At 45.3% G+C, this 140,596-nt stretch overlaps 12 protein-coding genes, 1 non-coding gene and 1 pseudogene across 20 annotated transcripts; 8 read left to right on the forward strand and 6 right to left on the reverse strand.

The window, feature by feature from the left end:
• The first annotated feature begins 9,555 nt into the window (after positions 1-9,555).
• Positions 9,556-12,585, forward strand: LOC133924457 (trihelix transcription factor GT-1-like). 4 transcript variants are annotated; one of them, XM_062370000.1, is made up of 5 exons: positions 9,556-10,234; positions 10,798-10,836; positions 10,948-11,079; positions 11,580-11,813; positions 12,222-12,585. In XM_062370000.1, the coding sequence occupies exons 1-5, from the start codon at positions 9,718-9,720 to the stop codon at positions 12,425-12,427; spliced, it is 1,128 nt and encodes a 375-aa protein (XP_062225984.1). In that variant the 5' UTR covers positions 9,556-9,717; the 3' UTR covers positions 12,428-12,585. The 4 variants fall into 4 exon arrangements, with proteins under 4 accessions (XP_062225984.1, XP_062225985.1, XP_062225982.1 ...); XM_062370001.1 differs by having other exon boundaries at positions 11,580-11,807; XM_062369998.1 differs by having other exon boundaries at positions 9,597-10,234; positions 12,258-12,585.
• A 168-nt stretch (positions 12,586-12,753) lies between these two features.
• LOC133924458 (mitotic spindle checkpoint protein MAD2-like) lies at positions 12,754-14,546 on the reverse strand. The gene is made up of 7 exons (XM_062370002.1): positions 14,225-14,546; positions 14,130-14,145; positions 13,865-13,995; positions 13,646-13,766; positions 13,420-13,523; positions 13,191-13,312; positions 12,754-13,088 (listed from the first exon to the last, which is right to left on the reverse strand). The coding sequence occupies exons 1-7, from the start codon at positions 14,295-14,297 to the stop codon at positions 13,032-13,034; spliced, it is 624 nt and encodes a 207-aa protein (XP_062225986.1). The 5' UTR covers positions 14,298-14,546; the 3' UTR covers positions 12,754-13,031.
• A 737-nt stretch (positions 14,547-15,283) lies between these two features.
• On the forward strand, positions 15,284-22,519 carry LOC133924459 (ATP-dependent DNA helicase Q-like 5). The gene is made up of 21 exons (XM_062370003.1): positions 15,284-16,302; positions 16,374-16,493; positions 16,581-16,634; positions 16,954-17,066; positions 17,282-17,494; positions 17,634-17,712; positions 17,817-17,870; positions 17,941-18,015; positions 18,107-18,160; positions 18,268-18,312; positions 18,393-18,487; positions 18,575-18,701; positions 19,354-19,452; positions 19,726-19,781; positions 19,868-19,970; positions 20,771-20,899; positions 21,104-21,282; positions 21,393-21,417; positions 21,498-21,613; positions 21,694-21,889; positions 21,996-22,519. The coding sequence occupies exons 1-20, from the start codon at positions 15,391-15,393 to the stop codon at positions 21,776-21,778; spliced, it is 2,733 nt and encodes a 910-aa protein (XP_062225987.1). The 5' UTR covers positions 15,284-15,390; the 3' UTR covers positions 21,779-21,889; positions 21,996-22,519.
• Positions 22,520-28,741: 6,222 nt separating this feature from the next.
• On the reverse strand, positions 28,742-30,539 carry LOC133924460 (large ribosomal subunit protein P1-like). Its single transcript, XM_062370004.1, has 5 exons — positions 30,391-30,539; positions 30,188-30,297; positions 29,960-30,083; positions 29,057-29,142; positions 28,742-28,970 (listed from the first exon to the last, which is right to left on the reverse strand). The coding sequence occupies exons 2-5, from the start codon at positions 30,254-30,256 to the stop codon at positions 28,917-28,919; spliced, it is 333 nt and encodes a 110-aa protein (XP_062225988.1). The 5' UTR covers positions 30,257-30,297; positions 30,391-30,539; the 3' UTR covers positions 28,742-28,916.
• Positions 30,540-33,549: 3,010 nt separating this feature from the next.
• Positions 33,550-35,499, forward strand: LOC133924461 (uncharacterized). The gene is made up of 4 exons (XM_062370006.1): positions 33,550-33,714; positions 33,881-33,931; positions 34,382-34,474; positions 34,984-35,499. Exons 1-4 carry the CDS (start codon positions 33,550-33,552, stop codon positions 35,050-35,052), a joined length of 378 nt encoding a protein of 125 aa, XP_062225990.1. The 3' UTR covers positions 35,053-35,499.
• Positions 35,500-39,431: 3,932 nt separating this feature from the next.
• Positions 39,432-45,611, reverse strand: LOC133924463 (tubulin-folding cofactor C-like). The gene is made up of 2 exons (XM_062370010.1): positions 43,884-45,611; positions 39,432-39,716 (listed from the first exon to the last, which is right to left on the reverse strand). The coding sequence occupies exon 1, from the start codon at positions 45,609-45,611 to the stop codon at positions 44,478-44,480; it is 1,134 nt and encodes a 377-aa protein (XP_062225994.1). The 3' UTR covers positions 39,432-39,716; positions 43,884-44,477.
• LOC133924462 (kelch repeat-containing protein At3g27220-like) lies at positions 45,475-52,370 on the forward strand. 3 transcript variants are annotated; one of them, XM_062370008.1, is made up of 7 exons: positions 45,475-45,593; positions 48,818-48,997; positions 49,662-49,891; positions 50,073-50,243; positions 50,541-50,646; positions 51,207-51,413; positions 51,797-52,370. In XM_062370008.1, exons 2-7 carry the CDS (start codon positions 48,821-48,823, stop codon positions 51,959-51,961), a joined length of 1,056 nt encoding a protein of 351 aa, XP_062225992.1. In that variant the 5' UTR covers positions 45,475-45,593; positions 48,818-48,820; the 3' UTR covers positions 51,962-52,370. The 3 variants fall into 3 exon arrangements, with proteins under 3 accessions (XP_062225992.1, XP_062225991.1, XP_062225993.1); XM_062370007.1 differs by lacking the exon at positions 45,475-45,593 and adding an exon at positions 47,382-47,703; XM_062370009.1 differs by lacking the exon at positions 45,475-45,593 and adding an exon at positions 47,581-47,703 and having other exon boundaries at positions 48,843-48,997.
• A 7,570-nt stretch (positions 52,371-59,940) lies between these two features.
• On the forward strand, positions 59,941-62,344 carry LOC133924464 (probable inactive receptor kinase At1g27190). Its single transcript, XM_062370011.1, has one exon. It carries the CDS (start codon positions 60,140-60,142, stop codon positions 62,036-62,038), a length of 1,899 nt encoding a protein of 632 aa, XP_062225995.1. The 5' UTR covers positions 59,941-60,139; the 3' UTR covers positions 62,039-62,344.
• Positions 62,345-64,588: 2,244 nt separating this feature from the next.
• On the reverse strand, positions 64,589-66,827 carry LOC133924465 (DNA-directed RNA polymerases II and IV subunit 5A-like). Its single transcript, XM_062370012.1, has 4 exons — positions 66,465-66,827; positions 66,196-66,375; positions 65,967-66,080; positions 64,589-64,958 (listed from the first exon to the last, which is right to left on the reverse strand). The coding sequence occupies exons 1-4, from the start codon at positions 66,663-66,665 to the stop codon at positions 64,833-64,835; spliced, it is 621 nt and encodes a 206-aa protein (XP_062225996.1). The 5' UTR covers positions 66,666-66,827; the 3' UTR covers positions 64,589-64,832.
• A 16,991-nt stretch (positions 66,828-83,818) lies between these two features.
• LOC133924466 (U-box domain-containing protein 6-like) lies at positions 83,819-89,533 on the reverse strand. 3 transcript variants are annotated; one of them, XM_062370013.1, is made up of 6 exons: positions 88,876-89,533; positions 87,461-87,535; positions 86,852-87,037; positions 86,512-86,619; positions 84,890-86,178; positions 83,819-84,761 (listed from the first exon to the last, which is right to left on the reverse strand). In XM_062370013.1, the coding sequence occupies exons 2-6, from the start codon at positions 87,509-87,511 to the stop codon at positions 83,930-83,932; spliced, it is 2,466 nt and encodes an 821-aa protein (XP_062225997.1). In that variant the 5' UTR covers positions 87,512-87,535; positions 88,876-89,533; the 3' UTR covers positions 83,819-83,929. The 3 variants fall into 3 exon arrangements, with proteins under 3 accessions (XP_062225997.1, XP_062225998.1, XP_062225999.1); XM_062370014.1 differs by lacking the exon at positions 86,852-87,037; XM_062370015.1 differs by lacking the exons at positions 86,512-86,619; positions 86,852-87,037.
• A 336-nt stretch (positions 89,534-89,869) lies between these two features.
• Positions 89,870-89,952, forward strand: TRNAL-UAA (transfer RNA leucine (anticodon UAA)). The gene has a single exon. It is a non-coding gene; the product is annotated as a tRNA-Leu (tRNA).
• Positions 89,953-90,546: 594 nt separating this feature from the next.
• LOC133925523 (uncharacterized) lies at positions 90,547-110,376 on the reverse strand. Its single transcript, XM_062371423.1, has 8 exons — positions 110,313-110,376; positions 109,159-110,058; positions 92,724-92,825; positions 92,488-92,648; positions 91,455-91,574; positions 91,138-91,203; positions 90,966-91,034; positions 90,547-90,843 (listed from the first exon to the last, which is right to left on the reverse strand). Exons 1-8 carry the CDS (start codon positions 110,374-110,376, stop codon positions 90,784-90,786), a joined length of 1,542 nt encoding a protein of 513 aa, XP_062227407.1. The 3' UTR covers positions 90,547-90,783.
• Positions 110,377-118,291: 7,915 nt separating this feature from the next.
• LOC133925524 (uncharacterized) lies at positions 118,292-121,441 on the forward strand (annotated as a pseudogene).
• A 12,496-nt stretch (positions 121,442-133,937) lies between these two features.
• On the forward strand, positions 133,938-135,995 carry LOC133924468 (serine/threonine-protein kinase OXI1-like). The gene is made up of 2 exons (XM_062370016.1): positions 133,938-134,618; positions 134,743-135,995. Exons 1-2 carry the CDS (start codon positions 134,197-134,199, stop codon positions 135,701-135,703), a joined length of 1,383 nt encoding a protein of 460 aa, XP_062226000.1. The 5' UTR covers positions 133,938-134,196; the 3' UTR covers positions 135,704-135,995.
• The last annotated feature ends 4,601 nt before the right edge of the window (positions 135,996-140,596 follow it).

The following is a 140,596-nucleotide window of genomic DNA, read 5'->3' on the forward strand; positions in this document are numbered from 1 at the left end:
TATGTAGTTCTTATTTTTGTGGAGTGTCCGCACCTTTTTGTTTATAGTCCATATTTTTGCGGAGGGTCCGTAAATTCCAGGTCTAACGACTAATTTTTTGAAACAACGGCTAGTTGTGTTAAAGTCCGGAGTGTCCGTAAATTTTTGCAGAGACTCCGTACCTTTCTGACTGCAACGACTAGTTCTTATGTGTGGGGTATTTATACCCCCTCCCTTTTATTTGGAGGTGGTGCTAATGCTAGTGCTGGTATTTCTCACGTCCACAACTAAGGTAAAGTCTTGTAAAGCTCTTTTCAACCCCTCTTGTGAGGTGTGTGCGTGATTTGTAAGAAATCCTAAAAGTTGAATTGAGAGATTAAGATTTGAGCGCACAAGAGAGAACAATCCATCATTGAGCACTTGTGAGTTTCATCAAGCAATTCATGAAGCATTTGTTACTTTTGGAGGTGGAGCCTGCTCGACGGTTAGGCATCGCCCAACGAGCTCTCGTGCTTGTGGTGAGCTACGGAAAAGTTTGTTAAGGTCCATCTCACCTCCGCAAGGGAAGAGATCAAACTAGTGGATCGAAAAAAGCAGTTGAAAGAGACCTAGCTCCTTAAAGCTTCTTCAACGAAGACGTAGGATTCACGGTGGTGAATCCTAATTTCGGGAAACAAATTTTTGTGTCTTCACTTTGATTTGTTTACTTTGAGTTCTTGCTTTGATTTGTGCTTTCCACTAGATCTACGTAACACCCTGAATTTTAGCATTTTAGAAAATAGCAAAATTTTCTCCAAATTAAAACATTTTCTAATTATTAAACCAATATAAAATCGAGAAAATATATATTTGATGTATATATACTCGTATGTATATATTCAAATATATTATTTTGGCTAAGTATTCCAAAGAGCACTAAATTACTTTCTAAATCAATCCATGCATTAAATTGATCATATGCAGTTTGGTTTAATGGTTTTTATGATTCTTTGTGTGGCGATTCGAATTGGAATGTCTCTCAAATTCGAATCCGTTTAAGTTATTTTGGTAACTTTCTTTTCCAAATCAATCCGTGAAAAATCCATCTTCCAATCCAACTCAAATCTACAATTCAGTTATTCCATTGAATTGTCCCCATTTAATTTTGTACTACTCGAATTGAGTCTCTCTCCAATTCGAATCTCAATCTTGTTTCAATTCACCGACATTCATTCGACTTCAAATATTCTTGTTGAATCAATCTCAAATCCAAATACTCTTAATTGGATTAATGCCGAATCCAAATTCATATCCAAATTCAAATACTCCTATTTGAATTCAATCCCAAATATCTCAAATTCTGACTCATTCAAATTATCATCAATTCCATATTCAAATGTAATTTGAATCATTCGAGTTATATTCGAATACTTTCCAGTTCAATAGCTTCGCTAATTCAATACAGTTCGTTTCCATTCGATTCAATTTCTAAATTCGAGTTCGGATCTCTTAATTCGAATTCTCATTCTATGGTAATTTTAATTTCTAATTCAAACCCTTGTTCTAAATCAATTCGAATCGAAGTCATTCATTGATTCGTTCATTCCAATTTAATTCAAATCATTCAATTTGAATCACTACAAATCCAATTACAATTTCAAGTCATTCATCGAATCATCATACATTCGATTTCATATTCGAATACATTCCTTTGAATCATCCAATTTCAAATCCAATCCAATTCAATTGAATCATCACGTATTCAAATTCAAAATTTGGGTACATTCATTCAATCGTCATATATCTCAATTCAAATACATATATTTGAATTATCACACATCCATTTCACAAATATCTCACATTCTCTCTCATCTCTCCTTCTCTCACACATCTCTCTCTCTCTCTATTCTCTCTCATCTGCACCGGTCACCATCAGCCCTTGCCCTACTCCCTCTATGCCCCTCCTCTCTCATCCCATGCCCTGCTCCCTCCATGCCTCCTCTGATATTTCCTCGGGTAGCAGCAGCACCTTTCCTTGCTCCTCTCTCTCTCACACACAAGCATACATACACACAGGCACCCACACACGGAGCACAACATCACAGCGCCCCCCTGCAAGCAGCACAACTGCGCTCGCACGTCCTCCTGCGTTGTCATCATTGGCCTTCCGCAGCCGGTCGTGCCCTCGCCGCTGTTTCACCACTCGGCCGCGCTCTAACACGCCGCGCCACCCCACCCGCACATTGTCACGCCACGAAGTCACCGCAGCAACTCCGCCGTTGTCGAGCCTCCACCGCACCGCTTCCCATTGTCGTGAGCTCCTGCCATCTTCGGTGAGCACCCCGTCCTTCCTCCTCCTCTGCCACGGCTAAGCACCATCGCATCCACGCGCTCCGCTATGTTGCGTCGCTCACACATGCGCCGTTTCGTGCATGCTGTCACTGTGCACATCCGTGCCGGCCCGTGCTGCGCCCGCGCGCCATTGCTGGCCAACGGCGCTGGCCCGTGCTGCGCCTCCGTCTGCCCGCCAGCCGCGCCGGCATGCATGTATCCTTCGAGCCGCCGCTCCTTTGCGCTGCGCTGCTCGGCCGCGCGCCATGCCACGTCGTGCCGCCGTCCTACGCGCACTGCTACCGCTCCACCTCCCTTCCGGGTGCCCCTCTTCCCGCTCGACCGACAAGCTCCACCGCCTCCTTTTTCCCCGGCCGCGCCGCCGCTTCTCCCCTCCGGCCGCGCGCTCGTGCACCGCCCAGCCATCCCTCTACCCGGGCTGGACTCCATTCCATTGGCGCCTCTCCTTTCCCCTGGCCGCCCCTCACTCCGGTCTCCTCCCCTTCAGCTTCTCCCTCTCCTCTCCCTCTGACCGCCGTGCAGCGCCGTCCCGCACGCGCACCGCAGCTGGCCCACCGCCAGGCCACCACGCTCCCTTTCTCCCTCTACCGACCATCATCTCCCGACGCCGCCTCCCTCTTTGCTGGCCCCTCCCGGCCATCTCCATCGGCGCCCTCGGCTCACCCCTCTTCGGCTCCCTCCAGCGTCGTCGTCTCCTTCCCCCGGCGCCTCCCTCTCCCTCGATCTCTCTCTCCCTTCCTCCCTGTGAACCGCACGCCCACACAAAGGCCATCCGGCCTTATCCCTTGGGCTTCCCACCGATGGGTGGACCCCACAAGACCGGTCCATGGTGGACCAACCACCCAAGCCAGCCTTGGTCCACTGATCCCCAGACCGAGTCTACTGCGCAGTGCTGCTCCCATCCACAAATCCGGTCTACGATGCACCACCCTCACAGCTCCCTCCGGTTCACAGATCCATAGACCAAGTCCATGAAACAATGACATTTTCCAATTTCCAGGATTTCTATTCCAGCAAATCTTCCGATGGCCATAACTCATCCATTTCAACTCCGATTTCAGCGATTCTTTCGCTGATATTCATCTAAAATCATAATCTTTCTCTCTACCAATTCTTGTAATTTTTGGAGTTCGCTTAATGTTCTCGCTCGGTATTTATTTCTTGTCGCAACATTTAACCTAGAATTAGGTTTCACCTTTTGATAAATAAAGTCGAGTTAGATAATTCGATAATTATGTTTAGGTTATAATTGTAGTATAGTCGCATGTGAATTAAAGGCTAGTTTTTAGATTAATATTTTAATTAATGTTGCAATAGATTGTTATTTCATGCTATAGGTTATAAATTAATCTTAGCTTAATTAAGATGATAAATTAACTAGTGTAGCGGTTAAATAAATAAATACATGTTAATAGAATATGATAGAATAATTTAACATTGGTAATTAATTAATTGAATACTCTTTTAGTAATTAATTAATTAGATTCAAAGAATAGATTAACTTAATTAATAAATTACACGCATGTTTTGGGCTTAACCATCTTAAGAGAAGATGTCGATGATCGGTAATGTATCTTTAGAATCTCTTTCGTTAGATGGTTCAAATTACCTTTTGTGGTACACTCATGTGCTTAGTATTTTTCAGCCCATGGGTTCTCAATTTGAGCGGATTGTAGATATGAGCATTTCTCCTCCTAGTGTTGATTGGTTCAACTTATCCAAAGAGGAAGATAAATGCTTACATCTCAATGCTCAAGCTCCTAATGTTTTAATTCATACTTTGAGTGAAGATTTGTTTGACTCTATAGTGCTCGAAGATGGTAGTATGATTGAGGATATTAATCTCATTCGGACAACTCTTAAAGAAAGATATGACAAGTTCAAAAATGATGATGAAGTGATTTTCGATGGTGAAGATGTCTTTGCCACATTCACCTCATGATCAATATATGATTATTACCAAGGTTGTGACCGCCACCGATCAAGTGAAGAATCAACCTCACATAGATGCTCACTTTCTTTTACCGAAGCCCACATGTGCTTGGCAAGAAACAAGAAGAGGCTAGCCAAGGAGGTGGAAACTGAGAATGAATATGAGAGTGAGGATGATAGTGATGGTAATATTGAAGATGAAGACATTGAATTTGATCAATGGAGAAAGAAGGGCAAGCTAAAAGTGATGAAGCCCTTGAAGATCATTAAGAGACAACAGGAAGACCATGAGAAAAAAAGTGTCTCATTAAAAAAAATTAAAGAGTTGAAGACTTTAACCAAAGAGCATGAAAACTTAAGTTCTCTTATGCATCCTTAGCCAATAGATATGAAAAATTATCAATTGAGCATACTTATGCTACTAACTCTACTTCTTGTGTAGCTCAATTGGAGAAAGCAAATTGTGAGCTAAAGACTCAACTTGAAGAGCTCACTAGCAACTATGTGGCTTTGCAATAAAATTATGATGAGCTTGTGTACTCTCATAAAAATCTTGTGGACTCACATGCCATGCTAGAAATATCTCATAAGATTATGGTAACAACGGTAAAATCGTACCAACCTTACATGCACAAGTGCACATTCTCATTAGTTCATATTGAATTATCTTATGCTAACCCTGGTTGCTCTCAAGCAAATATTTCTCCGAGCAGTGCATGTGACTTGGATCATGTAGGTAAAAATGAGAAACACAAGGATCATGGACTTGAAGCAAAAACCAACAAGAAAAACAAGTCCAACAATGTCAAGGTCAAGAGGCAAGAACAAAAGAAGAACAAAACTCTCATCACTTGCTTCAAGTGAAAGAAGTAGGGTCATAATGTAAGAGATTACTCCTTGAAGAAGGAAGAGAATGATATGAGCAAGAGTCAAAATAAGAAGATGGCTCATGTCAAGTGCTTCAAGTGCTCAAGTATGGAACACTATGCCCCTATGTATTCCAACAAGGTTAATGACAAGATCATACTTTCAAAGAAGAAGAAGAAAGCAATAGAAAGTACTGTGAATGCAATAAGAAGATATATGAAGTTGCATCATGCCTCTATATGAAGAATGAAGGGCTTATGTCATCAAGGAAGATGCTCATCGGTAAGAAAATAAGCAAGAAGTAAGATAAAAAGACATGTTGCAAGGACATGCACCGTATTTGCTACATTTACCAGGCCAAGGAACATATTGGTAAGAATTGTCCCATTAGTGACATATCGAAGTCTAACTCTTCAATTGATTATGATTTATCGCTTAGAAAGGTCAAAAATGTAACTTGTGCTACTAAAGTGATTAGTTCATTATTTGCTAGCACAAAGGCCATTTGAGTGCCTAAGTCTTTTGTGACTAAACGGGGTGGACCTAACATGGCATGTATACCAAAATATGCTTAAAAGGGCTAAATAAGTACCTAGAGGTACATTAAAGACTTGACTTGTTTGAGAGGAACTATATTAGATATCTCATCTTAAGATTCTTTCAAATTGGGCTTTGTCATGATATTTGGAAAGAAGTGCCAAGAGTGAATTATTGCTTTATTTCAATTTTCAATGACATCTCGGTAACAAGTATCTAACTTGATCTATCTAGCCACTTAGCTTAGCATAGCTGCTAATGTTCATAATTTTTCATGTTTGTGAGCATTTGAATGTGGTTAGGTAAAATTTGAGCAAAAATTATATTTTGTGTAATATTATATTTTTAACAGCTCTCTAGTAGAGCAAGATTTTGTTGATAATATAGGTGATGGATACTTGGTGATGGCAATCAAGAAGCTAGCTATTGAAGAAGTGAAGCCGCAAAGAAGCTCGAGATCAAAAGAAGGCTGAAGAAGATGAAGAAAATGATCAAAAAAATTCAGCTACGGCAAAATACGGAGAGTCCACAAATAAGTGCGAAGAATCTGCACATTGCCAGAAGAGTGATCAAGTCCGAGTTCATGATCAAGATCAAGATCAACCCAATGAGGACTCCAATGAATTTCTAGAAGAATGATAAAGAAAGACCAAGTCAAAATCAATCCAAAATAGCCACATCTATGAATCCAAGACACTACCTCATTAAATATATTAATAAAGACATTTGAAAAAGAAGTGTCACTCAGGATAAAAAGAAGCACTTGAGGACCTAAATCGGTTGATGACCTTGCAAGAAAAGCTAAATCACTTTAAAGGAATAAATTGGACTGTTGTTGGGAAGACCAAGTAAATGTCATGATTGGAATCGTATTGATCTTCCACAACAAGAAAGATATGGATGATATTTGACTCACATCATTGAATAATAAAATGAATTTCAAGCCAAAGAAGCCAAGTGTGAAGATCAAATGAAGTGGAAGAGCACACCATTTAATTATAGAGTGTTTCACTCATAAAGGTTCATATATGATAGATTATCAAATCATCATTCACACCTTATAGTATTCTATATGTTTTCATAGTTGTAAGTAGTTCTTGGCACAAGTATTTTCTTTATTTAAAATCTCTTTTGTGCTTTGATCTAAAATATAGGGTACACTACTCTTGAGTCTTAAATGAACTCGTGCATGTATCAAGAAATTCAAATGCTTGGATGCGCATATCCCTCCACCCTTCTTCTCTGTCGCGCACCTACGCAGGCGCAGTCGGGTCATCGCCGCGCGTCGCTCGGCCTGGCTAGCAGGCCTAGCTCTGAACGGTAGCGGCCGGCCTGCCAGGCTGTCTCAACCGCCCACAGGCCACACCCACACCCCAGTGGGCCGGCCTAACTCCGCATCCCGCTAAGCCACCATCCCATACACGAGCGGGCCTGCACTATGCAGCCCAAGCCCAACCTAGCCTATTTAGGCCCAGACCGATTTAATCCGAGCCCACCTCGGTTCGTCTGGTACTGTTCAGGTGGGCCTAGATTATTGTTCAATGAGCCCCACCCGTGGGTCCCACCTATAAATAGTACCATTTCGTATTTTCTCGATTTAATTTTAGGTTAAATCTTCTAGGAGTCATAATTTCTATATTCTGGTTTTGATTTTGGCTATTCTTTCTACGAAATTCATCTAAATTTGATATCTATCCATCTATCATAATGTGATGTTCATTAGGTCTCATTTGGCTTTCTATTTGGTGTTGTTTAATTTTTCTTTATTGTGGCTCGTTATTGATTGTAGTCGTGATTGCAGACCCACTAGAGTGTTGCAAGCTCTGCATAGGGTGCATCAAGAGCAAGAAAGATCCTAATTACAACAAAGACTTCAAAGAAAACTCGGGAGAAGAAAAGTCCTATCTCCTTGATCATACTAAACCTATGATTTCAAATAACCTGCATGATCAACTAAAAATTGATTTATTATCATATGTGCTATGTATTGCGCTTTTATAATCTGCTTATAATAGTTAATCCTATTAAACATATGCCATGACTTGAATGTTACCATCCAGAATACATATCACCTTAGGATTACATGTTGTTATTTATATTAATGATAAACGACATATTGATATCTAGCATGCTTAGAATTGAATACATCTCATCGGGGACGTCACTTTGAAATGTGTCTCTTCGGAGACGACGATCTACTGTTATCAATGCTAAACTCATATATCATGAATTCTTGATGGATGTGAATTCTGTGATGGTTGTGAAATTCTTAATGTCATGTGGGATTTGGTGAAAGATGTGTAAAAATGGGTGAAAACTGTTTTGATGGGGAAGATGGAGTAGTACTCTGAATGAGGATGCTCCTGGGGGCTTGAGTCACCTCTGTGGTGTTTATTGCTAGAAGATACCTACCCCGATCGTTTAAGGACTAAGTCAACTGCCTCGACATGCTTAGCCACCTCATGCAACCATGCATCCTAAATGGGCACTACTCGACTTTTCTTTCACCGGACTGGGTTAGGCATAATACTAGAAGGCTAAGAGCAACGAGAGGTTAAGTAACCATTTGTCCCTCTGTTTGAAGGTTTCTAGAACCGGCCTAAGCTTAAAGAGGGAGCTGATCTTTAGTACATGGACTCTGGTACTTGGGGTGTCTTGTAGAAAAACCTGATAGGAAAGGTGGTTGGAGGGTCTCGATATGATTCGCTCCTCCCCTTGCAATGGTCGGAGACTGAGCATATCGCATGAGTTAAGTGTTACAACCTCTATCTATTTTAATAGCCATGTCCACGGTCATAAACATGCGAAGTATGACCCCATTTGACTAGACTCATGGTGTGTGTCTGGATGAGTGAGTATGCGAACTAGATATTCGTGTGATGAGATTCCTGACTCAGTCCGTCAGAAACTGTGTAGTACTAGAGGTACACCAGATGTGATGACAGGGACTGCAGAGCTCCCAGGACCGAAAACCCCCAGATATAATTTATTACTTTGTTTTGAACCATTTAAATTGTTTTAAAGTCAATAATAAGTGATGCAATTGAATACCTGTATAAAATCGAATTACGCTAAAATCAAAATTGTAAAGACTTCTCCTTGAATTACCCCATTATGTCATACCAACACTTTAAAGTAATATATGACTTGTTGAGTACCTTCTGTATTAACTCTTGTTGTCATTTAGATGAGGAAGCTAATGCTGACTTCATCGAAGGTGGAGCTGGTGATGAAAAGTAGTCTTAAAGTCACGTTCGTACACTCGCTGCTTGTGGCTTAGGCTTTCGTTTTTTGTTGTGCTTTGTTGGCTGCTAGACCAGGCTTGTAATATGCAGTATGGTTTGTAGCATTTTATACTTAGAACCTTGATATTTATGTATAAAGGTTAACTGTGATACTATAACTGTTATACTCTACGTATAAGCTCCTTAATTCAGGGACTGATACATAATACACAGGAGATCCCAGAGGGGGTCTTATAGCATCAGTGGATTCAAGCAACCAAACAGACTTCTTTTCAAAATTCTACGTACCTATTAGGCCAAAACATAAGAGATACAGTAACCAAATACACCATAAGGGTCCAATTAGTTGTCCACATAAGAAGAACATGGCCTAATAAAAACGTATAATCTCAAAGAAAAACGTATTTGGTTGCTCACATACACTGTTCTAGCCAAACGCAACAGATATAAATATACGCTCGGAGCCTGATCAAGCTTAGCATAAAATCATCTTCATACAAGTAAATAAATCACGGTCTCAACTCCTACCTTCACTTATAATCAAAATCTCAACTCTTACCTTCACTTGTACTGTTTCAGATTTAATAAAATAAGCAGAAACAACTCAAACTGTTGTTAATAAATATAAATCTACTCGATATTTTTTATACGGTCTATGGTAACATCCAATCACAACCTAATTGCTCGGCTCGTCTCCGCCCCCGTCCCCCCGCCCCCCGAGCTCCCGAGCCTCCCGTCGGCTCCCGTTGCCGCTTGCCAGTCCCCACAACACCACCGCTTCTGCCACTCCCAAACCCCAAGCGCCACCCCCTCCGCCACCTCGGCCATGCTCCTCTCCGGGCCGCCGGAGGCGCCCACTCCGCCGCTGCTCCTTCCGGAGAGCAGCGGTGAGGACGGCGGCGGCCACGACTCCTCCTCCCGCGCGGCGGCGTCGGCGGGATCGGCGCCGAAGAAGCGCGCGGAGACGTGGGTCCAGGACGAGACCCTCAGCCTTATCGCGCTGCGCCGCGAGATGGACGTTCACTTCAACACCTCCAAGTCCAACAAGCACCTCTGGGAGGCCATCTCCGCCCGGATGCGGGACCAGGGCTTCGACCGCTCCCCGACCATGTGCACCGACAAGTGGCGCAACCTCCTCAAGGAGTTCAAGAAGGCGCGCAGCCACGCGCGGAGCAGCGGCTGCGGCGCCGGAGGGAACGGCAACGCCAAGATGGCCTACTACAAGGAGATCGACGACCTGCTCAAGCGCCGCGGGAAGGCAGCCGGCGGCTGTGGCGGAGCCGGGAAGAGCCCCAGTTCCACCTCCAAGATCGAGTCCTACCTGCAGTTCCCCACAGATAAGGGTGCGCCTCTTCTTCTATGATTGAGGTTGTCGTGCTTTGCTCAAATAAATGATCTTTAACTCAGATTTTGACAATGCACAGCCTTTGATTTTGGATGCAAAGCAGCGATTTGAGTATATGGCAGTATGCATTTATTATATTGGAATGATTTGTCATTTGTGTAATGCGAATCACTATTCACAAGTAACTTAAGCTGTCCAAATGACCCTAGTTAGTGTAGAATTTCTCATAATTAAGGTTGTTTGTTGCATAGGCTGATATTTGGCGTAGATGTGTAAAATATAAGGCTAATTAAACTGTTCAAGCTTATTGAGCTGTTTGAGAAAACATATGACATAGTCTCAAGTGCTAACACAAATACAAGTAATACTACATATGCAATAGTCAGTTTATTCTGTTTCCGAGTTCATGGTGTGTGGTTTATATGTCAGAATTATCTGTTTAGTTAATAAAAGTGACTATAATGTTTAGTGGCTGAATGTTTGGACTTTGTGCTTTATTTTATTTCTGGTTGCGGTACTTTTCGTTAGCTCATGGACTAATATTCTCTGTATTCAATCTAGGCTTTGAAGACGCTAACATTCCCTTTGGTCCTGTTGAAGGTACTGAACCATCCTTCATGTGCAGTAATTGCTACCTATTTCTTAATTCATCTCATGTAGTGAGTATGCGATCTTGTTGCTAATTTTTTTTTACCCTCTTATGTTTTCTAGCAAATGGTAGATCAATGCTGAGTATCGAAGATCGTTTGGAGGATGACAGGCATCCGCTTCCCTTAACAACTGCTGATGCAGTTGCAACGAACGGTGTAAACCCATGGAATTGGAGAGACACCTCAACTAATGGTGATAATCTGCACACTTTTGCATATGTTGAAATTTTATGAAATGCCTTGAATTAGTGGCATGTAACTTTACACTGCCAAGAAATTGTTCTAATTTGAAATGTTACTGTCCCATTGTTTGGTTTGTGAACTAGATTTGGTTAACTCTCTGTTCTAATAAATCTTATGGAAACAAAAGGTTTTAAAACCCCTGAACTTAACCATATCTTAGCTCGTTTATAATCTTCATTGGCATAGTTCTTGGAATGAGGCGGAAACTTTTAACTCTCTGCTTACTAACTATTATTGTTCAATTCGTTACATCCGGCGAGATAAATCAACCACCTATAGAGAGAAACATCTTTCTTGATTGCATTGGGCAGGTCTTACTTAAACTCTACTAAAACTGAATTCCAGCAGCAATTTGCAAAACATCCAATAGTTCAGTAACATTGGTTATTTCAATGCAATTAGTATGGTTAATGTGTTGTTTTCTTTGGAATGCTGCATAAACCCATACAGGTGGAGACAATCAGGGCACTTTTGGTGGGAGAGTCATTTTAGTAAAGTGGGGTGAGTACACTAAAAGAATAGGAATTGATGGTACTTCTGAAGCAATTAAGGAAGCCATTAAATCAGCATTTGGACTAAGAACAAGACGGGCTTTCTGGCTTGAAGATGAAGATGAGGTTGTTCGTTCCTTGGACAGGGACATGCCAATTGGAACATACACACTTCATCTTGATGATGGTAATGGTAAATTCTCGTCTCAGCTATAGAATGGGATTATTTACTTTTTGAATAACTAGAAATACCATACTAGATCAGTATAGGGGTTTGGCAACATTCTTATATCAATGGAAATGTGGAAAATTCGAAAGAAGCTTAGTCAAGGGCAAGTAGTTGATCACTACATGATAATCATTACTCCTCTTTTGTTTTGGAACGCTTTCTCCCGATGGATGATAGAACATAGACCCCTAAACATTATGCTGTTCATGAATGAGATCCATACAGAAGGTTAGAAAAGAAATTGGTGTTCAAAATACTTTCTCCAACTTGTGTTGTTTAGGACAGATATGGGGGCAGTATATAGGGCTTTACCACTTCAGAGGCTTTTCATTTAACTACTGAAGTTCGATTAGGGAGTGATAATTTTTTCAGGGATAACAATCAAACTCTGCACATTTGAAGATGCAGACCGCATGACAGAAGATAAGACATTCTACACTGAAGAAGACTTCCGAGATTTCCTCTTACGGCGTGGTTGGACACTCCTCAGGGAGTATGGTGGCTATAGAATTGCCGATACTCTGGATGATCTTCGTCCTGGTGCCATTTATCAGGGGATGCGATCACTTGGTGATTGATTTTGCTGCATTTGCCTGACCAAGGCATTTTTTGTCATTTGTGTCAAGTGGAAGTGGGGTCTCTGATTATATGTAAATGTATGCAATCCCGGTGTATTCAGCCAGTACTTGGTGCCATTTATCAGGGGAAGTCTGAATAAAACGAATTTGCTACTCTATGAGTACAATCGCTACTCGATGAGAAACAGTTTGAATTTGCCACATACAGGATCCTGGGCAGCAATGCTCTCGTTTCCTCAGTTTGGCTCCAAAATATTGTGTAAGACAGCGTAGAAAATTTCTGCCGTCCACAAGATAACTTGCTTTTGTCAGACACAAGTGATGTAAAAATATATGAGAAAAAGGTTATAAAGGTTGCATGCACTACAGGGGAATTTCATCCCCGGAATTACATGCTATCAGAGGCTCACAGGTTTCAGGGTACACACAAGAATGACAAAATGACACAGCATCACGAACTTCTCTTTCTCCCCAAAGCAGTACTCTCTCCCAAAGTAGTAGTACTAGACTTGTATAGTACGCGCCTAGACGTGAATGAACGATTCACACAACCTTCACGCCAAGCTAGCTAGCTATAGCTGCAGGGGCTTCGTGCTCATGAACGTCACTCCTCGTCCCACTCCTCGTTCTTGTACGAGACCAGCGTGTCCACCTTGTGAATCTGCCATCCATCACAGGAACGCGCTCTTAGCAATCGAATTCGAATCAATCACCAGAAGATGGTATCCCAGGAACAAGGAAACGTCAGAGATGTTGCTGTTACCTTGGTGTCGAACGAATGCAGCTTCACCATCTGCGGGTTGCTGATGAGCTTGGCGTCGCTCTCGACCCAGGTGCAGGGCGCGTCGACGTCCGTGTCGGTGTAGGCCAGCACGTCGAATACGCCTGGTCAGTCCACGGCAAGAGGAGAGGAGTGTCACGGTTGCAGTCCCGGTGCCGAAACAAAGGCAGCATGCTTGCAGAAGAGAAGGAAGGTCAGCTGCTCTTCTTACATGGCTCCTCGAGGCAGGGGAGGTAGGTGATGCAGGACGCGACCTGGCGCATGATGGCCTGGATCTCCCTCATAATCTCCTTGTCACTCTTCTCCTTGATCGCCCTGTGGCGGCGCATCCACGAACATCAGAAGAAGACAATCAAGCCATGACGCGATGCGCACCGGCTACTTTGGATCGGTCAGAGAGAGGGTAAAGATGGGGGATAAGAGTGAGTGTGACGCACCCCTTCTCGACGACCTCGGCGTCGGTCACGATGTTGAAGTTCCACCGCTCCAGCACCTCGGAGGTGGCCTTGCTCATGATCACCAGCACTATCCGCTGCAGCTTCCCGGCCTCCAACCACTCTGCAGCTCGCAGAGACACAACGAACCAGTGAGCGAACCGAACAGCTGAACACATATTTGTAGGCAATCCAAGAGAGCGAAATCTCGAACGGGAAGACCTGATAGCTGGGAGGTGAGGCCGGCGACGAAGGCCTTGACCCCCTCGTCCTGCGTGAGCAGCATGGTGAGCCCGTACTTCTTCACCTTGGTGAAGCTCTCCTCCGGGTACACCCCGCGGTTGTACAGGATGCTGCAAGCCACCACCACCAAACGGAACCGGATCAATCAATTAATAAAAAGCCCAAACCTTTCTCACCGCTCCATCCCCCGATGAATCGGCGCCGACGCCGTCGTTCCCCTCCCCGGCCGGACAGTGTAGCGTACCTGTTCGCAGCGTAACCTGCGATGCGAACCGAACCATTCCGTCAAACATCTGCCGGGCGCACGAAACTAACCAGGAGAAGGCTGCGCGTGCGTACCGAAGAACTCGCTGACGATGGCGGCGGAGCCCCGCAGCGTGATGATATCCTTGGACGCAGTCCTCGATGCCATCTCTGATCTCCTCCTCCGCCTTCTCCTCCCTCTTCCTCGCGGCCGCGCCTCCGGATCCGCCCTCCTCGCTGCTCGCGTGCGCTTGCGCTTGCGCGGCGGGAGGAGTTGGTCCTCGGGAAAGGGAAGGGAAGCAGCAACGGCTAGTGCGGCGGCGGCGGCGCTGTGCGGCGTGGGATGGGAACCTGTCTTTTCCGAGCGGGTTTTCGAATGGATCGGCGGGTGATGGTGTGCGCACGGTGGTGGACGGGTGCGGGGGCTTTTAAAGGTGGGCCGGACCGCGTCCAACGGTCGTGTGGGGTGGGCCACTCGCTGCGCTTCGGATGGCGCGATCCGGCGAACTTCTTTTATTAAATACGATAATTCAAGAATAAACTTTAAAGTATGAATATGTGGATACGCAAACCATTATATTATCTCTTCCTCCAAGCAAATACCTGAAAAAATAGGATGTGATCATCCTATTCAGAAACATCCAACCAACCAAACACTACTATAGGATATGATCATCCTATTCAGATACATCTAACCAACCAAACACTACTAAAACACATACATAGATTCATTCATAATGTGGATTCCGGGACCAAAGGTGAAAGAGGCCTAGACGATGAGTTGGCTAGTACTACCAACCTACGGTTAAATATGATTTTTTTATTTTTATATTTCTTAAATATAAATTTTTTGAATAATGACACATCTCAAAGCTCTCAAAATACTACATGAAATAGTCATGAAAAATACTTAAGATTATAAAAATTCTCCAAAAATTTCAACTCAAATAAAAAAACGGTTATACAACCATCACAAAAGCGGGAAAGCGTGATGGGCTGGGCCCATGGGCTTGTGGAGTCGCCTGATTTCGTTCCATAGGCGGGCCGGGCGGGCTGCGATCCGATTTCCACCTTGCTACAGCTGCTGCCTCCCAAGTCCGAGCAGGCGTGGTGTGCGTCCTTTTTACCCTCTAAAAAAAAGTCCGAGCCGGCGCCTTGGCGGGAAGTCCCCACAAATCTCCCACAAATCCCTCGCTCTCCCCCGCTCCGTCCACCGTCCAACGAACTCAGCCACGAGCAGCACCACCGCCACGCCACCGCCGATGTACTCTCCGCCGCATGCCGCGGACTCCGACTCCGGCGGCTCCCTCCTCTCCGACGTCTCCGCCTCCCCGCCTCGCCGCCGCTCGCCACCTCCCCCGCCGCCACCCAAACCCCGCCCCAACCCCAAGCCCACCGCCACCGCGAAATCCAAACCCAAGCCCAAGTCCAAGCCCGTAGCCTCCGCTTCCACCGCCGCCGCACCGCCGCCTCTCCTCCCAGCAGCCGCGCTCTCCGACCCGCATGGCCTCACAGCTCGCATCGCCGCCGCCACCAGCACCGTCTCCTCCTCCTCCTCCTCCTTCCGCCGCCTCGTCCAGTCGCGCAACCTCTCATTCGACCCCGCCCCCGCTCCCACGCCCGCCGAGATACCAACCGAAGTGGCAGCGCAGTTCCCGGCCTCGGACGCGCCGCCGCAGGCCAGGCCCAAGCGGGTGCATCCCAACTCGGTGTCGGAGGTGCCCCCCGCGGCGGCGGAGGCCGAGCAGCCGAAGCGGCCGAAAGGGGCCGGCAGCGAGGGCAACTTCGTCCGTCTCAACATCAACGGGTACGGCCGGAGGAGGACGTTCAGGAACGCGCAGGCGAGGCGCCCGACGAAATACCGCTCCTGGCGACGGCAGCAGCGGGCCGGTGGTGCGAAGCCTCAGGGCTGCGGCAACGAGGAAGCGGATTTCGTAGCGGAGGCGCTGGTGGGGCGGGATAGGAAGGGGGCGGTTGGTGGGGATGGTGTCCTCGAGGCCGTGGAAGCAGCGAGGGAGGACCCATCCGAGCAGAATCTCGAGAGCTTGCTCAAGATAGCCTATGGGTACGACTCTTTCCGCGAGGGGCAGCTTGAGGCAATCCAGAAGGTTGTTGCAGGGGCGTCGACGATGCTTGTGCTGCCTACTGGCGCGGGCAAGTCACTATGCTATCAGGTGCGCTGAGAAATTTGAGTTATTGAGTTTGTATATATCAGTTTTGAGCTGACGGTGATGCAATTGTTTAGGTGCCTGCTATGATTTTGCCTGGGCTGACACTGGTGGTGAGCCCACTGCTCTCTTTGATGGTGGATCAACTTAGAAAGCTCCCTGCATTTTTGCCAGGCGGCCTTCTTGCAAGTAGTCAGGTAAATGAGATATATACATATTCTTTCTGGTACTCCTCCTAGTCATTCGTATTTTGATCATTGTGTTATATTACTAAATTCACTCAGACAAGCGACGAGTTCCATGAGACATTACAAAGGTTGCGTGGAGGGGAAATAAAGGTACAGCTATCTGACTCCTGGTTTCTGTTCTACCAATGTAGCAATCTCCGCCATTCTTGTTTGAGTTGTAGTAACTAAAAGCCCTGATGCTGCCTTATTTAGAGAGTGGTCCTTTCCTATCTTGTTAATAATGCTGTTTTAGGATAGTAGTATTTGTTATTAAATAACAGGGAAGTCAAAATTAAATCTAAGACAAACAGTTGTCTCAGTATATCTTGGAAATGAACCCAAGTTAATCTGGTGCTCCACATCCTTTGTGGTGGTGATGTTGACATGAAACCTGAGGGATTATGCTGAATCCCTTTCCATTTGTGATCAGGTGCTTTTTGTTTCCCCTGAAAGATTCTTGAATGAAGAATTTCTTCTCATATTTATGGATGCTCTACCAATATCTCTTGTTGCGATTGATGAAGCTCACTGCATTTCTGAATGGTGAGTTAATTTGTCCTCATAATTCAACTGATATGCTGCACACTAGAACGTTCTTAGCAGTTGGCACTGGAGCTTGCTTCTTTTTCGCTTTGCGCCTGCTTGTTTCCTGTGACACATCCTATTATCACTGTTGTGCTCTCTCCTTGCTTAATATGTGCTTGCTGCTCGTTGTTAGTTTAGCTATATTCATGACTTGATCTTGAACAAATGGGCAGGTCTCATAATTTTAGACCTTCGTATCTAAGGCTCCGTGCATCACTACTTCGGAGAAAGCTTAATGTTCAATGCATTCTTGCAATGACTGCGACTGCGACAACTCAAACCTTGGAGGAGATAGTGAATGCCTTAGAAATACCATCTGATAATCTCATTAAAACATCTCAAATAAGGGACAATCTACAGCTGTCTGTTAGCATGAGCGATAACAGGTAGGTCACTTTCTCTCCTACTATCTTGATTGCAATGCTGGAGTTGTTTAATATGGTTTACTTATGAAAGAAGCCACATTACCTGGTTCCCATGGGCACATGTTGATACACTATCCTCTGTTTTTTTTTTCCAACACAGACTGAAGGATTTGATGTTGTTGTTGAAGTCTTCCCCTTTTGTTAACATGAAAAGTATAATTGTCTATTGCAAGTTTCAGGTAGACTTCTTTCAATTTTCTCAAGATGGTTCACACATTTGTCAAGTACCTGAGTCTTTTGGTTACAATTCTGTTGCAAAGATATAACATTTTTTCATGAACAGGGAGAAACTGACTATGTTAGTAAGTACTTATGTGACAACAACATTAGCGCGAAGGTTGGTATTCATCCTTGACTTGATAAAAATTTGCTGTATTTATGTCTTGACATGTGATTTTGTTTTGTAGAGCTACCACAGTGGACTTCCTATGAAGAATAGGAGCCGTGTACAGGACCTTTTTTGCTCTAATAAAATAAGAGTGGTAACAACACTTCTTTGTCAGTGCCTATTTCATCAAATGCATTCCGTAGGTGTAGATGTCTAACCTTGTTTTCTCCGTCCCTGTGACCAAGGTTGTTGCAACAGTGGCATTTGGCATGGGTCTTGATAAGAGCGATGTTGAAGGGGTATGAGTAGCATAAAATATTTACATTTTCTTTCAAATATGACATCTCATGGCTTTAAGCAATACTCCTGATCACTTGGACTGATTCAAGCATTTCCCCCCTTAAAGGTGATTCACTATAGCATGCCAGAAAGCTTAGAAGAATACATACAGGTACTGAACTCCATAGTCCAAGGGATGCCTTTTTCCATTCTCCTTTCTCTTCTCAAGACAGCTAACTGACATCTTTCCAGGAAACTGGTCGTGCTGGGAGGGATGGGCGGTTGTCACATTGTCATCTACTTCTTGATTCAACAACATTCTATAAGATCCGTAGTCTTGCACACAGGTGAACATTTTTTTCTTCTTCTGATTTCCACATTCAATCTGCTCTAAGTTTCCTATGAAATGACTTTAATCAACCTTTTTTTTACAGTGACGGTGTTGATGAATATGCGATGAGCAAATTTCTGTACCAGGTATTTTCCTGTGACAATTCAATGGGGTGCATTTGTTCCTTGGTTAAAGAGTCGACTTCACGCAAGTTCGATATAAAAGAAGAGGTTTGTACCTGCCTCATCAATCAGCCAAATGCACATAGTTTCTTTTTTCACATGCTCATGCTATATTTCAGGTAGTTGTGTGGCTATATTCTAGTGTACGCTTTTGTATTTCAGGTGGATGTGTGCCCTGTGCATTATTATGGATCCCAGAGGCTCCTTTATATGATGTGTTACACCCAACCGTTTTCATTGCATTTGATTGCCAATCATAGATGATGGTTTTGTATCCGCATTACTATAAATATTATCTACTGTTCATTTGTTCAAAACATTACTCAATATTGTTGACCGTCTGCCTCTGGAAAATCCTGGTCCTTAATCTAGTTTTGTTGTTTCCAAATGCTACAAATCTTGTGGGAGTTATATGCTTGCAAATCACTTTTACATGGTGTCAACTTTAGTAAAATCATGGTCACCATGATAGCTGTTTTCTGTGCTACCTAATGCTATTGTTCTAATCACCTTGAGCAAAGTATCTAGGCATTTTTTCCCTCTGATTTTTCAATAATTAGTGATAGGTACTTCTGTACTTGGAATTCTGGTCCCCTAAAAGTATCTGTTCTTTTCATTGCACTGTTATCCAATCTGAAATCTTGAGTAGCCCAGCTAGTTTTCAGATGTTATGATCAAACTTGATTATTTTGTCATGCAGGTGCTTTTGACAGTCCTAACACAGCTGGAAATCGGTGATCAGCAATATATCCGTTTACTTCCTCAGTTCAGTGTCACCTGCACACTGTATTTTCACAAGGTACATCAAATTTTTCTAGAATGATCCAATTATCTGGATGGGGTTGGTTTGGTCTGCACAAAATTAACCAAAAGCTTGCTTAATGCGCTCAGTCGATGACCATGGTGCTAGTCTAGTAATCAAAGCATAAATCTTGACTGGTACAGGGACACACCTTCGCTTAGGCACTCAATCACCATGAATATACAATGGCCATTGTTCTTTTGTTGAGCTATTATACTTGCCTCCTTTTCATTTTCACTTCTCCTGATTCATTGAACTACATTGATGCAGACGTCACCACAACAGCTTGCAGACAAGGATATACTAGTTAGATCAGTTCTTAATAAGTAAACATGATCTGCTTCTGTTTCTATGTGCTTTTCTTTCCTGTTGCACTTCTGAGACTTTGATTCTATATTCATGGAAAATACAGATCAGAGACTAAGGATGGCAATTTTGTCTTCAACATGGCAAGAATAGCCAATGATCTGAAGATCACTGTGAATGAACTGTTCGATCATTTGCAACAGCTAAAGGTTTGTCTGAACCTAGTAGTATTTTTTTTTCTATTTAATGCAAATGTTGTAAATGTGTTCATCAATTCTTTTCATGAATGTCTGTCTACCGTTAATTTTTTGTTCAATGATGATGTGAATACTGATTAGTGTAGGATGGACTAACCTTGTCGAATAGTGAAACGAAAATTTAAACCTTTTGAACTGAATCACTTGAGTTATATTTGGTGCACTGCATACAGGAGGATGAAATCTCAATTACTCAGTGGGTAGTGGCTGCATGTTTATAACTTTTTGCCCCTTTTTCAGCAACTGAGTCTGAGTGTATTTGTTTGAAGTAATGGGTCACATCGTCTGTACCAAAATCAGGTTGCTGCGAAAAAAAGTATTTAGATTATAGTAACTATACCATTGAAATATTGAATTGTGATTACAGTATGCCGTTAATTTATACATGGCTGTATTTACCATTTGTGCATACATTTAGAATATGCATCTTGTTTCTATGAAAATACATAAATTTGATTCTCTATACCTGCCAATCTGTGATATAGCGCGGTATTCCTACATATTTTATGTTGTGGTGTTCCTGCACTATTCACTTTTTATGTTTTTTAGTAATCTTTTTCCATATCAGTCGCATGGTTGCACTTCAACATGTTATGGTTACTGTTCTTATTTAAGAGAATACTCCTAAAAATTTGATCCTGTAATAATATGCTTAGGCTGATAAGAATACAAGTTGACTTGCTAATATTGTGCCTTTTTGTTAATATGTTTTTGTTGACTCTTTATATTTTCTGTCTTCCTCTCCAAATCAGTTCTCTGGAGAAATTTCATTTGAATTAAAAGATCCAGCCTACTGTTATGTGATCTTAAAGAAGCCAGATGACTTCAACACACTTGGAGCAAATGTCACAAAATGGCTTTCTGAAGTAGAAAGCTCAAAGGTGCACTGCAGTTCCTTAAGTTGTCTTTTCCAAATGTTCCCTTTTTCCATAACTAGTGATCTTTTTGTTTCTTTTCCCTCCAACTTTTAGCTGAAGATATTCAGTATCTAAGCTCTTGCATTTGGCTGGCTAATTTACTTTCATAGATGTAAAGCATGATCCCAGTTTTTATTAACTAATTCCTGATTCTTGCTGTTCGAACAGATCAAGAAATTGGACGCTATGTTTGCTCTTGCAAACTTTGCTGTCAAAGGGTGCCAAAGGACTGGTGGCTGTTCTGGTTCCCAGCACACTCCGTGCATTCAAAACAAGATTGTGGAGTACTTCAGTAAGAACGACGCCACATCAGACAATGATCACTGTACTCAGCTGCAAAAGAGCAGGTTTGTATGCTTTATCTTCCTGGACAAAACAAAGCATGGTCTGTCACTTGTTCTTAGAGCTGCTCCAATCTGAGATTTATTTGACTAACATTTCATTTTGCCTCCTGCAGCCCATTCTTGCAAGCCGATATAAAGGTAAAGGCTAATGCTACATTTCCACCATGGTTTCCTTTTGTGATGCAATTTGCCATGACAATATCTTCGCTGTACTGTAGGTGTTCCTTCAAAGCAATTCATTTGCAAAGTTCACCCCGAGGGCTGTCGCGAGGATTATGCATGGCTTATCGAGCCCAGCTTTTCCATCCGCCACTTGGTCCAAAAACCATTTCTGGTCCATCTCGTCTCTTCCATCTTTCTCATTCATTTTTCCTTCCCACGAATTTATCTCACAGGCTGAAATTTTGCTGGCAGGGGGCGCTATGTGGAGGTTGATTTCCCGTTGGTCATGGAAGCTGCCAAAGCTGAACTAGTTAAACTTGTCGGAAAAGGAGAGTAGTCGGCAATCACAAGTGAACCATTGCCTTCGCTGGCTACCTGTGATGTAAGACTCAAATGCTTTGCAGGCTGCAACCAACGAAACTCAAAGACTGATAGACAGCTAACACAGGTCCGTGCCCACTCCCCAGCTAGTCCGTAGTGCTGTATGCTTATGTATTATGCCATTATCCGTTACCCGTTATCACTATTTGCCATCGTTTCATCGCTTAATTCAGGCACTTGGACGTGTTGGTAAGCATCCTCCTGGAAATGAAACACCAGCCAGGTCAGGTCAGGTATGTTCGGTGGAGTAGTGGTATTATTCGAGCAATGCTGTCAATCAAGCTGGTTACATGGGAGTATGGGACTTGTGCCGTATAAGGTACTGTTTCATCGAAGGTGATGAGTGAAGAAAGATACCCCTCATGAACCTTAGGGCCGTAGAAATTATTATTTCAGGAAGAAAAAGAAAAACGATGGTAGTAGTGTCCAGGACGCAAAAGATGGAGAACCATACCTGTAAAGAAATCATTGGCTGACGCGGTGATAACCGCTTGATTCTAAAATTCTGTTGTTTGAACACGAGGGGAGATTGAAAGTTGTGGTTTGCGTATGAACTGGATTTTTTTTGCATTTTCCGTTCTTCGTCCATTCTACGTTACTTGGGTTGCTTTTTCACGGTCAGGTTACATGTTTGGGCATTTCGGGGAAGACACCCGGTCCAAAGATTGTTGGCGGATCTTGCAGTTTCTGCTCGCTAGATCTGGTTCGGAATTGATTGCGTGCCATTCTGCATGGTTCGGTCAGTCGCTTGGTACGGCTGTGGACAAGCAGGCAGCAGCTGTATGGATGGGACGCCGCAGGCTGCTGCTACCCATGGGATCCGCCGAGGTATAACACCACATTTGTTGTGTATGTATGATTTATTTCGGTTGTTTATCTCTTATTAGATGCTTATTCATCTGGTGATTTTTTTATCTACTTATAATTTATTTTACCTATTCTTCTAGCATAAATTTTTAATACAAATGAACCGTCCCATCTGCATACTTTTATGAAAATTTACCATTCATGAGATTCGACTACCTGCAGAGGGCACCGCACATAGCAAGGTGCTGGCCCAATCTGCGGGTGACCTGTCAACGTGGGCCATGGTGTTTCACGATGGTTTCATCCGTTAATCAATCAAATCGGCTAGGTAATCTCTTGGATATCAGGTAAATACCTGTTTCTGTGCGCGTGAAATACAACGCCATTGCGTATCCTTCGTGCCGCATGGGTACGGGTTCTTCATCTCAGTCCTTTTTTTCCTTCTTAAATGTGTAGAAGAACTATATGTCATTATATTAAGATATAGAACCGTTTGATTACAAAACAGTACTAATAGTCAGGTTAGTTACTGTTACATACGTGTCACAGACTTATATTTGCACCACGACAAAGATACTCACGCCAACAAAGAATGCAACCCTGCTGTCCCCCCCATACTCCAAAACCTATCCTCCTTGAAGATCTCCCACAACAACGTCCTCAAAATGGTTGAGAGCCATCGAAGACACACCTGTTACCGAACTTACAAATTGATCCGGCCACAAGGATCACAAAGGAGTTTAAGCCCTTTCGGACATCCTTGGGAGCTCTGCACTGAGCTCGTCTCCACCAAGTCTGAAAGACACAAACAAGCCCATCCAGTGCCAAATCCTAAAATCCAACATGTCGGAACACCTTGGACCACACCTCTCTTGTGAAACGCAACCTGAGAGCCAAATCTCAGTCCTCTCTTTCTCTGGACAAAGCTGAAAAGATATGGACTTCCTCCCTTAAATATTTAATTTACAGTGTAAATTTCTATCTTACATTCCTAGAAATCCAAACTCATGAATTTGTACTGAATTCTTTTTCATCCAAAAGAATACTTTGGCTCACATTTGAAGCGGATTGTGGGTTCACACACTTAGGGGTTGGGGCTACATCTAGGTAGAAGTAGGATTCACCCACCACATCTGTGTATTAAGGTTCACAAATTCATTTAGACCTCAAAAATTGGTCTTCAACGGTAACCAGAAATGCATGGTTACCGTGAAAACCAGTCAAAATTTGGTGAGGGTTTAGACAAATTCACTCAGTCAAATTTGCAATTTGGGGCAAAATCAGGTCGAATCAACCGAATGGTAACTAGTCGAATTCCACTGGTAACAGACGAATTGAACGATTCATGGATTGTTTTTTTTCTACATTTCTCGTATTGACTGCATTCACTGGTAACCGGTCGAATTTTCTGATTTACCGAGCGCATTTCTCAGTAACCGGTGAAGTTCAACAAAAAAACCAAAAAATGGCTCAACCTTGAAAAAATAATTACTAATTCATTTGACCTTCAAATCAAGTGAATTTGTTTTGTTATTTTCCTTGTAAAATGATCTACATGATAAAAGTATTTATACTCATAAAAAAGCTGAATATTTTCTGTGAGAAAATATATTTATTAAACCTAGTTAAATGTATACTTGACTCTTTGCTAATCCAAAAATTATGAAACCATTTTTTTTAGTTTTCTTACATGATCCTACATCTTTTAAAAATACATTAACTCATGAAATAGTTATAATACTATGCAGGATTGTGTAAATATGTTGCAACTAAATTAATTCATAACTAACCCATTACACTTCCAAAATTAATGAAACCATTTTTATTAGTTTACTTATACTATGTTTTATGTAGGAAAAATAATGGTAGACATGAAAAAGTTAATTGCAGCGTTGTTTCTTAATATGTTCACTTTCTACTTGTGAATTTTGTAAAAATTATGGAGAAATTAATAAACTCTAAATGAAGTGAGACTAATTTTAAAGATCCTATTAAGATATGACTTACACAAGAAAAGTATATGTTTGCATGTTAAGCTTTTCATAAACATAAGTTAATAAATGAGCTGCATGCTTTTACTATTTTTTTTTCAAACTTCCTCCCTATAAAATATGATGCAAATGACATTATTTTTGAATTTTTTCACAGAATATCTTAGAATTATCTCTAGTTCTTTAAGGATTTTTTTAATTTTTTGTTTTTTTTTAATTTTTTGAATTCAAATTCAAAAACAGGTCACATTATGAAATCGGTGTGGACTGGTAAGTTCAATAATTACGTTTATCGACCGGTAACCAATGAATTTACAAACTTTGTTGTCTATCTGAAAGTATTTGCAAGGCAGGAATGAATTACCAACGAACAAGTCCATGGGTAGGCGAGACCATCTTTTTTCCTTCAAGGATTTCAATTTCCTTTTATAATTTTTCGTTCATCGGTGAAAATGCCAAGATTCATGAAAACTCATCGAAATTTTGATCATTTTTCGTCCTCTGTTATGTGAGGCCACATGTCGATGAAAGAAAATTATAAAATTAGATAATTCATTCCCCTCTGAAATTCTCAAATTTTGCAAAATTTCACTTTAAATGTGGTGAATAATCCCAACTTAGTCTTCAAGGGTACGGCAAACTCTGTAGCTTGTTGCCTCCTCTCGCCTCCGAGAGAGAGAGAGAGAGGTCTAACAGTGACATTTGAAACACGTGCACCCCGTGCCAATGCCAGCCGCTTGCGACGACCTCGCTTTCTTTCTCTCCTCTATGCCTATTGCGAGCACAACCACGACATTAGCACCGAAACGAAGCGTGCGCCGCCTCTCTCCGAGGATCGAAGACCCATAGCAAATTCTCTCTCTGCCACCTGTGCAGCGTAGCTCTTGACAAAGCCGACCCGTGGAGCGAAGCACAAGCTTGGCTGCTAAAAGGCGCGAAGCACAAGCTTGGCTGCTGAAAGACTCCACCCATGACAGATTGAAGCCGAAATTATTGGAGAAGAGGAAGAACAATGAGGTATACTCCCAAGCTTTTTTAAGATTACGACGAGCTAGAGCTCGAGCCGAGCATATATTAAAAAGAAGAATAAAATTGATCCATTTTATAAGGAAAATTGGGTCTAAAAACCTTAACAAATGCACGGTTTCAGAGAGGAAAACTGACACTTTACCCCAAGACGACAATACGATCTCAACTCATCAGACGACGCTCACTCCAAGAGGCATAACTAGACAATAGACAAGATCAACTAAACTCTACTCGTGCGCTAACCAATCAAACTCTCCCTCACAACTTAGTTCAGTGGAGCCCTGCTCCCACGCTGCAATTCGGTCAGCGGAGACCTACTCCCACGCCGCAGCTCTATGACACACAACTCGATAGTGCGTCACTTCGGAGGAGCGTGTCGCTTCGGAGGAGCGCGCATTGAACCAAATCAGTATCGTGAAGCTCCAATCCAGAAAAAAGAGCTTCTGTGAATCAAGGACATAGGGATAAACCTATACAAGAAGCCGGTAGATCAGTCAACGAGAGCAGGGGCTTCTCAAAGCGACACCTTCAGGATGGTAGTGGCATCAATACCACCGTCGCCCATCCGGACACCCGAATAAGGTTTTCACCTGAAGAAGCATCTAGGACGGAGAAGACGTGAAAATGCTGCCTACAGGGACAGAATGGCGCCCAAGGACATCAATGACATTTGCACTAGCAATCCGCATAGAGCTTTCGCTCATGTCTCCCCGCCCTAGAAACCTACACAAAAGGTAGTCGAGTCGGCCGAACAAGCGCGCCAGCGACGACCTAACTGAGGGCGCTGAATTGAGCGATGGTCAGGTAGCGAGCAGGATAGCCATCTGCCACTACCACCTAGAAAGCCGCTAAGGGAGGGGCGGCTTGGCTCAGTGCAGATAAACAAAGATAGACACGTACCTACGCCCATTGAAATTGGTGACACACAGGGCCAACTGGCTGCCAGATTTGCCCTGCGCACCCACGAGAGGACCTTGAAAGGCTGGGCGCAGACCCGACCTCCCACGGTCGCCACCCCACCATGCCACCAAGCGCGACCATGACCTCTGCAGAAACCGTGCCTGCCAGCGACCACAGCCGCCGCAGCTGTAACCCAGTAGGCCACGCAGAGAGGGGCGACCTGGCTTGGCACAGAACAGCAGGCAGACACAGATCACCACGGCACGCCCGGGGTGACCGACGACACGCCGACCGAAGGTTCACATCCCGACGGTGTGTGGAGCTTAGGAGCAGACCAGGACTGTAGACCACCAACACGTCAATGCGGAGCTAGCCAGGACCATTGACCAAACATGTTGGCACCATCGCAGGATCGGTTCGGGATCGGTCGGTAGCACATGGGGTCACCCACCTGCCGACCATCGAGGAGAATAACAGAGGCGTGGAAACCGTGGTGAGTAGGCTGCCAGGACGCAGATCCGATCAGCGGGAGGCCTGATCCGGCCTGCCCGGGGCAGATCCGGCGAGCGGACCATGGCTCGGTAAGCACCACACGACGGAGAAGGACCTGCCAGCAGGAGAGGAGAAAGGAGGAGGGGAGAGGAGAAAAGGAGAGAAAGAGAGAGGGGAGGGGGCAATCACTACCGGAGCAGCTCGCGCGAAGGCGGCGGCGGTCGGGCGGGGTGCAGCGGGGGAGGGGCTAGGTGACTGGCTTAGCCCCCCTGAGTCACCTCGAGGGGGACGACGCATGGCCTTTTTGTGTACTCCCAAGTTATCTTGCTACTGCCTAACACATCAGTGTCTCTTTTTAGCATTCTCGATAGCATGTTAACGCACGGTTTAGCTAAGCCACTAAATCCATGTACAACGTCGGGCGCTTGGAGGTAGTTATGCAAGTTTTCTTGCCACTGTAGACCTCTTAGCTCGAGCGCCCAGGGGCTTGCTGCCGCTTGAGGAAGCGTTCGACGCCTGAAGCAATCCATTCGCAAGATCGAGAGGCAGGTGCTCCAGCTAGTTGAGATTTACGGTTATTTGAATGGAAACAATAGTTGGTTAGTAGAAAAAATTATTGAAAGCCTGTTGGGTGCGTTGGGGCTAATGGAAGTTTATACAAGCTCTTAAGAATGACAAACAACCTAACAAAATAGTTGTTTCCATTGTATGTCAGGGCTCTTGGGTAGATCGAAGTGTCTGTGTGTTGTACACGCACTAAAGCAAGATGCTAGGCTGAGGAAGAAGGTAACGTAAAAAACATTTATTTGTGATGTCACGGTGTAGCAACATGCCCATAAAGAGATTGTAGCAGGACATCGTTAAGTCATGTATATGATTTTAGTGATGAATGATAGTATAGTCAATGAGACTAACATGTATATCAAGTATATGCTTTAGTCAGTGTCATGGATGCAACAAAAGAGAAACCATCAAAGTCGGGACAAAGAGATGAATGAATTAGATTTATTTTAGAATTTTTGACATGATCAAATGAGATGAATTGCTATACAATCATGAAGAGCACTTCACAAGCTTTCCAAAGAATCAAAGATCATCAAAATCGAAGTTCGAAACAAAAAATTATGCATAAAATACGAATCGTTTATCGACTAAAAATTATACACACCGGACCTTCAGACGTTCACAGTTAAAATATTCCAACGTTCACAAAAATACTCCAGCATTTATAAAATAACACACCGAATGTTTCGACATTCACAAAATAAATACGCCGAGCTATTTTGTACAAAAAGATTACAGATAGGATATTCCGACATTCAAAACGGACTTTATTTTTATCCTTTGAGGTGTAGCCGAGAGCTAGAGCTCCGCAAATAGGGTCTTTATATCGCTCGCTACTTAATGAACAAGGTTTTAACATTGTTGCAATTACACTCTGCACCATTACATGGCAATGTAGACAAAACAAAACATTGAACAGCAAGCTACCATATTAAAGACGCCTTAACAGACGAGCTTTCTCTGCTTCCTCTCCTCATCACAAAAGATCCTCTAAATTCATGTTAACCATTGCAAATGCCCTCACAGATGAGGTAATCATAGAAGAGATGGTTAATAAAAAACAGTGGGCGATTCAAACAGGCATCATCACATAACAATATTGCATAACAATAGAAGGATACTAAAGAGCAACCGAATACAAGAATATAGAAACAAGTTTCATTCCAATAAGACCATCCAAGTAGGTTTGCGGTTCTTCATCACAGCCATACCACATCTCAAAAACTCAACTTGTAATAAAATCCTAAAGGCATAGCATTGATAGTCTTGGACAGCGTAAGAGAAATTGATAGTAACTGGGCTTGTGGCTCCTCAGTCGAACAGGCTGAAGCCCATGTCATCGTCAGATTCTTCCTTAGCCTCCTCCTGAAACAGAAATCAAGCAAAGAAATTTGTAAGCTGCAGAACAGAGCATTAATAATACCAGATTGAATTGCAGTGTATTAGTTCACCTTCTTCTCTTCAGCAGCTGGAGCGGCAGCCGCTGCACCAGCAGCCGGGGCAGCAGCAGACGCAGCAACTGGAGCAGCACCTCCACCTATAAACAATTGGGATACACGAATAAGAACACTACAATTACAGGCAATTATATGACATGGAAAACAGAACGGACTAACAGCAGCATAAATTTCACTAACATATTTTTATACCAGTGCAAACCAACAAAGGAACAATCTTAAAAACAGACAACTAATGCAGTTCACCCAAATTTGGTGTTGCATACGTTCAGAAAAGGAACCCTTAGAACACTGTATCCACGGACAAGCAACCTACAGAGTCTAACAATGAACCAGCAGTGAGAACAAAAATATTCATACGAAATTTACACATGCTACAAACAACATGACACTAGCACATGATTTATTCAAGTCAAATTGAAACTTTAGGAACAGATTACTACTTTCACGTAGTAACAATTACATAGCACGATCAATTGAAGTTCTTTGTCCTTAAGATACCTCAACTCATGAAGCGTCACAACTAAAAGGTACTAAGCATCCAAGTTACAATTGCATATCATGATCAATTAAAGTTCTTTGTTCATAAACAACTCAATTACATCAGGTGTACCAATCATGTGTCATGTATCGTCACTACTAACCAACCACTAATTCAACATAGCACTATTTAAAACAAAGAATTACCCAACTAAGGGAACAATGCTAAAACATGACACGTACATTCGAACATACAGACATCATTTGCACCATGGCCCAAACAAGGTAAAATTACAACAATAATCACCTAGCACCCCAACAATTGCCTTCAAGTAACTATCCACATACATCAGAACAAGGGACACAAACATACGGACAACAGTTCACGAGCGAAGGGTACAAGAGAGGAAGGTATACCAGATCCTACGGAGAGGATTAGGTCATCGACGCTGCGCTTCTCCAGGAGCTTGGCGAAGAGTGCCGGCCAGTACGATTCCACCTTGATGTTAGCCGCCTTCACGACTGCCGCGATCTTGTCGGCCTGCAATTACGGCCGTCCAAAGATCACTAAACCGGCAAAGAAACGCGCATACAAAGAGAACGAGCCCAACAGAGAGAGAGAGAGAGAGGGCGAAGAGCACGTACGGTGATGGGGATGCCATCGTCATGGAGAATGAGGGCGGCGTAGGTGCAGGCGACCTCGCTGGACGACATGGGGGCGGGCGGCTTCCTCTCACCGAACGGATCTGCGGTCTCTGCGAAGAACAAGACGAGCACGAAGTCAGCCTCCGACGCGGCGGCGAGCAACGAAGGGGCGGGGCAAGCGAATCTGAGGAAGGCGCGCGTACCAGAGGGAGAGAGGCGGCAAGGAAGGGTGGAGGCGCAAGGAGGCAGGGGTCTTCTAGGGCTTGGGCGGAAGCGGCGTGAGTGCAATTTTATAGGTGCTGCGTGCTAGGGTTTCACTCGCGGTAAGAGTTTGGGCCGAACTGGGCCGTAATGCGAGTGCGTCGCCATGGTTTGACTAACATTCCATTTTGCTTCCTGCAGCCCATTCTTGCAAGCCGATATAAAGTGTTTTTTATTTTTATTATTTTTCAATATTTATAAAAGTACATGCTCATTTTAAAATATTATATATCCAACGGATAATACTTAAAAACACTACGTTTTATTGTTCACAAAATTTAAACACTATCGAAATAGTTATAATTTTTTTTGGAAAAATATGTGTTATAAAGGATACTATGATCTAGCTCTAAAAAAATTAGATAAAAATATGATTTGTACAATGAGAAACAAAAAAGATAAGGCTTCGTACAATAAAAAAAATTCTCATTGTAAAAGTATTGGTTTGATTTGATTTTTTTTAGAGGTAGATTATAGCATCCTCTACAATATACATTTTTTTTCAAAAAATTTCATGACTCGATAGTGTTTTGAATTTTAAAGTAATAAAATATTATATTTTTTATTTTTTAAGTTGTCGTTTGTTGAAAGGGCGACACCTTTATTTATTTTTAAAGGTGTCACCCGTACACGTTGTTGTTATCCAACTAATATACTACGGTAACTTAGATGTGTAATATTTTAAAATTACATGTATTTTTACAAATATTGAAAACTAAAAGATAAAAATATAACAATTCCCGATATAAAGGAATAGGATAATGCTACATTTCCACCATGGTTTCCTCTCCATCTCTTTTCCTGCATCATTTTTTTACTGTTATTCATCCCTTGAATATCATCTCTCTTATGTGCATTGCTCTTCTTAGATTGATTCCCACCTCTACCTGCTTGGAACCAACCCATCCGGCTAGCCTCTGGCTCGTCCCTGCTTGGGACTCACGAATACTTAGCAATTGACATTATATATACTCGTGGTAGTGGAACACCAGGACTGCTAACCATGTGCCTAGCCATAATTTCATGCGGCGTTGGCTTCACGATCACCGCTAAAATCACTTGACAGAGGATGATGTTTCGTGGAAGTGATGGAAGCATATTCTTGCGGCTCAAACCCACCCAACAAAGCATATTCAGCCGATGGAGGGACCGGTCTTTTTTTTTGGTACTCCATGCATGTAGCGGAGCTGTACCGGAATCAAAATAAAAATGACTAGATATATTATTTATTAACCTAAAAGTCTAACTATCTTCCTTATTAGACTAGATATATCATATGAGCTACTACATATAATAAATTACTAAAAAATAAAAAATTAATCGGTCTTGTGCACCATGTAGCCAGCGGATCCGCTGCAGCTGTATGTGATACAGCGGCGTTTACAAGTCACCCTTCCGGTATTTGTCAAAAAAAAAAAGAAAGAAAGGAAAGGGGAAAAGGGCGAAAATAAGACGGGGAGGAAGAGAAGAACCTACGAAACGAAAGAGCGAAGCACTCGTCAAATCCTCGGACCCAGACGCCTCCACTCATCTCACGCCGTTGCTTCCTCGCGGCGGATTCGATTCTTCCGCGGCAAGGAGAAGGCTACGCCGGCGTCCGGCGAGGAGAGGAGCGCGAGGTGGGGGGGTTGGAGGGGGGATGGCCGCCGCCGGCCTGGTCAACTACCCGCTCGTCGCGGCGCTCCTCGCGTTCGCCACCGCGCAGTCCTCCAAGTTCTTCACCGCCTGGTGGGTCGGCCCGTCGTGCTTCTCCTCCCCCGCTCCCGTCTGTCCCGCCGCTGCATCTCCCGGTGGTGATTTGGCTCGGCGTTGAGCCGCTTAGCTGTTGCTTGTGCGTTTGGTGCTCCTGTGCGAGCAATGCTTAGCCGATGGGAGCCGTATGGAATTTTGGTGGATTTGGGTTCGTAGATCGTGCTAAGTGCAGAGACGTACATGGATTAGGATTTGGGACCTATTGCTACTAATGTTTACTCATTTTATGTTAGTTTTTTAGTTCCGTGGCTCGGTTTGGCAGCTAGATTTTAGATCCTCTACAACTTTAGCAACATCATCCTCTTGTTTCAGTGTTTGAATTCGTTGTGATAGTATGATCTGCACCATCCGCTTTGTACATGAGAGGCAACAGAAATGCCGTGTGCTGTGGGCGTTGGACACCAACTGTAGTGACCCCGGAGAAATTTCTTGTGCGCCTTTTGTATTGGTTGTGTTGAAGTAGTGGACGCACCACTTGGGACCACGTTATCAGTTATTTGGATTTTGTTGTTAGTCTGAGAACATTTTAGTTTTGTGCGAATTAGGTATGAATTATTTTGGAACCCTGAATCCTTCTGGCTCTATTGTGAATTCCGAAACTAGTGTGTTCAATGTTGGATCAACTTGGCTATATCGATTTGCTTGTGTTTGGTTGCATACTGTTTATGTTGGTCACAAAGAACGGCTGTAGGTATGGTAAATAATTGAAAAAACTCTTGTTCTTCCTTGATAATATTGGAAGATTAGCTAACATAGATGGTAACTTGGTATGGGGCTATGGGGCATCAAAATAGGCTCCGCTGCTCTGCCCTTGCATTTGAATTTGAGATGTCTCACAGATTTTTGCAGCTGCACAGTACCATATGGTGTTTTCTGACATGCCGGATATTATTGAAATCAAAATTGGTTGCTTGGTGACCATTTGATCATGCACACACCTAATTGGCATCAGGGCAGAAAATATGGGAACGCTTCGCGTACATTCTAATAGGAAGTTTATCGCTCATATGCCTTCTTCTCATATAGTTTGTTAAGAGTTCTTTTCCTTTGCTCAAATCATATGACCATATTCAACCTGGATTTGAAAGGGGAGTGAAGAAAACCACAAACATCAGTAAAGTACATGTGTTTTGAATGACAGTTTATGAGTCCCTAAATATTCTGCGATTGGAGTTCTTAGATGCATAGGAAAATCCGGTAAAGATGCCTAAACCAAAACCAAATTACAATATTATTGATATTTGCTGCTTATCCCCTTGGTGTATGCCCTGATGACGGTTGTCCTATTAAGTATTAATATGCGTGTTTTTTTTTCGAATTTTTCCTAGCACTTACTAAACATTGTTTTGATGTATAGGTATAAAGAGAATCGTTGGGATGCCAGACAGTTTATAGCTTCTGGAGGGATGCCATCATCCCACTCAGCTACAGTAACAGCACTTGCAGTGGCTGTAGGAATCCAAGAAGGCTTTCGTAGTGCCACCTTTGCAACTGCAATGGTCTTTGCATGGGTGGTGCGTACATGCTTGCTGCTACTTATTCATAGTTTTATTGCTTGTCTGACATGATGATCTTACTATAGAGAACATTAGACTAGTTTGGTTTCATCTTAATTTAGCTCTTCTGCATCTAAGTACTTTTTTTTTTATTTTTGACTTATGCTTGAACTTTTGTATGTAGGTGATGTTTGATGCTTTTGGAGTTCGGTTACATGCTGGAAAGCAGGCAGAGGTTTGCCACCCTCACCTTAAGATGTCATATGGCCTTGTGTTTTAGAAGAAGCACAAGCATTTTTTCTGCAAAGTATATTTGGCTTTAGTTACATAGATAAGCACTCTGCTTTCGGTATAAAAATTTGGATATTTCCGTAGAGCATATCCACCTTATTTTATGGGACATTTGACAAGTCGCTGATGAGATTTCTTCTGTTGTCAAGTACTTTTGTCTGAGCAAAAGTGAATGACAAAACCTAATTTGAAGTTCTCCATTGACGTCCAAACATAGTTAGCATTAAGTATGAAGTGCCATTTTCTTATGAGATGGCATCTTTGTCCTATTTTTATGCTCCATCGCCAGTTAATTCAAATTTATTTGGTTAATACTTTACATATATATTCTCTCCAAGTTTCTGTAACACTAAGGCAAGATGGACACTAATACTATTCATGCAAATCCTTTCAGGTGCTGAATCAAATTGTCTATGAGCTGCCAGAGGGTCACCCATTATCGGATGCAAAGCCATTGCGTGAAATCCTTGGACATACTGTTCCTCAGGTTAGATTAAATGCTTCATATTGCCTTTTCTTGATGTTCTAACTATTCTCTGGCCTTGCAAGTTAGGAAAGACATAATCGATACTCAAAGCAGATAGACTGGTTAGGATTTGGGACCATTATTTCTCAGAGCATCATTTAGCAAGCTTATTCGATGGTACTCAAACAATGGACATATGAATATACTAGATACACTTTTGTTGCTATAGCATTTTCCTAACTGTGATTATCAATCAGTTTCAGCATAATATATATAGAAAACCTACTATCATTGACACACTTAATAGTGCACGTGAATATAAGAACATTTAATAACTCGTAAGTTCATCTCTACAGACCACTGAATTCATATACTGGTGACAAGATATGCCCTATTTCTTTCATTCTTTATGCCACCACCTCTTATGATGCGCTTTTCTTCTTATTGTCTGATACAATAGTTTGATAGTAGTCAGAATCAGATACATGTAATATGCTAGAAGTAACATATTCTCTGTTTGGGCATCTCAGGTTGTGGCTGGTTGCATCCTTGGAATTCTCATGGCTGTTGTTATGCGCTTAGCTCTGGGGAGTTCTTAGTTCAGTGATATTCCTGGATATTGGTGACACATGATCATCTAATATCATATTGGTGATGACTTGTAAAGCGTGAAAACATCATCTCATGGATCCGGCTTGTCCAAGTGGTTAGATCATCGGGATAATATTAAGTTCTAACTGATGTAGATCTGCGCTGTAGGATTAGGGGCGGAGGATAGTTATGGCTAGAGGGGGGCCATGGCCCCTCCTTTCATATTGAAACTTCACCTTGAACTATTACTTATTGCTACTTATACACATATCAAGCATTGAGTTATCCATTATTTTTTAGGATTTGGAGCATAGTTTGTTGGATTGGCCCCATTTTAGTTTTCGCTCAAGCTCTGCCACTGTGTAGGATAGTAGGTTGTAGCTTCAGTTGGTGCTGTAAATCTGAAAATGCTACTTTCAACTGGAACCACGTGTAATGGAAGCTTTCTTATACAATCACCAGTGTTATGAACTTACGAGGCAACGGTCAGAATAGCCGAGGCGATATCATCCCATCACCTTTGCTTTCTACTGGTTTAGCTTTTACAATGTAATTCATTGATACCTTGAGAGTTGCAGAATCACTATTGTTGGTTTAGTTTTTACAGTGTACTTCATGCTAGCTCCAGATTCCAGACAAGCTTTGTTTGAATATTCAGGTCTGGCCATCGGCAGTATTGATTACTGAGTACACTCATTCGCTAATGGTGTTTTCCAGCCTACTCTGTTTTTCTCAGCAATCCTTTGTCAAATTTTTTCTTCCTTTTCCTAATGAAACCTCACAGTTTGGTATTCCAAATTCAGACCTCACAGTTGACGTTGCATAAGACCATCCTCAACCATATATTCCTTTCATTTCATTTCCTATCCAATTTCCCTCTTCGTCACTATTCTCTTTATTTTCTCTCATCTTCAACAGCATCCATTCGAAGGGATTTGTGAAGGAGAAGGAACGAGAATTTTATCCTGAAGGGAATGACTTTGGGAATTCTTTCGTGATGAGAAATATGAAGGAAAATCGTTGGAGCGTTGAAGAGAACGAATTTTTATGAAGAGACTCTGGATCCTGACAGGAATCGGTTAGGGATGGTCTAAAGAGATCATGTATGCATGTATGGATGCATGAGTTGTAATAGGAGAAAAATGCATCCGTACGTGTTTGGCCATGCATGCAAACTAGGGATGACGGATGGGTAATGTGACGTCTGAATTTTGCGCGGTCCAGCCCAATCATTCAGTTGCAGCCCAGCCCATTTCGTTTTCTCCTCTCACTGATAGTCGGGCCCCGCACGTCAGCTTCAACCTCGCGCCGTGCCAGCGCACGTGCCCGTAACTACCACGTCGCGTCTTCTGATTTCGCCGGCATGTCCAGCCATGCACCCATGATCTCCGCAACGGCCTGCATGTCTCTGTGTCTCTGTGCTTTAAGATGCGCCGAAACCCCTGCACCTCCCCCACCCTGCACTCCCTCTCCAATTCCCGAGCCGCCATTATCGTCGTCGAGCTCCGCCGAACGTCGTCCGCTGCGTCCGAGCTCTCCCCTTCGCGTTTGAGTCCGTCGCCAGCTTCGCCGAAGCACGGGGGTCCCGTTTCACCACTTGTCGACGCCTCTAGATGTCTGTTAACATTTATATATGTTATGGATATCCTTTAACATTTGATGGTTATTGCTCGGTTAGATAGTCTTTGCCCAAGTGTAAACAAGTGAAACATATGTAACCTGATTAAGGACTGGTTTATGGAGCGACAACCCAATAAATACCGTTCAAACACGATACCGATATGGGTAAGGCTTAGCATATCAATTAGACACTTCGCTCGCATTCGTTAGGGTACCTGAACCTAATTGATAGACTATGCTTCATAATGATCTCCTGACGGCACACCATTAATGTGTGTTAAGTGTTTTGCAAACATGGCAATATGGATATCACGACTCGTGGCTAAAAGTTAGACAATCTTTACATAGCGTAAAATTATTATAACAGTCGTACCCACAGTTATGAAAAGCTTAGATCCCCACATGATTAATTGGTTATGGGTATGGTTTAGTGTTGGTTAGTTGGTTATGGTTTGTAAGGTAGTTGTTTTCGGATAATAATAGTTTGGGTCATATGGGCATAATCACTTAATAATTGTTTTAAGCTTTTCAATCACATTATTGTTTTCTTTTCTCGTATTTATGTAAATATACCTTGTGTCAGCCTACGTTTGTTATAAGCCTGCATATTATTATTTTCTTTCCCCCACTTGCTAAGTATTCCATGTACTTATCCTTGTTATCTCCCTCAATATATATGTTGCTCAGTGAAAGACTTTCAAGACAATGATCTAGAGTACTAGAAGTGTGTTCCCCAGTCATTGCCTGTGGAGTTGTTGTAGTCGCCGATGCTTTTGTTCCGTTGCCGTTGTTTAGAAGCTATAGTTTGGTTAGTAGAGTTATTTAAGTGAAGTCTTTATGTAAGAGTTAAACCGTTGTGAGTTAAAATATTATTTTTGTTACTTCACCTATGATGTTCTTATGTGTGTTAAATTTTCTGGGCACACATAAGCTGCACTTGGTTTGTCCGTTAAAACCGAGTGTTACAGAGCATGGTATCAGACCATACTGACTGTAGGACTACAAGCCTAGTTAGAATGGTCGTTTTAAGGTTATCCCTAGTTCTTCTAATCTCGTATAAGTTTTTCTTAGTTATCTTACTTGCCCCTTGCTATCTTTTAAGGCTAGTTCTTATATCCTATCTTCTCCTTTATAGATGGTTCGCCAACTGCTCACTGCTCGCAAATCAACTAGAAGACGTCCACCCATTCTTCAACGTGTTCCAACCGAAGAGGAGATTGATGATCCCACTTTCCGCAATATGGATCCTGTTCCCAATTTCTATGAGAGTGATGGTCTTCATATTGGACACCTTCCTCACTTGTTGTGGGGAATACTTTCTAGATTTAGACATTCAAGGAAGCCAATCTACCGAGGAGTCAAGAAGCAGCGAACTGGATATGTGGAATGAAAGGTAGAAGTCACCATCTACGACTATGAGCGAAGCAAAGATGAAGGCATGGATGTTCGTCAAGTTGTGGGCATTCACTCTGCAATATCCCCAAGAGCAACCTTCACTGCTGGAGTTCGAGATGCAGAACGTCAAGCCATATCTCACGTCCGTGATCAATACAACAGCAAGATGGTCGACTCTCCCTATGCCTATTGCCCTCGAAGAACTCATGGAAGTGATGAGCCATACGTGAAGCACACCTTTGAAGAAAACCCCAAGCTATGTGAACAAGTGGCACTCACTATGACCTTAGAAGATAAGCTGGATTGTGCCCTATGTGAGCTGGTTGATATTTGTCGTCACCTCGCTTTTGTCACTTCACTTCTCAAGGATGAACAACGCGCCAATCAAGAAGAATCTGAAGAAGATGAAGAAGAAACCATGTCTATCCACTCACCTTTACACAAGAGGATCAGCCTCAACGCCCCCGCCATAGAAGAAGAAGGATGAAGTGAGTCTTTCTCAGGATCCTACACTAGAGAGGAGTCCTAATAGTATAGTCTTTTAGTAGATTGTCTTAGTGTTGTTAGAGTCGAGCGTTGATGTAATCGTTAAGGATAATAATGCTAGTGTGAGAATTGTTATGGTGCTAAGTGTGTGATTTGGATCTTTTGTTTTAAGTGTCGGTGTGAGCTGTGGAATGCTTTGGCACCTTATACATAGTCGCATCTTTAATATATTATATAATATAATATAACTGGGTTCTATTAGTTAAATCTTTTCCAATCTTACTTATCTTCTCCTATCTTTCTTCCTAACCCCGATCAGATAGTTAACACAAAAAGGAGTCTCGGTGGTAACAATGAGGATGGTATCAACGACCAAATTCACCCTCGCTTCTTCCAATGACTATGGAACAACAGATGGCTATGCAGACTCAGATCTTGCAAGCTTTAGCTCAAACGATGGTACAGATGCAGCAACAGTAACCAAATCATATTCCTCAACCCCATCAACCATCAAGACTTAGAGAATTCAAAAGAACTCAGCCCCCAGTCTTCAGTCATGCAGTAGAGCCTATAGATGCAGATGATTGGTTGAAGGACATAGAAAGTAAGCTACAAGTTGCACAATGTACTGATAGAGAGATGATTCTTTATGCCTCACAACAACTCACCAGTCAAGCTTTGGACTGGTGAGAAGCGTACTGCGCCGCATATGACAACCCTTCAACTATCACTTGGATGGAATTCAAAGCTAAGGGGAACCGTCCAAATAGAATTCTAATTAATCACTAGGAGGATCATTATTCATAATCGCAATTTCGATGATTAACCATAATACTATCCCGGTAGTCCCGACACGTGTTTTATGTCTAAAATCGGAACACGTGCCTTTGCAATATAACACATTACAACATAGCTTAATAAAGAGCGAGTAATTAACATTTATATTACAAGTCTTCAGCTTTGCAACCATTTACACCAATTTACAACCAAAAGACAACAATATTTACTCAGCAAAAACATAAACCTATACAACAAAATAAAGCGGAGCCACATGCCCTTAGACTTCACCCCAAAAGTACGACCTCCGAAAGTACGATGAACTACTCTTGCCCGCCACCTTATTCGGCAAGCACGAAGTAGCCAAACGCCGGCCCTTTCTCACCGGTAGCACCTGAAAACGCAGGCATGAGTACGAAAGTACTCGCAAGACTTAAACCATAACGAGCACATATACATAGCTCGACTCCAAGGATTATACTTTGAGCCATTAGCAAGGAAAAACCACATTCTTAAGTTAAACATAAGCGGTAAGCAACCTAGACACATAGATGTGAGCAACTAACTTAATCAACAACAACATAATTCTACCTAGTCATAACCAACTGAATATAAATAACTGAAATCATTAAACATATACGTAACAAAGATCAACTCAACCATCTTCCACATATCCAACCATCAACCACAAGCAAAAACCCTACGACCGATGCAGATAGACAGAAGAATGCTCATGACCGAGAGCGCGATATTTTGAAATATTTTTACACCCTGCAGGGGATACTCTTGGACACATACGATTTGAGGACCATACAGCTTGCATGACTACATAGATTCATACAAGGGGTACTCATATCAACCTTTCTCAATAAACCCCAACCATTTGGATCATGCATTGCTCGGCGCGGATGTACTAGAACTACTCTCGGAGCAAACTAGCACATCTTACAAGCCCGCCCGCTCACACCATCGATGTTCACACCCAAATAATCACAGCTACAGAGGTATTCGGTCCGCCTTACCATTAGATCGGCATGTGGTGAGTAAGGTAAATGCTAAAACCGATTACACCAACGATCGATGCTTAAACAACGCAAACGGTCTACGGTGTCTGGGTTCCTCTCCCGGCCTGCCCCAGGACTTTCCACCGGAGCAGATAACACCCCTAGCACCGTCCACATCTCATCTCATGCTCACCATTTATCCAACCATCATCAATTCATATCCAACATTGTGATCATTATAAAAGTAAATATCGCCTGTGCTCACGAACGATGAAATAATTCACCGCTCGACTTCTACCGAATGACCTATACATTCATAACCATTTCGATTTGACTTGTAATCTAGACATCAGCAACATACTCAAGGCGATAAGGAAAGATGAACAACAAATCAAGGTAGAAGTAATGCATTCAACATAGGATCTACTCATTTGTACCCGATCTCGACTGGCATATGCAAACATACATAAGCATAGTTCATCAATTTTAGATTTCATTCAATTGAATAAAGGTGCAATATACTTAGTTGCTTGACTTGCTACACTTAGGTTTGCTTGACACTCCTCGCACAGAATTCATGGAAATGTGAGAGCTCACTGTCACCTTCGCTCACACTCGCATCACGCTCCGGTTCTTCGTTCACTAAAAGTGAGAGCACGTGCAATGATGAGTATAAATGAAACGCAAATATGTATGCTACGACACACATATGAGGAAATGCCATAAATATGCCATATAATGCATGAAAATATTTTTTTCTAGATAGAACAAGTCATAAGAAAATTAGTAAAATTGGTTTCACCCCTTTTGGGCTAGCAAAGAATTAACAGTGAATTAATGAAGCTTAACCTAATTAATTTATCTCAGAAATTTAATTAATTATTTCATGGTTGGGGATAGATTAGGGTATTATGAAACCAACAAAATTGGTTTCATAATTTGTAGAGCTACGGAGAATTTATTATGAATTTTATAAGTTTCAGCAAACAGTGAACTGCGCTGAAACGGTACTGTCTGAGTTGACCGCTGTTAGACCGCCAATAGGGGCGATCAGACCATTGGGAATGGTAGTCAGATCGTGGGAAAACACGATCAGACCACTGGCGTGTAGAGAGATTTAGAGTCTGGCGGTCAGACCGGCCTGAGGGGGGGCGGTCCGACACCTGGAATTGGCGGTTAGATCGCTAGAAAACGCGGTCAGACCGCTGGGCTCGATCGGGAGCACTTGGTGAGCTCACCGGTGACGATTCCGGTGATGCCTTTGGTCAAGTCCGGCACCTAAATGCTCTATGCGACGAGGAGAACCTATTTTAGGTGGTTTGAGTGATATTCATGGGGCCAAAAGCTAGGGCCCCATGGATCGACATCTATGGTTAGGGGGCTCGATTCTATGGCTACGGAGAGTGGAAGAACTCAGGGGAAACAAGGGAAAAATGGTTTGGGGAGTTTCACCTTGGTGTGGGAAAACTTTCTTGTGGGTTAGCTGGCCTCGGGGAAGCTCCAATGTGGAGATTGGCTCCAGGGTGCTCTGTCCGGCCTAGAGGTTGAAGAAGAGCTCGGGGCTTGCCCCGGCGAAGGGGAGGCTTGGGAATGAGCTTGGGGACAACGCATGAGACTTGTGGACGACCTCCTCCTCGACCTTCGGCTTCCGTGGAGCTCGTGGTGATGGATCTCTCCTTCTCTCCTCTCTTATTTCCTCTCTTGCTCAGTGGGGAAGAACGAATGAGGAGCGGGTGGGCGGATAAGACTTGGACGATGACTTTAAGTGGCAATTCTAGGTACTGGCAATCGGACTGCAATCTCAGACGGTCAGACCGCCCCAGAACAGAAGCAAAAATGGCTCTGCTCGTCACTGGCGGTCAGACCGACGCTGGCTCGGTTGGACAGCCAAGAAGTGTTTCTTCCTAGTTGATTTTTAAAGGTTTTGGGTCTTTGTTACCACCTCCACACGTTTTTTACTCAAAACATACATGACGGAAATGTGCATAGACTAAAGATTTGCACTTTCGAACATTTTTAAATACTTAAACATGATTTTTAGGATGCCCTAATGCTAATGCATGCTTAATGCCAAAAATTAGGATTTCCACGCCGTGATAAAAGTCAGTTTTATGTACCATTCGCTCCACAAGCCAGTTATATGCTGCATAGCACGAAAGCATTTCCGAGGAACCATTTCCATTTTCCTTGCAAGTTTTTCTCCTTTTCCTTGAAGATCCAGTTGAGGAGCCTTAGCATGTTGGCATATCCTCTACAAGCCTACCATAGCACGGGATGCTTGAGAAATAAAATCCTCTTGATGCAGCATAAGATTGTGGGCTGGTTGGGATAGATGAGAGGTCATCCATAATGTCTTGCTATGCTGAATTAACCGCAGGTGACATTTCTGGTGCTTTTGATGGATTGACGCCATGCTTTTGACCTGGCATGCGCACTGAAGAACATTGCCGTGGTGTCCTAATATGTGGAGCTGCTACTGAACGTTGGAATACAAAATAAGAAATCATTATGTTCTCCATTGCTAAAATCAATATAACGGCTACGATAGTTCACAGTTCAGCAAAAAAATCAAAACAAATCCAGGAAAAGGGAAAATAACAATAACGACTCTGAAGTATGCTAGTTTATCATAATTTGGATGTTGGTACTAAAGAAGGAATTACAAGGTATAGAACTACATCTTGCAATGCCTACAGCGAATGCTAGACCCTTAGGATTTGTTTGGTTAGAGGGATATATCTCCAGACAGGAGATGGCCATCCAGTTTTTGAAAGTGTTTGATTGGAGGGCAAGCTGGATGGGATAGTCACCTAAAAGGAATATTCTACTCAAATGCTGAAGCCATTCATATTTTAGATGAGTTTTATCACTGTTGGAGCGGTATATTCTGGTTAGTTAGAGTAAATATACTTTTATTGTTAGCATGCTTTAAATGATATTATCTCATAAACTATTTATCGGATTTAAGATCCAATTGTACCATTATATTCATTGCAATTAAGTCAATAAAACAAGATATCATATGATTATATTTTGATGAAAAATTAAATATATGACAAGTGGATCCTACAAAATTCTAACCCCATCTAAGTTCTATATGTCCAACCAAAAAAGAAATTGAATCGTCCCTAAACAAAAAATTGGATTGTATTATCCAAAAAACCATGGATGACCATACCCATCCAACCATGTTCTCCAATCAAATGCACCTTTAATAACAACAAAGTGCACGCCACAACATATTGCCAGATAGCCTGAAACTACTCTGGTGAACTTACAGGGAGAGGAGTAATATTACAAAGTTGAGATGCATTAATCTAATTAAGCTAGTTTATGAAACATGAATCAGATCTAATAACTAAATACCAAATCAACCATATAGTCCTAAAACATTATTTATATGCTGATGCTAGGACGGTCCATACGAAGGAGCAAAATAACATCTCAATATTATAACTGTACAGTTTCATCTCTCAGCAACCAATTATTGCTAGGCAATTCACGCAGAAGGATCCAACAAAATAAATTAGAAGAATTTGCATCATTAGATAACTGACCTGCTTTGAAAAATTAAATGTCATGAAGTCAACTATAGGTCGAAGACCATGCTAGGCAGCACTGACAACAATGCCAGTAAAACCAGCCTGAACAGAAACAAAGCAGATCAGTATTAGAATGTGACAACATCAATCTTACATTATAAAAAGATGATATGGTTTCCTTATTTTCAGTGTTGAACTATGCAGATTGATAACAGAACATCATCAGTTCGTCAAGAAAATTTTAAATATAGTAAAGTTCTGCTCTAAGCACATTGAACATAACATAATTAGATAAACCAAAGTTTTCTTGGTGTAATTTGAAAAAAAAAAACCAATCCCGATGCTATGAAGCATAATTCCAATATGAAGCCTGCTTCTTATTCATCGAACTGTGTGGTCTTTTAATATTGTATATGCATGCCAACGAATCAAATAACACCTTGTTTAGACACAGTAAAGCTTTCATGCTTCGCATTCTGAATTCAGTAAGCTCTTGGTACAAACTTTTTAAAAAAAAACTTAGCTCCCATAAGCAACACATAAAAATTCAAGAACCAATACAGAACGATAAACCAAAATTAGAGCTGACAGCAAACCCTCCCAAGCAGCTCAGCTATCATCCTCCAGCTCATGAACCTCTGATATGTCGACAATCTGCATCCGTTCTTCCTCTGGAACCAAACACCAATTCGGTGAGTGCACTGCCCTGAGCCACTTGAAGTCATCCACATTGACCCAGTTACCAGTCTCCTCCTCGAGCCCAGACTCCCTCAAATCCTCTTCGATCCCTTCATACTTCAAAGCATGCGGTGCAAATCTCACGCCACTGCAATCCTCAATGATCGGCCTGCTCCTCACCCGCAAGTAGAAATCCGTCGCCCTTGCCTCGTGAATCCTGATCTGATGTGCTGCCATTACAAATGTGCAACCTTCGACATCCTCAATGAGCACCGAGCCAACAACAGCGCCAACGAACACACGGCAATGCCTCAGCTTGTGGACGTAGAGCGCCCGGCATTTACCCTTGAGAGAGACCTCGCAGGAAACCAAATCCGCGAGCGAGAAATCCCCATCTTTGTCGTTGGAGACCCTCAGATCCTTCACCAAGGTGGCGCCGTTCCTGCCCCGGAACCCGAACCCCGGCAGGATCGAGTCAAGGCTAGGCTTTGGCTGCTCCGGTGGCGGCGGCGGCGGCAGCATGGTGGGGGAATCCTGAGGCGGGTTCTTGGGGGCCCTGCTCTTGTTCCTGAAGGAGAAGGACTTCTTGCGCCGCAGATCGTCGGCGGCGACCCTGTGGGCGGCGCGGAGTTCGGCAGCGGCGGCGAGGGCGGAACGGAGCTCATAGAGGGGCAGGGCGTGGGACGCCTCGGCGACGAGGTGGTCGAGGTCGTCGATGGCGGCGGCTGCGGCGGCGAGGGAGGCGGGGGCATCCTCGGGGGAGGCGCGGCAGGCGGAGAGGGCCGACTCCGCCGCGAGCTTGGCGGGCGCGAAGCGGGAGAGGAAGGCCTCGACGGGTGAGGCACCGGTGGAGTCCGAGGAGGGCGCGGCGGCGGATGAGGAGGACCGCTTGGAGAGGCGCTCGAGCATGGCCAGGTGCTTGCGGTGGCCGCTGGCGGCGGCGGCCTTGGGCTGATCGGGCTCCGGCTCCCCTTCCATTACGGCGGAAGCAGCGGCAGCGCCGGATGGCATCTGGAGTGATTCCCGGGCTCGGGTCCTCCACATTAGGTAACTCGACTTGAGCATTCCCGGGTTCGGTTCGTCCCATAAAAGGCCCAATTCTGTTTTATTTTTATTTTTGTGTTTTCTAAATTAAAAAATGTTTTCAAAATCATAAATATAGACTCGTGTCACTTGCTGGAAGAGTTTCACTACTCAATGTGTGAACCATTTGCGGATATCGCCAATCTATATGAAGGTTACAACCGCTGGGATTCACGTCTGAAGTTTGAAGCATCTAGCCCACAAGTTGAATGCCTCTCTCGAGCTTCACGATTAGGGATGGCAACAGAAAGAGTATGAGCGAAACAATTCATACTTAATTCGAGATCCGAATTGGATTACCCAACCCATATCTGTGAAGGGTGACACTCTGTGATGGGGGCGGCGGTGGGGGAGTGACGCTTTAGGATGGGGCGGTCGGGGACGGTGGCTAGGGAGCGAGGTATGCACAAGACAAGTTGGGGTGGGCGTGGTGTGGAGTGTCTGTTGCACGTACGTTGAGATAGGCTAAGTGAAAAGGTAGGGTTTAAAGATGTCTAAATGGGTTGTGTTTACTAGATCGGTTCGAGACACGACACTGTAGGTACGGCATGGCTCGAGTTGAGACAGGTCGAGCCAGCACGGCACTAGGTCACGAGCTGTGCCTAGGTCGAGCACGTGGCACGGCGTGCCGGCACAGCATGGGCCGGCTGAGTCAGGCCAGTACGGGCACGGCCCAGCTAGGCACGATCCGGCCCGGTACGTATGAAACCAGTTATTTTCTATATATTTTTTAATTTTGTAGCTATTTTTTATTTTATTGGGCCATTTGCGTGCTGTTAGGCTGTTCATGCCTGTCGTGCCCGTCGGGCCGCAATCGTGCCCGGGCTAACCCGACATGACACGGTGATCGACAGGTCATGTCGTGGGCCGAGGGAAGGCACGCGGGCCGGCACAACATGGCCCGGTACAGTAGTTGGGCCGTTCGGCTCGTGCCGTAGCCAGGCCGTGTCGGACCGGTCCGAGTGACCCATTTGACCATTTCTAGTAGGGTTAGCATGAGATGAGCTAGGCTAGAAGCGTTAAACTGTAACATGCTTAACATATATACCGTGCTTAACAGATATACATGTGGATACCATGAGCAGATTAAAATACCTGCACATGGCTGTGACTTTATGTACCCAAACCGCCATGTTGTAGACAAAATCTCAAAACCGTACCTACACCCGTTGGATACGGTACCTGTAGGTACTAAACCCATATGCAGAATTGACATCCCTATCCACGATACAGGCCTGCAGAGCAAGCCATGAAGAGAGCCAGGAGCTACTTACATTATAGAAAAATGATATGGTTTCCTTATTTTCAATGTTGAACTATGCAGATTTGACAACAGGACATCATCAGTTTGTCAAGAAAATTTTAAATATCGTGAAGTTCATGCCTTAATATCAATTCTTCATGCTCTAAGCACATTGAACATAACATCATTAGATAAAGCAAAACTTTCATGGTGTAATTTGACAAAAAAAACAGTCCCCATACTATGAAGCATAATTCCAATATAAAATCTCATAATTCTTTAGCGCCATATTATTAATTTATGGTGCCAAAAAACCTAACACCATGATATAACTCAACTAGAACTTATAACATATATCCTACGTGTCAAGCATATATTATAAAATGGTTTAACAACGTCAAAGATCGTGACGCTGTGTGAATAGTCTATTTTTAGACGACGTTTTTAAAAAAGTCTATTTGTAAAGATTGTTTTTAACCAGGGCGAAAAAAAGTAAGAATTCCACGTCTGTCTACCCACGCGTATCCACCGACCTTTCTCATCGCACTCCAATTCGCTCCTCACCCCGCCGTGAGCCGTTAGTGCCACCGACCCGCTCCACTCCCCGCCGCAGCCGCCTCCTCTACCTCTAGCTGCTCGCTGATGGCGAGACCGGCGGCGAAGGCGCGGCCGACGAAGCACCTGGTGGCGCTCGCCGTCGTCGTCATCCTCGGCCTCGTCCTCGTCGCCGACTTCCTCTGGGCCTCCTCCTCCTCATCCCCCGCTATCTGGTCCTCCAGACTCATCCTCCGCACCAGCCCCACCGCGCCGGCGCTGCCCGCCGCGAAGAAGGTGATGCCTCCCGTCTCACGCCCAATGCTTGGGGATTTTAAATTGCCGCCTCTACTGCCTTCCCAGTGTCCTGTGCTTCGGTAGGGTTCAGGAGCATAATACTGAGGCGCGCGCGATTGGTGAGATCTGGTGGGAATCAGAGAGGAGTTGGATTACCTCTGCGGTTTGATTGGAAGTGTATAACATGTTTGCTCGATTGGTGACTTTTCCTCGACCTAATGCAGTCCAGATGAGCAGCCATTACGTGTTAGTTGTAAAATTTGGTAATACATGATGGCCAATTCGATTTTCGTGGCTTCATTCGGATACTCATACGGATGGAGATACATCGGGCCGTAACCTCTAGTTGTGATCATTGGCTATACTTTGGCTAGAGGAATCCTTATCCCTGCATTACTGCAACTTCTGCTTGTGGAGTGTGGACACTAGCTTTCAATGTTAAGAGCCGATTTGCTTTTGAACCACTAAGAGAGGAAAACAACTGTTTATCAAACTGTAACTTAGGAAGCCTGGGGATAATTTTGGCATTGTTACAACTAAAAGTAGCAAGCAATGAGGTCCGCACTTCATTTTTTTAATCAAGATATGAGGATCAAGGAATATAATCCATTTTCGTTAGCACTACTAGTTTGTTTTTCTCTAAGCATGTTAAGCCATTCCCTGCCACATAATCCGAAATCTAGGCCCTGTATGTAAAAGGATAAACACTGACCAGCGATTTACCAGAATTGTCCTTTTAGTTTTCCTTGGACAGTTGGACTGAAATAATGCTGTCCATTCACATTTTGTTATCTTACGCCTAGATGGCATGAATTTTGGTATCATAGCAACAGTAAATAATATCTTACTTATGTCTAGTTGACATGAATTTGGTATCATATAGTAGTAAACAATGTGTAAAGTGTAAACTCATGTTCTGTACTCGGATGTTTTCTACCCTTAATTTTAGTTATAGCGAACTATGCTGTGAAGAGTTGCCAGTTGTCACTATGGTCTAAAAGCTAAAACTTTGTTATATTGAATTCTACCTGCAACTTTACTTCGTTTGTATATTCTCACCATGCTATTACAATGGCTTATCTAAAAAATAGTCCATGTCAATTTTCTTGTACAGAAAATGAATGACAAGAAATCTGTAGGTTCCATGGACATCAATGCAACATTTGCAGATTTGCCGGCACCAGAATTAAAATGGGAAGAGATGTCTGAAGCACCTGTTGCACGTTTGGATGGTGCTGCTATACAGATTAAGAATCTCTTATATGTATTTGCTGGATATGGCACCATTAACTATGTGAGAAAACCTGCCTGATATATCTTCCATAGTTCTATCCCCTTCATGCTTTGTGATTCTAGATATCTATTTTTCTAAAATTTATAACATCTGGCGCTCGAACAAAGTACATGTTTATACTAGGGGGGCAGTGTGCCCTTCTTGCATGTGAGAATTTTACTTCTCCCTTTTTGCAAGTCATAATAGAGAAGTATAATTTGGCTTTGATAGCTCAAGTTAGTTATCTATACTGTTGATTTGATTAGGAGTAATGACATGTAATTGCATAAAGTTGTCAAGTTGTGGGAGAAAAGTCTTTGCTCTCTGTTGATGTAATATCTGGCTGATTGCACTAGTCTTATACTCTGTATATTGTCAAATGATTAAGTTGCATAGAGTGTATAAGGATTATGCAAAGTTATGGTGTGCCCTTGCTATTCAGTTACGTGCTCTTCCATATTGAAATACAATTAAATTGCCTTTCCCATGTATGATAGTTTGTACCATGATGTCATTAAGTTTTTCAAGAACAATAATAACAACGCTGGACTGTCAATTATATTTAGTAAGACCAGAATGCAAATTTCGTCCTGCTGCTGCATGGAAGAAGTGTACCATGAGATGTGAGTTATTTCAATATGTTCAAGTTGCCATCGTAAATTTTTCCTATTTTTTCCATTTCTAGGTGCATTCTCACGTGGATGTTTACAATTTCTCGGATAACACATGGGGAGGAAGGTTTGATATGCCAAAAGACATGGCACATTCTCATCTGGGGATGGTTACAGATGGAAGATTTATCTATGCTGTAACTGGACAGTATGGTCCGCAATGTAGGGGACCTACAGCTCGAAATTTTGTATTGGATACAGAAACAAAAGAATGGCATGATTTGCCTCCATTGCCAGTTCCTAGGTACCTGTCTCGTCCTTCCTGTTCCTTTAAAAAAAAATATATATATATATGCTTTACTTGCACTTGCAGGTTGTTGGTCCCATGATCTCATTAACACAAATATTACATTTAAATATTAAGTCAATTTGAAGGCTGTAAAAAATTAAACCAAAATTTTCCCCATTTAAAAACTTTTGTCCAGATATGCTCCAGCAACACAACTTTGGAGAGGCAGACTTCATGTGATGGGTGGCAGCAAGGAGGATAGGCATGAACCTGGGCTTGAACATTGGAGTCTTGCAGTAAAGGATGGGCAAGCATTGGAGAAAGAGTGGAGGAGCGAGATACCAATACCACGTGGCGGTCCTCATAGGTCTGTAACTTTCCCTTCCTATGATATCAACAGTTGTCATTTTCATCGGAAAGCAATGTTTCTAGATGCCTAAACTGTCTTGTCATTTTGCTATTGACTGCATTTGCACTTTTCATATGCTATGGGCAATATGTATGCTGCTAGGTGATGTTTTTCTGAAATTTGTTTCAGGCTATAAATCTGGTTGCATAAATACAAAGAAATTTTATTTGGTTTGTGACATATAACCTTTATCTGAGAATGGTATTGTTAAGTAGATGAAGATCTTTAATGAATGACCTTCTCTTTTGCTTTCAGGGCTTGTGTTGTTGCTAATGATAAGCTCCTTGTTATCGGTGGTCAAGAAGGTGATTTCATGGCCAAACCTGGATCCCCTATATTTAAATGTGTCAGAAGAAGTGAGGTATGTTAATACGCAACTTAACTATATGCCTGCATGATTGGGTCTATTGAATAAACAGTTGAAGACCTAGCATGCTGTACCTACTATTTTCAATAAATAGCAGCAAGAATGATTTCACCAAAAAGCGGCATAGGCACCTCCTGGATTGCAGTTTTCTATACACAAGATATTGGATTTGATCCTGCGAGAGGTGGGTTGTAAGAATACACGCGAGCACACACTGGACACAGGAGTTTTGTCACTACTAACAGCTTCTGATGTATTTAGAAAGCATCTAAATCATACTACAGTAACCAACAGCAAAAAAGATTAAACTACACACAAGGATTACACTAACATAAGACAGTGCCATTAGTTTGAATTAACTATTATATTGGCGAATGTATTCAAGCATTGCCATAATAGATGGTGATTTTTATCTGGCATTGGAGTCTATTTAAGTATTTTTTTTTAAAAAAAAATTGGCATCTTCTAGTTTAACTGTTTTCCCAGAGCAACTTCTAGATTTCCCTGCTGATCTTTATTGTTGCTTTCTTTTAGATAATATTCCACTTGTGCAGGTTGTGTATAGCAACGTTTACATGCTTGACGATGAAATGGCATGGAAGGAACTTCCATCTATGCCAAAACCAGATTCACATATAGAATTTGCTTGGGTGAATGTCAATAATTCTCTGATTATTGCTGGAGGAAGCACAGAAAAGCACCCAATAACTAAAAAGATGGTCATGGTTGGTGAAGTATTTCGGTTCAATTTGGAGACGCTGGTACAGATTGCTCCTTTCTTTCCTTTTCTTTCTTATAAAGATGGTTCAGAAAAGGATGGAAATTTTGAGGAAACAAAGCATGAGACGTTACATATCCATTTCCTGTGTGTTTGTTATGGTGGTTTTCGTGCTTTTCTCAATATCATAAAATTGTCCTTTTTACAGTATTCTGTGCTGCATTGAACACAATAACGACTGGAATCTTGTTAAATCTTTAATCATCCAAATTTATGTTCCCACGATGCTAAAGCATTATAACCTTCTACCTATATAGTTAAGTAGATGCCCAAAAGGATGGAAAGTAGTTTTACAAAAAATGCATTTCGTAAATCATTACGGCCCTTGGTCTGTCATCGTGATGCTATTGAAACTCCTGTGTGCAGGAATGGACTGTGATTGGGCGGTTACCTTTCCGAATCAAGACCACGTTGTTAGGGTACTGGGATGGCTGGCTGTATTTCACTTCTGGGCAACGAGACAAAGGTCCAAAAGACCCATCTCCTAAAAAGGTTGTCGGGTGCACGTGGAGAACTAAGCTGCCCCTGTGATTTTTAAAGAAAAACTGATATGACTAATCCATTCTTTTTGCAATTTTTGGGTAGATTAACTGTTTCATTCCCCTTGGTGGGCAAGTTGTTTATTATCAATACGGGAATTTGCTGGCTTTGTGCATAGTCACATCATGCCACATGTCTGTTGTATGCCTTTTGTTTTGGTTATATCATAGAATCACCCACTTTTGCTCCATTTTGTACATAGAGAATTGATCGGCTATGTAGTGATTATCGCAATCCTGTAAGTTGCAGCATATGCATTTATTTTGTCATTCTTTGTGCTCGTACCGACGTTTATGGTGGTACACAGCAAGCCACGGTAGTTGTATAATCCATTGGGCATCTTCTGTACTGAACACCAACTTCAACTTGAGTTATTCTTATGTGTTGACTTCCACTCAAACTTTTTATCACATGCTTACTCAAACTTTTTATCGCATGCTTTCTGTGAATGATAAGAGTGTTCTCTGATACCTTGTGCTTTTGGCTCGTGTTTGTTAAAATCGTGAAGTGGCTGGATGCGTGGCTTGAAGGATTGCACTCCTTGCGTTCTTCAACTTGTCTGTGACATCAATTGTTTCAGCTTGTCGCCGTTGGTGACCACAGAACCCATTCCCAGGAATATCTATCTGCACAGGACCGTGCTCACTGCAAAGCGAGCCATATCCGGAGGACAGCTACTGCTGCTTGGGTAGCACATCCTGTCTTTCTCCCTTTTATTTTCATTGGTTTCTTCTTTTTTTACTTGTCAGCATTGCAGGCTTTCAACAATCAACATCCTGATGCTTGAAGCTCCGCATTCTTATACGGACTGGTGTTTTGTTGGGTTCGGTCATGTCAGGGTCTGATGAGCACACATATCAGCACAGGGCCCTGCTGTGCCACTCAATTCCCATGGTGAGCACACATATCTAGCACAGGGCCCTGTCCGCACGCACGCTGGCTCGGCTCGAAGGGTGATCTCGACCTGACCATCCCCATGGAGGGTTCGTTTGGCTAGGCGTGGATTGGAGCCCGACCCCCCGCCACCAGGGAACCAAACCCACGCCGGGGTGGAATACACGCGGTGGAGAAAACAAGGCATCTGGCTGGGGCCGAGATGTACATGCGCTTCCTCTCTCTTCTTGTCTCTGCTTGCAAACTGAGTTCAGTCAAAGCCAAATTGAGCCCTCGCCGATTCCGCAAGGTCACTAACAGTACACCAGATACTGGCCACAAGTGTCTGACGACGAATCAGGTATACCACGTTCTTTTCTTCCTTCTGCACCTTTAAAATTTTCAAAATGACTGATCTGTCAGTGCGCTATGGTTAGCTCAGTTGTTAAGCGTTGCATGTGATGTTTAGGATAATTAAACTTTTATTAGATCCAAAATTTTCAGATGTCCTCTCCTGGACTACAGACCCTGTACATTACAATAGACTAGACTCGTCCAGGAGAAAATGGAACAAAAAAATCAAAATATTTCTGTACAATTCTATTCTGTGTCTCTTCCATGCTGCTGATCATTTCTGTGCTTCCCGTGTTTGAACCTTGAATGAATTCTCTGCTGTGTGTTGAAAAAAAAATCTGAGAATACACGTCCAACCCAAGCAAATCCAAGTCAATCTCACGCATGTGATCAAACAAGGAATTAATCCCTAAGGTGGTGGAAAGAAATTGGGTGGCGCCCTTGGTTCGTCTTCTGCCGTTGCCAAACAAAGCCGGAATGGATTCGCCCGTGCGTCCCGATGCGCGATGCTTTCCTACTTCCACACGTGTCGAACGGGTCCGATCCGCTCGCTGGTCGTCGGCCAGTCGCGCAGCCAGGTGGAGGTGGCTTTGCCTTTTGCAAATGCAAAATCGAGCTCCAGAGATAGTGATGCCAACTCCCAATATCACACGGAGCCGCAGCCAGAAGCGGATCCAATCTAAAAATTGAACGGGGCACACCAATAATTATGTCTTTATAACTTCAAAGAAAAAAAAACTAAGTACACTAAAATCCATTAAAAAAAAAGTTTAAACGGACATGTGCCATTGTTGGGCCTAGGCTAGGTCCACCATGGCCGTAGCCACTGTTGCTAGGGTCCACGTAACCGAACATGGCAAGTCACAAATCGGCAAAGCTATTTTGATGCTGATTGATTGTTGCCGTATGAGAAAAGTGCAATGTCATTTTTAGGTTTTCTGGCATTGACCAAACAAGACGGTCTCATGAGGGTACACCCGTTCACACACAAAAAACATCGAGGTTTTAAATTACTTGATATAAACCTTTTTGTTAAGTAGGCATGGTAACTGATCAGATCTCTAACAAAATAAGAGGTTTACAGGAGAATCTTTTTACCTAACAATGAAAATTTCCCAGGTGTTCTTTCCCTACAAATTCTTGTGGAAGACAAAATTACCCTTTAAAATCAAGATTTTCCTTTGGTTGATACTAAAGAATAATATTTTGACCAAAGATAATCTCATTAGAAGGGTTGGAAAGGTAATCAAAGTTGTTATTTCTGTGGTGGAGATGAAACGGTGAATCATCTGTCACTAGTAGAGAAATATTTGTACAGATAATTCAGAAATCTCGTACATGATGTTTTTTTAATCGTCTATGGAAAAGAGTCTGTATAAATCAGATTTGTACATATGGTTTTAAAACCGTCTGTGCAAATGATTAGTACAGACGGTTCTAAACTATAACCGTCTATAATTATCATTTGTACATACTGTTTTAATATTTTAGAATTGTCTGCACAAATTATTAGTACAAATGGTTCCAGTTTAGAACCATCTATACTAACACAAAAAATACCAAAATAAAATAAAATTGTGACACATACTCTCTTTTTTCAAGACAGAACACCCAAGAAGGGGCTAGAACTCGCATTTCATTAACTGATGTTTGCAGAAGTTGGTACAACCACTTTTACAGAAAAATCCTCAAACAAAAGTAAAATCGACAGTCAACTCATGGGAGTCTTCCTCCTCCTCCGTTTGCATCACCACTAGGGAGAGCCTAGATCCTCAGCGTCATATGCTGAAAGGTGACGTAGGTTTGTAATCTTCAAAGAGAAGTTGCATATCTGTAATTTGTGCCCGGGTTAGTTGCAAGGCATTAGAAACGACTATTTGATCAGTTAAACGAAGATTCAGTACATACATCAGACAATACCTACAAATATTTTAAAAGCTAATGGCATACTCCTTTTCCCCTTTGTTGCTACAACCTCAATTTTATTTGGGACTTGCAATGCTGGATCTACAATGATTGGTCTTGCCCTTTGATACCTGCACATGCAACCCAAGAGGCTAAGAATCACAATAAAGAACAAAAATCGGGTTAAGAATTAAGAATCACAAATGAACAGAGAAAGAATATGCTTACTCTTTCCAACCAATATTGCTTGTGTGTTCAATAAAATTTAGATCTCTTGGAATATATGAGATTGGAGACCTCAACAATTTTAAGCAAGTCCAGAAGCTTAAAGAACTTTCCTTTTAGCATCCAGTCCTTAAAAGTCGCAAAGGTACTAATAAGGAAACTAAATCATGCTCTAAATCTGATGACACTCCTAAAATATGCTCAAATCATGCTCTAAATCCTCCTCATCGGTGACCTGGCCTCTGAATACCACCTTCCTGAACTCCTCTGTCAGCTGCAGAGCGAGGAACTGAAGAGGCAGCTACGGACGGGGGAGGAGCGAGGGGAAAAGAGTGGTCAGGTTACTACCGTACCTGGTTAGGGCAGCATGCCGGCCGTCGAGGTGTGGGAACTTCTCACCGGGGCCGCCTGCTCCACTCCGACACATGCTCCTGTAGCGATCCGATCGTCGCCGCCCTAGCACCCAGATCCCACCGTCGTCGCCCTCCCAACACCTGGATCCAGCAACGGCATAGAGTAGGTTGGCCCTCCATGGATTCCACGGGTGCTCGAGCTCACCCACCGCCGTCATCTCCTACCGTGCTGTGAGTGGCCGTGGGTGCTAGATCTCAGAAGGGCTGTGCAGAGGCGGCGATGGGTGTTGGGTGAGGACGGAGGCCAAATCCACTCGCTCGGTGAGCACGAGCTCGAAGCTTGAAGACGACACAGGTGGGGATACAATGACTAGGTGGGGAGGGGAGGCAGCGGTGGGGTAGGAAGAGAATGAGAGAGAGAGAGAACAGAGGAGAAATGAGAGGATGAGATGGCAAAGCGGGATGCTCCAGTTGAGATGGTTCCTATTGGAACCATTTGTACTGTGTCATTTGTATAGATAACCTTATTTAGGAACCGTCTATATTATTAGTACAGACGGTTCCTAAATGAGAATCGTTTGTACTAAACTGTTCTATTTTATGAAAACTATTCTTATTATTTTTTTCAGATGGTTCTAGTTTGGAACCATCTGTGATATTATTTGCACAGACAGCTCCGAATAGGTGCCTGTATAGGAGCGACGCACTAAATCATTTATGTAGTAGTGTGCTTTGTTATTGTCTAATGGCCAAATTTACTTGGTTTGTTATCCAATATGCTTTCGGTATACCAAGCACACCACAATCGATGCACCAACTAATGGATTGTTTGTTGTAGATTTCAAAAAAAAAAAACCCCCAAATAAAGAACAGTAGTCATTGTTGGGTTTGTGGCTATCGTTTGTGCTATTTGGAAAACCTGAAACATTGCATGCTTTTAACATAAGGTACCTATAGACCCAACGGATATAATCTACTTAGTTTGTCATTGGATTGGTTACTGAACACTGTTGCAGAAAACAAAAGAAGAAAGAAGTGTTGCATGAAGGTGCAACAAAGATCTGAAGCATGGTGGGTGAAATAGTAAAGGTACAAGCCAGATGGAATTGTGGGTGAAAGACATTGACAACATAATCAGACAGGCTAGAGAAGTTTCTTCTAATCCATTTTCATTGAAGGATAAAAACACAAAAATATGTTCCTAAGTGATTGGTTACGCCAGATGTAATCCAGTTGAAAAACACTCTTAGACTATTATGTGATATTTTTCTGTAATTCCTCCTTGATACGGTTAACTTTTGGATTACAAGTTTCATGGTATAGGAGCTGTTTTGGTAGAGCAATTATCGTTTAGTAGTGTCTTTCTTTCCTCCTTTTCTGTTGTATTCATACCTCTAAAATGTTTTGGTTTTGCTAATCCAAATCAGGGGCTCATCCGCGCTTCTAAAAAAACTAAGCAAAAGTGACACTTCCAATATGACTACGTGCATTTACAATGGTCCACGTAATCTATGTTATAGTTCACCTTGTAGCATTGTCATTTAGGATTTTAGATGAGTAGAGAGAGTGAGATGAGAGAAGTAGGTCTTCTGTCTCACAAACAACCATCTCATAGGCATAAATTTAAGAATATGAGACGACACACACCATTATATATTGTTGCAATGGAGGTGTCTTCTTCTCCTACCAATCCTCAAATTAATGACTCATGAAGTTACTAAAAGAAAATAAAGAGACAAAACATTGTAGGATTTGTCTGTTAAGACGTCTTTTAAGATTACATAGAGGTTAACATATGACCTATAAGATGACACAATTGTAAATGCCCCAAGGATCAAAATTACTGTTAGAAAAAGTGCAAAAATGCCATTTGCGACATGACTGAGGAGAGTGGTTAGAGAGGATGAATTTCTAACACAAGTCTGACCTAACCCGACCATCATGGCACTCATCATTTGTGCAGGGTGGCGCCTACACTAGCTCGACAATGAATAGCCATGGAACCATAGGTCCCTCGAGGGAGATGATCCGCACACGTCTTTTTTTAGCAGCAAAAAGAAAGAATTTTCACCAAAACCATTTTATGTTACTTGCCCAACTGGCAGTTGGTCACATGTATAAATGGAATTGTGTGAAGCAATCCAACACTTCTAGTGCCATTTCCTGAAGCCCAACATTTACAATTACATTTCCTAAACAATGAATATTGTGTGAAACAACCCAACATCAATAGTAACATTTCTTGGAGTGTAATTTATTGCAACATCAATAATGATATTTCTTGGAGCGCAAGGTTTATTACATCATTTCCTAAACTAGTGAAGGTAGTTTTATCACATGGATAATGGTATTGTGTGAAGCAACCTGACACTTCTAGTGCCATTTCTTGAAGTGTAACATTTACGATGGTATTTTCTAAACAATGAATATTATGTGAAACAACCTAACATCAATATCGATATTTCTTAAAGCGCAAGGTTTATTACAACATCCAACATCAATAATGACATTTCTTGGAGCGCAAGGTTTATTATGGCATTTCCTAAACCAGTGAATGTGGTTTTGTCACATGGATAATGGTACTGTGTGAAGCAACCCGATGCTTCTAATGCCATTTGTTGCAGCACATCATTTATGATGGTATTTCCTAAACAATGAATATTGTGTGAAACAACCCAATATCAATAGTGATATTTCTTGAAGCGCAATTTATTACAACCTCAATAATGACATTTTATGGAGCGCAAGGTTTATTACGACATTTTCTAAACTAGTGAATGTGGTTTTGTCACATCGATAATGGTATGTGTGAAGTAACCCGACACTTCTAGTGCCATTTCTTGAAGTGCAACATTTACGATGGTATTTTCTAAACAATGAATATTATGTGAAATAACCTAACATCAATAGCGACATTTTTTGTAGCGCAAGGTTATTACAGCATGCAACATCAATAATGACATCTCTTGGAGCGTAAGGTTTATTACGGTATTTTTTAAACTAGTGAATGTGGTTTCTATTTCTTATGCATGGCAGGCTATGGTGTAACGGAAGAACAGAACCTACCCACGAAAAATTAAGTAGTATCTAGCCAACTAGAAAAAAGTTTTTTGCTCAACCTACCTTATGTGATTCACCCAACTAGTCACATTGTGTTGTGTAAACAACCCGACATTAATGTTGATATTTTTCTTAAAGCTTTGTGATGGGATTTCCTAAACAGTGAAGACCCCTGCTAGGGGAATTCTGTTTCCACATAATATTTCATCTTATAACGAAAAAACAAAATATACTCACATAAAATTAGTTATACCTAGCGTTAGAGAGATATTTCCATCTAACTCTTATGTTACTCACTGATTGTTGACTAGCATATCAAAATCCACCATAAGTTACATGTTCCTTTTAAACTCGATTCAGATGGCTCAAGCCTCCCCTTATCAATACTATCTACTAACGGTGGGGGAATACGCAAGATCTCAGGCCCTATTACTGTAGCTACTGTAGCAGTCAGCACTTTGGTATGTATATATGTACGCGTGTGTGTGTATATATATATATATATATATATATATATATATATATATATATATATATATATATATATATATATATATATATATATATGCAATTTCCTTTTTTAAAATTCCAGAAATGTCAAAATGAATATTAGTTACATTAATAAATCGGCTGAAAAAAATCTAAAATAAAAGAAAAATATCTAAAACTAAAAAAATATGACACAAATTTTTTCAGGTTAGTATTACTTTCACCTACATGTTAAAATTATGTGTATACATAAAAGTACTATTGTTTTCTCTGTAATTAATTGAATATGTTTAACATTAATAATTTTATAAATAAATATTGAAATATATAAAATTTATAAACCTAATTTTTTTAATTTTCTTTTATCGTGTTTTATACAGTAAAATAAAAACGATCGCAGCAGCGTATGCGCACTAGTAATATAGATAGATTCAAAGGCTCCAGCATCCCGTCTGCCCTGTATCCGACGGAATAGGATCCTTGGGTGAAATCAGTGGACGCAGAACACTACAGTACTTTATGTACTGGACCACGCTCTACAGTGAATGTATGCGAACTCCTGTAGCTCCTCGTGCAAAATACTATTCGTCTCAGACTTGGCACAGCCGCACAGGTAAAATGACGCGTCCGAAACTACGCACTCAGTCACACGGGTCCATGACGCCCTGTCGCCACTCACCAGCGCCGTCCCCGTCCCCGTCCCAGTCCCCTTGCCCTGCTCTCTCCTCCCATCTCGGCACCCCGGCGGCTCCGACCCAAACAAACCCCACTAGAGCCGACCGAGCTCACACACACACACGGACGCCGCACCAGTATACTTACTACTCCCTGCCCTGCGAGCAGTCTCCCACCTGGTCAAACCACTCCCCCCTCCCCCACCACCAAGCACCAATCTGTGCATCCATCCGCCATGCCTCCTCCCCACCTGCTCGCCCTCCTCCTCCTCCTCCTCCTGGCCCCGCAGCTCCCGCCCGCCGCGCCGCAGCCCGCGCCGTCGGGAGCGGGGGCGCTGACGCCGCAGGAGGACGACTTGCGCTGCCTCCGGGGCGTCAAGTCCGACCTCCGTGACCCGGACGGGCGCCTCGTGTCCTGGTCCTTCAACAGCACCTCCGGCGGCGCCGTCTGCGGGTTCAGCGGCGTCTCCTGCTGGAACCCGCAGGAGTCACGCGTCATCGCGCTCTCGCTCTCCGGGTTCGGCCTCCAGGGCCTCGTCCCCTCCTCGCTCCAGTACTGCCGCGCCGCCACCACGCTCGACCTCTCCGACAACGCGCTCGAGGGCCCGATCCCGCCAGCGCTCTGCGATTGGCTCCCTTTCCTGGTCAACCTCGACCTCTCCTCCAACCACCTCTCCGGCCCGCTCCCCGCCGAGCTTGCCAACTGCCGCTTCCTCAACTCGCTCAAGCTCTCCGGCAACGCGCTCTCCGGCCAGATCCCCGCCTCCCTCGCGCGGCTCGACCGGCTCAAGTCGCTCGACCTCTCGGGGAACCGCCTCGACGGCCAGATCCCGCCTCAGATAGGCGCGAGCTTCCCCAAGGAGTCCTTCTCCGGGAACTCGGGCCTCTGTGGCCGCCCCGTGTCTTCGCGCTGCGGCCGCAGGCTGGGGGGCGCCGGGCTCGGCATCGTTATCGCCGCGGGGGTCTTCGGCGCCGCAGCGTCGCTGCTCCTCGCCTACTTCTTCTGGCGGTGCACCGGGAAGAGCAAGGGAGGCCGCCGCCGCCACAGGCGCGGTGGCAGCGAGTCAGGTGGTGCTGCCGTGGAGGATGGGAGCTGGTGGGCGGAGAGGCTGCGCGCTGCGCACAACCGGCTGGCCCCTGTGTCGCTGTTCCAGAAGCCGATCGTGAAGGTCAAGCTTGCTGACCTGATGGCCGCCACTCAGGACTTCAACACAAGCCACATCGTGGTGGCCGGGAGCTCACGGGCAGGGACGGCGTACCGGGCTGTGCTGCGGGACGGGTCTGCGCTGACGGTCAAGCGCCTGCACTCGTGCCCGCTCTCGGAGAAGGCATTCAGGGCAGAGATGGGGCGGATTGGGCAGCTGCGGCATCCGAACATTGTGCCACTTCTGGGGTTCTGCGTTGTTGAGGATGAGAGGCTGCTGGTGTACAAGCATATGGAGAGCGGTGCTCTTTCATCTGTGATGAAGAAACCAGGAGAAGCGCCGCTAGATTGGGCAACACGGCTTAGGATTGCTGTTGGGGCGGCACGGGGGCTTGCGTGGCTGCACCACGGGTTCCAGGTTCCGCAGATTCACCAGAATTTAAGCTCAAGTGCAGTGCTTCTTGATGAGGATTATGAGGCTCGGATCACGGATGTTGGGCTCACGAGGCTGGTCCGGATGGCGCCTGGCGAGGGCAGTGATACGAGTCCTTTTCTGAATGGGGACTTTGGGGAGTTTGGGTATGTTGCCCCAGAGTACGCTAGCAATCCAGTTGGTACCATGAAGGGCGATGCATACGCATTTGGGGTGATATTGTTTGAGCTCGTGAGTGGGCAGGAGGCTGCTGCTGTGGTAACTGATGCCTTGGGTGAAGGGTTCAAGGGCACATTGATGGATTGGGTAAATCAGCTCAATGCTTCTGGGCGGATCAGTGATGCTATTGATAAACCATTGCGTGGAAAGGGCCATGAGGCGCAGATTGATGAGTTCTTGAAGATAGCTTTAGCATCCACCCAGGCTTGCCCGAGGGAGAGGCACTCAATGTACCGGGTTTATCACTCTCTGAAGAGCATTGGAGATCGCCGTGATTTCTCGGAGCAGTTCGATGAGTTTCCGCTGGCCTATAACAAGGATGATTCAGATACCATGTAGCTGTGATGCTGATCACACCTTGTATGGTGTAACCGTTTGGTCAGTTTCAATGATGCTATGCGTGTAGCCTTGCTATGGGTTGATCAGGGAGCATAATGACTGCCGAGCCAACCATTTTGACACCAAAACTATCACTGGGTGCTCAGTTCGATAGTTGCATCATCTCAGGTTGCGAATATGCGATAATCATGTAAGCAGTAAGATCACTTTGTATTCTGTATGCCTTTTAAATTGTTTCTAGTGCTTGTAGTATCTGTATGGAACTGTAATTCTTGATGTGCCTAAATCCTGATATCACCTTCCTTAGTTTCTTCGTGGAACAACCAGCATGCTCTAAGTCTCCACTACAGCTAGTTTTGCATTCAAAAATTTATTTCTTAGACCAAATTATCACATTTATCATCTTTTCTGTTCCCCACCTCATTCGCATCCATAGTAGTTAGCATTAGCTGGGCCCTGGGTGGTTACGAAGGTTTTATTTTGTATGCTCAAACTTCCAAGAAACTTCATACTCTGTTATACTTTCTTCGGTAACCCCGTACCACCGGTTATACTTCTGAGCGTTGGATCTGAAGTTAGAAATGTTTTATTTCAATGCTTAAACTTTCAACAAGCTGCGTATTGTGTGTTAAACTTGTGGACCTCGGATAATCTACTTGTCGCTGTGGTCGTTGCTCTATATTCTAAGCTTTCTGCTTGGAAGCATCACCCGAGGAAAAAATGACACTCTCAACATCACTTCTTTCTTGGAGCTGTTCTTTCAGCTATCTATTTTTCTAAGTTGGTGGTATACTGGTCGAGTCTTATCTAGTTGTCTTACTTGTATTGTATGGTTCTTTGATTTTGAAAGTCAGCTCTCTGTGACAAAAGAATACTAATCAATCTCAGGCACATGATACATACATAATTGTCACCATCACAGGAAAAATCCTTAATTTGACATCACCAAGTGACAGCGAGAGCTGTTCGGCGCCTTGACTAGTCTGTTACTCGCATGGTTAGATCAATATAAAAAAATTGAAGTGTAAATTGAGAGCGACTGCACAATATTTTAGCTTTTACCCCTGGGAATTTGTTCCAGGGTGACTATGAACAAACGAGATGTATCTTTTGCTACTCTAATCGAATTATGTGCAGACGGCTCCTACTTGTGCTGCACTAAACCTTTTTCAGTCAGAGCTAGCACTAAACCGGATTGACAAGAGCATGTTGATGTTGCGCCCAAGAAATGGCAAGAACTCAAGACAAAACAGCTGCACTAAACCCTTTTCAGTCAAAGCTAGTGCTAATCTAGCTCATAATTCACGGGGTAAAAGAATTCATTTCACTGTCTTTGTAGTATCATTTTGTTGGGTTCTGCTGCCATTTTGGACCTGCGCTTAGCATAGCGCTCTCCGAAATCACGGTCACAAGGAGTATCTGCGTGCTCCATGGTCTTATCTACGCTCTCGCTGTGGCCTTCGAACTGCTGAGGGGGCTAAGCAGCTGGCAGCAGATCTGCTGCAATGATGATCGTGGCTTGTCTGGTAGACCAACATCTAACCTTCCCTACACTACACATGATGGAGAGGGGATCCACACGATTCAAGGATCAAGAGTGGTGAAGTGTGAAGAACCATGGTCTGGTAGTAATGTTCTGTGTTGGCTCTTGTGTAAATTAATTAACCTAAGGTACTCATCGATCCTATTTACTTTAATAATTATATTAATTTTTAAAATTATTTAATTTGGAAAAACATAGTTTTATTAGTTAAACTAAAAGAGTCGATCGGTAACTTTAGGTTCATCAATGTCAATTTGCACCTTGTTGGCTCCTCTTCGAGCTATAGAAGCCAAAAAAAATTTACTGCTCAGCTCGAGACTTTTCCACGGATTATTATGACTGGCCCTCCTGCGGTTCTGCCTGCACCAGGACAGCGGGAGCCCTTGTTGCGATCTGTGAATATCCTTGGACATACGAGTGATGAACAAACACATCGCCCTCCTCCCGCGGTTTGCATCGTTGACCGACTCGGGCGAGGTAGGCTTTTTCTTTGGTGGCGACTTTTGAGAGGCGGATCCTGCCGATTCTTGCCGTGCGGCTTTCGCAACTCTGCAGGAACGATAAACATCTCTATTCGAAAACCAAGAGGCAGAAACGACGGAGACCGGAGACCTTTAAAAGTTAGGTTTTGTGGTCGTAAGACCAACCATATTCCCTCTTCTATTTCTATTCTCTTTATTTTCTTTTATCTCTAATAGCTTCCTTTCAATAAAAATCGCGAAAAAAAAATCCTGTTTAAAAAAAAAAAACCTTATGAATCACTTCATGATAAGAACTGTTAAAATACTGAAAGAAACAAAAATCCCTTTGACAGAATTTTCTCCCACGGGAATCCCTTAGACAGATCTTCCAAAGTGACAGCAGGATGGCAAACCACACACAGACTCCTCGTTTGTTCTTTTCATAGAATTATCACTCTGCAATATCTCAGAATAGTCAATTTATCGTTCTAGAGGGCATGTTCACACCAAATTAAATTAAATTCAGAGCATGCCGGTAATAAGAAGTTGAAGCATACCAAAGCCCTTTCAAATAGGCAGTGATGATTCAGGAAGATGAAATGGAACAGAGCTACAGGAAAGGGAACCAATGTCTATTGCTAACAGCATCATGTCAATCAGTTCTAAAGGAAGAGCACCAAGGCAAGTCAACAGTACTTGCGTTTCTCAGAGGCAACAATGTTTCTCAGTTAGAGTAGATTGGCATGAAGGGAAGCAAAGCAAAACTCTATCCATGAGAATGTAGTGAAGCTCAGACAACATAACGATATGTAACGTATCTTCCAGCGGTTTCACTGGCTCGGATGATCTTCACAACCTGCCCACGCTTCATGCCATAGTATCTAGCTATCGGGTCTGTAATCTGAATCCGTGGGAGCTGCATCATAAGAGATCAAAATCATCAGAAAAGAATACATCGAAAGAAGTATGTGGAATCAATAAAGTACTAATGTAACTTTTTTCTCGACCACGAGGAGAGACTCCCCCAGGGCATTTTTTAAATTTAAGGTGGGGGAGTACCGAACCCTAGCTGATCAGGAAACTCATTGAAACCAGTTTCTCAGGGAGGTACCCACAAACCAGTGCGCCCCAGGTTCAAGCCTGGGTGGCTGTCCCCTCTAATGTAACTAGGACTGAAGCTTTTCCTTTTTTGTGATCACAAAGAAAAACCTTTTTAGCAGTCTTCCACTAGTCCAGGGCGGGTGGCAGGGCACCACCTAGCAAATTTTAAAGATGTAAAACTTGATGAAAGGGGTGGGTGATGCTTGCCAAAGTCTTGAACCCCTTTTAGAACATTACATCTCAAAAATATCAGATAAGAAATACATTTCAATGGAACTACTATCACAAAACCAGTTGCCCCATTCCCAATTACATGAGGTCAGTATCAGTAGCAGGGGTGGAACCATGATTAGAAGACAAGGAGGGCCAAATAAGCTACATCACTTTGGTTACGCAAAAATAAGTTACATAATGTAATTCTATTTGATATCAGAATCACCAAATAGCACAGGTTATTTTGCTGTTTCATCAGAACTGACACAGATAATCAGTTTGGCAGGTAATTCCCAATGAGGTAATTAAAATGAAATGAATATTTTTGTTGACAAGCTACAGCATGCCAACAAGCTGAAAATAGCTTAAGTTCAGTATCCTATTCGCTAGAATAGAGTGCTAGTCAGAAAATTTTCTTAGATGTTTCATGCAAATCATGGGAGCACGATCACTATCGGATAGGCAGACCCAGCAATAATTACGTGAAGATGCTGGTACATAAACCCTTTAATACCTAAAGAGCTTAACAGAAGAATAAACTTTGAGAATGCTATTTATAGAAACATAAATAGTCAGACCACTGAGGAAATAAGAGGTAAATTTATCCAACCTGGGTTTCTTTCACGGTGTACCGCTCCAGAAGCGTCTTCTTCTGCTCTGGCGTCAGGAGCTCGTGCTCAGGCACTAGGACATGCTCCTTAATGTTCACAAGAAGCTCAGCTTCCTGCGCAGCCATTACATTAAGCATCAGCCACTACTTTCCGCGGAGCGAGACGCACATATTGACATAGAGACAATTGCAAATGAGGCATGGAGGAAGCGGGTGCAGAGGGGCCAACCTGGAAGACCTCGAGGTGGTACTTCTGGGAGACCTCCTGCACGGCGCTGCGTGCAAAGGCGCTGAGCGCTTGCTGCACAACGAGTATGCCATTGAAGACGTTCTCCTGCTTCATCTTCTCGACGTAGCTCCTTATCGTCTTCACCCCGGGCTTGGCCTCGTTGGGGAAGAACACGTAGATCTGCAGGACGACACGGTTAGGGTTTACACGGCGGCGGAAGGCGGCGAGGGAGGAACGGGGGAACATGGGAGGGGAGCGCGAGGAGGGACCTGGTCGTCGGAGTCGGACTTCTTGCAGCGGTTGAAGACGAGGTCGTCGCGACGGACGGGTTCGCCGTAGCGGTCCATGAACTCGCGCTTGCTGAGGGTGATGTCGGCCTCCACCACCAGGTACCCGCGGTCGCGCAGCATCTGCATCACCGTGCGCCGGATGCGGAACAGCCGGCTCGTCTCCTCCTCCGACGACGCCATCCTCTCCTCTGCCCCCTTCCTTTTCTCCTGTTTCTGGTGAGAGGGCGCCGGCACGGAAGGCGGGAGGGCGCTCGGGTGCCGGCAGCTAGGGTTTTGGGGTTTGGGTTGGGGGAAGGAGACGCGCCTGCACCGAGCGATGAGATGAGAAAATGGGGCGGCGTCGGGGTCGGACCCGAGTTCTGGATGGTTCGGCTCGGATGTCGGTTTCGTTGGATGGACGCATTTGGGCCCAAAAAACATGGATGGACGCACTTCTCGCTTTAGGCTGGGCTGGGCTGGGCTGAGCTAAGAACGTGAACTTTACGCATTTGGGCTCCTGAACTTTAAAAATAATTAATTAGTTAATTACATTATATTAGGTGGATCTATAGATATCTATTAGTGCTCCACATAATCCTGCTTTACAAATATAGAAGGGCCGTAATTTCAAGTGCTAGTTACAGTTTTTTTTCGCCAAATCGTATGGCGAAAATAGGTGATGTATCCCCAGCGGCAAGTCAGGGGTCCGCGGCGGCAGTTTCGAGACTATTTTCACCAAATCGTTGACAGAAAACTAGTTTTCACCAAACGGTTGGCCGAAAACTCCCTACCCACCGTGAACCTTATCACCTGCGGTGGCCCCTGTGAACTCAATCTTATTTTGCTCACCACGAGCGTGACCGCGCGAGCAGAGGTGCAGAGGGGGTGACGTCAGTTGAGAGAGGAGAAGCGAGAAGAGAAAAGAGAAAGAAGGAGGCAGGAGATCAAGATTAACGGAAAAGCTTCTCAAACCAGAGTAGGAATTCGATCAATGGCTATCAATAGTTCACATTTTAGGGAAAATAATTGATCATTACGTTAGTTAGTTTTAAGTTAGTCGCATTGTATAATGCAATATAAATTGGTAACTTAATTGATTTTTTTATGTCAAACTCTATAAATCTTATATTATTTAATGGTCAAATATGTAATGATCCATCTGTAATGAAGGAGATGAAAATGTGATTCACCCAATATTTTCAGCTTGACCTCATATTTATTCTGTTACGATGCAATGCATGTGGACTCTTACGTTAAATCCAGTTTTTTAGGAGTTAAAGCCGGTGTATCGGACGAACAAGTGGTTGAAATGGTTGGAGTGGTGCAGGCTGCATTGGGCTGAGTTCAATATCTTGGTGCAACCATGTCTAAGAGAAGTGTATGATAGTAGCAGTGCAACTGCACCGGTAGAAGAAGAGGATGCACGAGGGCATACAGTGTCGACGGAGGAAGTTAAACAAAGGTAGACGACTAAGGCTGAGATTGTTGTACCTAGGCAGGTGACAGAGGTTGAGGAGGGTCAGGCTGATGCAGGGGAGGAAATTGAAGAAATTATTATTAAGCTCAAGAACGTGGACCATAACGCAATTCATGAGGAAGAAGCTTTATTAGAATCTGTAAATATAGATGATGGTGGTGGTGGTGGTGATGATGAGGATGATGAAGATGATGAGTGCTCTAATATTGTCATCCCAGAAGAATGAAACCTTCCTAACAAAGCGAGGATACAAGTTATGTAGAACCATGACTCCCCTTGGGAATTATGGTTCAAATATGGTTCACCTAAATCAGTTGTTCCCCAATCGGTCTAAAATAAAGGATGCAGTGACACGGTGGGCAGTGACATCACACAGAGAGGTATTTGTTGTTGTATCAAACCCAGAAAAGTACAGTGTCAAGTGCATAACTCCTGGATACAGCTTTTATGTTCATGCATACAAGCCGAAGCATTCGACTTATATGGTAGCCTCTAGAGTGGTTCAGCATAATTGTATGCTGGAAAATGTTGGTCGGAAGCACCGCAACCTCACTATTGCACTAGTTGCAAATGAATTATTCATTGAGATTATTCAGAAGCGGGACATAGAATGCTCATTCATCCAGCGAGCAATATTACGATAGTTCAAATATGAGATTACTTATCAAAAGGCTTGGCGTGCGAAACAGAAAGCCTTGGAGAAGCGGTGGGGTACATTTGAGGCTTCCAGCATTGCCGCATTTTGCTTTGCGTGGATGATACATTCTTGACTGGGAAGTACAAAGGTCGAATTCTCACTGCAATTGGTATTGATGCAAATAATCAGATACTTCATTTGCCATTTGCGTTTGTAGAGGGTGAGAGAAGGTTTGTCGGAGAGTGAACTCCTGTCGCAGGGATCCCGAGAGACCCCTCTTTAGAGATTCGGCCGGGGGGATGATCCTAGAACAGCTTGTACGGGAAATGAGCGGGAACGGAAGTAAATGCGATGGCTTGCGGGTATACCGGGTTTTTGGACAGGTTCGGGCCGCGCGGAGGCGTAACACCCTACTCCTGTATGAGTGTTATATCTATCCTTGAAGGGGATCCTTCAAGGATATATCTGGTTCTCGAAGGAGAACCGTTTACAAAGAGCAGGAGGCTCTTATGTTCTAGCTAGTTGGTCCCTTGATCGTCTTGCGATCGGGGGCTGTTGTTTTCTTGTTCTTCGACTGACTCTCTTCTTTTTTTTCCCTCTGTTCGGTGTCCTCCATCCTTTCCTTTTATAGATGCGCCGACCTCGACATATCCTGAATGGGAAAGAGGGGACGCGAATGCCCAGGTGCCACGGAGAAAGGCGTAATCATTTCATTTTGGCGAAGTGACAGGGGCGGTGGAGGAAGGCGGCGTGCATTCGACCACCAGCCGCTGCGGAAGCTTCGGGGTGCTCTGAAAAGGGCCCACCGGACAGCCCCAGAGGTGCCCGGTGCGCCCACCCTGTCTTGTTCTCCTGCCAGGGCAGGGTGGCAGGCCGAGCGCTTCGATTCTAGCGACGTTATCCCGAGGCGCGCAGGTGAAAACGGGACGGGACCCGTGCATTTAATGGACCCACGCCCCCCTGCCATTGCATGGCAGGGTCTGACACTGGGGCGTGGGCAGCCGAGAATGTCAGGATGTCAGAATGTCAGGCCACGCGCGCCTATTAAATGCGGCATCGGGCCCTTGACTGGATGACACCCTGACGACGGGGCCCTTCGAGTCTTTGAACGAGCTTGCGCGAACCTTCGGGGGACCGAGTCCTCGGGGGCTGCCACGTGCAGCCCCGAGCACTCTCTCCCGAGCACTTCAGCGGGACCTTCGGGGCACCGAGTCCTCGGGGGCTGCCACGTGCAGCCCCGAGCACTCTCTCCCGAGCACTTCAGCGGGACCTTCGGGGCACCGAGTCCTCGGGAGCTGCCACGTGCAGCCCCGAGCACTCTCTCCCGAGCACTTCAGCGGGACCTTCGGGGCACCGAGTCCTCGGGGGCTGCCACGTGCAGCCCCGAGCACTCTCTCCCGAGCACTTCAGCGGGACCTTCGGGGCACCGAGTCCTCGGGGGCTGCCACGTGCAGCCCCGAGCACTCTCTCCCGAGCACTTCAGCGGGACCTTCGGGGCACCGAGTCCTCGGGGGCTGCCACGTGCAGCCCCGAGCACTCTCTCCCGAGCACTCTGTTTCTACCTATCTTGCAGGGTGGTGATATGTGGTGGACGGCCGGTCTGGCCTCGGGACTTAGGGACCCCTGGTTCTAAATACACCTACAGTAGCCCCCGGGCCCGCTGGCAGTCGATGGGACGGAGACTGCGAATGGGCCCTTCGTCGCGACCGAGGCCAAGGCTGGCCGGACGCCATGTGGCAAGCTTTCGAGAGGTGGTCCCTGCGGATTTTAGACATCAAGTATGCCCCAACGGGAAAATGAGTGGACGCGTGTCCACTCAACTTCCGAAGGGCACGATAATCATACGGGCGGCCCGCGCGGTCGCCGCGCAGATCGAGGAAAAATACGCCTGGCAACCGCTGACATCGCGCGATCGGCGGGAGATTCGCCTGACAGTTGCGTCGACCGAGGCGACGTTTCGCCGAGCGAACCGTCCGGGGCGGCAGTTTTTGAATTTTGAGATATAAAAGGGGGAATGGATCGGTCCGTTCCCCTTTTTCACGCTCTTTCGCACCCGTGCTCCTGCTTCCTTTGCGCTTCGAAGCCCCTAGGAAATTCCCAGGCGACCGGAGCGTTCTTCCTTCTCTCTCTCTTCACCACCAAAAAACGCCTTCCACTCCGCTGAGATGACGAGGGTTGGAGGAGGACGCCGGGATAGGACTCCGGACAGCATCTTGCCGGAATCACGCCTGAGGAATGAGGAGGCGGCGGATAAAATCAAGAAGCTGCTGGTGCCGGAAGGTCAGGAGGGTGCTGTGGTGGTGAGGCCGGCGGCTCTGACGCCGACGACGACCGTTCCTGGATGAATCGTCCTCTTCACCTCCTTCGTGGCGGCGGGGCTAGTGCCGCCGTTCTCCGCCTTCTTCCTGCAAGTGCTGGAGACGTACGGCATCCAAATGGCGCACTTAAGCCCCAATTCCGTCGTGGCGTTGGCGGTCTTCGCACATCTCTGCGAAATGTTCGTGGGGGTGATGCCGTCGGCGACGCTGCTTCGCCACTTCTTCGTCCTTCGGCCGGTGGGGAAGAAGAGGGGGCACTCCACGGCGGACGTCGCGGGGTGCTGCAACCTTCGGCTCCGGGAAGGCCTGGGGGACCATTATATTCCCCAGGTGGTGCGCAGCAAATGGGAGGAATGGCGACGGGACTGGTTCTTCGTCGACATCGACCCCCACGAGCGGCTCGAACTGCCAGAGAAGGCGGCGGAACCTCGGCGATCGACGTGGGAGGCGCCGCCGCCAGAAGATGCGAGGCTAAAGCCGGTGCTGGAGCGCATCTTGGAGCTGCGCGAGTCCGGGCTGACCTCTGTCATGGTGGTCGTGGACTTCCTGTGTCGACGACTGGCGCCCTTGCGGGAGCGGGCCCGACCAAGCTGGTTCTATACCGGGCCGGAGGACATCACTAGGACCCAGATCGGCGCGAGTTGGGATCTGGGGCAGGCGGAGCTGCGAGGGATGACCCGAGTGATCACCGGGTCGGAGGACATGAGCCGGGCGGAGCTCCCGTGGCCGGAGATGGCGCTCTGCGCCCATCCCGACCGGGTGGCTATCATGAGGCGGCTGCCGGAGTTTGACGCCCAAGGGCCCGTGGACCGGCCAAGAAGCCGGAGTCCCGAGGCCTCTGAGCTCCCCGGGCTGGAAGAACTCCTGGGTGAGGAGGTTGTTGGCAGCTCGGCGCAGGCTGGCGACGGGGCCGCCACAAGCAGTAGCCGCCGCGCCAGAGAAGAGGGCGCCCCTGAAGCTGCTGAAGAGTTGACGCCGGGAGACCGGGGAAAACGACCCCGGGCCTTGATCCTGCTGCCGGAGTCTCCGCCGTCGCCGACGGCAGCGGCGGCGTTTCCGGTGCTGGAGCCGCGCCTGGTGCGGATGGGGCCCGCGCCGACGCCTGCGACCTGCGCGGCGGAGACCGAGACTCGTGCGGCGGCACCCGAGGCCCGCGCGGTGGCCCAGCCGAGCCCTCAGCGGAAGAGGCGGCGGGAGGGGTCCGGACCGACGGCACCGGACCTGGACATTAGGCTCCCAGCGGCCAAATGGCGGTATCGGTGAGTCATTTTTCTTGCTTTTCCATGGGTCCTTTCGGCCCGAACTAAGTTTTGACAACTTTTACTTGTCTCCCGTAGGCCGGCCGCAGGCGTTGCGGCGACGGAGAGGGAGCAGGCGCCAAGGCCAGAGCCGAACCTGCCCGCTGCGCCAGCGGAGGCCAGTGTAGGAACGGCGGAGGCGCCAATCGACGTGGAGGCGCCAATCAACGTGGCGGCCATAGGGAGAGAGGCGGTGGCGGCGACTACCGGAAGGGCGCCGGCGGAGCCTACCCCGGGCGCGGAGAGCCCGGGGCGGAGAACGGTGGAGGCGGATGCCTCGCCGGGGCCGGTGGGCAAGGCGGCTGATGCGGGAACGCAGCTGCCGTCCGAGGCCTTGGCTCCGGAGGAGCCTACCCCGGGCAGGCAGAGCCCGGGGCGGATGGCGGCACAGGGCCCTGTGGAGAGCTCGGCCCCCCTGGAGGCATCCGGCGGAGAAGCCTGGGACCCACCGGCGCTCGCAGTGCCTGGCCGGCCTGCCGATCCCCTCTTGGCCGCCATTGAAGGCGTCCGAGCCGCAGTCGGGCAGTTGGGCGCGGCGGTGGAGGCCAAGGAGGGGGAGCTCGAGGCCGAGCACGCCCGCCTGGTACTGGAGAAGGCGCAGCTGGCGGGCGCCCGAGAGGAGACCCGTGCGGCAGCCGCGCGGGAGCAGAAGCTCCTGGAGGACATCCGTGCGGAAGCCGCGCGGGAACGAGAAGGCCTGAGGACCGCGCGGGCAGAGGCCGCGCGGGAACGAGAAGACGCCGCCCGCCTGGCTGAGGCGTCGAGGCAGCAGGCGGCCGAGGCCCTTGCCAGGATGGGGCAAGCGCAGGTGAGGGAGGCGGCAGTCACGGCCCGGGAACGGCTTGCAGAGGAGCGGCAGGCCGAGCTGGCCCGCCGAGAGGGCGCGGTCGAGACGACGCGCGCCGACCTCCAGCGCTGGGAAGACGACCTCCAGAAGATCAGAGGAGAAGTCAAGCGCTGGGAAGAGGACGTCTCCATCCGGGAAGTGGATAACGAGCTATTAGCGTCTGATCTCGGAGCCCGGGAGGATTCGGTGGTCCAGCAGGAGGAGGTGCTGGCCCGGCGGGAGAATGAGCTGAGTCGCCGGGAAGGCGAACTGAATCGCCGAGAGGGCGAGCTGAGTCGCCGGGAGGGCGAAGCCGCTGCCGCGGCGGCCACCGCGGCTACCAGGGCGGAAGAGAATGCGAAACACGAGGCGGAACTGACCGCCCGTGAACAAGCCCTGTCCGAGGTGGTGGCTAAGGCGAAGCAGGATGCCGTCCCCGCCGCAGCTGGCGGTTCTTCCGGTCCGGCCGAGGACCAGGGACTCGAGGCACAGCTGCGGGCTGCCAGGGAGAAGCTCGAGGCAGCCTTTGTTTCGCGGGTCAACCTCGTGCAGATGCTGGAGGATATACTCCGGCGGATGCGACGGGCCATGGAGAAAGGTGGTCTTGGGCGGCTTGTCGGCGACACGAAGGGCGACGGCCCCGCACGACAAGTGTTGGAGCTGCAGCAGGTTTGCGAGCGCCTCGAGACCCTGCCCTGGGCAGTTCAGGAACTTGCCGCCCGGGAGGGACGTGGCTTGGCCCAAGCCGTGGCCGAGCATGTCCTGGCCTGCTACCGAAGCAGGGACCCGGACTTCCCATTGGAGCCGGCGCGGGAGGGAGTGGTCGAGGCTGAGGAGGAGGTCGCCCGAGCAGCGGTTAGGAGTACCGCCTCTGCGGTGGCGGCCGGCTTCAGGCGAGAGGTGCCGCCACCGCCAGCCCCCGGGGACGACTCAGAGGACTCAGCCGACGCCTCTGCCGCTGACTAGGCCTTCGGCGCCCTTTTTTCTTTTGTTGTAGATGCAGGAGTGAATATTAGGAGTGAACCCTTAGAAAAATGCTTTGTCTATGTCTTGTGAATATAATGGCAGCTTTTCCTTGGGCTCGCAACTCCAATTTCTCTGTATGCTTGATGTTTCCTCTGGCGCTCCGCCTGGAAGTCCCGAGGAGTACTCAGTCGGGCCGCTCCCGACCTTCCCATCCCCGAGAAATGAAGTTGTTCTGGTTGCTGGCGTTGGCGCAGCCAGCCTTCAAGCTCTCGCGAGTCCGTACTGCCTAGTTTAAGAAACAAAGACACAGACTCCGTTGCTCGGGAGATGGAACGGCCCTGCCCGGAACACGCCGTGCCCAGCGGACACCTTTTCACTTTGCGACCACTCAGCCGGTAGAAGGGAGACGCGTGTGAGCGAGAATGTGACCAAGAGTCCTCGCGGTCCGGTGGTGCCCGGGCTCAAAAAAGGGCCGGACCGAGCACTGACAGCCTGCCCCCAAGGCCTGAGCTCCGGACTACTCGAGCAGCTCGAGTGATAGGATTACCCAGGGCACCTGAGGACCCGGTAGTGCTCGGGGTCCTTAAGAGCGGACCGAACACCACGACCACCACGAAGGGCTTCGGTCAGACGTTACCGCACGCACGGTACTCCTTTCTACGAACCGCTCTGTCGTTCTGGAAAAAAGCCGACACGCGGCAGGGTTTTTGCGTGCCAAGAGACCACCTCACCGAGCAGATTAAAGCGCAAGAGCCCCCGAGAATGACTCGGGAACATAAATTTACTGAAAGCAGACTTGTCTGAACATAACCACTCACCGGACAGCCGTCGGCCTTCCGGCCAGCCGACCCAGAAGGGGTTGATTCCGAGCCCGGGGGCCCGGGGACTTGATCCTTTCAACGGAGCGCCCGAGCGCCCAGAGTCATACGAGGCTCCTAGGGTCGGGTGATCTCGACCACCCAAGCCTAGGCGGTAGGACCACCCGAAGACCCTTGGGGCCGACCAGAGACCGGGGCATTGAAGCCCTCGCGGCCGAACTGCTTGTGATTGCCGACCTGTGACTTAAGAGAGAGAATATAGAATTTCTTTGTCTGGTGCGCTCTGTTAGTGCGGTACTTGCCATAGACTGCTCTCGTTTTTTCGACCCGAGACCTCTCGAATACCCGAACCGGCAGACAAGGGCGGACAGAGGCATAACCTAGAGGTCCTATGGTTCGGTGGCGCCCGGGTATGACAGGCCAGACCGAGCACCGACAGCCCGCTCCGAGGGCCTGAGCTCCGGCCTACTCGAGCAGCTCGAGTGATGGGATTACTCAGAGCGCCCCGAAACTCGGTTAGTGCCCGGGAGCCCGTCACGACACCGAACACCACAGCCTACCATGCCGGACGTAAGTCAGCGACGACTGCTCGCATGTATACCGATTGGGATTCTTTTGTCAACGGGAAAAAATGAGAGAGCGAACTTTTTCTCGCACAACCGAGCACCTCACCAGACAGATTAAACATAGGGAATCCAGAGAAATAATTTGACATAGTGATTGCTTATTAAAATACTGAATGTACGATATTTACAAGGTTGGGTGACAGCAATTTACCACACGGGGCGAAGCCTTCAGACCGCTCGGGCGGGGAGAAGCCCCCGGCCTTATCAACCTGAACCGCGAGCTTGACCGTCTATGGGTAGAAGCGTCGAAGATGCTCGATGTTCCACGGATTCGGGAGTGGCTGCCCTTCCTCCGTAGCCAACCTGAAAGAACCTGCCCGGGGTAGGGTCTCGAGGTGATCCAGAGGCGGACCTAGCGGCCGGGGCCCCGACCATCTGCTGGGGGTCGGAGAGTACGCCGGCAGCGGCGGCGCTGATGGGCCCAGCGCCCTGATCCCCTTGGGCGGGAAAAACCTCTTGGTCGTGGGGCGGCGTTCCGTTACTGGAAGTGGAGCCGGAACGCTGGAGACGGTGCCCACCGGCCATCTTTTCCTGTGGAGAAAAAAAAGGAAACAAACAATCTAGGGATATTCCCCCCTACCTGGCGCGCCAGCTGTCGGAGAGTGAACTCCTGTCGCAGGGATCCCGAGAGACCCCTCTTTAGAGATTCGGCCGGGGGGATGATCCTAGAACAGCTTGTACGGGAAATGAGCGGGAACGGAAGTAAATGCGATGGCTTGCGGGTATACCGGCTTTTTGGACAGGTTCGGGCCGCGCGGAGGCGTAACACCCTACTCCTGTATGAGTGTTATATCTATCCTTGAAGGGGATCCTTCAAGGATATATCTGGTTCTCGAAGGAGAACCGTTTACAAAGAGCAGGAGGCTCTTATGTTCTAGCTAGTTGGTCCCTTGATCGTCTTGCGATCGGGGGCTGTTGTTTTCTTGTTCTTCGACTGACTCTCTTCTTTTTTTTCCCTCTGTTCGGTGTCCTCCATCCTTTCCTTTTATAGATGCGCCGACCTCGACATATCCTGAATGGGAAAGAGGGGACGCGAATGCCCAGGTGCCACGGAGAAAGGCGTAATCATTTCATTTTGGCGAAGTGACAGGGGCGGTGGAGGAAGGCGGCGTGCATTCGACCACCAGCCGCTGCGGAAGCTTCGGGGTGCTCTGAAAAGGGCCCACCGGACAGCCCCAGAGGTGCCCGGTGCGCCCACCCTGTCTTGTTCTCCTGCCAGGGCAGGGTGGCAGGCCGAGCGCTTCGATTCTAGCGACGTTATCCCGAGGCGCGCAGGTGAAAACGGGACGGGACCCGTGCATTTAATGGACCCACGCCCCCCTGCCATTGCATGGCAGGGTCTGACACTGGGGCGTGGGCAGCCGAGAATGTCAGGATGTCAGAATGTCAGGCCACGCGCGCCTATTAAATGCGGCATCGGGCCCTTGACTGGATGACACCCTGACGACGGGGCCCTTCGAGTCTTTGAACGAGCTTGCGCGAACCTTCGGGGGACCGAGTCCTCGGGGGCTGCCACGTGCAGCCCCGAGCACTCTCTCCCGAGCACTTCAGCGGGACCTTCGGGGCACCGAGTCCTCGGGGGCTGCCACGTGCAGCCCCGAGCACTCTCTCCCGAGCACTTCAGCGGGACCTTCGGGGCACCGAGTCCTCGGGAGCTGCCACGTGCAGCCCCGAGCACTCTCTCCCGAGCACTTCAGCGGGACCTTCGGGGCACCGAGTCCTCGGGGGCTGCCACGTGCAGCCCCGAGCACTCTCTCCCGAGCACTTCAGCGGGACCTTCGGGGCACCGAGTCCTCGGGGGCTGCCACGTGCAGCCCCGAGCACTCTCTCCCGAGCACTCTGTTTCTACCTATCTTGCAGGGTGGTGATATGTGGTGGACGGCCGGTCTGGCCTCGGGACTTAGGGACCCCTGGTTCTAAATACACCGACAAGGTTGATCTAGCTCTGGTTTTTTAGGTATCTTAAGGTTGGGGTTGCCCGTGATCATCCTAATGTTTGCATCATATATGATCGGCATGCTAGGATCTTATCTGCTATAAAGACTGTGGGCAATCATTTGTCTTGTGACCATACTCATCACACTAACTGCACCTCCTTACAGGTCCGTCAACTTCAGTTTCATCCATATCGTTACGAATACGCCTAGTCTGCGGCTGACCACCTTTTCCATGGGAATGTCTAAGCAACATCATAGAGGGCAGATATATCGGCATATCTCTATTGTAAACTGTGAAGTCACCATGTGCAATAAATACACAGAAGTCTCTAGTCCATGTCAACAACAAATTTTCCTTTAAGTAAAATTGTGACACATATACTGAAGTTCCCACACCCACTTGAGATAATACGGCAGCAAATGAGAACATGTGACATGTAAAAGCTTTCGCATAATCCATTGAAAACTTACCTTAGGTTCACCTCATGAGTGATAATTTTTATATCGTTCCCCACTCCTCCTTTTGATCTCAGGGTTATCTCGAAGTGGTGCTCATTGACGCCCATGCTACGAACCATATGTTCTACTGCCTTTTTATTCTTCTTTTTTCAGGTACTCAATTATCCGTTGGGCATACAATATATGCATTGTTGTACAATGAATAACAGCAGCAGCATACCTATGCTGGTAGTAACCATTCATGCAGTACAACATTCCCTCAACAATTGCAACAATAGGGAGTCCATGCAGCCCTCTGATCGTGATGATGCTGGAGCAGGGTCATCACCGGTAGTCGACATGGGAGAGTTGTGCATGGAGGACAAGTAGTGCACGGGATTGGGGCAGACCATGACGGATATGCTATCTAGGAACTTTGTGTTTATATAGTTATTTGTATTTTTTTTGTTCTTGATGTAAAAACTATGTGGTATAATTTGTGTATTATTTATGTTCTCTTTGTCATATGAAGTTGTTTGTATGTGATTTATGTTGTTGACGTATGAATTATGTGGTCATCAATTTACAAGAACTATGTGTCATATGTTGTTCTTTTTCGTAGGGATGGAGCCGCGTATGAGGTTCTCAACCATTCTGTGGATGAGTGTCACCGTGGCTTCTTACAGGCCACGTGTGGCCCTTCAAGTATGCCCGTGTTTCGGATCCGTGTGACAAAGACTACTTAGCGACTGCACCCCCAATGGTTTGGCAGGTTGTACACATAGTTCAATTTGCATGCAGGAACATTTAATTTGTCGTAACTAATTAGCTCATGCATTTGCATGTTGGGTCGCGTAGGAATTCTTCCGCTTGCATGGATGATTCAGGCCACATATGAGGATGCGGGTCCGTATCCAGTGGTTGAGGGTCACGAGGATGAGGGTCAGCTCGAGCGGTCACGTCGGTTCCTGTTTGACTGTTCCCTTATTTTGGCTTTGGTGGACCGATGGAGGTCGGAAACACACACGTTCCACATGCCTTTTGGGGAGATAGCAGTCACACTGCAAGATGTCTCCATGTTGACTAGGTTACTTATTTATGGTGAACCGATCGGTCTATCGGTCATTCTAGTTGATTGACAGCATGACTTGTTTGAGAGGTTTTAGGAAGTCCTACCTGAGCCACTAAATGTCTTGTCCATTGCGGTGCATTAGAAGCACGGGCCCAAGAAACAGTGGTTGGAGCAGTTCAGGATTAGCAATATTTTTCGTTGCATTAATCGAATTTCATATTGCACATGCTTTGTCCATTTATTATCGGTAATAACAATCAATCGTATTATACAGGTGGATAAGATGGTCGAGGATCCAACGGAGTAACATCTTGCTCGACACTTGGAGGCTTACCTTTTGTGGTTGTTCGGTTGGGTGATGTTCACCTCCACCCATGGCAACACTATGGACTCACGTTGGATAGCCTATGCCTGGGCTATTGCTGACGCAGAAATTGCCGACGTGCCTCAGGTGTCTTGGGGTTCTGCCATTCTTTGCGCCACCTACCACGCCATGTGCGACGCCTGTGTGAGGACATGCAACGTGTCCAATTTGATGGGTACGCCTCTACTGCTTTAGCTGTGATCTTTCAAGCGCTTTCAGGTTGAACGATCCTTCATGGTGCATATGCATTACACCTTAGAGATGTACGCTGGCAACGACATCGATAAGCCAACGATGAGATCACTTTGGACACACCGACGGGTATGCCCTTCATAGTACCATCAAATTTTACTTGTGTAACAATGGTAACATACTTAGATGAACTATAATTTTGCAGCCGCAGTGGGTGGGAGGTCAGGTTCGTTCTGCGTACGAGGCTTTCATAGAGCAGTTCGACCACCTGAGGGCTGATATGGTCTTTTGAGAGCCGTACACCACCGACTTGGTGCTTCGACGATCCGTTGGCCGTGGGATCTCCAAATTGTGCTTCGGGGACTCGGTGTTTTGGATGACGAGGAAAAAACTGGTGTTCGACGTATTTGTTGAGGACTACGTCATCCACCGAGTGATGCGCCAGTTTGGACGACGCCAGGAGATCCCGGTACCGCTGGGAGACCGTGTTCCTGCTACCGTACACTCGTGAGTTCTAATGTCACATACCACATTGTATTATGTGTATTGCATTTGTCTAATTAATACTCCATTGTAGGTTATCGATGAAAGGGCCATCAAGGACCATGGCTGACGTGACCATCAGGATGCAGCCCTAGGTGAAGTAGTGGGGCAACGCTCTTGCTGATGTGATCAAGTTTGGTGCACCGTATGATGACTACAGTTACTAGCAGTACTTGCAGTGGTACACTATACGTACTCGCCACGTCTCCTTCATGTCATGGACCCACCACGTCGATCCTCTGCTAGCACTGCTACCCTTTACCCAGAACACACGGGAGTGGCGCTACACCTTGCGGTACATGAAATGTTCAAATTCTTATGATTTTTACATTCATATAACTACTAGTGCTAATGATTTCTTGTTTATGATAGTCCGACTTTGGGAGAGAGATTCACGAGGAGGCAACGAGTTCAGCTACTAGACTGCGCGAGCATGGCAGATGTGGTATGACGATCGATGATATCATTGAAGCGTTCTCCCATTTTGCCACCAAGGGACGATGTATCGTAGAGTGCACATCATGCCAGCAGCTCGACGTTGTTGTACGCGAGCCGTCGGCCGCGCATTCCACGCAGAGGCCCCCACGACCTTCCTCTGCCTTCGGTCACCAGTACTACGCTATTCCTCAGCCTCCGCTCCCTGACCAAGTAATTTTTTTTAGTCTGAGAATTTTTTATTTAGTTTGAGAAGTCTTAGAGTAAAATAAATATTTTGTAGGTAATTTTTCTTTGTAATATTGTTTTAGATTTACGTAATCTTAGTAATCTGTTCTTATAAATCTATATAACTTTAATTAACTAGGTATTTTGTTGGATATATTTATTTTATGCCACAATCTTAGAGTTTTCTATGCAAATAGTCAAATCCATAACGGTCCATCCGGTGTCGATTTGAGCAATTTTGCAGGCAGGAGGCTCTGGATGGGCCATGCACCGGTTCACAGGAGGCTCTAGATGGACCGGGCATAGCTACGATACTCCTCAGCCGCTGCAACATGTCCATGTAGGAGGTTTTGGTTTTGCCATGCCTTTGTGTATTCCTACGCCAGGTATGTCACGATTAGTTATTCCATAATGTTTGATTTATTACGCATTCTGTGCCAATACTCAATTGTTTCTGCACGATATAAATGCAGTTTTGATCCGCACCGATACAACCACATAGATTTTCGAGAGTTCATCGCACTCTAGCGGGAACCCGTTCTTTGACTATGTAGGGGCCTCAGAAGTGATGGGCTCATCACAGTTGTATGGTGCACCTCTGCCCACTCAGACTACGCAGCAGAAGGCGGAAGACACCTATGGTCTCCAGTTGCCCAGATGTGAGCGCTACACGCCTGATTGGTACACACCTTCCGCCTACGATCATCCTCGAGAGGAGGAGGAGGCCGACGTTCCAGCGTCAGCACGTAGGCGAAAGCGTGCCAGAGCAGTGCCTAGGGTAGGGACAAGAGCAGTCTGTGTTGCTTTCATGCTTAATAAATGTAATTTGTTTAGATTTCCATTTGTAACTGCTTGTTTAGGGAGTAGTTCAGTTACTATGATGGTACTACCTTATGATGCTACTATTTTATTCTACTATGTTATTAGTGGCTATTCATATTGATGAAACTGGATAGCACGCTAGTGACTTTTCATATTGACGAAACCACTTTTTATGAGCGAAGTGACCGCATGCTGCCATCTTTTATGAGCGAGGTGACCGCACACTGCCAACTACTCAGCGTCCATTGACCCCTTATTGCAGGAAGGCATCTAATGCATTCACTATATGCTTCAATGCATACAGACCGAGTATCCGATACCCTTCGTCAATATAAGGCACCTTCATCTCGACCATCTGAACACAACGAACTCTCAGCATGACAGAAAGAGGTAGATAGAGAAGAGCTATGCAAGTATTTGAAGGTCCTCCACCAAATAATCCAAGCAAGGACGTGTTCGCCAACCACTTACCTATAGCTTGGACTCATCCTAACTCCATGTAGTAAAATGATGAGGAAACACACGTCCATGACCTTATCCCTTCTTCTGTAGTACCGCATATCTTTCTCTCTCTTTCGGCATACACCTTTCCAGGGAGATGCGACCTCGTGCTGTCAACTTTTCAGATTGACGAAACCGCTCGCTGCCACCTTTTCAGATCGATGTGACCGCACGCTATCGACTACTCATAGTCCAGTGACCGCTCACTGCAGGAAGGCATCCCATGCATGCAATGTCTCCAAATTACATACCGATACTTGGTGCATACACCATCGGTCCCTACTTATTAAATGCGAGGCCGAGGCAACGAGAAGGTTATGACATCGCAGTTTTTCAAAACACCACTACCATCTGATACCTAATACCACACCATGGTTGGCTCCTCAAGCAGACATTTCTCGTGGACATCCAAACTCTCAATGATAGTCCTACAGACTATGAGGGAGATCCAGGCAAAAGGTGACAATGTGTTCAAGGAGGAGAACCTGAACAAAGTATTGTTGAAATGACAAACCATGACTCGCTGTTCTTGTTTCACTAAGGAGGAATGGCAGCACACAGTAAGCTATGTAACTTTTATAGATCTAAAGACGCACTTGTTAGAGTAACATTAGAGATATTTCAGAGTGTGCAAACTAGCCGACATAGCAAAGTGTTTTAGAAAGTGAGCACACACTATATTTATGCACCCTCAGCAGTACGAGGAGCACATTAAAGTATGTTCATCGTTATTAGATGCCCCAATTATTTGTTAGATTGCACTTTTAAGACACGTTTATATTTTCGTATGCTCTTTTTCATACTAGGTATTCCCTCATGATGAAGAGTTGCTGAACAAACCCATCAAGAACTTTTTAGGGCTGCATCTGCTCTTCGGTGACGACTGCCTATTCGGACATAACTGGAGACGCAGAGGTGGTCATTTGAGACCTTCATGCCGTTGCGAAAGAGGCGGTGGTTCGAGCCACCGTGAAAGAGGTGGTCGTTCGATAACCGCCACAAGAGGACGTGCTTCCACCACTTCCGTCACAACCGAATGGGTTTGTTCCGACGATGATGACTTCATGCTTACTCCTTAGAGAACTACACGCCATTACGAATTCTCTGACGATGGGACAGATGATTGGGATCCTAACTTTGATTATTTTCCGTATATACCGGCACCACGTAGACCAAAATCCCCAGAATACGATTACCATTGGATGGACCGGGAGATAAGGCACAACCAACTTCAAGGGCTATTTCGTTTGTAATATTTATGCTACTAATTATTGTAGTTGTTGAATTCAAGGTGATTCTATCATTTTTTAATCTATTACCTAAGTCGTGTATGTATCTTAGATATAACCTATATTCCATTAGTAATATTTAAATTTTATATACTCATTTCATGTACACATTCTATCTAACATTCAGTGTGGTTTTATCATTTCACTTGCATGTATTTCAATATATACCATAAAGTTTAATTTAAATGAAACATAGCAAATAAATGAGCTATAGCGCGCCATTAAAAAATTTATTCAATCAAGCACGTACTTCCACAAATTTACATAAAAAGTAAAAAATTTCCATGCATAAAATAAAATATAAAATAATTAATGCAAAAGTTCAATGGGCCAGTTTTCGCCGAATAACACAACTGAAAAAAGAGTATGCCGCCACACGGTTGATGGAAATTTATTTTTCCGTCAAATATTTGGCGAAAATAGGTGAGAGAAGGTCCAGCCGCTGTGGGGTCTATATTTTCACCATACGGTTTGTTGGACGAATAGGTAATATTTTTAAATTTTTTTATTTTCTGTATTATTTCTGTAATATCTGAAAAAAATAATATAATTATTTTCCAAAATAGATGCCAGAACATTTGAGACGAACCACGAGCACAGCAGGTATCAGGAGGATTATCAGCACAATGCTACATTGACAGTACAGTTTACAGTTACACCGGCCAATGCCGATCCTTCTCAGCGTAGGCTCCACTTCTTGAGCAGGCAGGTGAAGGCCCTCGTGAACCTCTTCGACCCCGACAGCCGCGGCCTCTTGCCGCCGCTCGGCTTAGCCGCCGGCGCCGCGGCCACCGCCGTCTCTTCCTCCTCATCATGCTGGTGCTGCGCGGCTGCCTGGCTCGCCACCTCGTGCAGTTGCACCCGCGGCTGCAGCTCCTCGAGCTCCCGCTGCCGCTGCTCCCGGAACAGCCTCAGCAGCTTCTGCGCCTTGTCCTTGGCCCTGCCCGTGCCGTTGGCCGTCAGGGACACCAGCGCCGGGATCACGCCCTCCTGGAGCACCGTCTGGCTGCTGCCCTCGTCGCCGCTGCAGATGACGTAGAGGCAGGAGACGGCCTTCTCCTTCTCGGCGGGCTCGCCGTTGTCCAGGATGAGCACGATGGCGCCCACCATGGCCAGGTTGGTGGCAATCTCCTTCTTGCCGCCCCGGGTCAGCGCCAGGTTGAGCAGGACGGTGAGGGCCTTGTCCGTCCATGCAGAGGACGGCGACAGCACGGTGTGGAGGCTTTCGATGATGCCGGAGGTGATGAGGAATGGGATGTTTGGCGCGTGCAGGGAGAGGTTGTATAGCGTGAGGAGCGCGTCCAGACGGCAGGTGTTGCTCCGGGATCCGTCTTCCCTCAGGCCTTTGATAAGGAAAGGGATGGCGTCACTTGAACCGATGATCGCCTGTGCCTCGGGGAGGCAGGAGAGGTTCAGGTACATTGCGATGGCAGCCTCGCAGGTCTCGGGTTTCTGTATCATCTGTTCAATCAGGGGTATAACTCCTGCTGCGAGCAGCTGTCTCTTGTTCCTGGAAACAAAATGCAGAGGTGAAATAACGAGGGCAACTGAGCTCAAGTCATTTACCTATGGTGTTACTGGGGTCAAGCCTTTTTCCACGGTCTATGGTTGAGCAAGCAAAACAAAGTTGATCTTTACCTGTCATTGCTAACAGCAAGATTGAAAAGAGCCATTGTTCCAACCTCCTGAGAATGCACATCATCTCTGCAGATAGCCATCTTCAGATAGTAGATAAGTGGCTCAGTAATACCATTAGCACCTGCATAGTCCCTAAGTTCATCGTCATTCTTTAACAGGTGTCTGATCTGCTCAACCTCCTTATGTTGCTCATCCATATTCTCAGCGTCGTTCTTATTCAGCACACGGAGCCACTGTTCACATCTCTCAGGCACACCCCCCCTGGAGTGCTGATGAGAGCACTTATCCAGAGAGTCTTCAACTTCGCATATCTCAGATGCAGCTTCTTTGGAGTTCTGACGAGAGCACTTCTCTGGACAGACTTTATCTATGCATATATTGGAAGCAGCCTCTCCAGAGTTCTGACGAGAAAACTTCCCCAAAGCAGCTTCACTGTCCAACTTGATGTCATCCTTTGCACCCGTGGCTTCAAACAAAACCGTGCTGATGCCATTAGTCACCAGGCATGTGCTATTTTTCAGGGATGAAATCCTCAAATATTTTAGCTTGGGAGATTCCGGCGGTGCAGATGGAACTAGAATCCCGTTCTGTTCACACCAAGATGTTATCAGACCCTTAATGCAGTAATTGGGTGTCATGGAGAGTTGGGACAACTGTTTGCGAGTTTTTGGGCAGGTTGTGTTGCCACTGTCGAACCATTTCTCAATGCAAGCTCGTTCGTATGTCTGACCAGATGCAATAACAACTGGGTCATACATGAGCTGCAAGGAGATTGGGCACCTCAGCTCCTCAGGTGGCAATGGCATGCTCCCTGATAACCCTTTAATCTGTTTCAAATTGAAGGAGCCAGCCCTAGGTAGTTGCCTCTCAAGAATTTGACCATTTCCATGGAGATCAATTGAGCTAGACACTGAACTGGAGGAGCAAGAAGGACTTGAGCACTGGGAGTTGGTGTTAGTGTTATCTGTTGTTTCGCTTCTAAATATGTTTGAGTACTTCCTCATGAGGTGAAGTAGGTAGGCTGCAATCGATTCCTTTTTGAAGTCCTCCTCTGCATGGGCTCTCTCAAGAAGCCTCCTAAGTGCTCTTCTCTCAGTAAGAGCTGCCGTGGATGATGCAATACCAACCCGAAAAGCAATTTGGCGGAAAAAATCAAGTTCATTTTCATCAAGGAACCCATTGGATTTGCTCTCATTCTGAATTAGTTGATTCACGTCATCACCAACTTGCTTTTCATACTGATCCAAAGCAAAAACTGCTTTATCCAGCTCTTGTGCAATCTCTGTGATCTGAAATTTAGAATGGCAGATAGTTATCAGAGGACAAGGCGTCCAAGTTATTCCTCAAGAAAACATGATCCAAGTTAAATCAAGATGAAACAGTTAATGGATACAGGCTGCAGCAGTAAATTCGCTCATCAATAAGGATATCAGAGGTAATTAGGTATCGAAAGAAACAATGAAACTATGGCACTTCAGGATCCTTAGAATCCAGGAATACTGTAAAACTGTGATCCCCTGATGAAGCCATTAGGATCTACTAGAATCTGTAGTAGAAATTTTAGATTCATGATTCAACAAAAATAGCTGGTAAAGCTAAATTTCGGCAATGTCACTGGCAACCTTAGAATTAATTGCTTCGGGAATTGTTTCTTCCACTTGGTGAAGACTTTCCAGAAGTGCTAGTCTTGCCTTCTCAAATTTTGTATGAACGCATTCTGCTGTAACAGCCTGCAATGCAGTGTTTAGTAAAAAACAATGCATGCGATAATAAATATAAATTTATCAAAAATTGTTCTCTGCCATGAAATATACCCAACATATCTGCCAAGCATCTATAATGTTATCCAACTACCATAAATGATATGATAGTACAAGAATAATTTATGTATCCTATATCCATCCTTTTTGCCTTCTCAAGCTAGGAAATATCAAACACATTCACATGTATCAAATTATATACCAAGTAAAGCTTGCTACACTCTGAACAATACTGAAGTAAATTCTTGGCCTTCTCAACAGCTATGCTCAAGGAACTTAACGCGAGGAGTCCGGAACTGCTTCCTGGTCTTGTTGTATCAAGGGCAGGAATGGCATCCAAAACTTCATGAACTACTGTGTAAAGTTGCTTACATAATGCTCCATGTAGCTGCACAAAGAGGCAAAGAATAATCCAACTTACTCTACCATCCTAATATTTCACATTATTGAATAAGCAAAACTATTTATTCAGAAAACAGCAGGAAATGAAAAAATAAATAACGATAAACATCTACTGTTTTATTATCAATTACATTTACCAACTTATCGTTTGATAATACTCACGTAAGAACATTCAATATAATTTGTTTAAAGTTTTGGTTGAAACAGTGGGGCTATTCTATAAGATGAAGTTGTTTTCTAAACTGAAGACGCCTATATACATAAGCATCACATGACAGTTTGAATGAAATTACAGCATCTATGTCCTGAAAAGTCCCTGTAACTAAAGATACTCACACAAAGAATAACAGAATTCCAATGGTACCAACATTGTAGCATTAATGGCATTCGGTGGAATGAGGGGGCCTACCTTCCAACTGCCAGCAGAAATAAAGTCCCCGTCGACCTCAAGTCTCTCCATGGTGTCCTATTAGTCAAATTTCATCTGGCAAAAGAGCAGGGCGGCCAATTATACAATATGATATTAGTCACCTGGAGGAATTAATGCTCAGCGCAGATATGCGCTGTCGAATCAAGAAAATCAATGTTCAAGTATGCCCTGCAGTTGTATTTGCTATCATTTAACATAAAGCTCAAATCACTGACCATGTGTGCAAACTGGTTATAATAGTAACCTTATTTTGAAACTGCGAAAGTATAATAAATATATGAAGTGCAAATATAGCACATAACCGAAGAAAAGAGTAGCATATCTTGTCACTGAGAGCAAACTTTGATGCAAAACAAAAATATTTTTTTGAGAAAATGAGGTGCAACACAACGAATTTGAGTTGATATTATACTAATTGCGTTGATAATATAACTTAAAAGTAAAACATATCAGCAATTAAACACAATTGTTCAAACTTTCAGCCCCAAATCCAATCAAACACCATCAGGAAGCACCATCAGGAAGAGAATAAAGCAACATATCATGGCTTGTGAAGACAGGGTATTTTAGTAACCATTACTAAGAAAAGCAACAGAACAGCCAGCTACTAACGGTGAACAACGACTAAAATGCATACTTCATCCACCAATCAGCTACTAACAATGGAGCAATGGCTACTAAACTATGGAACAGTGGCTTGTGAGGACAGGGTATTTTGGTAACCATCACTAAAAAAGCATAACAGGACTGCAAGCTACTATTGATGAACAATGACTAAAATGCATACTTCACCCACCAATCAGCTAAACTTAGATTTGCTTTTTTTTTTTTGGCTAAACTTCATATATTTCTACAACTAATGGCTTGTCCTTTTTCCATTTAACGTCAAAATCAAACCAAAGGCTGGTTTTTGCGGCCCAGACATTTTAGGCACAGTATTTAGCAAATCAGCCAAAAAGTTAAATGTTTCCCTAATAACATAGATCTTTTCCCCATTTTATTCCCTAGTAAATATGGAGGCCCAGATGCTCTACATAACATGGTTATGTCAACCACATGTCGAAGGAAGATTTTCTTTTCCTTTTTTTCTGGCAAGGGTGAAGGAAGAAAATGTTGAAAGTGCAAAAAAGCGTTTAAGCTAAATGAATTCAATTCAAACACGACACAGTTATGCCGCAGGGTGCAATAGTGTGTGCATTCAAATTTACATGGTAAGCACAAGGCATGATTTGCTGTATAGTTCTAGCCTTCTAGGGACTGTACCGTCTGATGCCAAACAGTAACAAACACGCAGAACAAATTCCACACTCTAACCCATAACCCCATGAATGCAGACAGTGCAGACCAAGACCAAGCAACATTCCAGAAAAAAAAATGGTGACGGGAGATCGTACCCGAAGGAATCGAGGTGACGGAGGAGCAGACCTTGAATTTCTTCGTGGCTTCTCTCAGCAGCTTGACCATGGACCGTCTTCTTTGGCCTTTGCCCACCTTTGCGCCGTTGTTCGTGAGGCACAAAGCTAAGGGGAGGAGAACGGGGGGAGGGGAACAAAACGCCCGTGAACCACGAATAGCGAGCACCCTGACGGTTGGCGAGGCTGCCATTCTCGCTGGGTACGAAGACCTCGTGCGCCGGTCAGACTATATTTAGGACGGGAGTCCTGACCCCTCGAAGCCGGCTGCTTGGATCCAATGGGGCACGCGCGGGAGCGGGGCGCCGAGCCGCGGTCGCGGCGTGCTCGGCAGTGGTCCGCGTGTGCGCGAGCGGCAAGTCACGGATCGGCGGCCCGCGGGAGCGAGCGAAGGGCCGCGTGGCGGCGGTGCGCGGTGGGAGCGGGCGGCCGGGTGGGGTGAGGGGGCAACGGGGCGAATGCGGATGGCTGGCCAGCTTCATGGCGCCAGGGCGGCCGGGTTGGGTACTTGCGTCGGGTGGGACGGCGGGGGCGGATCGGCCGTGCTCGTGTGACGGACTGGTGGGACCGCGCGGCGTTGTGGCTGAGGACAGAAGCGGTGCCGGCGGCGGCGTCGGAGGAAGTTAGATTGTGTGTGTTGTTGGGGCATAGGTGTCGGAACGAGATCCTCTAGTTTTAAATTATTATGACGTGATGGTTGATATATGAGTTATTTTTCAATAGATTCTATATGTTAGTGATTATATTATGGTGTGACGTAACGTGAGAGGAATTCTCTCCATGGATGCTAGGGCCGGGTTCAGTGTTTAGGGGGGAGAGGATGGTTGCGCGAATGCGCGGCAAACCGGCAGCCGGCGGGTGCGGGGCGGAGCGGAGCGGAGGGATTCGAGGGACGGCCGGAGGGAGGCGCTGGAGATTGGAATTTGGAAATGGACAGAAGTGTTATGAAGATAAAAATATACATCTTGTACGACGAGCTGGTTTGCCCGAGTGGTTAAGGGGGAAGACTTAAGATCTTCTGCACTGAAGTGCGCGTGGGTTCGAACCCCACAGCCAGCAGCTCACAAAGAGCGTTTTATTCTGTCTTTTGGTTTTTTTCCGCAACAATTTTTATTTTGGGCCGCCCTTTTGCTACTTATTTTTTTTTTGGCATCCTACGCGCGACGGTGGCGAGATGAAACAGGATGCCGTGCTGGCGTTAGGCTATGGTCGTTTTGTGGAATGGCCTGTGCCCTGAATTCTGATGTGCGAAGTCCGCACTGCGGCTACCCGTCCTCCATGTTCTTCGACTGCAGAGTAGGATTGGAACAAGTTTGACTGGAAGTAACCTAAGCGTACGTATCAGGGAGTCAACGACCACCGCTTTATTAACACGAACAAATTCTTCACTATTTATCACAACTAAATTGGCTACCAAGAACGTACAACGGTAATTCTTGAATACAGCTTAGAACTTACGGTAGCTTAAATCCTGTTGGAGTATCAAAACTTTTGCTGAGAGAGAGAGAGAGAGAGAGAGAGAGAGAGAGAGAGAGAGAGAGAGAGGAGATGCTTCTGCTAGCTTAGAACTTACAGTAGCTTAAATCCTGTTGCAGTATCAAAACTTTTGCTGAGAGAGAGAGAGAGAGAGAGAGAGAGAGAGAGAGAGAGAGAGGAGATGCTTCTGCTAGCTTATCCATATGAAACGACACAACATCTACTTCTAGCTCGAAGCTAAACATTAACTGTATGAATAAAGAGAGATATAGCCCGATTTGCTTATCAAGGTAGGGTGATAGATGAACTCTGGAACTTTGTTGTTGTTCGGTATATATGCTATCTGCTACCTTCCTGCAGTGTGAAAGCGTGCAGTGCCATCCTGTGGTATTGCCAGGAACCAATTTTAGCCGATCAGTTCCTCGATGGATGATTGCCGCGGCAGGTGCACTTCGCCTTCTCTTCCTTGAGAGCCTGCGCGTGCATGGGAAAACTCAGTGTTGCTCTGTTCCTGCTTGTGCTGGTATCTAGGGGCTAACGTAATAAGAATATATATATATATTCAGGCTATTCTAATATAAGCGGATTACATATACCTGCAGCTCACTCTGCAGTCCCCTGATATGCTCGACTGCTAGGTCCAGCATGTCCGCTGTACTCGTTTGCTGTCACATTTTGGAACAATAAAAAGAGATGATTAAATTGAATGCCTGTAAACAAAGAGATCATATGAACGACATGCATGGACAATGTTTACTGATTAACCACCTTGTCCATGTTAGGCACAAGGGCCTGCAACTTCCTGAGCTTCTCGCTGATCCTTGTTCTTCGCTCCTACCACATCATTATTGGTCACATGCCTGAAGATCAACCTTAAATAATATCCAAAAACAAAAACGATACCAGTGCTAGATGCAGATAATCATACGACAATATGATTATATATTTAGAGCTGCTGCTCCGTAATCAAATTTTCAGAGCTTCGTTTAGCACAGCTATATATGCTTGCTTGAACAGCAAGACGGTCATCGATCATTGATATCAATAAGATGATGTTGGGATTTGAAATAAATCATGTTTAATACCCGCTCTGCGATGCTCCTTGGGTGCGTGGCACATCCTCGCTTGGCTCGCACTCTGAATGGAACCTGGTCTTGCTGCATCTGCAGGTATTTATCTACACCCGTCTCCTTCGTCGCACCAAACTGCATGCACAGATCCAAATATAACATGAAATCATGCAGACATTACACACATAACTAATTTTCTAGTGGCTGACTGCCTGTAAATCAGTATAGCATCATAACTGACAAAACAAACCTAACCTGTCGTAAGTGAGTTCTAACAGGAACAGTACCATACTCACATATTAAAGAAACTAGGAGGATTAGACCATCTCCAACCATATTTCTTTCATTTCGTTCCCTTCTCGCTTCCCTTCTTCATTCTCATTCTCTTTATTTTTTTCTCATCTCCAACAACTTCTCTTCGAGGAGAATCGCGAAGGGAAAGGAAAGAGAATCCCGTCCTGAAGGGATTGACTTTTAGAATCCCTTCGTGACGGGAACTATGAAGAAAAATCGTTGAAGCGCTGAAGGGAACAAAAATCTCTTCACGACGGGATTTTCATTCCCGAAGGGAAGCCCTTGGCCATGGTCTTATAAATACATGCAATTACTGATATTATGGCATATGCAATGTGGCATTCGCTGCTCTTTAATTAATACTCCATCCAGTCATAAATATTTGCTGTTTTGGATAAGACACAGTCTCCAACGCATAAGTTTGGTCACTATTTTTTTTATTAGGGTATGTTTATAAAATTATATAAAATTGTGATATTACGAAAATATTTTTAAAGAAAAATTTACACATATGATTTGAATGCTTACAAACTAAATATTTTGACAACTATTGTTAGTCAAAGTTTTAAAAGCTTAACCGAACTTTGTTCAAAACATCATGTTTTTATGATTAGAGGGAGTAGGATCATATCTATCTAGGTTTCTTTCGAGAAAAGCCCTTATTTTCAGTAAGGACACGTAGAACATATGTAAAAAAGCCACATAACCAATATTTAAAATGGTAATAAAAATCCATTTATGTAATAGATAGTACCTGTAATTCATAATTACTAAGGGTGGACATGATGTCATCCTTGTTGTGTATTCCGGCTTTGCTTGTCGGATTGGAGAACGCGATAGAATTTGAATCCTCCCATGATCCAATCGAGAACCCACCGGAGAAGGAGCGGACAACATTGCTGGCAGTGATATTCTCTTCGGAGTTGCCAATACCATGCATAATTTCAGTGGGGTTCGGGATTCCATCCTCAAAGATTTGAGAGAGGGTACCTTGTCTGGCTAAGTCGACGGGGGACTTCGTCTTCTTATAGATATTTATCGCATGGTGAACCTCACCACCTCCTCCGACTCCAACTCTTGCACTTGGAAAGCCTATTATAGATAAAGCACATAAGATGCCTTTCATTGCATAATTTGGTCAAAATTGAGACTCAGTCAAGTAGCTAAATTTGTATGTATCTTTTAATAATTCAAGTAGAAAAGTAACACAAATGCTTCTATTTTCCCAAAAGTTAATTCACAAACTGACAGCATGATTTAATTGCAACCAACCACTAGTTCAGTATTATAATAATTTAGCGTTGTAGAAAACACGATTGATTTAATTGAGGTTCTTGAAATAATTTATTTTTCGTGAGAAAATAGAATCATGCTCTGCTGAAAAAAAAAACAGATTACTGCTGAAATAATTGATAAGAAGTGCCATTACTTCAAGCATTAAAAATGAAATGTTGGTGAATGTAATGAATTTGACCATGAAACACTTCTCTGTCTAAAAAATAAGGATGTGTTTCGATCATTTGGATGAGAAGAGTTGCTCCATCTCTGCTCTTCTTTTACTGTCAATTTAGTAATAACCGGAAGTAATAATAAATCACTACCGGTTCATAAGCTCAAAGCGCATATAAAAAGCTGAGTTGGTTAGTAACATGAACCGGCAGTGATAATCAACTTAACACTACCGGTTCGTAGCTGGAACCGACAATGAAGTATCACTGCGGTTCGTAATACCAACCAGTTGTGATAATAACTATCATTGTTGTTCAAAAGCTCACTGACAAAACAATAATTGAGTCAATACAAACTAGCAGTGATAATACTTATCTCTGTCGATCGCATTACAAAACGACAGTGATAAGGTTTATCACTACCGGTTCAATATCTAAATAATGGATCAATTATTAAGCGAAGATAAACTAGCTGTGTTAGTCATTGTTACTATCGGTTCTTATTCCAAACCATCAGTGACAATTCTTCTATAAATTGAGCCCGCCTCCCTCAACCGTGCCCCACATCTCACTTTGCTCCCAATTTCCAGAAGCCGCTTCCGAGGGGTAGTGGCAGTTAAAATGGTGCGGTGGTCACCGTCACCACTACAGCCACCTCTACCCCTTGTGCCCGGCTTCCACGTCCTCCTAGCCACCTCATGACCGCCCCAGCCAACTCGACGTCACCAAGCCCATAGCCACCTTACGACGTCTCTGAGACCGTCGCTGACCTCGCGCCATCTCCGAGCCCTTCGACATATCTCCGACCTCGCCATCTTCAAGCCCGTCGCTGACCTCACGTTGTCTCCGAGCCTGTCAGTGCCCTCACCATCTCCAAACCTATCACTGACCTCGCTGTCTTCGAGCCTGTAGCCACGTCTCCCCATCTCCCAAGCGCATAGCCCCATCTCCTCATCTCTCTGTCTCCCTATCTCCCCAACTAAACGAGTGGCTAAATTTGGGTGTTTATATTGTTGCAATAGTAGACCTAAATGAATGGCAAAAAACACATTTGCTTCAAGCTAAGTTTGAATGTTAAATATTGTATTTTTGCCATTCGTTTAGATTTACTATTGTCACTCGGATAGCACAAAATGTAGAACAGATGTCATAGTTTTCGAGAGTTAGTCCCTGACAATGATTCCAGAGTATGTTGGACAGTAGGTACGTGAACGGTGTTTCAGGAACTGGATGTGTGTGTCGACGGTGAACTCGGGGACACAGGGAGTTATACAGATTCGGGCTCCTGAAGGATAAAAGTCCTACGTCCTATGTGTTTGGAGGATCTCAGTTGATTATAGATGATGTTCTAGCTGGTTGCCAGACTTGATCTCCTTGATACAAATGAGATCCTCGTCCTTTTATATAGTAGGGAGGAGGAGACCTTACATGTGGGCTCAAATAGAAAACTTCTGCTCATCCTAATATCTAACCCAAATCATCATTACGAAGGACAAGACATACCCACTTGCTCTGAAGGCACCGTATATCCTGCCGTGTGTCATCATGCTAGCCTGCAAAGTCCCACTTTGCATCATTCAATGTTATGGGACGGGACAATACCCTTCTGCGCCGTCCCCGTCCACTTGCTTGGTCGGGCTGCTGATGACGTCCTATTCGTCGTGCGCCGCCATGCTAGCTTGCAAAGTCCCACCCATCAGCATTCAATGCTACGAGACGGGACAGTGCCCTTTTGTGTCATCCCTATCCACTTGCCTGGTCGGGCTGCTGAAGACGTCTCATCCATCATGCGTCGTTGTGCTAGCCTGCAAAGTCCCACTCGGCAGCATTCAACGCTACGTGATGGGACAATGCTCTTCTGCATCATCCATGACTTCGTCCACTGGAGCTGGCACCTAGGAAAGGAAAACACTTGAGTGGGTGTCAATAAATGTGCATTGGATAGGTTGTGTCAAATCTGGTTCTGCGATCAGTGGAGCAGATCGCGAGTTTATGCGATGGCGACGGGAAACTGGTCACGTAGGCGTTACACTGGTCACTGGAGCCATATCCTGGTCGCACGATCGACCAATTTTTGGGAAATATACTCCTCTAGTCGTTAGGTCCTTGGCGGGGCCCGTTATCTAGGGTACCCCTTTACTCAATACACCCTTAGTAAGTGACGCCGATGCTTTTTAAGCTAAAAGACATTTTTACATAGCAAAAGATCCCAAAATGTGTAACCAAAGCTGTTTTTTACTCATCTTTCCTATACATACTAATCTAATGTACCTCAAACGAGCATCTAAGAAATATAACAGATCGCTACCGATAGTTGAGTCAACTAGCTGATCGATTTGGGGAAGTGGAAAAAGATCCCTTGGGCATGCCTTGTTGAGGTCGGTGAAGTCGACACATATTCTCTACTTACCATTGTGCTTCCGGACCATGAATAGGTTAGCCAGCCATTCTAGGTATTGCACCTCCCGGATGAAGCCTGCTTCCAGGAGCTTGTCAATCTCCTGATGAAGTGCTTCCTTCCGGTCGACTGCAAACCAATGCGCATTCTGCTATACTGGTCGTGCGTCTAGTCGCGTAGACAACTTGTGCTCGATCACATCCCTGAGGACTCCGGACATATCAGACAAACTCCATGAAAAGATGTCTGCGTTCGCTCGGAGGAAGGTGATGAGCGCGAGTTCCTATTTGGGGTCCAGCGTGGCCCCTATCTAAACTGACTTGGTTGGGTTGGTGTCATCCAGACTCACTGCCTTAAGCAGATCGTCTGGGATGGCAACAACATGGACCTTTACCGGCTGCCTTCTTGGTTCAGTGGTTGCGGGCTGCGATCCGAGAGTCAGTTCGACCATATCGATGCTCCTCTTGTCATAGTGCAGTGTTATTTTGGCGTTGCTAGCAACGGTGATGGCCCCTGTCGGCCTAGGGATTTTGACCGCCTAGTGTGCATAGTGGGCGGCCATCACTGGTCGTCTGAGGATCGCGTTATACGCTGTCCCAAAGTCGGTCACATCGAAAGGACCCTTTCGGTTTTGAAGTTGTCCGGTGAGCTGAAGGTGACTGGCAGCTCGATTTGCCCTAGCAGCTTGGCTGAGGAGCCCGGGGTGATCCCTAAGAAAGGAGGAGACAGTTTCAACGAGCTTCTCGGAATCTGCAGGGAGTTCAGTTCGTCGGCGAAGAGGAGGTTGATCGAGCTTCCTCCGTCGACGAGTACACGACCCAGCCGAATGTTCTGCACCGTGGGTTCGACCACGATTGGGTAGCAACTAGGGTGTTTGACGCACGGGGGGTGGTCGGTCTGGCTGAAAGTGAGTGGGACCTCCGACCACTTCAGGTGTGGGCTCGGTCTGAAGTGGTTGCTCATACCTCTCGGACCATCGACTTGTATTCCCTATTAGAGTAATATATCGCGACGCCTTCGAAGATGTGATGGACCATGTGATCGACCTGTTGGTATCCCAGTGCCGATTTGTCGGGAGCGGCCCCGTCCTTATCATCATTGTCGTGCTTGTGCTTACGCTCTTCGAACTCCTGGTAAATGATGCCTCGCACGACCTTGCACTAGGTCAGGTCGTGGGCGTTTGGACGGTGGATCGAGCAGTAGTCTCGACCCTTTTTCCCGTCTTTCTTTTTGAAGAATTGGCGTGTTAGGTTGGTTTACTCGACTGCCAAGACCTTGGGAGGTCTGGCCTTGCGCTTGCTCTTTTTGTCCTTCCGATCGACACCTTTGGAAGAGGCAGGTCGATTGGACGTAGGTTGCAGCCTGGCGTTGATCTATCGTTCTTGGGCCTCGGCGGCCTGCGCGCACTTGTTCGTGAGCTCAAAGAGCTTAGTTGTGCTTTGGATTACCAGGGTGGTCAGCTTCTCAACCATTTTCTGGTCTTTGACCCTCCGCTTGAATGCTATGATCTCGGATTCTCCTGTGATCCTTGGAATGGTGTTCCGGCATTCCGTGAAACCCTAGATGAAGTTTTGCAACGACTCACCTTGTCACTATTTAACCTGATATAGGTCATCCTCGACCCCTGGTCAGGCGTAGGTCCTCTGAAAGTTGGCGACGAACTAGTTGCACAGGTCCTTTCAGGAGTGAACCGACCCGCGAGGGAGGTTCATCAACCAAGACCTGGCGGAACCGATCAGGGTTGTAGGGAAGTAGTTGGCCATGACCTTCCCATGGCCTTTCGCAGCCTGCACCATGCTGGTGTAGATCTGCATGAACTCTTCCAGATTGGTCGAGCCGTCATGCTTCTCGGCTAGGACCTGTCAGAACTTGTCCGGCCAGCGCACTTCCCTAACCTAACGGATAGGACGTTACACCTGTCCCGTAAAGGGGAGCCACTCATTCCTGGGCAGCGGTGCACGCCCGGGTGGAGAGACGGTGGTCTCGGGGTCCCGACGATGGGGTGGAGCCGTCTGATGCCTCCTTGCAGGGGGAAGGCATACAGTAGAGCTGCTTGCCCCTTTCTCGCTCCCGCCGAGCCCTGTCCTTTTGCTCTCTAGTGCCACCTGGCTCTGGATCACGCCATGAAGGTCACGTTGGCGTAGAGAGTTATGCAGGTCGGAGGGTTGGTTGTCCTGTCGTGGTTGGGGGAGAACGGGACCTATTCCACAGTGGGCCCTGTCGTGATCTTTGGCGACCGTGGCCCTCACCGGACCTTGCGATGGGCGTGGTGTATGTTGACGTGGTCTGGCGTCAGGCGGTCTTGACCAGGACGACGAGATCACGTAGCTATAGTGCCATAGGCAAGCCCTTCAGTACATGTACCGATGGGTGGCTCAAGAGGACCCACATGGTCTGTAGGTTTTGCGCTGGCGTCATGGTCTCGTAGTCGAGACACTGGGCACGGAGTGGCGATAAGTCATGAGGTGGGGAGCCTCTTGCGTTTGGGCGGCATGATGGCCTAGTCGATGTCGCCACCATAGATTGCGCCCTGTGTAGGGGCTCCCCAGGATGGCACTAGGGATATGGGGGTTATCTTGAAGCACTTTCGTGTCCGGCGTCAGGCTGGTTTCCCTCTAGGCGTAAAGCCATGGGTTCACCACTGGCGTTTGAGGCATGGGGGCCTCCAGCACCCCCTGCTACATGCTCACACTCATTTATTAATTTTCAAGTTACTTTGGCAAAAATATGTGAACAATACACTTTCAATCACCCACAACATATACCATTACTTAATTAACAACATATCTTACTTACCTTGCAATAAGTCCTAATCATATAGTTGCAATAAGTCCTAATAATTAAGGGTGGGCATTATCCCGTGGCATGGAGCAAAGTATGTTAGTCCTTTGGAACTTGGTGGGCTGGGTATTCACAATCTTGAGACACTGATTTGATCCCTTCGCATGCGATGGCTGTGGTTGCAAAAAAACCCAGCCGGACAAGCCTTGGGCCTCTTTTGACCTTCAGATCAGTGACAATTCAAGGGCAATGTTCTCGGCTTCAATCATTTCTACAGTTGGGGATGGCTGTGATACTCTCTTTTGGGTTGATCATTATGGGAAGACCCTCTCTGATCTCGCACCAAATCTGGTTGTGGCCATACGTAAGCGGGCATTTAAGACACGATCTATAGCTAACGCGCTCGTGGATCATCGCTGGATGACTGACATCAGGGGTGCTTTGTCAGTTGAGGCCATTATTGAATATTTACATGGGACATAGTTGATGGTATGATCCTCTAACATGGTGAGCTGGACATCCATTCATGCACTACCAGAATCAGGAATTTTCGTGAGGGTGGTCTATTTTTGTGAGGGGCAAATGAAAACTGACAAGAAAAATATATATTTCTTGGGAGTATCTCTCCACCCTCATAAAAATATGTATTTAGTGGTGGGTACACTAAAACCGCCAAGTAAAATGCATGTTTCCTTGAGGGTTGACAAAACCGCCAAGGCTAATACTTATTTTATTGGGGGTCCATGAAAACCGCCAAGGCTAATACTTATTTTCTTAGGGGTGAATGAAAACTGCCAATAAAATATGTATTATCTTGAGGGAGCCCACAAACCACCAATAAAATTGATTTATCACAATTAAATTTGACTGTAAATATTGAAATTATACCAATATTTGTTATTCATTATCACAATTAAATTTGATTGTAAATGCATGACTGTAAATACGTTTTCCGTTCTCCAATTATGCAATGATGAATGTTATACGATGTGTTTCTACACTAAAGTGACATTAATTAGACACTACTATGGACCACTGATATTAGGTATGTACATGGAATGTAATTAATGTTTTGTGCTTGGTTGAAACAAGGTCTTGTATGTACCATATGAGATCCAGGGACAAAGAACTGGTCTATATGTCTTGCTCAGGTTGTTGTAATGCCTCCTTGAATGGGCTGACCTCCTCAAGACACTGTCAATTCGACTTCTAATGAGTTGTCAGTCCAAATTTGGTTAAATTAAGTAGTCTTAAGCTGTATACATGCCACCCGTGACAGAATGTTGTTGACTTAACAACATTCGGCTACATAATAACACTGCATGCGAAGGTGTTCGACCGGCTTTTGCTCCTCCATCTCATCGTTGGTGCAGATGTTGGCTTCAATGTCCTTGCCTGCGGAGGTATTGGGAGGTATATGTGACATTTGAGGTTTTGGTGAAGATGCGATTGGGCGGGGGGGGGGGGGAGGTATTCTTTCAATCCCCTGGATTTCTTTGTGTTTCCGGGTTGCTCGATTTTGGTTGGGCGGTGACGAACTATGGTTTTCCTCTGTTGATTCGGATGGCGGAGTTGCCGATTTTTGTTCACCGTGGAAGATGCACCATGGAGGCCACTCTGTGGTGCTAGATGATGTGGATCAACAAGAGGGATGGTCTGAGCCTTCATCGTTTTGCATCGCTCAGTGTCAACTCAATGGCGAGATGCACGGCGGAAGGAATCGTTTGTGAAGAGGTGATGTTAAGGGCGTCAATGTAATCGCTATCATTTCCTGTATTGTTAAGAGTCTAAGTGTAAAAGGGGTTTGTACTATTCTTTCACGTTCAATATAACCCCCCCCCCCTTTTGCCTAAAAAAATAACGTTGCATGCTGCTACGCGTGCTACCCATGTCGTGCCTCCAGGCAAATATCGCTCCCAACTGCCCGTGTGCGCTATCCGTGCCCATGCCGTGTGCGTGAAAATTAGCTGGTGGCCCGTGCAGCGCCAACGACCCCAAGCCACAATTTTTTCTAAGTTTGGCGCAAACAACACACGCTGCAGCCAATTTGTCCTAGTCCCGTGTCAAATCTCACCCTGCCGTCACCTTTCACTCCCCAGCCACTCAAGCGTGCAGCGCCAACATGTCTCCACCCCAAGTGCTTGCACACACACCGACCTCCACCTCCACTCCCAATCCCGCCTCCACCCTACCGGATTCGACGAAGGCCGATCCCTAATTCCACCTGTAACCCGATCCCGCCTGCCCCCTCCACCCCAATCTTCATCACCACGTACGGATTCGCAGTAGACCGAGGACGAGGACCTACTCCACTGCTCGTGCCATCCATTTGCCTGGATCTGAGACCCGTCCATTAGTTCGCTTCTCCGTGAATCGAGGCTGACTGGATTTGAAGATGAGGACTAAGGATCTGGTGCTCCGTGCGAGGTAGAGGGCATGGTGGTGCACGCTTGCCCTCCGCCCTCCAGCCTCGTGCACGCTCGCTCTCTGCCCTCTAGTCCCTCACTCGCTCGGCCCAGATCTGCCTGCACCTCCTCCGGTCCTCTGCCCTCCAGGCCTATGCACACCACCACCACTGTATTTTCCCCGGATCCGGTCGTCCTCACCAGCAGGATGTGAGTAATCAAATCCATTTGCTTCTTTTTCTATCAATAACAAGCAGAGGGGGAAGGGGGATATTAGGGTCTGATTTTCCTGCTTCCAATTTTTCTATAGGGTAAACTATCTATGAATCCAACCATCCATTTGTCACTCCGTGCACTAAGGCAGTCAGGCAGACCCGATTTGAGGATGAGGACCAAGGACGCATCGAGCCATACATTAAGGACCTTCAACACAGTCTGCCTTCCCTGAACACTATGTTGGACGTGCAACGCGTGACCCATCTGCCTCCCTCTTCGACGAGCTCCGATCGATTCTCTTGTGGTAAGATTTGGATTTTCCATTCTTACACACTTCACAGTGGATTATTTCAATTTTCTTTGCTAAGATTTGTGGGTGATAGACCGAAGATTAGTAGGACTATGCATCTTAATTGAATTACTACTTGTGTGTGTGCAGAACTAGTAAGCTAACAACCGATCTACTTCTATAGGACATTACTGTTTTTGTTTCCTCTGTGTTTGCTTTGAGAAATGTTAAGTGGACATTTGAAAGTATATCTAGCTATTATGTGTGGGTTTAGTAATTAATGACAATACCTATGGACTAACAATGGTGGTGAGAATTGTTAGTAGGTTGTTCCATATGTGATGCATGGAGAAGGGATATGCATCGAGATGAATGAGCTCTAAGTGATGCTTGAGTAAGTCAATAACAATATCATAGACTAACAATTATGTTGAGAATTGTTATTAGGTTATTCGAGAGGAGATGCATAAGTAATGAAGCATGGATTAATTGAGAAATGCTATGAGTTCAAAGAATTGCATCAAAGTCATTGAGATCTTAGTGATGCTCATGATAAGAAGGAAAAGCTCAAAGTAGAAGCTTGAAGCATGAAGACTAAGTTACTTGTGGAGATCAAGTAACTAAAGGTATGAAATTGTCATTAAAGTTGTATGAACTAACCCATGTATTTTGTACTTGAGAGTGAGTTGGGATTAGGATCTATAAAAAGGCATAAGTTGAATCAAAATTATATATGCCAAGAGTGAAAAAGAAGAATGGACTCCATATTTGATAAAATGAATTCCTTGAATATGTCGAATATAAAGTGGTTTTCTATAAAAAGACGGTGAAGGGTAAGCAAGACTCGGCTGCAATGGACCATCTGGTGGTGAAGGGCAAGCAAATGGCTAGACGTCGAAGGACCAAGACGATGGTAAAGAGCAAGTGACGGTTTTGCGCCAATGGACTATGTGAGGCCATGAGAAGCTATAAGTGATTCGCATCAATCATATGAAGAATCAAGAAGAGATGGAGTGAAGAATATATAAAAGTTGACAACCCTCAAAGTTTGAATGAAAGAAGTGGTACTTGAAAGTCGTCAAATACTCAAATTGATTTAAACGAGTTTTATCTTTAAAATTGAGTGTAGGTATACCACACTATTAAGACTGATGCAACGTAGAGCTAGTTATCGTGTGTTAGTGCTTAAGAGTTTTCTAACCAACCTAAAGTGAGAGTTAGCTTTAGGAGCCCGGTGCGGAAAGTGTGGAAGTGTTCAAATTGAGTTTTGGAGTGTTCCTAGTTTGATACAATATGTTTGAGGTCATGAATTCAGTTGGGATGTGTATCCTTCAAAATAAGCTTTCTATAGAGTCCAAAATCGTCGAAATTGGACTTTGAGATCAAAAGTTATCGTCGTTTTTAGAGGGTGAACTGTGCTGAACTCGGATACTCCGGGTTGTCTGTAGTCTCCGGGTGAGGTTTCGAGCTGAGTGGTCTGTTAGGGCATTTTTGATTTACTCGGATACTCCAGGTTCCTGATACTTCGGGTGAAGTTCTGAGTTGGGATCTCGGTTTGGACCTTTTTTAGTTTACCTGGAGACTCCGGATTGATCTGGATACTCTGAGTTAGTACAAAAAATGTTGTAACAACTAGTTTTCAGAGGTTAGGTATAAATACCCCCTCACTCCTCTCCTTTGTTCTGTTGCTTGGGCACGAAAGAAAAACCCTCTATAGTCAAAAGAACTACTTCCCACTCTATTTTAGTATGAGATTTGAGAAGAACAGTGAGTTGGGTTGAGATATTGAAAGATTGAGTGAAGTGAGCTAAAATCCCTTCTTGAGCACTCGAGTTCATCGACAAGAAGTTCATCGTTGTGTTTATTACTCTTGGAGCTTTGAGCTCCTAGGCGGTTAGGCGTCGCCAACAAGCACTCAAGGTTATGGTGTGTCACGAAAAGTTTGTAAATGCTTCGATTTTACCTCTGCAAGGGAAGAAATCAAGAGTGGAAACCAAGCTCAAGTGTGATAGAGCTTGGAGAGAAAATGGTTGAGAGAGACCCAGCTCAAATGTGATTGAGCCCCTCAACGGAGACATAGGAATCTCTAGAAGAGGTGTCCAAACTTTAAGAAATAAATCTTGTGTCTCCTCTCTTATTTCCTTGTTCTTGTATTCTTGCTCAATATTTATGTATATTACTTGATCTACTTGTTCGTGTGAAATTGATTGTAGGTTTTTCGTGGATCTACTTAGAATCGTCATTTGAAACACACGACTTCATTTGGTTTGAGCTATAACTCTTTAGTCATTCATTAATTTCAGTTTCAAGCTATTTCCCGGTTGAACCTAGAGGTTCCGGATTCTGTATAATTTGTTGCAAACACTCTGAACCCGGATACTCTGATGAATAGTATTTTTAGGGTTTTTAAATTAGAGTTTTCTTGCATATCTTTTGCTAGAATTGAATAATTTTTGTCACCCTAGGATTGTAACTTTCACACTTATTTAGTGTGATTGTGCACTAGTTGAGCCTAGCATATTTAAGATTTTTACTTGTGAAAATTTCGTTAGTTTATTTTTCACTGCAATTTTAGCCCAACGGTAAAAGAGGACGATTTTTTTGTAAAAACGCCTATTCACCCCCTCCCCCCTCTAGACAGCATCATTGTCCTTTCAACATTACTATTTTTGTTTCCTCTGTGTTAGCTTTGGTAAATGTTAAGCGGACAATACTATTTTGTTTCCTTTTTTTAGCTTTGGTAAATGTTAAGTGATTGGGTCTTAGATGCTGGTATTGGTTATTCTATTTGTCTACTTTCTATCTACTGATATTTGGTACATTGTTCTATGTTAGATTTGTAAAACCGAAATGTATCATCTTTCTCATCATTTAAAAACAGAACAAATTAATGGCAGATCAGGAGTGGATGTACAACAGTTTTCTGTTAAGCATTGCATTGCTCTAAGAAGCGAAGGGATATCATCAATTTGTCATACTCCTTTGCATGGTAACATGAGAATAGCACTTTGGAACTATCACAATCACGGCATTGTATAATTTGAATAGCAGTGCTCACTAGTGGAGTTTATTTATGTATTTTTAGCTACCAAAATTAATGGTTTTTGTTGTCTGCATAAAAACTTATAGCTATTTAAGTTGTATACATCATTCATTGATATGCATGCTTTGGTTTCATTGATCCAGCTATGTTATTTGCAGAGGTATAGATTGGCGACATTGTCATGTTGTGTCATTTTATTGTTGCTTGAATTCTGGTTTGGTACATATCTAAATGTAGCATTTTATTTGTGTCATTTTATTTGCTTGTTGTGGCCACTTGTAGATGTAGTACTTTATTTGTGTCATTTTATTTCCTTGTTGTGGCCACTTGCAGATGTAGCATGCAAGTTAAGTTTTTTATATATCACAAGCTACAAAAGTATATTAATGACATGTACACATTTTCTGCAGGTGGCTGGATCATCACATATAGGTTCTCACTCAGCTGAAGGCAAGCTCAACAATGACATTTCTGGTGATAACATGCGCACCAACAACAACAGTTTCAGTGACCACAATGGTGACAAAAACGGCTTCAGTGACTATGACTGTGGCAACCATGGTTTCAGTGATGACGATCATGACAACCATGGCTTCCATGACTATGATTGTGACAACCATAGTTTCGGTGACTATGATGATGACAACCATGGCTTCAATGACTAACTGGCAGCTGATCGGCATGTTGTGATGTAGACTTCATTCTCGTTTGGTCTATTTTGGTTGGAACATAGTCTGATGCGAGGCTAACCTTTTGCTAATTGGTAGTGACTTATGTATATTTTGGCATGCATTGAAATGCTGCCTTATGCATGTGATGTAGACTATTAGGAATGATGGACTATTATCATCTCTAGCTAACATGTACAAATGGACTTGTAATGGACCTATGGATGTTTAAAACTGTTATGTGGGTGCAAGAATTTATCGTAATCTGATTTGCATGTGGCTACTAGAATTTTTGTAATCTCATTTGCATGTGCTTGCCAAGGTGGGATCCCATATTTGTGTTCACATGAAATGTGCTTTGCTGACCATAGTGCATATATCCTTGGTGGCCAAAGCAGTCAAGGAAAATTGTATTTCCTTGGTGGTTTAGAGCTGTCAGGATAATTGGTATTTTTCCTGTCGGTTCTGTATATTTTCTTGGTGGATTTTAACACTCCCTGAATTGCATTAATCTAACGGTATCTTTCGTCGGTAAAATAATTATTAAACTGACGGTGTTGTACCGTTGGGAAAAGACATATTCACCTAACGGTTGTGACCCTCACGAAAACAAATTAAACTATCGGCTGATAGCCATCGGGGAAAATAATCCCTATCGTTCTGCAGACCTGACGCACCCAAATTGCCCAGGGGGTTTCCGTCAGAAAATACCATCGGGAACTGTTTCCTTGCGGATGGCCGCCACGAAAATTTTGTTTCCTTGTCGTTCTATTCGTGAGGGTGTTTTCTTGGCGGTGCATCGCCAATAAAAATTTTCTTGACGGTTTTCCTTATTTTCTTGGCAGTTTTGGACCCTCACAAAAAATTCTTGATTGTGGTAGTGATGGACTCATTTTGCAACGGGCCAATACTCAGCCTCCTCGGCGTACAATGCCTTTTTTGTGGGCAGCATCGGCTTCAAACTATGGAAGTGTTAATGGAAATCTTAGGCTCCGCCGCGGAGCGAGTTTTTCTTATGGTTCGCAATGAGGAACCATTGTTGGACTACAGATTGGTTAGCTCATCGGGGACTGCCTCACCCATCGTGGTGCCCCCTCTGTGATCAAGATGATGAAACGGTGCAATACCTACTCACTGCTTGCATCCTCTTCACACGACAAGTGTGGTTCAGTATCAACCACATGATATTAATTTCAATGATTGGTGATGCTGGGTTGAGATCTTGTCACCAAGAGACCACCGCCGTTTAATCAACTCGATCATCATACTCATTGCTTGGATGACTTGGAAACTGAGGAATGATTATGTATTTGAGGGCGCACAGCCGATGGTGAGCAAGTTGGTTGGTGCCAAGCAGGCCTTTGGGTCATGGCTGGTGCGAAAGGTCTTGTAGAGCGTGCTCTCTAAACCTAGTGACGCGCTAGAGACCAGTTTTTAGTTCTGGTCTCTTGTGTTTTGGTTCATGTACAACATGTGTCGTTTCTTGCTGGTTGGTCCAACAAAGCGTTGTAACACTCCTTTATTCTTTCTTAATATAATAACAGGTAACTCTTTTGTCGGTTAAAAAAAATATAATTGTAACACTCATTCACATGAAAAGGTGTTGTATGCATAATTGGATATTAATTTCCACTTTTCAGCAGTGATAATAAGTCAACTATTTCTCTCCTTCTATTCGTGTCTTAGCTGTAGCTTGATTACAATTTTTTTTTGCGGGTAGTAGCTTGATTACCATTTTTTTTCCTAGCTTGTAGTTTGATTACCTCAATTACTATGCTTAGCTCTTTTTAAACTTCTTCAATAAGTCGATTGAATTTCATTGAAAAAATGTTTCTCCCTTTTAAAACTTCCTTAATAGCTAAAATAGCTTGATTGGATCGTTTGAGACCAGGATCAGGTGCGGCTGCAACTGCAACCTAAGGACTGCATGCTATCTGATCTATTGATCTTCCAATCCAACCGACTAAATACACTGCTACACAGGCTACAGTTCGTTTCCTATTGAAAGAATCGCTACAGTATTTGTGAGCATCTGAGGCCTTGCTTTTTTTTATCCAACGGTGCTGTAGCAACTGCTTAATTTACTGTTGATATAGCAACTTGCACCGGATCCTTGTCTGATAGTTTGGCTTACATATTCTTGCATTTGAAGCTTTCAATGTTTCAGGTTTCTTGTCGTCAATTTTACACAAATTCATTTAACCAAGACATGAAAAAAATTACTACTCTCTGGTCATAATTCATAAATACTTATCATTTTTAACTTTTTCACGATATTCGACTTGTAACTTTGACTATTATTTTTATTAGAATATAGTTATAATATTTAATAAAAATACAATATTATGAAAATATTTTTCAAGATAAATCTACACGTGTAATTTTTATATTTTCAAACTAAAGATAATTTAGAAGCTATTAACTATCCAAGTTTTAAATATTTGATTAGATCTTAATCAAAATAAGTATTTATAATGAGAGAGAATCATTATTGTGGCACGAAGCTCCGCTTTGAAATTATTGTCATTTTTTCCGTAAACAGTCTTGACTATCTGCGCGGCACAAAGATTTCAGTGCTAGCTTCAAATTTATTTTTTATTTTACGTGAAAATATCCACGCAACACAGATATTTGTACCACCTTTGACACATGCTCCTAGTTGTGAATTTCTTTTCTGGTTTGCAGACGTCAGCAAGGAGAGGTCAGCTGAACACGGACATGCGACTGCAGTGTAGGAGATCATCATGCCGTAGTCAGTGGGGCCCAATACAATGCTCAGTCAAGTGGGAATTAATCAGCTATACACAGCAAGTTGGTTTGGGGTCATACGATATGCATCCATACTATGACTCTTATAATTAGGGAGTAAGAGTATTATTATAGTTATTTCGACCATTGCATTGGGCCAAATGGCTTGTGTCCATCACCACTAGTTTGTTGGAGCCACATGTAAAAATGCAAGTGATACCTAATATGTAGTTCTGAATCATTACTTATATTATTTTTTAACTTAATTGAGTGCGAGTGAATCTCTAATTTATTTTTTTAGTTTTAGATCGATTCAATGACTAAAATACAAAACTTGCCCCCTAGCCACTGGTTTAAGTTTGTGATACTTCATTCTACCTCCTATTAAGGTAGAAGTTATTAGCCAACATATTAGTTCCAAAATTGTATCTTTGTGAGGTAAAGAATTTAACAAGCAAACGTGTGAAAAAATAGCGGTTACTTTCCAAAATAACTAGAAACGAGCAAGAAATATGGTTTTATGAAAATTCTATTGACTTACTCCTTTGTTCACAAATATGAATGAAAAATTTAGAATGGGGCTATATGTGCACCCAAGATTAGGTGGTTAGTTGTTAGGTTAGTCAACAATTATTATAATATGTGCGCAGTTCAAAAGTGTGGGTTGTAAATATGGTAGGTGTGTGATCTCAAGTGTAAGTCCTCGCCCCAATATACCGATCGTTTATATTAAATAAGCAGTTCAAAGTTATCATTTTTATATCTAGTGAAGGAGAAACAATACACGTCGAGTGATTCCTACACAAACATAAGCATGGGTCAAGTTGGACAAAAGTGAAGCACAAAGATTTGAAGCTCGGGGTGCAAGTAGTAATAAATAAGCAAACATTCATAGTGCGTTCAAGTAGGCATGGCCATGCGAAAGGCCCCACCACCACGAAAACCATGGTATTTATATGCAGCCCCTAGTTTTCTTCTCCTAACCGGTTTTAGCAATCTAAATAGAGATAATTGTTCATTTGTTATTTAAAAAAAATGATAATTACTGTTAAAAATAATATGTGCGTCGAGCTAAATCTATGCATACCGGACATGATGGTAAATAAGCAATTGTCACTCACTTAGAGTAATAAAAAGCGAATACCCCACCCAAATATGACACTAAAAAAGAATTCAGATAATGAGTGAAATCAGCAGTTTGCCAATATCAGATTTGGTTCAACTAGTACGTATGCCCGTTATCCACGAGCTATGTATCTTCAAAGAAAATCAAAATGCCAATGACTCAGTAGTGAGCAACGATTAATTCGGCTGACCAGAGCGAGCTCTTCAAAGAACATACGAAGCTAAGATTTAACAGCAGTGGTTAGGGGTCTAGGAGAATCTGTGAGTAGAGACAAGACAGGAGACCGGTAGCATTGGTCCTTACCGTTATCCACAACGGGGCGCGAGAAGAACCCCGGCGGCGAGCTGCTCTGCCGCGGAAGCGACCCCGACGACGTACCGCCGCCGTGGTCCTGCTTTCCCTCCACGCCGAACTGATGGTAACGACGCATCCCGTGCCCTTGCCCGTGCGCGTGTCCCAGCGAGATCTCGGCGCCCACGCCACCGTACCGCTGGTGCTGCCACGGCGGCGCGCGCTCCGCGGGCGACGACGACGGCTCCCCGCCCGCCCCTTCATGCGCCGGGAAGAAGGCCCTCACGGCCGCCCCCGCCGCCTCCGTGGGGTCAACGATGAACGGGAGCTGCTGGCCCTGCGCCGAGCCAGCATAGCGCGAGCGGCCTCGCTGCGGCGGCGGGTTCATGTGCTGCACGTCGCGGGCGTGGTTGCTTTCGAACTTTCTTCCGGGCGTGGGGCGCCGCTCGTGTGGCTGCTTTGCTTTCGAGGGGTTTTCTTCGCGCGCCGCCGGGTGGACGCGGCCGCAGCCCGCGACGAGCGAGTGGATTGATGGGTTGCGTTGCGTCGCGGGGAGGGAAAAGACAAGAGCGCTCGTGACGCGGTCTCGTTCTCTCTCGGGGGCCGCGCGCGGGGCGTGTGGTGGCCTCGTGGTGCGCGGTGCGGCGGGGACCGGGAGCGAAGGCGCGTTCTCGCGGGCCTTGCTGAAAGCGGCAAGCGGGGAGCCGGGAAAGGTCTGCGCATGCCTACGAGGCACCGCAGCGGGCGATGACGGGCGGGCCCCGCGGCCAGAGCCGACACGGAGCAGAAAACCGAGGCGAGAAGCGGCCGGTCCGTCGATCGAGCACCGGTTGCATGCAGGTGCGGCGGCGCCAGGCCACACTCCATCGCGGTCGCGGCGGGCTCGCTGCACTTGCACCCCACGCAACGCAACTTCGGTTTGTGGTACGCGGGCTACTGTTCAGAGTGCAACTTGTTGTAGGCGGTGGTCTCGTTCTCCTCGCGCGATTCGCAGCAACTTGTAGCTAGCGTCGACCGTTTGTCGCCCGATTGATGCTTGATAGTGCCAGGGTTACTGGTGGCCAGACTTGACCACTTTGCGGGGTTGGCTCTCGATTCTCATAAGCACTACAAGCACGCGGATCGGGATTCCTTGACATCATGATGTTGGTGATATCATCACTGACGTGTAAGTCTCAGTAACAACGATATGAAATCAGGGATCTCAGTCTCATGCACCCACGATCGCATGGCCCAATTGTCCTGAAACTCTTTTACTATTTGTACGTCCTCATGTGATATATTTCCTGTAGACGTGGAGGATCTGATCCGCCGGTGTTTATAGTTTCCAATTTTTCATCACTTGCGGATATGGAAACTCCGAATCGATCAAACATATACCTAGACGATCGAGCTCCCATTCTTTTCGGGAGCAAGTTGCTGCTTTACTGGCTTCAACAACAACAACAACAACAAAGAAGTTGCTGCTTCACTTGGCTTCGAACAATCTGAGGCTTGCACCCGATCAATACCTCGCACTGCAAAGAACGAACCATCCTTTTGGATTCGCATCTATCAGCCCTGCAAAACCGCACAGTGATCGAGCTAAGCTAGACGCTCGTAGTCGGAATTCGGAGTGCGGCCGTGGCTATGGATAGGCGTGTGACCAGACGTGGCAGTGTGGCACTGCCATTCAAAGCAAGCAAAGAAAAAGAAACACACCGTACCTCTGGTGTCTCCATGCATTCCCCCTAAACTGAAAGATGCCGCATAGGATGGTGCTTCCAGCGGCCGCAAATGGCACTAGTTTATTACAATCTCCAAGTTGGCAGATTCATTATTTACTCGCTCTTACGTACGGGGCTTTGCGATAAACAAACGGCCAAACAGGGCGAGAAGAGAGGGTGCCTACCCGATGCCCATCCGTGACAACGTACGTCTAGCCTGTGACACGATGACGGTGGCTGTGCTTCGGGATGACATATGTTTCTTGACGGTTAGGGCATACATTCCCAGTGTATCCGATTGGCCATAGGAAAACCCAATTCGATCTCGCCCGAAAACGCTTGCGGCCTATATTTTCCGTCGTTTCAAGCTTTAATTTGTGCTCCGCGTATATGCTCTAGTCCTGTGACTCGTTGAGGTAATTGTTTTTTAAGAAGCTTTATTTACCTTCATCGTATCAATGAGATACATCCGCATAAGAGTATATTTTAGATCTCTCTATAATTTAACGAAAAAGAAACTGAACCAGAAAGTATAATATAATAATGAAAGGGTAACACTCCAGTGCAGGTCTATGGTGGAAAATCATTTATCCGTGGTCCATATTGTCATCCAAATTAGGTAAAAGGTTATCTGACCACCCGCTACAAGTGTGCGAATGCAACTATCACCGTATCTTGATGCTCCCACCGTTGTAGAACCGACCATGTATGAAGCTAGCGTGTACAAGTATAAATAATTTGTAAAGGAGATTTTTTTTCTTTTTATTAAAGATGATACCATTTATGCATAGACATAACAACCAATAAAAGGCAGATATCGTCACTATTATTTTGGCTTTCTATTGTTTACTAAAATCGTGGAGCCAATTTTCAAACATGTTTGGTGCACTACGTAGTGGTGGGTAAAGATTCGAAGCCACCTAGATGATAAAACATGCAAATCGTGCAAAACGATAGTAAAAAAAAGAGACACTTAATTATCTCATCTTTGTGATAAAAATAACACTTCTTGCTATATTGCCAATATCTTTTAAATAAATTGTCTTTGGTTAATAATATCCCTTTATGTAAGTACCAAAGGAATTTTTTATTTTTAAGAGTAACTTTATTTTCTACAGTTGCCTATTCATATTTGGAGTGCCACTGTGTTGGAGAGCATGACATATGGAAATCATGCAGATTTTTTCAGATTGGTTCAGGTTATATCGCAACTCATCTCGCTCTTGTGACAGGTTAATATTGATAAGGCGCTGAAGCAACTCGTTCTGCTATCAATTTTGGTCCTATTAGGTTCCTTCAAAATAAAATATTTAGTGAAAATGATTGTAACACTTTGGCAACTGTATCATGCTTGTTTCGTAAGATGTTATATAACTAAAGATATTGATCTATTAGTGATGAGTTTTCCAACTATTGATCTTCCCATAGTCGGATTTGGAAAACGAAAAAGGTGTTGTTTTACCTTCATCATAGCCTAAAAATAGGAATTACCTGATTTTCAATTAACTTGTTGTGACAGAGGTTTAGAACAGAGATATTTACTCCATAGTAAATCTTGCCAGACCCCCTCTTCAGTTTCAGTTTATATAACTACTTAAAGAGTAGGACCATTTTTTTGAACACCAAGGTCTTGGATCCTGAACGCCGTGCTAATCGTTTCCTCATTTTTTAAGAAATCCCGTCCCGATAATAAACAAATGTGTCATCTTATGTCTGAATTCTGATCGGATGCAACCAACCAAAAGAAACTCCATTTGTATCGTACAAGGTCATCCTGACGAGGACGAGTACTTAGACTGGTACGTAGGATACAAGTTTTTTTATTAGATTGATATAAAACTTATTTAATAAACTAAAGATGTACTTTCACCGTACCAACTAAATATGCAAATAAACTAAAGTAATAACTTAAAACTATTATTAGGTACCTACTTACATTACATCCTCCCAGAGAGTTGAGTAAGTAGCTAGACCGGCATATATTCAAGGATCGAGATAATTACGACGTTTAATTACGAAAGTCGACGGAAGCTAGAACTACTTGTCAAACGGACAAATTGGCACGCAATTGCCTTTTGACTGTATTATATACGTAAAAAACTTCCTCGTTCGTTGAATAAAAGAACTTCATCGCTGACAGTCGGGATCCACAGCATGCAGTGCAATTATATAGAGAAAAAAAAACCCTGATTGGTTATCATCGTATCATAGACATGATGGCTTCTTGCTTGGGCATCCTCGATCATCCTATGATGTGGAGACCGATCGGTGCCCGCCGTAATCAGGACTCAACTAAAAGATGCTAACCTTGAACCTTAATCTACACAAACTAAAAGCTGATCGATCAAGGCTTCAACTGTTTGCATCGATCGCAGATGCTGCTGGCCTTTGAAAAGAGGCAAAGGAGCAGGAAGAGCTGCAGGTGCATTAGATCAGGCACACAAGCCGACATGACGACATGCATGTAGACCAATCAAACGAAAACACAGGTACTTAAATAAACATAATTTCATCTTCAAAAAAGATGTGCAAATCATACGAAAGCCGATATATGTGATGCGAATGAATGAGAGATGTAGAGCGACACCAATTATTTTTCCTATTGTTGATGGCCGGTTTTGAAAGGGACGCAACTGGATCTCGTTGATTTGCATGTTGCTGACATGTACAAGATATCGACGTGTGTGCGGGAAGATATGATCTGTTGTAGCTGCTCGTCTTACTTTGCTAGTATACGCCACGGTGTACACAGATTTTGTTGCTTGTACTCCATTGAGATATTTCGCCCCCCTGAATGAATAGTTGCCATCGTCCATCGTCGAAATCAGAATTCATCAGTTCCTCGAGAAAATAAATCATAATTCGATTGATCTACTCCATGTCTGTTTCATTGCTCCGTGGTACGTCGCATGGTCTACCGTTAATCTTTTTTAAGCGACAGTCCACGATAATTTGGTGGCGAATACCTAGGCCAAGACTGAGAGGGCTTACATCTCATGTGGTTGGCTCTCGTGTAGGAACTGGGTTATTGTGGGACGGACCACCTGATTGGAGCCTTGGAGTCTCGGACTCATCAATTGTTAGACTAGTATAAGGTGCTCAAACATTGTTCCTAAATTGGCCGCCAAATATTGAGGGCTTTATGCCATGGCATTATATGTTTTTGCAAATGCTGCTGCTCTATAAATGATTGTAGGGTTCTGAAAAACTGTGAGGTGCATGCATCCAAAGTCTAATTGTTTGGTCCAGGGAAAAATGTATTGTTGTACAATTGTAATGATATATTTTTTTTCATTAAAGAGGCTCACGCTCCTCAGCCACATAGGTGTTGAACAGCGCTTCCAGGGGTGGACGCCGGGATCAAAATTGTAATGGTTTTAGCACTAAAGAATCAAAATAATGTTAGTTTTCTGCTCTTAAAGCATAGATAGTACAATCTACTATAGTAAAACAAAACATGTGCTTTTGACATAACCATTATGGCATTAACATGATGATATATTCATATACGTAAGAAAACTTGTGCAGGGTGACTCCTTTAAAACTGTAGCTACTTGGCGAGGACCTGATGCTCTACTGTCGCAGGAACATGCACAAATTCCTCCTTGAACAGGCTCTTCATCCGGTGCAACAAAGAGGCCATGGCCATGGCATAACATTCAGCTACAGCAGTAGAACAACCACACTTAACGCATATGCAAAATCACTCGATTTAAGTTTTTGTCCTCGTCGACACCGCAAAAAACTTGGTCCTTTCGATCATAGGCCCTGTGACTGGAAACGAGCCGAGCCAGGATCGGCTCGGGCTCGTTGCCGGCTCGCTTGGATCGCGAGCCAGGTAGTACAAGCAAGGAAAGTAGAAATGCCACCGACATTGCACTGTCCATCTTAATTGGAATTCAGAAACAGAAATCCTATTTAATCCTAACAAACTTCAGAGCATCCTCCCCACAATTTGCTCAAATTTTGAAGTAAACGCAAAGAACTACTGTTTCTCACCACAGATCAGTTAACCAACATGTGCATTGCAGAAAATTCTTGAACCTGCAAGTTACCCAAACAAATCACACGGTGCTCTTCTAAGAATGCTCAATTGAGGCCAGGAAAGAAAGCAAACATGGAGAAACAATCAGGCCTCCACATTGCTACGCCATCACGCACAAGTTAGTCTATCCCATATACTGACACCGCAAAATTCCATTGAGAAAAAGTAGAACACCATAGTGATCTTTTCTTACATAACTCTGCATATTAATCTTTGGTCTGGCGCCCTACACTTTTTTTTTCTAGAATACGCATGAGAATTGCATATCTTTGTATTAAGCAAGAAAAACATAACGTGTCTTATACAACGATCAAATATTGGTTAGATATTAGGAGCCCGAAAGCAACTAATATAAATGCAAAATCAACTGTAAGTGCCAAAGCGAAGGAACGCTAGACTACCATGCCATAGCTACTCAAGTGTTGCAGAGGATGAGGAGGTTCTTTGCTTGGGCTTGGCACCAAGTTTCAACCTCCTCCCTAATAAGAGCGACAAGGCTATTTGTTGAAGAGCGCCGTTTGTTGAAGACAACATCATTGCGCGAACGCCAAATACGCCAGCTGATTAGGAGGAACAAGGAGTCGAGTCCTTTACGATGTTGTGTAGCCACGCGCCCTGCACTTGATGGTGATAACTAGTGGTGAGGCCATGCTGCAGCTTTCCTTAGATTTGTTAATATATCACCTAAAGCACTTCTGCGAGGACTCATTTGTCGGGTAATATCATGTCTTTTTGGGGTCTGTTTGGCAGAGCTCCCAGAGTAGCTTCCCAGCTGGAATTAAGGGAGCTCTGCCAAACAGCAGCTTTCAGCTTTTAGCTCTATAAGTGGAATTCGTAGGAGTGATTCTTTGAAATGAACTAGAAGCTGGAGAGCTAAAACAAGCAGCTTCCCATGATTCACTTCCCGCACATAATCACTTTCTCTATATATTTTATTTTAGAGGATTACTAGAGAATCATTTTCAACCACAGAATCATTTCCTCCAGAGAATCACTCTCGGCAGAGAATTTGGATCAGGGAGAGCTCTACCAAACAGCCCCCTAATACCACCGAGATTATGAATGTGGAATTTGGTGAGATGATGTAATTATTTCAACCACTTAAGGTGTATTTGTGATATACTGCATTTCTTTGCTGGCTTCTCCTTTCATTAGTCTCCATTTAGATAATCCTTAGGAATAAGTTAATGGATGCTGCTTGTAGCCTAATGACTGCTTATTCTGTAAATTATTCAATGAATTGGTTAAATGTACGCATCCTTTTAGGGTCCACTAATATACACGATCTATCTACCTTGAGTAGCTGTGAACCTGAGAGTTGAATGGGCGATCCATTAGGTTCGACATTTTTGTGCCCATTTTGCTGTAGTATTCATGTCTGCATTCAGTTCATGGAACACATTGTGGCACAATTGAACCAGACAAAATCAGTAGTGAGCATGTTCTGGTTGATATATCTTGGTAAACCATTGAACTTAGGATGATTTATTTTACTCCGCAATGCAGAGCAAGCATGAAGCTGCTTATTTTGTTGTGGTCCTCCATGACAAAAAACTGTTATAAATACGGTTCGTGGAACAGAGACACCAGAGGATCTCATAACTGATGGATTATGCAGAGAATGTGCTTTTACTATGGAAGATTTGGATGGACCAGTAAAGTAATTCCCTCTTAATTCCATCTCTTGTGTTCTTAGTTTCTTACCTATTCTCTCTTCCTTCTATGTTTCAAATTAAAGTTCACACTAGGACCAGCTTTTTACCGATGCTTTGATATAGATGTTCAACCCTGTGACTCTGTGAGGCTGTGACTGGTGCTGTCAATTTACCCTTTTGGGTTCCTCTTGACCATAGGCCCACAGCATAAGAATCAGAACTTTCAGAAAATATCGAGTTATGTATAAAATTTGAATATTGATGATTATGATCCTTGAAGTCCTTTTCTTTACAACATATTTTATTTTCCTATTCTGATACTTCTTAGATTTGCTTATTTTTTACCATCATTACCAGCTTCCTCAATAGAACCTTGAGCATTGCAAGTTGTTTTGCACAATTAAATGACATGGATATTGTAGGTGTTGTTTTATCAATCAGTTAGAGGTTATGTGGTGAATAACTCAATATGGTTATCATAGCAGTGAGAATTTTGTTGAAAGGTTCACATGAAAATTCACCATAGCTATTGTTGTACAAATAACAAACGGTGTATGCAATCTCTTTCATACTCGTAATTAAAATCAGATCATTTGATAGAAGATGGTGATTAAAAAAATAAATGACCTGAGTGACAAAATCAACAAATCATTTTGCTGGTCTCTGTTATTGAATGTTATGTGATTTTTTTGTGTGCTATCTATTATCCGCAACCCCTTCTGTTTTTGACATTGTATTCTATTTCTTCAGTAGTGAACAATTACCTGCTGCTACAAGGGAGAGAGTTATTTCAACATTTCCACATTATGGGCATGGTGGAATTGTAGAGGTAGCTAGGGAGCTTTTCATGCAACTAAACGATTGTACAGGAGGTTTGATTTTTCACACCAGATGTTTATCATTTGGTTTAGTCCAGCAGTCAAATTGTTTCTCTGAAATAGATTGATAGTCCTTATGGTTGCTTTCTGTGAAAACCATAACTAAATGCTGCAAATTTCAGTGTGTTATGCTATATTAGCCGCTCATTTTGGTGCTGGTACAACAAATATGCCACAATCTAAGTTAATGCCATACAATTGTTACTGATGTTCTTCGTAGATCCATTTAGGACATTGACAATCAGGATTTTGTCTTTGCTGAACCATTATCCCACATATTAGAAGATTAGATGCAATACATGAATTACTCTGATTGATTTGTATATGGTAATTCTTATCATTGTATTCACGAGTTTATGCAGATGTACAACAGCACGAGTGCTCAACTGAATCCTAAATTCCTAACAGAAGGGAGCGATAGAGGGTGAGTGGAGCGAGCCAGCCGTGTGAGTTGGAACGAAACGGCCGGGCGAGCGTCCTGCATGCTAACTAAACGTTTACAGACATGCATGAACAAACTAATCGCGGCGGCACCAGCGAAGGGCGGTTGATGCGGGACATCAGGGCGCCGGCCGAGGACAGTAGGACACCAGCACCGGGAACATAAGGGCGCCACGGCATGGACCATGCCAGTCCAAGGGTATTGTGCTTGTTGCTGGGGTTGGGGGCAGTTGGGGGCGCTCGCCGGAGCTGGACAAGCCGTGGCCGTTGGACTTGTTCTTGCCGCCTTTGGTCCTCTTCTTCATTTGGAGCCAGTGCCGGAGGAAGGAGTTCCAGTAGCAGCGGTCAGGTGTCGTCGCAGAAGCATGCAACGTGGATCCGTACACTGTCTCCTACTGCTGTTCGCGAGCTTCCTCAAGGATGAGGAACGAGCGCGCACTCTTAGAAAGAAGGCACTCTGAGAATGGGAATAACATGCCTATAAGTCGGATCGAGGCCCCAGAGCATGTTCAGCACAAGGGCCTGGTCGGTGATCTCCTTGCTGACGTCGCAGAGGCTGTCTGTGAGGGTCTTGAGATGCGAGCAGTATGCCGTGATGGACGTAGTGCCCTGCTGGAGGCTGCAGAACTCAGCGTCGAGGTAGACCGCCCGGGTAGCCTTGTTGTCATGGAAGAGATTTTTAAGCTTTTCCCAGACAACCTGCGCTGTGTCGCGAGGGGCGATGACGATGTTCAGGATCTCTGAGCTGATCGTGGTGTAGAGCCACAGTACGATGGTGAAGTTGTCCTGGACCCAGTGCGGATCGTCGTGACGGGGTTCAGAGCCATCGACGTGGCGGGCGCACCGAAGATGGTGTTGAACGGCGTGCTCCAGGATGTGTAGTTGGAGGTTTGGAGGTCGACGATAGTGGGCACATGCTGCTTGATGCTGACATGCTGGAGGTTGAGTGCTGGAGCAGTCGGCGTGGCGGCAACAGGGGTGAGGGTGCCATGCGAGCTGGAGGATTGAGCACCCATCGTGCCGGAGGAGAGGGCGCCGAGAGTGGAGGTGGAGGTCGCGAGACCGGTGGCCGACGGTAGGCTCATTCTGGCGAGAGGAAATGGGCTGGAGATTGCAGCGGAAGAAAATGGTGGCCCTCTGTTAATGTGTGTGTGTATATTTGGAATAGTTTTGGGTTAGTCATAGTTGGTCGCACGGCTGTAAAGCCAGAAAACACTGAGGGTGGGTATTTACTAGACCAGTGGACTGGACGATCTTTTCTATTTATGCCAACTTTCTTATTCCTCTTTTATGACTTAACACAATTTTGTAGTGCCAACTACTAAATATGTTATAAGCTATCATTCTTTAAGCTCGAAATGCATACTGATATCCTGTTAGCTCACATGGTTGTTTAATTATGTCTTCTATATCTATTCTTGACTTGTTCTATTTCCCTACATGTGAATGATGATCAATGACTCAATGTTATCTGGAGCATTCAACATTCATATTTGAACTTTGTTGTTGGTCAGCTTTTCGGCAAATACCCAGATGTGCATGTATATGCTTATGGACCACTTCCTTGTGTGGACTTTGTAATAGCGGAAGCCTGTTCACATTTTGTCACCACGTAAGAATAACTAAGACCTGCATATGACCTACTTTTATCAATGGAACTTCAATTCTTGATGTGCTGTTCTTATAACTTCTTTGATGACTAAATATTCTCTGTTCCTTTCCAGCATTTTAAGCAATGCTGAATTTTCCTGTCGCCTTTCGATCAATTCGATCCTCCGGCTACTGTCTGCTGCAATAAGTGCTCTTTCAGATAACTCTCCAGCTGATACAGCAATGATACAAAAGCTTGCTCGGAGAATTTTGCAGGTGAACAGGTATCATGAGACTGGTCATGATGATGACATGATCGAGGGCTACGCTGATCGTACAAGAGCAATAGGTAGGCATAAATTTGAGGGAAAGCATTTTTACCTTCTGTTTACGCTGTCTTAAATACGTCTGGAGTCTGATTTTGCAAAGCTCATCTGACTTTTATACAGTTATCTCTAATGGATTCCCTCTTTTCCTGTTACAGAGACAGCAGGACCTAATGAAAGACAGTTTTCTCACCAGGATTCCTTATGCAATGCTGATCCAGATCTCCAAAATATGCAACATGGCTTTGCTGGGTATAATGGATCCAATGCATCCATAGGCGAGCATCAGAGCTATGAAGGCCTAAGCAGTGATCATGATGTCCAAATAATTCCACTTGATAGGCCTGATTCTGGATTCAAAGAGCATCCGACATCTTACAGAGAAATACCAGTGGAAACTCCTGAGATGTTTCTTGCAGGCTTTATTATTCATATAGTGCGGCAAAGAAGAAGCCTCTTTCCCCTTTGGACATGCTTTGGACATGCTGGAACATGCAGGAAACTGAACCACCATACAAAGCTGTTTCAGCGAAAAGAGAGAACTTCAGGGATATAGCCGTTACTCCTTCCATGTTTACAGATCACTTACCATGGAGGTAATATTCAATTTATCTTTTTTTTTTTGCGAAGAGAAAGGGTTTATATTAAAATGGAAGCACAGTACATCCCCAAACCCCAAAGATACCTAAAGGACTCTGGAAAACAAGAAAAACAAGGAAAACAAATCCATATCCTTCTATCATCTTCTTCAGCTCCGACGATCTCCGCCACTTGGAACAAGCCGACACCACGAAGTGAGCCTCTCACGCTGAGACCGTCAACCAACTTCAAGCATTGGAAACACCGCAACATTCAGCACTTCGGAACCATTGCTGAAGCAATCTAGGCCACTGAACGTGAATCAGCCGTTGCTTCGTCGACCACCTGCAAACAAGTCCGTGGCCCGGAACAGCAACCCACCAAAGGGATGTCATTAGTACCAAATCCCTCCGCAGAAAAGGCGAGCACCTCCAGCTGCAACTGCAACACCAGAGCTCCAGTAAAATCAACATCTACCCCACACAAAGCACAGCCATTAGTACAATTGGGATTCCGTATCTGTCTGTAATAGAAGTAGATGTACATATCAGTATGCAAAGGATGCAAATAAATGTCTATAACACATAATCTGTGTGATCACAAATCCACAAGAGGAAACATTTGGGGCAATCTGTCTCCTATTTTCCAGAGATAATGTAATCTACCATACATCCTAACTCCGAAATATGTCTTTCTAACTTATGTAACAAATCCAACATCTCGCCATGTTGCAGTTTTGCCTTGTCTAATGTCAAGCTATTAGATCAGCGCTTCCAGTGATGTCACAGCATTTGCCATATCAAAAGCCATTGCGCTCTCATTTCTAGTATGCATTTTTGTCACTTCAACAGCCGGGTGATCTTTGAAGTGTTATATTGATTTGTAGTCTTGTAGCACACATGCCCTCAGCTGCATGTAAGGCAGTGAACTCAGTTGCCAGGCATTTTAACTCAGTTATGCTTACAGCTTATGCCTTTGCTATTCTAGGTGTCACTATGCTATGCAGAAAATTGTTGAAGCCCAAACGACTAAGAGATGCACTAATTGTGATTCGCGGGTAGAACATTTGGTCTGACTAGGACAGAATTGTTCGTCCACGTACAACTGAAAGCGATGGAGACAGGAAGTCTGAATATCTTATTAAAGGCAAATTTCTTCAAAAGGCATCTACATCTGTATTCAAGAGATATCTGCGACAAAGGCTCAGCATCCTGATGAGCTTATTGGCAGTTCCAGCGAATGCCTAGGCAAGCATAGACCACTGATCTCTGGCACTCATGTCCAACAATATCCGTTACTTATCTAATCTGTCTACTCACCCTGGCAGTGTTCTGCGCGTGTACATTGATTACTGATGCAGCCGCCAGCCATACATACACCCCTGTTAGCACCGGTTTGTTCTCATCCACTGTTCCGCAGCTGTGCCTGCTTGTCCATATCCATTTTTTCATTCATGCCAAGTCGACATGATGTACATAATTCGCACAGCAGAACTAGCTAGATTGACTGGCTGACAAGTGACAATCCTGACGTGATTATTCACCAAGGCTGAATGGAAGTTGACTCAAATTGACACATTGTCACCATGGCCAATCGTGGTCTTCAGTACATGACACTGCCTTGAAATAACTGAATGTGCATGTATGCTAGTACTATGACACACCATCGGCTTGCTATATTTACGTTCTGGCGAGGTTCTTGAATGCCAGCCTACCACGTACCGCACGAAAGATGCTTCTACCAACTTTGTTTCACTCGTACTTTGAACGCCCAATGCTAACCTACGTACTCCCTTTCACCGCTCCTGAAAATTGGCACCAAACCGGATCCCTATCGCTGCTTCGTTCGATCCCCATCCCCACATCGCCGGTCGCCGCAGGGATGTTCTCCGACAAGACCAGCATACCCCTGGACCTCGACGTGAAGACCTGGTAGATGCCCAACCGCAGGACGGAGGTGCAGGTGGCGCCGTCGTTGCAGGCATTGACCTCGTCGGCCGGTCGGAGCCGCTTGCCCAGCTACCGCGCCAGGTCGCTCGTCCGCCGGTGCTCAACTCTGTTTTTTTTTTCCCGAAAACCTTTAAAATGGGTAGGGAGTTTCCACGATTCACTAAAGACGAATAGAGTTAACTTAGTTTGTAAGAAAAATCAGATTCGAAAATCTTACAACCGTCCAATTTGTTAAAAGGAAAAGCCGACGAAAACCTTAACAACAGCAGAAAATGGCTAGGACGGCCACCTAGGGTGACCCACCACCACACAAATATAACTTACAGATGGCGGAGCCTGATATGAGTCATGGTTACGAAACTTATCACTAAAGTGACAAAATAGCTCCGAATTCTCATGCCAAACCTCAGTCTCTAACCCCTTGACACCGCATATAGACTCATAGCAACCACCAAGACGCACCCGAGAGAGAGAGTCTGTCACATGTCATCGTTGCCAAATTTTATCGTGAAGCAGACCTGACTTCACGCAGCATACCCCCCTCCCCAATATGCCAGCCATCCATTGCGAATCATGAGGCAGTCCTAAGGGGTAGAGGCCTCGCCGAATGTAATAACCACGAGACAGACTGTGTATCATAAGCAGTACGAGACCTCCAAGACGACGCTGGAGTTCCGCACCACTATGTTCAGAAATTGGATATGGTTTTCACCCGGAGAGTCCCATAGGGTGATCAGGGGAGGCACCACAACTGGCCCCTATGAGGGAGAGTGGCGCCCAATAACATCGCTACTATCGACATTGGTGAACTGCCAGGTGAGGCTTTCGCCTGGAGCCTCCCACCCCCTACAGCGAAGAACCGTGGCCTGCCACCGCAAGCCTGTTGCCCCACAACAGCCTCCGCCTCGAAAGCAAGAGGCCACTGCCATCGCCAATGTCTCACACGTGGTCACGCAGTCACAGTCACCACGCGCCTATGGCCGCTCACCTCTGCTGAGCCCAAATGCGGCCTCCGTCGCCGCTCAGGCCACCAGTCACAGCCTCTGCCATGCGCGCCACCGTCGTGAGCAAGCACAACCACCAGCAACCCATCGCCAAATCCGGTCTTTGCCTATCGGGACTAGCCATAGCCGAGGCCTCCCCGTCATCATCCTGGTGTCTCCCGTTGTTTCATCACGAGCGCCTCGCCGACGCCTCACTGCCATAGCCTAGCACAGTTACACCCTAAGAGCAGCTGCCCGATGTCACGCCACCACTTGTACATCTTGCACGACCGTCAAGATCCGCCACCACACCTCAAGTGTCTCACCAGACCCGCTCAAATCTGGCCACTAGGAAGCAACCTGAGGAGAGAAGGCCCTGCCTTCAACGCCCCCACTCCTTTGACGCCCTCTTGCGATCCTGCCCTGTTCAACAGCCTCCATGCTGGTTGGAGGTCTCTCCTACTCCCAATAATGAATGCGTCCTATCAAAAAAAAAAAAAAAAGTGAATGCGTCGTGCCAATGACAGCGCGCTCCCAAGTACTACTGCAGCCCCACTGGAATGGCACTTCGATCAGCATTTCGCCATTTCCTGTTTGGGAATAATGGCACTTGAACATTGATGATCATGATCCCTAGCTGGACGCTGCTGGTGCATCGCGGTGTGCTTGGCCAGCTACTGTACAGGCTCGAGGATCACTACGATCCAACCGTGCTTCGCGACATTGTCGCTTCTGCTGCGCAGAGATGATTCCCGTCGGCCGTCGCCCCATGCGCGCGGCAGCATGCATCCGACGGTCGCTCACGCCGATGGCTCGGCGATCAGTGACGCCGAGAGGAGGTCCGCAAAGGCGCGCGCAAGAGAAGGACGGACGTGTCCACGGGCGCTTCCCGTGAGCCAATCCAATCATCCAAATCCAACCCGACCCTCACGGAATCCGCGAGGGCCACGGCCCTGCTGATCGCAAAGCATCCAAAGCGCGGCAATGGATGGAACAGGAACACACTACCCCATCCATGATGTCCCAGCATTCCCCAGCTAATCAGTTGCTCATGATTCAGCGGACTCTTTTAGATAGGTGCGGAGCACAAATAAATATATGTGGATCTACACTAGTATAATTTAATTAACTAACTAGTCTTTTAATTTATTTAAAATAACTAGTTAGTTGATTGAGTTGAATTAAAATAGACTCATAGATGCTCCACCGTCCTACACCCTCACAGCAGCTATCGCCCGAGCCGGACCAGCATTTCACGCTGAGCCGGATCAGCAATTCAGCATATGCTGCGTGTAAGAATTTGCAGTTTTTTGCATGCTGACACTGATCCCCTACTGCGAAAAAGGAAAAACTACTGTAAAAGCTGGGATCACTATGTACTAGGGCCGTGAAGATCTCTGAACAGTCCTTGTCATGCATGCACAGAAGGGGTGGCTGCGCTCAACTTGAGCCTCAAAGGTCGCTTTCCCTGCCACCGTGTCCCTGACGGGCAGCAACCGAGCAACGTAACTCGCAGTCTCGCAGACACCTCGTCTCCTCTCTTTTTCTCCTTTAATTACGTTTCGTTTCTATCAGCTGTCACGAGCTCCCCACGTCGTGGGGCAAAAGTTAATAGCGACCTTCCGGTGACCTTTTACTTTCTACGGACACTGTTCTGCATAGAATTTCTCACCGGAAGATTAGACGGTACATATATGGTAGGATGGTAGTGGAAGATTAGACGGAACAAAATTTCATCTACTATTGATGTCTTTCTCAGACCGGACCTAGGTTAACAAAAACCAAAACGTATTTTGCGAATTGCTAAATTCTGTATAACTACTGGTAACGGATGTCTTTGTAGCGTATCAGGACGTTATCATCACCATTCAAAAGCTGAGAAAAGCTTTCCAGTGCTTCTCTCTTTCCCAAAGAATCCCCAGACGCATCCATTATATATAGTGCATCAAAGGCATCCGATGCATCAGGTAGTGCAACAACTATTAAGCCGTGGAATGGATTGGCTGCTTTTCTTATATAAGCGCAATAACGAAAGGGAACGCAGAAATCACGGGCAAAAGAGTGCATAAAGACGACGCCAGATCAGGCTTTAGATCACCACTACCTGAGAAAACATAGAATATCTTGCTCATCCGGCCGGTAACTGAAGCTGGCCATTGTCCACTTGTGAGCATATATAATTTGTTCAGATGCATGCATGATTAGTGCTCCAAGGAATAATCTGACCGTCCCAAGTTCCCCATTATTGTAAAGAGAAAAGAGCATCCGGATTCTGTCTCTTCATTGGAGAGAGTAAAATGGTTTGTTGATTTTTAATTCTGTAGAATCCAAGTGCATGCCTAAACAACTTTGTGCTCGTTCGTTTCCTGTGGGGACATGTGCAGCTCAGTCACAAAAAGAAAAACAGACTTCTTTTCTTAACAAACAGGCAGAAGAGCCGCCTATTTGAAATGTTAATCAGTCTCTTTTTCCTTTGTCAAAGAATTAGTTACTCATCTGTAGTGTAGCAGATTAGAAATAGAGAATCCACAAAGAGCCCCACCAAGGCACCAACCCATGTAACAATACTTGCACTTTTATACGGTTGTATCCTTCTGATTGAACCATGAAAGTAAATAAATGTTCTATCATCGAAAAAGATATTCGACCTCATTCTCTGACGCGCAGCAAACAGCGCTGGTCTAACTTGGTCGGTCAGTAGCCCTGCTGGTGCCGCACAGGTCCCCTTTTTCGTTCCTGGAACAAGCACAGGTCCTCCAGTTCTGTTGGTACGTTTTCCCGTTTGACGTCGCAGAGTAAGCACTGCATATCGCACAGGTTCGCGGATGAACGCATTTACATGCTTGCGCTTGCGTGCTCAAATGAAGTCCTAATTAATTATCAGCATGAACTGCGGTTTCCTATTTAATACTGAACGTTGTTAGTTGATCTTGTTACGATCACATCCTAACTAACCTAACCGTGACTCTAACTAATCTACGCGTCTTTATTAGAGACGAAAACCAAATTTGGTTTTGGTCCCAAGTCGTATAGAGCCAGAAATAAAAGGGAGCTGACCGCCCACAATCATTTAATGTGGTTTTGTGACTATCGTTTTCTAATACTCAAAACCCTAAATCCGATCCTAAATGCGTTGTAACGACCCGAAGTTATCACAGGCATCAACAGCGACAACACCGAAAGAGGCTACATCAAGTGTACTGATCCCTATTGCGGTTTTTCCCCAAGCGGTCGAGACTCTTTTCAATGGCATCTCCAAATCAAGGTCCGCCAAATTCCGCGCTAGTTAAGAGTGTTCATGCAATTAGGCTATTGTTCTTTGTGGGTTTAGCTCATCTTAAGTTAACAAACGTAAGCATGAGACGGTCCGACGTAATACACACTCCAAGAGTCCTAGTCCCTGCACTGTGCACATGTTGTTGACGACAGAGAGAGAAAAAAAACTCCTAGAACATTTGAAAGAAGAAAAAACAAAACAGTCTAATGTTTCTGTGTGATACCAGGTAGTAAGTAGTAGTAGTACTGCTAGCTATCGATCTCTCACTCCATAGATCATGGCACTTTCATGTTTCAGTAGAGCATGCATGGACCAATATAAAGGGTAGCCTACCTTTGATCCTAGAATCATGTCCCTTTTTTTCTGCTTGCCGTAAAGCCCACCTCTTGTTTGGCGAAAGCAAGCGTTTCCGGCCTAAAGCGCCCGTACGCCGCACGCACGCGGCCACGGCCGATCGCCCGCCATCCGGCACGCGTCCCACCGGTCCTCCTCCCAGCGGCCAACTACCCGGACTGCGACCGCCCGCTCGCCTCCCTCGCGATCGCGTGAGTCCGTCACGGAGTCCGCTGTTTCCCATGCCATTTGCTCGTGCCCCCGGGATCTCTCCAACGCTAATCTGTACGAATAAACGAGGAGCTGTCCGAACCAATCAGAGCTGCCAGTTTGACATCTGGTTCAAGTAAGCTTATTAGCTGCGTCGACCGATCGTGCATGGTTCGGGACAACTGCTCCAATCAAGTACAGTACCATATACTCTATGGTTCGTTCGTACCTCGTTTTGCCTTCTCTGGAAGCAATGAAAGAGCAACAAGATCCCCCTCGAAGAAAAGAAAAAGAAAGGCGACAACTAATTTTCAATCGCCTGAAATTGATTGTCGATTTTAGTTGACGTCGTCGATCGTCCGATCACGATCGAACATCCAGCGATCATTTTCTTCGCCTCCCCGTCCACCTTCAATGTTCAACCCTCGCTCGCTTGTCTCGTCACGCTCCTCCGCCTCCCGCCCACCCGCCCTAGTCCCTGGTGGCGTCCTCGCTGCCTGGTCCGCCTCCACTTCCCCCGCCGCTCTAACCCCTCAGCCGGTGATGCCCCGCCTTAGCCCTGCCCCAATGATTGTCCTCTATCACCTACGACCGACAGTGCCCCACCTCGTCGCTTAGCCCGTTGATCATCGCCTCTGCCAAACTCATCTGCCTCCCTCGAACCTATTTCTAAGCTCAACAGTCATGAATTCCCACCAGCAACCCCTCCCCTAACCCAAAGGGGAGCTTGCCTGAGCCCCAGGAATTGCACTGTAGTGCTGTAAATAAGAAAAAGAAAACTAGCATAGGAAGAAGCAATGGACAATAGCCCAGATCAGACCATAGACTGAGATAAACCCTAGCTGAATCCAGTCGGTTCTTCTTCTGCACGTGTTTGCATTTCCTCCCTTTTATAAGATAGTTAAATATCCGTGTGTTGCAATAAGAGCATTTTTTTAAAGATAAATAGCTGATTGGGTGAAGTACATCCATGCTGTATAAAAAAAACTTTCTTTGTAGAGCCAAGTGCCATACCACACCTGATTAAGGGTTAAAACAAAATATAACTATCAGCTTGACAGCAGCAACTCAGTGCGGGTCGCCGAACAGCTTGTCGCTCATTCTCCTCGTGACCGCAGCAGCTCGACGCAGCTAGGGTCCTCCATGACGCTATCCTCCACGGGCAATTGCTCCAACGAGTCATCGGAGGCCATGCGGTTACTACTTTGCATATATCTGTTCTCCGATGTACTGAAATGGAATAAATCAGGGGAAGGGGAAGATGCTACCATGACCAATGTCTTTGCAGTGGTTGTAATTCTCGCAATATGGGAACAACTTTATGAGTGCAATTCTTGCAATTTGGGAACAACTATTGCAATCTGGGAACAATCCTGGAACAATGCTTGTAATTGTTCTGTTGCCATCAGGGAAGTGCAACCATTCTGGTATTGCAAATGTTCTAGTATATGGCTATGAAAAACCACATGCGAGTCGATAGATAAAAACCAACATGAGGCACAAAAGATTTCACGAGATAATATTATGGTCATGTTGAAACAGGTGCACAATCGGTCCGACATATGCTGTAGCAACAGTGAAATGACAGTGCATTGCGATGAGAGCCGAAACTTTTCGGCATGCTCAACAAATTTGTCACATTTTAACTAATTACACAACCAAAACTGATCAAGAAACAATTATTTACACACAGAGCCCAAGAACTACCACACCTAGCCGTGCAGGTGAAGAGAAAGGGAAATCTTGGCTCGTTGTTCGGAGATGATATCCTAGTCACGGCGCTGCCTCCTCATTTTGCAGCTCCAAAACGCACAAAAGGGAGCCAACAGTAGGCAGATAAACACCAGAACAAGCTGATCATCAAGCACACAACATTGGTCACAATCTTAGCAAAAAAAGAGTTTAGCCAATTTTAGTATATATAAGTAAAACTAAGAAGGCATAATAATCCATTAAATCAATTTAAATCCACAACCAAATGTTGTGAAGGCATAATCATTGTTGAGGAATCACCATATTATAATAGCAATGTAAAAATGGAACAACTGTAAGGACTTAAACAAAGTACAGAAGATCCGAACTTTAGGAACATTGGTATCTAAACGTCTCAAAAAAAGAGAGAAAAATTTATAACCATTGTTTTGTTTCTGGGGGATTGTCCATTGAAAAAAATGGGAACTCCAGGCTCCAGTACAACGAGCAAGTTTATGTGTCACACAATGCAGGGCAACTTGCACACCTGTATTGTGGTTTTACAGGCTGAAAATATAGTACTCATACTGAAATTTCCTATTTCCGGATGGAAAGAAAACACATGATGTAAGATCAACTAAGGTAAAGTAAATTGACAATTTTGGTGTACAAAATAGCAGAGCTTGTTCTGCATCTTACATGTACAGTAAAGTCTGAAGCAACAAAACTGAATGCGTGAAAAAGGGATTTAAATCAGAACGACCATCCTTTTATTGAGTTTAAAGGAATATGATTTTTCCCTAATGATCCTGAAACTTTTGTAGAAAAGCACCAAACGATATTGCACTTAAATGGTTAGCTGTTTAAAATTGATGAAAAAGAAACTCGCATGCATAATAAGATTCAGACTGATAAATAATTAAATAGCTAGTACAAAATCCTTGTGGTTTAGCAAGGTAAACATAGTGACCAAATTCTGTTGGCCATCATCTTTGCTTGTTCAGATTTCGTACAACAACTCAGAAAACTGAAGAAGAGAGAAAGAACTGAAGCTCATAAATCCTTTGGTGATTGAATATTGAAGCTAGGGTGCTGACAATAGTGAAGAGCTGAAGCGCAAATCTAAAGCTTGTCAAGTCAAATCAATGTCACTTATCTCGAAAGGTAGAATTGTAGAACTGACAACATACTACACTAAGCAAAACCAAAGTAGAATAACTGGGGCAGAATGAATCAACTGTTATGAAAATTGTACATGTTTTGTTCCAAAAGCTCAATTTCTATCAAAAGTGAGTCTTAAGTACACAAAGTTTTACTTGCCTCCAAATAAACGAAGGAAAAAATGGGACTAAAAAGGTAGAATTGTAGAACCAACAACATACTACACACGCTAAGCAGAAGCAAAGTAGAACAATGGGCCTGACAAAATAAAATGGTTATGAAAACTGTACAGGCTTGCTCCAAAAGCTCAAATTCAAGCAAAAGTGAGCCTTTAAGTATGCCTCCAAATAAACAAAGAAAACATCTAGAACTAAAAAGGTGAAGTATATGTATTCATACTCAAACAATGATGCAAACAAGATCTTGGGATTGTATGAGCCTGCAAGCAATCATCACATACCAGATACACACTTTGCAAAATCCACTGTTCTACAAAAGATCTCTGCAAACAACAGGACAAGCCAACTTCAACTTATAAGGCTATGCATCAACTAAACTGACCATTCAGAAGTAAACCCAGGCGTGCATACTAAATGTTTTAAAGTTTTATCTTTGCATTAGCCGTTGAGTATTGAACAAAGTGTGCAGACAAGGGGTGAAGAGCTGTCAAATTGATAGCATATTATATTAAGCAAAAAATGTGGTTGACAGGCTCAAAATGGTCGTAAAAATTCCACAGGTTTTTGTTCCAATCACTCATATTTTTCTCGGAAGTGAATTCGAATGATGCAATTTTTACTTGCGTCCAAAGAACTAAAGAAAACACCTGGTAAAAAAACGCGAACTGATATTCATATTTGAACAAAGATGTGAACAAAGATCATGATATTGTAACACTAATTTGGTATATCATAAATTAGCACTATGATCTGTTGCTGCTGCCGAGAGGACGCGTGCACAAATCTACACTGCGCTCCGTACTTGCAGCTGCATCGTCCAGAATGAACATTGCAATTGAGAGAGAAAGCAACAAACCAGTCGGAATCAATCAACATGCCACGCCATGGAGAGGGGAGAAGAAGACCCCGTACCAGCCGAAACACATCTGGACAAGCAAAAATAAATTCGAATCTCGAATCCAATAGAAGAAAATAATTTCAACAGAAAACACTACACGCGAGCACCCTTTCCGGGGATTCGCGTTCTCTGACATAGCAAAAGTAATATCACCTATGAACAGTAGCGGTGACATTAAACCCGTCAACCGCTAGATCTGGAATGGACGTACCTGATAGCCTGCTACAGTAAAACGGTACATAATAAAATTGTTACAATATTTTACTACAGTAGAATCACTACAGTAAATAATGTTACAGTATTGTTCATCCATACTCAAATCATTGTTCATTTCGGTGACATTGCTTCGTAATGTCCGAGGATGCGAGTCCTTTTTCCGGAGTGAGAGCGGCAAGGTTGGCGGCGGAAACGGCGGAGAGGAGCGAGGGAACGCCCAAGGAATCGAGGAGACGAGAGAAGAAAGGAGCCTTCATCCACTATCTCCACCTGCCGCAGTGTCGGTCTGTCCCCTTACCAAGCGGGCCCATGCGCCACCACCCGCAGCCTCGTTCCTCCATCCGCCAACTCCCATATGAAAACGGGCGTTGATGCTTCCGCCTAGCGGAAACTATCGTTGCGTGATCGGGTAGGTCGGGGAAGTCGCTGCTGCGTGGTCGGGGAGGTCACGGAAACCGCCGTTGGGGAGATCACCGTCGTGTGGTCGAGAAGCCGAACGATGCTCGTCGGATCTGGCCATAGGGTCCGACTAGGGGGACGCGCTGCTACCATATCTACCCTAGGGCCTTACGGCCATTTCTCCTGGACGACGAGGGCGTGGTGGAGGCGCCCAACCGCCGAGGCACACGACGGAGTCTATCTCCACCAGATCTGGAGAAAAGGGCATGGTGGAGGGGCCTGCGAGAGGCCATCGTTCCATTTTGGTGGGGTTGGTGTTCTGGACGAGCGGCGTCAGCGAGAATGCGGCGGTGCCTGCTATCTGGGATGGCGATCGGGATGTGGTCGGATCTGGTGGAGGAGTGCATGGAGGCCGGGGAAGGGTGTGCCACGGACGGAGTGAATCACATCCTGGAGATTCCGAGGCCGCAATGCTTTGGCTTGTGAGGTCGGCCATATGGAGGGAGGGAGCAAACAATGGGAGCAGCGATAGGAGGAAGGAGGGATGGGGATCGATTGTTGGTCTGTTGGAGGAGAGGTAGGAGGTTGTTGCGGCTTGCAGGAGAGTGCGTGCATGTGGAACGGGAGCAGGGGGCGGAAGGAAGGCGGACGAGTAGAACACAGTTGAGAGCGGAACGCAGGCGGACGGAGCCATTTTCCAGTGCTACAGTGCAAATACGGCAGTGGGTCGTCGCGCATCCGGCGTCCAGCTTAAGGATGGCAATTACCGTTGGGTCCGATTGGGTTGCCGCAGGTTCCAGACCCGACGGGCTAGGTTTGAGTGAAAAAAATAGTCTCGCGGGATTGTTGGGTAGGGCTTTGATCCGAATTAGGTTTGGATCTAGGTCTAATTTTTCACTCGTGTGGTCATCAAAACTCGAAGATATGTCGACCACTCGTTCTTCGTCCCTCTCCCTCATCTCTCACTCTCTTCCTCGGACCTCGGTCCCTCCGTCCCTCACTCCCTGATCCCTCATCACTTGTCTCGTTCCCCCAATCCATGACCCTTACTCCCCGGTCATCCCTGCTTTACGACCATCGACACCAGCGTCGTCACTGGAGCCCGCTCTTGCTCCCTCCCTCTTATGCTCCTACCCCTCCCGTTCCCACCTCCCCCACCATCTACCCCTCCTTGGCTCCCCATCGTCGCCAACCCCACCCTCCATCGACGCGAGGTCGACGAGTAGTATGCCAAATTCGTCGGTGATGCCCGTTCGACACATCGGCAGAGGAGCACGGCGGATCTGCCTGGATCCATCGGCAGCAAGCACGGGGGAGGGCCGTTACGAGTGCTTGCGGGGCGACGTGGGTCGGCGGGACGGGTGGCTCCGCTCGATGCGGTGGCGGCGAAGTGTGTGGGTGTGGCTCAACGGAACGACGCGACAGCCTGAGGCACGATGGGTGGCTGCGGGTGCGCAGGATGGGGCGCAGCGTAGCGTGAGTAGGAGGAAAATCCGGTGACATGGTGTTGATGGCTTCAAGCGACAACAAGCGCATAGGAGGGAGGAAGCTGGAGCACAGGGCATCGACGTCGAGCGAGTGCACTAGAGGGCGGTGATGGCCACAACGACATACACAAGTAAGATCATCTATGTTCTTATGTAATAATGAAATCAAGAGGCGCTCCATGTTTGATGAAATTTTTGTGTTGACTGTGATCCCGTGCAAAGCTCGATTCTGTTTTGATTGATTCGTCGGCATATGCATCGAGGCACTAAGAACCCCTAGAACATTCTAGTCAGGTTTTGGGTTGCCACGTCGGGGCCTAGGCCGAGGACGGGGTGGTTTTACGCTTGGTATTGAGTTTAGGGTCAGATCAGGTTTGACGAATCGGGTTTCAGGTTGGATCTATTTCAGTAAAACTCGACGGAGGCAGACCCGTTGCCATCCCTAGTCCAGCAGATCCCTTTTTTCTACGTTATAGCGATACGGGTTTGGTTCAGGGAGGGGAAGTATCGACAAAGAGCTCTTGAGATGCGGCAACACTGTTTATACTGCATGAGGGTGGGTCCGAAGAGAGATGAAAATGAGTGAAATGTAAAAAATAGAGTGGTTATTGAGGATGAAAAAATAAAGAGTATTTAATGTTAGGGATATTGTAATAGTGTTTTATAGGAGGAATTTTTTAAATAGAGATTGGCTAAGGTGCTGACGATACATGTATTAAAAAAAATTTAAGTAGGAGAGAAAACGCGGCGCACGAGACGAAATCGAAATAAAATACGCTCCCCCTGATCCTACGCTCACCTCAGGCTTCGAAACTCTCTCGGCTTCCAGGTGGTGCGGTGCGCCCTTCGTCCCCAAGGAACCGAGCAAGCCAAGCCACCCGCATAAATCCCTCTCCCTCTCTCTCTCTCTCAACCTGCTTGATCGAATCTTCGAATCGAATCGTAACCAATCCCCACGCCCACCTCTCGCCTCGCGCACCAACCCCTACTGCCTTCCTCGCTCCGCTGCACCCCCCCCCCACCCCCCGGCGCTCTCGTCGCGAGCCATGACGGCCGCGGCGCCCTCGCTGCCGCCGCCGCGGCAGCTGAGCCTGGAGGACCTGAATGCGGTGTCCGTGCTCGGACGCGGCGCCAAGGGCGTCGTGTTCCACGTCGTGCCCGCCCCGGGGGACGCGGAGTGCGAAGGCGAAGGCCGGTCCGCAGCCATGGCGCTCAAGGCGGTCTCGCGGGAGGCGGCGCGGCACAAGAAGTCTGCCGCGGGCGGGGACGGGGACGGGGACGGGCACCGGCGGATCTGGTTCGAGCGGGACGTGCTCCTGGCGCTGCGCCACCCGCTGCTCCCCTCGCTGCGTGGCGTCCTCGCCACCGACGCCGTCATCGGGTTCGCCATCGACCGCTGCGGCGGCGGCGACCTCAACTCGCTCCGCCGACGCCAGACCGAGAAGATGTTCTCGGACTCCGTCATCCGGTACGCGCCCGCGCCCGCGCGGCTCTAACTGACCGTGCGTCGTTCGACCATAACTGCATCTCGCGCGCGTCCGCACGAGTTGTCTGACAATTTTGTCTTAATTTTTGCCCTGACTGAATCGCAGGTTCTACGCGGCGGAGCTGGTGCTGGCTCTCGAGTACCTCCACAGCCTCGGCATCGTGTACCGAGACCTCAAGCCGGAGAACGTCCTCATACAGGACAGCGGCCACATCATGCTCGTCGACTTCGACCTCTCCACGCGGCTCCCGGCGCCGACGCAGGAGCTGGACGAGGCGGCGGTTAGTCCCAAACCGGCGCCTCCGGCCAGTTCACCGTCTCCGAGACGCGGGAAGCCAAGGAAGCCGGCGGGCGCCGCTCTGTGCTTCCCATTCCGCTCCGCCAGCGCCGCGAAACCTGCCGCGCCGGCGGACTCTCCTTCGCCGCCTTCCACCTCGCGGACGGCCTCCTCGTCGTCCTCGTCTTCGACTGCGACCACGGCCTCCTCCGTGGCCTCGGCCGGCGCGCGGACGCCGGCGAAGTCGAACTCATTCGTGGGGACCGAGGACTACGTGGCGCCGGAGATCATCGCCGGGCGCGGCCACGACTTCTCCGTGGACTGGTGGGGCCTGGGCGTGGTGCTCTACGAGATGCTGTACGGCCGCACGCCGTTCCGGGGGCAGAACCGCAAGGAGACGTTCTACCGCGTCCTCACCAAGCAGCCGGAGCTCGTCGGCGAGAAGACGCCGCTGCGCGACCTCATCGCCCGCCTCCTCGAGAAGGACCCCGAGAAGCGCATCAGTGCGCGCGGCGTCATGGCCCACCCATTCTTCCGCGGCGTCGACTGGGACCGCATCCTCCACGTGGCGCGCCCGCCGTTCATCCCGTCGCCGCCGCAGGACGAGGACGGCAACGAGGCGCTCGACGTCGAGAAGGTCGTCCGCGAGGTGTTCGCTTCCAATGACGTGGAGGCAGCAACGGCGGGAGAGAGCGAGAAGACTTCGCCGGAGGCGGACGGTGGCCAAGGCGACGGCGAGGGGAGCAGGAGAGATCCGTCCAAAGATGGTGATTTCTCCGTGTTTTTCTGAGCTTTTCTTTTTACTTTTTCAATATATTTTTTGAAAAAGTTAACTAGTACTAGTAGTTCTATTCTATTTGTTTTTTGTTAAGTTATTTTTCTCAAGGATTAGTAGTATTATTATGGTGGGATTTAGCGGACGAGATTAGGAGAAAGTACGGCGCGGTGGCCGTTGGAGTACATAAATTAAAGAGGTGCTTCTGTTCAATGGGTATAGTTTCTCTCTTTTTCTTTGCTTCTTTGTTGGATACTTTGCTCCGTACATAATGAATAATGAGAGTGCACTTGGCGCTGAAATGTAACCTATTGCTGTGTATAGTGTTTTTTTTTTCTTGTATTGATATTTTGATAGTCATCTTAACAATTTTTCCTACAATTAATCCGAATTGGATTGCTTCGCCACAAACCATTTGTTCCACAATACTTGCAGGTTTGCGTGACGCTTGTTTCTAAATCATACAAAGGTCACATATTTTTTTTTTGAAGTGGTATTAATTCTAGCAAACAGACCATTAATATTTTTTCATGCTCTGCAATCATTGAAACTGCACTAAATTTTGTTCGTTTCTACTATAATTTGGACTTTCTTGTTAGATTCCTATGAATTCCATATGGTTCCAATTCCAAACGGGGTCCAAACTCCAAAGTGCGTAGCTGACAAACGCACCCAGTCAAATTCCATATTCACAGGGGTGGCCAACGGCATGCACAGTTTTCCGATCTAGAATCCCGTAAGAAATGCAATTAGTTTTTTCATGCAGAGACTAAAATTTAAAATTAGATAACATACGTCATCGTATTTATAAATAATATATTATCGTATTTATAATTTTAATATCCGTATTCGACACTTCATTTACTAAAAACTAACTTTTAATGTGGATCTGACTATATTCAGCACACGAGTTATCGAATATGGGAATGTAGCACGTATTCAACACCTTATATATAAAAAATCAGATGCATTCGGCACCTCGTATGCCGAATATAGCATATACCGAACCTATAAGGTTTCCGTCATAAAATGATAACATTAAAGTGACTGTAGCCGGTATAAGTTATATTTGACATCTCATACATCTGATTTTCGGTACATGAGATGTTGAATATGCCATATTTAGCACCTCATATGCTATATTCGACACCTCTAGACCTACTTTTTTTTGATGTAGGGTGTAGCGAAAGTTAATTTTTGATAAATAAGATGAATATTATCTATTTTGATAAATATAATCTCCAAGGCTTGGTAACTGTACATATACTGAAATCTGCAGTCCAAGTTGCTAGGAGCCTAGGAATTGACGAGCACCAGTACAGTGCTAGCAACCTACGGAGTATTTCCTGCAAACACACATGCGGACGCTGCACTCTGCTGGTGGCATTGTTCGAGCAGGAGTTGGCTGGCTGTGCTCGTTGGCACGCGGCTACGTGTGTCAGGCACCATGCTGCGCACTGCCCCCGCACTAACTTGCAAATGCAAGATGGTGAGAGTTGGAACCCTCTGCAACCGTAGCGGCAGGATGGAACGGAACGGAACGGAACTACATACATATATGAATCTGTCATCAAGTGAGATAACTCGTGTTATATTTGAATGCAGAAATTTTACGGAGCCTTGCTAGAATATCGCCGAAAGGATAGTTCAATCCCTGCATGCGTTAGAAATATATTCTCGCGTTCCTCACAAGGCCAGTGCTGTGCTTCAGAATAGCGATGGTGGTCCCGCCCAGGATATCAAAACGTATGGAAATTTTAGAATTTGCCAACAAGTGGCACTCGGTGGCAAATTCTAAAATGCCTCCAAAACGTAGCCAGCCAGAGTAGTAGCACAGCTGCTCCACGCCATGAGAAAGGCGTGATGCCCTTGGATGGAATCGGAATATATCTTCGTCCCGAGGTCACCAACTATTCCTTCCCGCTGGGTGAGTGCTGCCGTCCCCTATCGTCCCATGGCCCGAGCGTGTGAGTCGTCATGGAGTGCGTGCGTGCGGGCATTGTCCCGTGGTCTCCCGTGCGTGGCTTCGTCGTAGCTCCGGCGATTATTATCTGTTCCGGATTTGGAAAGGTTCCGGTGGCAGGCTGCGAAAGGGTGCGTGCACGGCAGGATTCGTTGTCTCGGGGCTTTCCAATCTACTCAGTATGGCTTGGTTCCCAGTGGCAATTCTTGCTTACAGATTTGGTGATTCCAATTCTGAATTCGCACTCGAGATATTCATTCGAACATACACAGCAAGTTAACAACAGAGTAGTACAGTAGCAGTCCTGGGGTGCAGCACGTGTAGTACGATCGCTGCCATAGCATAGCAGCTTGACGGAAACGTGCGTACGTAGCAGTAGCAGTGATGTTCGGCAGGTGTTTTCTTCACGCCGTTTTCGCCGACTCCCCGTACGTACGTGGCTACCAACTCTGAACGGAGCATCTCGGTAGGATTGGCCTCTTCGCCGTCCCCGGACATCAGATGGGTTCGCCGGCTACCGGAGGGAGCCTCCAGGCAGAGAACAACGCTCCCAACATCACCTCTTCTCCTCAGGGGCGACGCCAGGTTTATGTACTTTGTTGAAAATTGCATTGTTATTTTGTGGTGTATTGTTTGAAAATTGAACGATTGTTATATACATAATGAAATAATGCAATAAGGTCTTATTTGTTTTAGCTTCCACTGCTTCTCCTCCTCTTCCTTGTATTCTCTCCTCCCTCTTCTCCTCCTCTTCCTTGTATTCCCTCTTATTAATCTTTCTCTCCATCATCCATGGTGGAAGTAGAGGGGCTCTTAGGGCTCCAATCCCTCGGGAATCGGGATCTGCCCCTGACTTGAAGAAACACTGGATCTCAAGACTAGCAAAACCACGATTTCCTGGCAATTTTCATGTACTTTGGCATGTGAATCATGTTGCAGGGTCCTAACTATTTTCTCGCCACGCTTGGACCGTTCAACAGCTGACAGTTAAGAATAATCAAGTGCCAGGAGTATTATTCATAACAACTTGGCGGCAAAGTATATTACTACTCCTTTTGATTGCCGAGCAAGGTTGTTACTTGGCGACCAAGGCCGTCTCGAGGTCAAACCCTGTGAATTGACATGATTAGTTTTCTCACCCAATTGTCATACGTGCAACGATGGAACTTAATATTCGGGACGTTATCGCAGGTCAGACCATGGCTAATTGAGTAGTACCGCAGCTTCTAGAAGGAACGGCGCGCGAGGCGCGACCTGATTCATCATGGCGCCGTGCTGCAGCTAACCAAATAAATCTGGCCGGCCAGTTTTGGTCAATTTTAGTTTATTTATCTGAACAACCGTCGGTACAAAATAAGTTAGGTGTGTTTGTTCTGGTTTCTCTGTTGTCAGAAGTTAAAAGTCAAAACAAATAAAGTTGCTGAAAAATAATTTTTAGAGAAATTAGAAATATGTTTCTGAAAAAATAAACTAAAAGCTGAGAAGTTAGTTGAGAGTAATTTTTTTGAGAAGTTGTGTGCTAAGAAGTTAAGAATTATTATAAAAACCAACAACTAAAATTCAAAAATAGTTTTTTAAAAAACCAAAAACCCAGTTTTTCACATAAGTCAAAAACAGAAATAACAAACAAACATACTCTTAGTGTACTAGTAGTAACAAATAATCGACCTCGTCGATTTCCTTCGAGTCAAGTGCATTTTCAGCATACTGGAGCGCTAGTTCCAGTACGACGGACAGATCTGATATCATTGCATCTGTCATCTATATCCTCAACTGGATAGTACAGTACAACGCTTACATCACAAGCATGTCAATTGAGAGATGTCCTATTTACTCAATCGACTTCTAACATCTATATATATCGGTCCACGATCCACTTCAGCACCACCTTCTCCTTCAACTCCAACATTCTTTCATTGTCACCCTTGCCCTACCGTCCCGCCACTAGCTTCGCGGCTACTCACCGTGCAGCTGCCTCCCCTTCCACCATCGGCGGTGCCCATGCCGTCTCGCCCATTGCCTTCCGTCGCTGACTCCTCCTCCTTGCCCTTCACTAACCTCTTTTGGCCAGGATGCTCCCACCTCTACCCTTCCCAATTGGTGGTCAACCGCTACTCGTGGCTGGTAGCGCCTACGCTGCCCCGCCATCACCCGCCACCACTGCCAAGCCGATCTACCTCCTTGCTCTTTCCTTTAAACCCGTCAGCCTCTGATTTCATCCACCCAAAACCCTAATCAAAATCATAACTCACTGGTGTTGGCAGGGAGGTGGTGACGAAATCGAGCTCAGGACAACATAGTGAGAGGAAGAAAATGAGGAGGAGGAGTTAAAAGAGTTTCATCGTGCCGTACTTTCCTTAGCATGAACCTTGAAGCTGATTGGGCCGAGTTCCGAATTTTAGGCCCAGAGTCAATGTTTAGGAATCGCCGTCAATTGATTGGAGCATTACATTGGACAATCGAGATCAGGAATTCAGACTCCAAAGGGCTCTCTGCCCTGGCCTTGGCCCTGGCCCATGCGTGACCTGTCAATTTCCTGAGAAAAACTGACACAAAGGTTAATGGAAAAAGTTGTTCGTGGAGACTTGCCTCCTGGAGAAGGGGGTAAACAGAGGCAGATGGGACAAACAAAATGTTTTGCTGTGTGCTACCGGAGCTAGCACTTGTTGAAGGAAAATTTTCACTGCGGATGTACACATAACTACTCTCTACTATATGTACAGTTCATATATTTCTCCGTATGGATATTGAAGCAAATAAAATAAGTGCCAAAAAGAGTCACACTTTTTGACTTTTTTACGATGTTTTCAACTTTTTTTTATATCAGTCTAAATCTCAAAGCACTTTAGCAGCTTAGATAGCAGATGTGTACACACATCATTGTTTCCAAACACTCACATCTCACCTCACCTGTGAAACATGCTTGTAGCGTCACATTCCATTTA

Source organism: Phragmites australis, chromosome 7 (assembly GCF_958298935.1).
Source record: "Phragmites australis chromosome 7, lpPhrAust1.1, whole genome shotgun sequence".
NCBI lineage: Eukaryota > Viridiplantae > Streptophyta > Magnoliopsida > Poales > Poaceae > Phragmites > Phragmites australis.

Coding starts and splice junctions, on each gene's coding strand:
- LOC133924459 (XM_062370003.1), top strand. CDS start 15,391: ATGTACTCTCCGCCGCATGCCGCGGACTCCGACTCCGGCGGCTCCCTC. Junction 17,871..17,940: donor ACAACAACATTAGCGCGAAG/GTTGGTATTCAT, acceptor TTTGTTTTGTAG/AGCTACCACAGTGGACTTCC. Junction 18,161..18,267: donor ATAAGAGCGATGTTGAAGGG/GTATGAGTAGCA, acceptor CCCCCCTTAAAG/GTGATTCACTATAGCATGCC.
- LOC133924461 (XM_062370006.1), top strand. CDS start 33,550: ATGTATAGGTATAAAGAGAATCGTTGGGATGCCAGACAGTTTATAGCT. Junction 33,715..33,880: donor CAATGGTCTTTGCATGGGTG/GTGCGTACATGC, acceptor TTTTGTATGTAG/GTGATGTTTGATGCTTTTGG. Junction 34,475..34,983: donor TTGGACATACTGTTCCTCAG/GTTAGATTAAAT, acceptor TGGGCATCTCAG/GTTGTGGCTGGTTGCATCCT.
- LOC133924466 (XM_062370013.1), bottom strand. CDS start 87,511: ATGGAGAGACTTGAGGTCGACGGGGACTTTATTTCTGCTGGCAGTTGG. Junction 86,179..86,511: donor CCGAAGCAATTAATTCTAAG/GTTGCCAGTGAC, acceptor TCTAAATTTCAG/ATCACAGAGATTGCACAAGA. Junction 84,762..84,889: donor CTTGCTGTTAGCAATGACAG/GTAAAGATCAAC, acceptor TTTTGTTTCCAG/GAACAAGAGACAGCTGCTCG.
- LOC133924465 (XM_062370012.1), bottom strand. CDS start 66,665: ATGGCGTCGTCGGAGGAGGAGACGAGCCGGCTGTTCCGCATCCGGCGC. Junction 66,376..66,464: donor AGTCCGACTCCGACGACCAG/GTCCCTCCTCGC, acceptor GTCGTCCTGCAG/ATCTACGTGTTCTTCCCCAA. Junction 64,959..65,966: donor ACACCGTGAAAGAAACCCAG/GTTGGATAAATT, acceptor CTTATGATGCAG/CTCCCACGGATTCAGATTAC.
- LOC133925523 (XM_062371423.1), bottom strand. CDS start 110,376: ATGCGATCGTGGGTGCATGAGACTGAGATCCCTGATTTCATATCGTTG. Junction 92,826..109,158: donor GCGCCCCGTTGTGGATAACG/GTAAGGACCAAT, acceptor TATCTATAATAG/GCTTTCCAAGTGCAAGAGTT. Junction 91,204..91,454: donor CAAGGAGCATCGCAGAGCGG/GTATTAAACATG, acceptor ATGATGTGGTAG/GAGCGAAGAACAAGGATCAG.
- LOC133924463 (XM_062370010.1), bottom strand. CDS start 45,611: ATGCTCAAGTCGAGTTACCTAATGTGGAGGACCCGAGCCCGGGAATCA.
- LOC133924468 (XM_062370016.1), top strand. CDS start 134,197: ATGACGGCCGCGGCGCCCTCGCTGCCGCCGCCGCGGCAGCTGAGCCTG. Junction 134,619..134,742: donor TTCTCGGACTCCGTCATCCG/GTACGCGCCCGC, acceptor ACTGAATCGCAG/GTTCTACGCGGCGGAGCTGG.
- LOC133924464 (XM_062370011.1), top strand. CDS start 60,140: ATGCCTCCTCCCCACCTGCTCGCCCTCCTCCTCCTCCTCCTCCTGGCC.
- LOC133924458 (XM_062370002.1), bottom strand. CDS start 14,297: ATGGCATCGAGGACTGCGTCCAAGGATATCATCACGCTGCGGGGCTCC. Junction 13,767..13,864: donor CCTCACCTCCCAGCTATCAG/GTCTTCCCGTTC, acceptor TGCGAGCTGCAG/AGTGGTTGGAGGCCGGGAAG. Junction 13,524..13,645: donor GCCGAGGTCGTCGAGAAGGG/GTGCGTCACACT, acceptor GCGCCGCCACAG/GGCGATCAAGGAGAAGAGTG.
- LOC133924462 (XM_062370007.1), top strand. CDS start 47,515: ATGGCGAGACCGGCGGCGAAGGCGCGGCCGACGAAGCACCTGGTGGCG. Junction 49,892..50,072: donor CCTCCATTGCCAGTTCCTAG/GTACCTGTCTCG, acceptor ACTTTTGTCCAG/ATATGCTCCAGCAACACAAC. Junction 51,414..51,796: donor GGTTCAATTTGGAGACGCTG/GTACAGATTGCT, acceptor TCCTGTGTGCAG/GAATGGACTGTGATTGGGCG.
- LOC133924460 (XM_062370004.1), bottom strand. CDS start 30,256: ATGTCGTCCAGCGAGGTCGCCTGCACCTACGCCGCCCTCATTCTCCAT. Junction 29,143..29,959: donor AATCCTCTCCGTAGGATCTG/GTATACCTTCCT, acceptor AATTGTTTATAG/GTGGAGGTGCTGCTCCAGTT. Junction 28,971..29,056: donor CAGCTGCTGAAGAGAAGAAG/GTGAACTAATAC, acceptor TTTCTGTTTCAG/GAGGAGGCTAAGGAAGAATC.
- LOC133924457 (XM_062370000.1), top strand. CDS start 9,718: ATGCTCCTCTCCGGGCCGCCGGAGGCGCCCACTCCGCCGCTGCTCCTT. Junction 10,235..10,797: donor GCAGTTCCCCACAGATAAGG/GTGCGCCTCTTC, acceptor TATTCAATCTAG/GCTTTGAAGACGCTAACATT. Junction 10,837..10,947: donor TCCCTTTGGTCCTGTTGAAG/GTACTGAACCAT, acceptor TATGTTTTCTAG/CAAATGGTAGATCAATGCTG.